At 36.5% G+C, this 144,179-nt stretch overlaps 7 protein-coding genes, 2 long non-coding RNA genes and 2 pseudogenes across 11 annotated transcripts; 6 read left to right on the top strand and 5 right to left on the bottom strand.

Annotated features, from left to right (window-relative positions):
- Positions 1-2,441: 2,441 nt before the first annotated feature.
- Positions 2,442-16,373, top strand: LOC146927440 (uncharacterized). The gene is made up of 4 exons (XM_085700709.1): positions 2,442-3,084; positions 4,261-4,476; positions 13,664-15,640; positions 15,831-16,373. The coding sequence occupies exons 1-4, from the start codon at positions 2,463-2,465 to the stop codon at positions 16,184-16,186; spliced, it is 3,171 nt and encodes a 1,056-aa protein (XP_085556835.1). The 5' UTR covers positions 2,442-2,462; the 3' UTR covers positions 16,187-16,373.
- A 29,305-nt stretch (positions 16,374-45,678) lies between these two features.
- Positions 45,679-58,501, top strand: LOC146927438 (uncharacterized; annotated as a pseudogene).
- LOC146927439 (uncharacterized) lies at positions 47,226-49,108 on the bottom strand. Its single transcript, XR_015005674.1, has 2 exons — positions 48,979-49,108; positions 47,226-47,488 (listed from the first exon to the last, which is right to left on the bottom strand). It is a non-coding gene; the product is annotated as an uncharacterized LOC146927439 (long non-coding RNA).
- Positions 58,502-60,617: 2,116 nt separating the features above from the next.
- LOC146927437 (protein FAR1-RELATED SEQUENCE 5-like) lies at positions 60,618-63,504 on the bottom strand. Its single transcript, XM_085707078.1, has 2 exons — positions 62,592-63,504; positions 60,618-62,137 (listed from the first exon to the last, which is right to left on the bottom strand). The coding sequence occupies exons 1-2, from the start codon at positions 63,472-63,474 to the stop codon at positions 60,618-60,620; spliced, it is 2,403 nt and encodes an 800-aa protein (XP_085563204.1). The 5' UTR covers positions 63,475-63,504.
- Positions 63,505-73,795: 10,291 nt separating this feature from the next.
- Positions 73,796-75,593, top strand: LOC146927436 (uncharacterized; annotated as a pseudogene).
- A 56-nt stretch (positions 75,594-75,649) lies between these two features.
- On the top strand, positions 75,650-97,055 carry LOC146927435 (uncharacterized). Its single transcript, XM_085707077.1, has 2 exons — positions 75,650-76,073; positions 96,628-97,055. Exons 1-2 carry the CDS (start codon positions 75,650-75,652, stop codon positions 97,053-97,055), a joined length of 852 nt encoding a protein of 283 aa, XP_085563203.1.
- Positions 97,056-99,100: 2,045 nt separating this feature from the next.
- On the bottom strand, positions 99,101-100,047 carry LOC146927434 (uncharacterized). The gene has a single exon (XM_085700710.1). The coding sequence runs from the start codon at positions 100,005-100,007 to the stop codon at positions 99,363-99,365; it is 645 nt and encodes a 214-aa protein (XP_085556836.1). The 5' UTR covers positions 100,008-100,047; the 3' UTR covers positions 99,101-99,362.
- Positions 100,048-104,424: 4,377 nt separating this feature from the next.
- Positions 104,425-106,328, top strand: LOC146927433 (uncharacterized). Its single transcript, XM_085708152.1, has 3 exons — positions 104,425-104,592; positions 105,072-105,142; positions 105,176-106,328. The coding sequence occupies exons 1-3, from the start codon at positions 104,543-104,545 to the stop codon at positions 105,847-105,849; spliced, it is 795 nt and encodes a 264-aa protein (XP_085564278.1). The 5' UTR covers positions 104,425-104,542; the 3' UTR covers positions 105,850-106,328.
- LOC146927432 (uncharacterized) lies at positions 105,895-108,755 on the top strand. The gene is made up of 4 exons (XM_085707076.1): positions 105,895-106,438; positions 106,501-106,685; positions 106,869-107,454; positions 108,328-108,755. The coding sequence occupies exons 1-4, from the start codon at positions 105,895-105,897 to the stop codon at positions 108,753-108,755; spliced, it is 1,743 nt and encodes a 580-aa protein (XP_085563202.1).
- A 21,448-nt stretch (positions 108,756-130,203) lies between these two features.
- On the bottom strand, positions 130,204-131,151 carry LOC146927431 (uncharacterized). The gene has a single exon (XM_085700708.1). The coding sequence runs from the start codon at positions 131,108-131,110 to the stop codon at positions 130,466-130,468; it is 645 nt and encodes a 214-aa protein (XP_085556834.1). The 5' UTR covers positions 131,111-131,151; the 3' UTR covers positions 130,204-130,465.
- A 12,137-nt stretch (positions 131,152-143,288) lies between these two features.
- On the bottom strand, positions 143,289-144,114 carry LOC146927430 (uncharacterized). 3 transcript variants are annotated; one of them, XR_015005673.1, is made up of 3 exons: positions 144,093-144,114; positions 143,895-144,017; positions 143,289-143,812 (listed from the first exon to the last, which is right to left on the bottom strand). It is a non-coding gene; the product is annotated as an uncharacterized LOC146927430 (long non-coding RNA). The 3 variants fall into 3 exon arrangements; XR_015005672.1 differs by having other exon boundaries at positions 144,097-144,114; XR_015005670.1 differs by lacking the exon at positions 144,093-144,114 and having other exon boundaries at positions 143,895-144,033.
- Between the last annotated feature and the right edge of the window lie 65 nt (positions 144,115-144,179).

Here is a 144,179-nt window from a genome sequence, read left to right as displayed (position 1 = left end):
ATGTGTTGTTGTTTTTCTTTGAAAACTAAGTATGGATTCGAGAAGAGAAAGGGAAGGCGGTCGTATTCATGTAAAAAAAATTGAAAAAAGGCTCCGATACGGCGGCTCTCCGGCCGACTACCGTGTCGGAGCAACTCCGACCACCGTCACTCTTCTTCTCCGTTCAACTGTTATTTAGAGTGAGAGAGAAAGAATAGAACACGTTTTGCAAAGAAAGAAGTGAGGGATCTGTTTGTTTTCTTTATTATACCAACTTATGCCACTAACCCGTGGATCCAAGCTGACCCATCTCTTTCAACCCAGCCCGTTTTCAAATCTGTTAAGCCCAACTGTGTTCATTTTCTGTTTGTTCTTGCCTGCTGTTGTCACTCCCCAGTGCTGCTGCTATACCCCCTCTGTTTGCTTTGAAAAATCTTTACATATAAATGTTTAGTTGTGCTTTCATACAATTTTAACTCAATTTTTTTATCATGCATTGTTACTATAGTTGTTAAATTTTAGTCATGCCTTCATGCATTTTTTTGTTCAAATTATTTTTCATATCATGCATTGTTTTATTATATAGTTTGTTTAATCTTAATTATGCTTGATGTATTTTAATTCAAATCACTCTTTTATGTCATGCATTTTATCTAATTCATTTAATGACCATATTGTCATCTCATGCACTTTTAAAAATTCATCTTGCGGCTTTGCCCCAATCGTTTTAAAAACTTTAATCTCCATGGCTTTTCTTTTGCTTTAATATTTTAAAAACCTTATTTCATGCATTTTTAAACTTTTTTCTACTCCATAATATCTTGTGTTGATTTGGCTTTAATATTTCAATTTCTACTTTGTGTCTTGCTTTAATATTTTGTCATCATGCTTTCTTTTGATAATCCATGCAACGCTTTAAGTTCCTTATCATCTTATTATGATTGCCTTATTTCTAGTATAATCTCATGCATTTTTTTACTCTTGCAATTTATTTTTAATATCAAGGTTAGTGTGTATAATAGGCTTATGTAATGTCATTCATGCTTATTTTCTTGCTTTAGAATGCCCCTAGGATGGTATGTAATAGCTTAGTAATTGCACACACCGACACTTGCACCGACACTATCACTTTATTTATTGTTTTACTCTCGCTTTATTTTTCACGTTGTTACGTTCGCTTTCCGTTAGTTTAGAAAAATCTTTTTTATCTCAAAAATCAAATAAGCAAAAGTCAAATTATTTTCATAATAAACCTTGGATCCAAATCCAAGTGATTTTCCCTTTATTTTCTTAATCAAATTCCTAATTGAACTTTAATTAAACTTAGACTCAATTTCTCAAAATAAAATGAAACAACCTCACTTCTATTTTATTCTTCTATGCCTTGAGGTCTCGCAACCCTTCTCAAAAATCATTTTCAAAAATCAAACTAAAATCAACCTAACCCACAAAAATGTTTTTATAAGAGTGAACTACGATGGTTTTGATCCCTTTTAAGGGTACGTAGGCAGAGGCTTTATTCCTCTCAAATCGATCAAATAAAATAACAAAAAAACTTCAACTTCTTCTCCCTCCATTCTTTTACTTATACTTTAAGCAATAATTTTCCAAATAAAAATAAAGTTAGAAAGAGGTTCTCACGGAGTACCGTGAACGACGCGGGTGCCTAACACCTTCCCGAATCGTAACCGACCCCCGGATCCAAAAAGGGTTTTTCAATCTCTTTTTCCCTTCCCAAGAATAAAATCGAGCAAGTCCGGTAGATTGAAGGTTCAAGTCCAATCAATGGCTTGACACCCGAAAATCTTGGTCTACACTTATTATAGCGTTTTCGATTGTAGATTTAATTATAGCGTTTTTGTTTGTAGATTTAATTTAAATAATAGTAAAAAAAATAATACCATTAAAAAAATAATACAATTATTTTACACATACATTTAATGATGTGTTGCTAGATTAATTAACAAATATAAAAACACATAAATTGTCATATTCATTAATTAACGTGACAACACATTATTATATGTATGTGTAAAATAATTATGCACCGTCATAATATACTAATTAAACTCAAATAAAAATACCATTTGATTTTTTTCCCACAAGAAAGAAGAATTAATTTGTGGCTATACATAACCAGAAGAATAGTCGAAGATAAGAATTAAGAGGTAGTAAATCAATCCTTAATAAGGATCGTCAGATTGTAATGAATTAGCATATATTTTCCATGTATTATGTAAGCTATACTCTTTTTCTTTTTCGTTGACTGACTTTTAAATTGTAAAGTTGGAAAAAAATGATTCCAAAATATCTATCTATCTAGACTGGTTGATTTCAACCACCTGACCCCCACCAACTCTCTTTATGAGAATCTCTCACATTTTCAAAATAATATTAACAATAGCATAGGAAAATTTTTTAACCACTATATATCATCCCCATCAGTTCTTGCCTTTTCTCTCATCCACACATACCAAGGAAAAATGGGGAATTTATTATCTCGTCTCTTACTTTTTTTGCTATCATTGCATTGTTTTATGGCTTTCTTAGCTTCAAATTCAAAAAACATCACAACAGATCAATCTGCACTTCTAGCATTCAAATCACTAATTACTTCGGACCCCTATAATATGTTGGCTAATAATTGGTCAACCTCCTCTTCCGTATGCAATTGGGTTGGTGTTACTTGTGATGAGCGACACAGTAGAGTCCACAGTTTGATTCTGCGAAACATGAGTCTTAGAGGTATCGTTTCCCCAAACTTGGGGAATCTGTCCTTCCTAGTTATACTTGACCTCAAAAACAATAACTTCGGTGGTCAGTTTCCAAGAGAGTTATGTCGGCTGCGCCAATTAAAGGTTCTTCATATTAGTTCTAACGAGTTTGAAGGTGGAATTCCTGTAGCCTTGGGGGACTTATCACAACTTCAATATTTGTTTCTTGGTGATAACAATTTCAGTGGTATTATCCCCCAGTCTATTGGCAACCTTCAGAGGTTAAAAGAATTGAATACTAGTCACAACAGCCTGTCTGGGCCCATACCTCAAACGATTTCAAACATGTCTTCACTTGAAATTCTCTATTTATCATCTAACTACTTTTCAGGTACTCCAACCTCATATATAATGCGTCATGTTAGTTTGTTTCCCACCATTTGTGATTTTAGAATGTTAGTTTGTTTCCCTCCATTTGTGATTTTAGAATTTTAATTTAGGATTGGTTACTCTTTTCAACAATATTTGTCGACCATTTGACCATTTTACATATATTAATAAAATATTATAAGTGAAAGAATGAGAATTGTTATTTTACTAAATTATTACCCTTTTCTAATATAAATTTTACTAAATCTTTCTTATGAATAATTTACGTATTTTTTCTGCATAAATACAAAGTGGAAAATAATATCTTAGGAGTAATGAAAATGTTTTTAATTAGATTTTACAATTAAAAATTAGAGTGCAAATAGATATTTTTTAATTAGTCATATGAGTTTATAAGTTTTTTTTTTTTTCTTGAGGGGATGAGTTTATAAGTTATAATCTATCGGTTATAAGATAACTTAGTGTGCTTTCTAAAAAAGCCCCATAACTCTTCTTAACTCATAAATGAATTTCTTAGTAAAAATGACAAAATCAAAAGTAGTATAAGATAATTTAGTGTGCATGCTGAAAAAAGCCCCATAACTCTTCTTAACTCATAAATGAATTTCTTAGTAAAAATGACAAAATCAAAAGTATTTGCCTTATAGGATCCTCAACTCTTCCACCGCTTGATTGAAAAGGAAAAAAAAAAATCCAATCTATGATGCTAGACTAGTTAATAAATATACCCATTCACTTTTTTATAATCTAAAATTTTATTAAAAAAAAAGGAAAACAAACACTAGTTTATCCAATTGATAGGAACATTGCATAATATATGCAGATGTTACGTTTAGAACATCGGACACTCTACCTCTCCAGCCAGTAGGCAACTTAACCAAAAAAAAAAAAAAACAAAGAATTCTCTCAAAATATCATTAAAATATTACTAACACCAATACCAAGCACAAGACGTACAAGATATCCACAATTACAAGAAGACACTAGCGAAAAAGATCAATAGCTTATACATGTAAAACTCCTAACCAAACCACACACATACTGATACAAAACAAGAGAACGATATATTAAGTCAGAAAATTTGGAACAACAACAACCAGCAGAACAACAGTCAGAAAATTTGATGTTTTGTATTGATAAATGAATCTTAAATGTGATATTCATGTTACATATGTAGGTAAAATTCCATCGCTTAACAACATGACTTCTTTGAGGGTGGTCCAACTTGGCAATAACAATTTAAATGGAAGACTACCAAATGATTTTTTCAATCAGCTTCCTCAACTAGAAAATTTTACATTAGCCTACAATCAATTTGAAGGAAGCATTCCAAGATCAATTGGCAACTGCACATCATTGATAAACTTACAATTAGAATCGAACTTTTTTACAGGTATGTTTTATTTTCTATCTTAGCACATTTACACGAAATAAGAAGCATATTGATCATTTTCAATTATTTTACATTTCGTAAAATTATTCAAAAAGCTTTCATTTTATTTTTATTTTATCTATTTCTTTTAGAATCATATTCCCTTAATCTTGGTAAAGAAATCTTAATGAAAATGCTCTTTAATATGAAAAGTTTGTCGTAAAAGTTGGAAAGTTAACCCTTAAAAATTAGGATTATATATATATATATATATATATATATATATATATATATATATATATATATATTAGCCAAAAGAAAAATATATTAAATAAAAATAATGAGATACAGAAACTGGGGGACATCTGACCTAGGTATAACCTAAACGAGGATACATCATGGAAAATCATACCAAGTGGACCAAAAAGTCACTTACCACGAGTGCAACCAAGCGAACCCACGTACGGGGACGAAACCAAGTTAAAAAAAAATGAAAAAGTGAACATTGCAAATAACAAAAATGATATAAATTTAGAGAATGGATCGGCTGCCAACACGTAACAAAATCCAAGTACCAAACCCCCTAAACACAGCAACAAGCATAAAGCTCTTTCTAGCAGGACATATAAGAACTCAGATCGAGGGACGAATCCAATACGTAAGTAACCAGACAAACCTTTTTGGGTTAACAGAACTAGACCCTTTCAGGTTATTGAAACCGAACCAGACACTTACGGGTTATTAAAACCGAACCACAACTAAGCTAAAATCTAGAGCCTCCCCATCCCCTGGCAAGAACACACAAACACCACAAACAGCTGGATACATCACAAACAAACAACTCACCAACATAGATGATCCGACGAACAAGACGATTGAACTTACAAAAGAAAGAAAGAAAAAAACACAGACGAACAAGACCAACCAACCTACAAAAGAAAGAAAAAAACACAAAGGCTAGCTAAAAAGTGAGATGATCTGACGACCTCCAACGATTGAACTTTCTCGAAACCTCCCGACAGACACAAACAAAATCCAAAACAAACCATCTTGAAACCAGCACCTTCAGATCAACGAGCTACGACCCAGCAACGAAACACAAACCTAGATTCGAGTTTCAAGATCCTTGTCGAAACTAAAAGTAGTCTCCTTGTTCCATACAAATGGCGGCGAAATGCGACGAAGGAGGATTAAACAAAGAGAACCGCAAAACAGGGAACACTGGTGTGACAGACGTTGTGAGCTTCACCAACAAAACTTGGTCTTCCGATGCGAACTGGAAGGAAAGGAAATGTGGATGCAAAATCCATCATCAAATCACCAACCACTATTATCTACATCTTGTACGGCTACAAATTTGGAAAGAGGGAGGCAGTGCATTTTTTTGGGTTTAGAGAGAAGACAGAGGGTGTGTTTTAATCACTAAATTTAGTGACATTTAGGGAATGTCACATGTGCACCCTGAAGGTGAGAACAACAAAAGAAGGGGGGTTGAATTGTGTTAGCTTTTTCTTCTTTTTAACTAAGTCCAAGGTTCAGACTATGATAGAGTTTAGAACTTGAAGCAATGTTCTAAGTTAATTGCAGCGAATATAAAAGTAAAGAGAGAGAAGAGAAAGACACAAAGGAATTTATCCTGGTTCCTTCCACAATCCGTAAGTAATCCAGTCCCCTTGTCACTTACAAGATATTTTTCACTATAATCTCAAAAGATTACAAATGCTAAAGCACAAAAGCATGAGACTTCTGACAAACAAAGATTACAAAGAAAATTGTTTGACTTAAACACTTGATATACAATGTGAGGTGTTCGTAAAATACAACACACATCAGACTCTAGACTTGAGAATTTCTAAGATATGAAAGTTGTTAAGAAATTCTAAGTGTTCGATGATTATACAATTTTGATAGAGTTTTGAGACTACGAAAATATCACAGAGTCTTGAAGTTTCTTCAAGTCTTCAATCCTTTAAATAGAGGTTTCATGGAGACGTTGAAAAATGTCAGCCCATCAATAAAGTTGTTAGAGAAGCTTGATCAATCACCATTGATTTGTTGCTTGATTTGGTTAATGTCCTAGGAAGGAATAATTTGAAAACCATTCCTTGATAAGGAATTAACTGTTCCAATCCATTAGAGACATAGTTGTAGCTCCTACAATGCACATGGGAATGTTGGAGGTAGTGGTTGTACAGTTGTACTATTTGTCCTTTATTGTCCTTCTATGAGAATACCATTCAATGACCTTCTAATTCTTCAGAACCATCATGCTTCATCTTGTAGGGCCATCTGCACCTTTGTGTTTCAAATATCCATAAACTAGCTTCCAGGGTCTGAGGTTCATCTTCTGGGTGATCATTAGATTCTGACTGCATCAACTTCTAGGTCTAACTTCTTCAGATTCTGACTTGCAACTTGGCTTCTCTTGTAAATTCCTTGCTCTTTAATTGTTCTTTCAGAACCAATACTTGATTAAGACATATTAAATTCTAGTCTACGGTCCTACATACTTGAAAAAATATTAGTATATCCAATTGATCTTTTAATACCTTGTTATCATCAAAACCCATGAGGCGTTGTTTAAACTTATTTTGTTCCAACAATCTCCCATTTTTTGATGATAACAAACTCGAGTATTAATAAACAATTGTTGTTAATCTAATTAACAAGTTGACTCTAGGGTCTGAGGTTTGTAAGTTTCCCCTTAGTCTGATAGTCCAGAAGGTGAGTTTGTAAGCACACCCTAAGTTCTATCCATGTTAATTGAATTCATTTTAAGTTCATTAACGCCACTCAGAAGCATAAATGTTAATTTTCTTAGCCTCTGGATATAATGTAGGAAAACCTTCTTCACATTATATCTAGAGGCTAAGAGATGAGAAGAAGGTTCTCCTACATTAATTTTAGTTAACTTAGTGGACTCAGAGCCTAAATGTTATTATATGTCTTACTCCCCTTTTTGTCATCAACAAAAAAAGTTAAAAAAAAAAAAAGTAAGAAAAGATTGGATAAAAACATGATTGTATCAACATCAGAAGCAAATAATATATCAAAACAAATACTACCAAAAGCATAAAAATGTATCATATTGAATAAACTATCAGATGCATTAAAAGTTAGGAGCAAGAAACATAAAGGAAATGTGTGCAACTAAAGTTTCTATGATTTCTGCTGCTTTTGCATAATCTCCAACAGGGCATTAATCCAATCATTTGTCTGATCTCGTAGTCTAGACATTAGAATCTCAGACACTTTTGGTGGAGTTGCTTCAACAAACTCGGAGTTAGAAACCTGTCTCGAGATGTATTTCCACAATTCCACTGCTTCCATACTCTTCATGACTTCTTGAAACCAACTTATAAGAGCTTTTTCTTGAGTTGCAATGGAGACAGTCTGAAGATCACCTAGAGTTCTGTCTACAAGATTCCTTAGATTGTTCCATTTGTCTAAGTAGTTTACCAGATGGATAACTTGATTCCTTGCTTCCACCAGCTCCTCAAGGCTATCAAAGATAGTCTTGCACACCGCTTGTAACACTAGATTGGAGGTTAAGGTTGGAGGTGGTTGAATGTTCAGAGGTTGTGAAATGGAAGACGAAGGGATTTATGATATAATAACCATGTCAATACCAGAAGGAGCTTCTGATAGTTCCATGGCCATATTGTTATCATCAGAGGCTTTGTTCATTTGAGCGAAGTTTTCTGGTTGGGTTTCAACTTGTGATACTTCAGACATGATAACATTAAAGGTTTCAAGGTTGGTTTCACTTTTAGTAAAATGAAGAGGGGCAACTAGAATGGGTTCTTCTTCTGACACTAAGAAGATGTATCAGAGACTATTTTGGTTGAGGTGTTTGATGGTGGTTTAGAGTCTGTTGTGTTTGTTGTTGTTTGGATTTCTGAGACAACAACTTCCATTGTTGTCTTAGAGGTTGTTTCTGATGGTTGTTAGTGTATGTGGATTTCTGAAACAATTGAATCATCTATTTTTTCAGAGGTTATTTCTATTGTTTGGATTTCTTATTGTTTAGGTAGTTCCCCACCTAGATTTTGTGAGAGAGCATCTATAGTAGATGAAAAAGTTGGTCTAGGTTTGGTTTGGACATAGGTGGTTGAGAAAATAGGGGTTTACCAACTTCTGATAGAACTTTTAAGTCAAATTGGATATTAGCTCTTTCTGCAACTATCCTATCCAACTCAACTTGTTCTTCTTATGTAGAATTGGTAATTCTAGGGATGATCAGAGGCTTCTCACCTAGTAAATAGGTTTGAAGAGGTCTTACATTCAAAACTTCCTTAACCTCTAATACAGGGTCAACTTGAGGTTTAGGTGATAGTGATGGAGTCTTAGATTTTAGTAGTTTTGTATATACTGAGCTAAGTGGTTGGTTATTTGTAGGTGATGGTGTGTGTTCAGGAGAATCTAAGTGTACAGCGTTGGAAGGATTAGAGTGTGAAAGATTACCTTGAGTATCAGTAGTGATAATTGCATTTGGCCTTGTAGCTTCTCAAGTACCATATTTAGACTTTATCTTCATGTGAGCGGCCAGGATCTTGGAACTCTCTTCTGCATTCTTCCCTTTTCTTACTAAGGACTTCTTAAGTTTCATTTTCTCTGGTTTCATGCTAATAGAAGTTGAAGGGGCTTTCTCATATGCTCCATTTCTTGTTCTTGTAGGCAAAATCTCAGCAAGAATTAACTCTGCAACTTCCTTCTGAACATCAGAAGTTGCAGTTTTTGTTATCTTTATCTTCTTTGTTGGCTTCTAAACTTTAACCTTAGGATCTTATGAGGTCACCTTCCTCTTCCTTGTTGGCTACCAAGGCTGTTCAGGATGGTCATGAATCTGATCATATGATATAGTTGAGGGTCTTAAGCAAGTACATATGGAGGGTCTTACTTGAGATTAGTGGGATGTCCTCCATAAGTTGAGATAAGTTGAGGCTTGTCTGAAGGTCATGATCAGTAATGATAACCTTCTTCTTCTCAACTATCTTCATGTGGCCTAGAGTTAAACCTGAGATCACTCTTATTTTGCAAGTTCCAAGCTCTTTATCAGAAGCTACTCCAAAGTGTTGTAGCTTATGAAGTAGTTTCCCTTGATGGAATATTTCAGATAGAAGTCTTGTAGAGGGGACATTCCATTCTCCCTTTGATTCCATGTATGATAGAAGTGCAAAGATAGTTGAAAATGTATGTTGGAAGGTTGATGGGATGCTTGTTGATAAAAAAAGTATAGAAAATGCTTGTGATCCCAAGACATATAGGTTATTCCTCCTTCCCTTGGCATAAAACACATCAGGATCAGCTTGTGCAGCAATTTATATTCATTTTCGATATGAATTTCTTTCTGAGACTCTCTTCCTGCAGAGTTGAGTAGATTCTTGAGACCCAGTCACTTGTATTGCCGGTGTTAACCATGAACATCCCATTGCTTATGGCATCAATCACTTTACCAATCAGTGCTTCAGTGATTGTGACTCTATTCCTTTGAATTCCAAATCATTATTGGTCCACATGGCAAAGCACAAAAGGACAAAATAACGGCTAGTTCCTTGCTTTCTCACTAGGAATGAAACTCTAGATAGCTACATCATCCAAATGAAAACAAGACACAAGAACTATTGGGAGATCTAATTGATTCTTTGTAAACATTATTGTGTCAACGGTTGCAAAGCTTCACTAATCATCTTTAGGTTATAAAGGGGGATTGTATGGTAGCTTAAAGTATGAAGAAAAGACTGTCCAAAGCTTGAAAGGTCAGGTAGACCATAAAAGAAGAGAAAGGTGTTGATTCTAAAAAGGTATCTCTGATACCAGATTGAAAATCTCACAGTCACTTGGGATTGAACCAACCTAGTTGGATGAACCAATATAATTTATTTGTATCGTTTTCTCTATCCCTTAACTCCTTTATTTAAAACCAATCTCTTTTTGTAAAAAATTCACATTGATACATACTTTAAATTCTGAATCTGGTTTGAGAAGTAGGAAAAACTTTCAAAGGATCACAATTCAAACCCCCCTTCCTTGTGACCATTATTTTTACTTAACCTCTTACTAAATGATTTCCCGAATTTCATATCTAAACTCTTCCCAGTTTTCAGAAAAGGGGATAATTCTCAAGGTCAATAATCATTATGGTGTGACTCAACATCTCAGATTCTACCTCGAGAAAGTAACCATACTTGAGCACCATTAGGCGTGTCGCCTTAATCCACAAATTTGTGGGACACGCAATAAAAATTTCCAAGGAGGAGTTGTTTCAACTTTGCATGCATCAAATGATGTACATTCCTCCAGTCATCACCTTTCAACACCCACTCACTACAAACTCATCGGGAGAAACGACAAAACGTCAAGGACCAACAAACTATTTTCAGATCTAAACAAGTTCCTCATATCATAAACATAGCGAGGGCTTGTGGGGCAACTATTCCAGACCGGGATTCGGTCTGTACAAAGGCCTAATTCAACATATCCATTAACCCATTACACAACCTTAAGGATGCGTAAGGAAGGTCACATGTGTGCCCTATCGTATAGAAGTACCACCTTAGGGTGGTATTGGCCATCCAACCGATCTCTAACCGAATCTCAAAATTTGCAACATTTTTCATAAAAGTAGTTACCGTGAGCTTGTCTATTTAAACATGACGCCACTGCCACACCCAAGTACAATTAAATTCTACACACTTGTCCCTCCATAATATTATATACTAAATTGAGCTTTGGAACAGTTACCTATTTTGCATGTTTCTTCCCCACTGGTGATGGACAGCCTCCACCGTAGCGGAGGTCTTCCTTTGCCATACCGGATCTTCATCAGCACAAGCATCGAGATCGTGTGATCGTAGTTCTGTTCCTAGACATATTATATATATAAAACTAGATGGTTGTGACTAAAAAGCTCTATCTAGAAAAGCAACACCTCCCTCTATTCTATCTATTCTTATAAACCCATTTACATTTTCATCTTCTTCAATTAAAAATGATCTACAACCAATTTTCACAAAATACTTTAATTTGGCTTTTCCAAAGATAATCAATTGATCTTCCTATAACCTTTATTCTTTTTGCTATTATCACCAATAATTTAATCAATGATATTATTTTCTTCATTACCCACTATTTTTTACTCTCAAAGTTTGCAACTTCTGTGTTTCAAAGATGAGTGATGGTGGGTCTAGGGCTTCAATTTCAAACAGTGTGAAGAAGATCTAGAACATTAAGTATATAACAAGCAATCACATTGAATAAGATATCTATTCGATTAAAAATTCATATTAGATACTCCCTCTATTTTTTTCCTTTTGATGTTTTAGAACTTCAACTATATTCTAAAATATTTGATGTTTTAGTATATTTAATTTTTCTTTTCAAGTTTACCCTTATTGAAAACACACCATAAAACTATTAAAGGAGTTGTGACCTTTGGCTTATCACATGTGAATTTAATTATAATAAGGACATTTTAGTCAAAAACATACAAATATGTATATACTTTAATTACTCTTTAAGACTTGTGTCAGAGACTAAAACATCAAAAGATAAAAAGCGGAGTGAGGAATAAAGAGAGGCCAAAATTTCTTGAAAGTAAATGAGGCATATGTTTTTTTTTTTTTTTTTTTTTTTTTTATAAAGAGTATTTGTTTTTAATCGGAATGTTGTTTTGGGATCCCAAACTGAACAACATAAGAGATGACGGATTAGAGAAGATGAAATAAGGGATTTATAAGAATTGATAGAACAGAGAGAGGTTCATGTCTTTTAATCTCAATTATCTATTTTTTGATAAAATGGTCAGCAAGTATTCACTGTACATAAAAAAAGCATTATACAAACACACACAAACTTACACCTCAGATATGATTTTTAGAGTTTGGCATGCAACATTGTAAGACATTATATTAACAAGATCTAATGGTTGAGATTTAATGTAATTGAGAATAGATTTACATGTGGCGTTAGCAGGTCTCATATATATAATCTTGAATAAATTTTAATAAAATGTTGACTTCCAATTATTGTTGTTGTTGTAAAATTAATTATTTTATTGAAAATAGTAAGGGTCCACCTTTAGACCTTTTTTGACAGATATATTTTAGACAAAGTTTTAATTATATCTTAAATAGATTTTTTTTTATCAATGATAATGTTTAAATTTTTAGTTTCTTATTCTAACAAATAAAAGACTCGTGCATTCACACAGGTCACATAACATTGCAATAATTATATAAAAAAAATTAGATTGTTAATATTGTCGAATTTTTAAAGATATTAAATGAAAATTATCAATATTAATTTAATGTTTTTATTAAATATTTTTCTCTTATATATACAAAAATATGATAAATAATTGAATCGCGTCAATTTTTTTATTTTATTTGCTTATATATACAGAAAAAAAATTATGTACATATATGAGAAAGTCGATATGATAAATTTTTTAAAACTCAAGATTATTTTTAAAATATCAAAATTAATATTGTAGTGTTTCTATTAAATAACTTTTTTATTTTATATGCAAAATGTTCAATGTTTGCACCACTCCCGTTGCATATTGTATGTGCTTAGATCTGCATACACAAATTTTATATACATGTATTAGAAAGTCGATATAATAAAATATTGGAAACTCGTGACTATTTTTAAAATATAAACATTAATGTAGTTTATCTATTAAATAGCATTTTATTTTATATGCAAAGCATGATTCAATGTTTGCATCACACCCATTGCAGATTTTATATGTTTATATCTGCATAAACAAATTTTTATATACATATATGAAACAGTCAATATGATAAAATTTTCAAAACTCATAATTATTTTCAAAATATCAACATTCATGTAGTGTTTCTATTAAATAAATTTTTATTTTATATTTAAAACACAGTTAAATATTTGTACCACATTTGATGAAGATTTTATATGTTTTGTATATGCAGATGAAATTTTTTATGTACCAATAAGTAATAGTCGATATAATAGAATTCTGAAAACTCTTGACTATTTTTAAAATATCAACATTAATTTAATGTTTCTATTAAATATTTTTTAATTTATATGCAAAATGTTTAAATATTTGCACCAAATGTGGTCGGATATAGTTTGTTGTCCCTTTTTGTGATCCCAAAACATTACCCATATACAAGATGAAGGATCACTATTCTACCAAATAACCACGAATATTATCCATTTCCAGGTTCTATACTTGAGGAGATCGGCTATCTTGATAAACTTGAGTGGCTAGTATTGTATAACAATAGCTTTAGTGGATCCGTTCCTTCCAAAATCTTCAACATGTCATCACTCAAAGGCTTGTATCTTGAAATAAATCACCTCTCCGGAAGAATTCCATCAAATATGGGATATAGCCTTCCTTGCCTACAATATCTACATTTGTATCAAAACAATTTTATTGGAAAAATTCCAAATAGTATATTCAACTCTTCTAATCTTATTGAATTTCGATTGGCTGGCAATACATTCAGTGGAACTCTACCCAATTTTGTTGGAAATTTAAGGTTCCTCCAAACATTTGACACATTTCACAACAATTTCACAATTGAAGATTCTCATCAATTCTTTACTTCCTTGTCAAATTGTAGAAATTTGAAATTTCTAGACTTATCACGTAATCATATACTACCGAATCTTCCTAAATCAATTGGAAACCTAACAGCAGAATTCTTCTGGGCAGCATCATGTGGAATTCATGGTAATATTCCCCTAGAAGTTGGAAACATGAGCAACTTGCTACATTTTTCTCTTTCTGTGAATAATATAACTGGACCAATACCTGGTACATTCAAAGGGTTGCAGAAACTTCAATTTTTGAATCTTAGCAGCAATGGACTACAAGGATCATTTATTGAAGAACTTTGTGAAATGAAGAGTTTGGGTGAGTTGTATCTTGAAAAGAATAAGCTCTCTGGAGTTTTACCAACATGTATGGGAAATATGACGTCTCTTATAAGGATACATGTAGGATCCAACAGTTTGAACTCTAGAGTACCTTTATCTCTTTGGAGTCTTAGGGATATATTAGAGATAAATTTTTCTTCAAATTTCTTAAGTGGTACTCTTCCACCTGAGATTGGGAATTTGAGAGCAATTATACTATTAGACCTATCAAGAAATCATATTTCAAGCAACATTCCAACAACCATCAATTCCTTACTCACATTGCAGATTCTCTCCTTAGCAGAAAATGAACTGAATGGATCAATTCCCAAATTACTTGATCAAATGGCAGGCTTTATCTCCTTGGACTTGTCCCAAAATATGTTAACTGGTGTTATTCCAAAATCCTTAGAATCACTTGTTAATCTTGAAAACATCAACTTATCATATAATAGATTAGAAGGAGAGATTCCTGATGGTGGACCTTTCAAGAAATTCACAGCTCAATCTTTTATGCACAATGGATTACTCTGCGGAAATCCTCGCCTCCAAGTACCACCTTGTGGCAAACAAGATAAGAAAATGCCAATGGCAAAGATGATATTACTCAAATGCATACTTCCCATAGTTGTGTCAGCCATTTTAATTGTTGCATTCATCATATGTTTTAGAATCAAGAGGAAAAATGTTAAAAATACTCTTGAAAGGGGTTTATCAGTTTTAGGAGCTACAAGAAGAATATCATATTATGAACTTGTGCAAGCAACAAATGGTTTCAATGAGAGTAATTTACTTGGAAGGGGGAGCTTTGGCTCTGTGTATCAGGGGATGCTTCCTGACAGTGAGATGATTGCAGTGAAAGTAATTGATTCAGAGGCAAATTCAACAAGCTTTGATGCAGAATGCAATGTAATGAGAAATCTACGACATCGAAATCTGGTTAAGATTATCAGTAGTTGTTCAAATCATGATTTCAAAGCATTGGTGCTGGAGTTCATGTCAAATGGAAGTGTGGACGATTGGTTATATTCAGATAACTATTGCTTAAATTTCTTGGAAAGGTTAAATATAATGATAGATGTTGCATCTGCATTGGAATATCTCCATCATGGTTCTTCAATACCCGTGGTTCATTGTGATCTAAAGCCTTCTAATGTCTTGTTGGATGAAAATATGGTTGCACATGTTAGCGATTTTGGCATTGCCAAGCTCATGGATGAAGGACAATCTAAAACTCATACACAGACTTTAGCTACTATTGGATACCTTGCACCAGGTCATTTCTTCTCTTTTACTGCTTAACATTATCTTCCTTATATTTCAGTCTCAACCAATCTATTTGATTTTATCAACAAAAAAGATCTACAACACACGTATTAGTAATTAACGTGTACGCTGTATTGATCTAAGCCTTAACTTTTAGAATATTTGATAACTAATATTAATTAACTGGACTTAACATGCAGAGTACGGATCTAAAGGAATTGTTTCTGTCAAAGGAGACGTGTACAGCTATGGGATTATGCTAATGGAAATCTTCACAAAAAGAAAGCCAACAAATGATATGTTTGCTGCAGAACTAAGCTTGAAGACATGGATCAGTGGATCATTGCCTAATGCAATTATGGAGGTGTTGGATTCTAATTTAGTCCAACTAAATGGGGACCAAATTGATCTATTGTTTCACATGTCATCTATTTTTAGTTTATCCCTGAATTGTTGCGAAGATTCACCTGAAGCAAGAATCGATATGGCAGATGTTATTGCGTCTCTAATCAAAATAAAGACTTTGGTTCTTGGTGAAAACTGGGTCAAGTTATAGGTGTTTTCAATATTGTTTTTAGATTGATGGCTTGCTCTTTCTGTTTTCCTTTGGTTCTTGCTCTTTCTGTTTCTTCATTGTTGTATGATATTGAAGTACATTATTTTTTTTTCATTCCTCTTGCTTTTATAAGAATCGACAGCTGAATAAAGGATCATCCCACAAGCATGTGAAAGTTTACGAATCTGAGTATATATCTGGACTTTGTATTCACTGGTTTTTGGATGTTTGTCATATGTACTGAATAATGTCATATGATTGATGTTCCATAGCCTGCACTCTGTATGAAATTTGATGTTCCTTAGCAATTACTTCTTGCATACTTTTTAACTACTTTTTTGCTGCAACTATTTTAAGTTACATCAATATACTTGACTTGATGACTAATTTGAACATAATTTTTTATCAATGACTAAATTGATATGTTCAAAAATTATCAAGAGCTAAAATGAATCTTCACTAAAAATCATGAGATTGTATTTTTACATAGGAAAGTAATGTGTCTAGTAAATTATATGTGTGAATTGTACTAAAAAAAATAAAAAATATGTGTGTGAAAACTCATTTTTATGGATACTTTCTGGTTCATTTTGGATCTTGTCTTCCTTTTTCTTTTATAGAATTCTATATTATTTTTTTTTATCACATTGACTATATTATTTTGTCAAAAAAGATGTGACCTATTCCACACATGGTGTCATAGTATATTTTTCAATATTTATGTTATATTATTTTTTATAGAAATTTGTGTTATAATTGATTTTTTACTATATGATTTGAGGAAAAAGATGTGACCTATTCCACAAACGGTGTTCATAGTATTTTAGACTATATGATTTTTAAGCTTTTCGATCAATATTTGTGTTCCAATGTTATGTCATTTCTCAAAATATTTTAGCATTAAATATGAACAAAAAAAATATCAATTGCAATTGACAGTAACATTTTGACATTTTATTTGAATATACAGTTAAAACTCTATAAATTAATAATGTCAGGACCGGAGAAATTTATTAATTTAGAGAGTTATTAATTTATCGATAAATTAATAATTATTAATTTAAAGAGTTTTTAAGTAATTATACTGTACATACCAAACAAAAAGGCAAATTAGTCTATGCCTCTTAGAATTACGTTGCAGCAAATCTTGGGACTCAACGTAAATTAGTAACTACTGTGTTCATATGCATTGGAAATCAATAATAACTTTTGAAGTACAGTAAATGTAATCAAGAGGAACAAATGTGTTCAATCTATTCTTAATATTTTTTTTTCAGTTTCTATGAATTATTAATTTATAATTTTCTTGGGACTGAAAATTATAAAGGGATCTCCCGAAAAATTATTATCTTATTATTTTATCGAGTTTTTCAATTTTTTACATTGGCCAAAGTCGGGACCGGACAAATTTATTATTTTAGAGAGTTTATTAATTTTGCCGAGTATTAAATTAAAGAGTTTCTACTGTATGTTGATGTGTACTTAAATTTAAAATTATAGGGTCCATTTTCAATATCTAAAATTAAGAAATTCAAAATATTACAAATTCCTTTAGAAGAATGTTAATCGGTGCCCCCAGGGCACCCTCACACAAATACCTTTTTATTTAGGAGAATGTTAACCAATGCCCCCAGGGCATTGGTTAAGTACCGAATGAAGTAAGTTTTTATTAAAAAGTAATGTAATTATTACTTAGTAAAAAGTGACGAGTTATATTTTCAAGACAGAAAATTCTATTTATAGATTCCTTAACCTGTGCCCCGGGGGCACCGGTTAACAAGACTCATTTATTCAAAGATTAAATGGTTTGATGATGTTGAGTTATATGACTAATTTAATTATCTTTTAATTTTTTTTATTATTGTGCGTATGCCCAACTAATTTAATTTTTGATTGTGTCTATGTAAGACTAGCATGTTAAGGCAGTATAGAAATTATATTAAAAAAGACAATATTGAAATTAGTATAGTTTGTGTCACGATTTAGTCCACCAGACACTACCCAAAAAAAGTCAACCAGTGTGAACCAAAACAAGAAAAAGAAAAAAAACCAACAGTAGAACAACTAAACCATAAAGTTCTTATTATTAATTTAATTTGCAGTACAAAAGCCACCATTTTCTGTTGCTTCATTTTACACTCGCAATACCTATCTTGCCAATATACAGCACTGTAAACCAAGGATTCAAACTAAGATCACAAAATCTTAAATCTTTGCTTGAAAACTATATTGATTACTTATTTTCATGGACATGAACTATACGTACATATAACTTATTAGGGCTTATTTTCTTAATAGCATACTTTAGAAACGAGTACAATCATCTGCATAGGGGTACTTAATTTGGTGGCGACGCGGCTTCTAATATCAAGGCTTCTCAACCTGTGGTTTGCGGACATGTGGTTTCTTTACCGGTGGCTTGAAAACGGAGGGCTTCTCAACTGATGGTTTGTACACCGGTGATTTTTCAACTGGCACCTTTTTCATCGAAGGTGTGTACACCGGTAACTTCTTAGTTGATGGCGGTCCATAAGATGGCGGGTTAGTAGGATAAGAAGTTGCTGGCGGTCCATATTGTGCAAGCCCCTGAGGGATGACAATGAGAACAATAAGGGGCAACACTAGGAAGCGAAAGGAAGCCATCTTAGTATGATTTTTGAGTTTGGTACATAAAACACAAGAGTGACTTGCTGCCTTTATACTAGTCTTGGCCTTTGTGAGTCCTCTATGATGTACGAAAAGTCTTTCAGTTTTTGTGAACTTTTCCACGTTTTTTTTTTTTTTTGAAAGGAACTTTTCCACGTTGATACATGTGATTTTATTTTCGTATGAATGCGATATTTCAAACTATATGGCACTTGGAGTGGACAAGTTGCATCAAGGTGATATTTTTTCACACATCGCGACACGATCAAGTAATACTCCGTTTTAAAATGAATGTCGTTTTAAGTATTTACACACATATTAAGAAATGCAATGATTAAAAGAAGGAGAATGGTTATTTTACCAAATTATCCTTATTAACTATTGGTTAGTTTTAAAAGTAATATTTTGGAAGTAGTGTGCAGAGTATTAATTGGAGGGTACAATTGAAAAGAAAAAGTTATTATTGCATTGGAAACTGAAAGTGACATTCATTTTAAAACAAATTTTTTTGGCTAAAGCGACACTCATTTTAAAACGGAGGGGGTATATATCTTGCCAGAAATTTTTGTGTTGCATCAAGGTAACATTTTTCCACACACAACGACACGATCATGTTGCATCAACGTACTATTGATATTAATTATATTGATGGTCCTATTAACAAGGAGGCAGATATTTAGAATGGTTGGATGGCAGCTATTAACATGGAGGCATAATGAATTTAAGTAGATAGGGCAATGATGAGAATATGTATGGAAGATATGTAGCCAGCTCATATATTATTGCAGAACTTGGGCCTAGCAAAGAGAGATTATAATCGGGACTCAGGTATACTCATCACTTTTTTATTATTTTTTAATAATAGTACTTAATAGGTACTCAACCACTCTAATGGAGATCCTCTATCAAAAGGTCTAAATGGATCCCACCAATAATTATTTATTAATGAAAAACAACACAAACAATTCAAATAATGATTATCTTATTGAAAAGTAGTGTGGGGTCCACTTAAGATTGGGGTCTTAAGTTAGACCCTGGATCTTAAGAGACCCCTAATTTTTTTTTTCTTTTCATGTTGGGGATACCTATTAGGTATCGGGTCTTAAATGGTAAAGACCCTACCAATGTGGATGTTCTAATTCGTCCTATTAACCAATGAGACATAACATAAGGGGTATTTAATAAGGGTGAAATCTTTTCTCATCCTTCTGGAATGTCCTAAAATTTTTTCATTTTATCCCGTTCGAATTCTTTAATCCTAACCACGTATTTGCTGTTTTGGGATTATAGAATCCGAAAGCTTTCGAAACATAGAAGATCAAGAGACTTTCCATTAAACAATATTCTACATCAACAATAACATAATTGAACTACAACAATAGGAACAACATAAATTCAACATTAGCGGTATATAGCAACATAAATTAAACACAAACAAGATCATCATGGAAGAATCAAGCTAGTTTCTACATCGGGTTCATCCATACATGCCCTGATTTCTTCGTATGTACTAGGACGAATCAAGCTTGCCCGAATAGCATCTCAACAAAGTCATGTCTATCTCGATCGGTCCCTTGGAACAATATTAAACAAATATATAGAACATTGTTCTCACATCTCCGTCATTATGAAGTTTCATGTAGTTGAACCAAATACATCCATCTAAATCGACGGACAAACGATGATAATCAACACTTCAACACCCTTTTGTTGTCACCATGGTTGAGACGGCCATTAATTTGGTCAAATTTATCATTCAAATCAGACAGTGTAACATCAACACTATCCTAAATTAATTGGGTATCCCCTTGTTGTAGTAAACCACAGGTTGGTTAGAGTTCATTTCGACCGGATAAATGTTAATTGTTTTGTGTATAATGAAAATGAACCGACCACACCAATTTATAAAAGTTTTTTTAAGTTGTGGATCACATAAAACTTTGGTGCATTGTAGACCACAACAAGGTCTTACTATCAGATTATAGAATCTGAAAATTAACATGCATATATGTTTCTGGTTATAACTGTACCAAATCCTCAATTCATCAGTTTTCAAACACACTTGACTTCAGTATGTTAACATGTTTTAGATTTTAAAAACCGAACACTTAAATTATTGGCTCAACTTATAGAATCTGAACCAATAATGCATATAATTATACAATTTTTTGAACAAATATATACATGCTCTGAACATATGAAGTTTCTCAACATAATATTAAGCATAACATAACAAAATAGAACATAATGTATCACATAATATAAACCAGTAATTAATCAACCTATTATATCGACCGCCATGTCATTAATGACAGTGAAAAATCATTAAAATTGGTGGGGATTTTCCTCAAAAAATTAAAATTGGTGGGGATTAAAAAACCCAAAAAATGTAAAATAGGAGGATCAAAATTCCGATTAAGTTAAAATAGGGAGATCAAAAGGGCATTTAAGACTAATATTTATTATATAAAGAAATGAATTAGGAAAAATAAAAAAAAGTTATTAATGAATATTTATTATTTTAATATTCCGTCTCAATCCAAGTTTAAGTAATAAAATAAATCGTCGTTGTTTTTCGGGCGTTTCTTTTTTGCACACCTTATGCAGGATGAGTCTTCGTTGTTATTAATAACTAGTGTGTATACCCGTGTGCACGGGGAATATTTTTAATTAAATTCAGAATATAATTCTTTATATTCCATATCTTAAATTGTTTAAAATATGATGTAAGATTTTGGTAGTATACTTCAAACACGAAACGTCTTAAAAAATATAATTATAAATGTATGAATCCGAATACTACAACAATTTTTCTTTTTACACAATTACATAATAAATAAAAGGGTAGTGTTAACTTGTGCCCTCAGGGCACATGTTAAGAATCTAAAAATGAAATTAAATAAAAAAATTGTCTTGAAAAGATAAGATTTCAAATTTCTAAAATATTGAATGCACAATTTCCAACAAAATATTTCTATCTTTAGTTTCTTAACTTGTGCCTTGAGGGCACAAGATAACATTTCCCTAAATAAAACTATACATATAGTCCACTCGAGGGCATATCAAGTGAGAGCACTAATTATAATGAGAGATGAGAGGAGTAAATAACATCCATTGGATTTAATCTAACCATTCTAATTGACTTGAACTTTTAAAACTGCACCTTACATTATAATTTCTCTCTCCCACGCACCTGTTTCACCAGTAATCTTTTTCTTCACACTAATGAAAATTGAAAACAACTGTGAAAAATGCAAAGAACCCTAAATTAAAAAATTGGGATTTAACATCGTGAATGGGGTTTATCATGAAACTAAAACTATTGAATGAATAAAGTGATTTTTATTGATCATAATAGTTGGTTACACACTTATTTATATGTATACGAGAGCATACAATAAGAAAGCTATACATGCTGTAGAGTATTGAAGCTAAACCCTAAGCTAACTAGGTAACTTGCTGCGCAAGTTATCTTCTTCTTCCTTATTATGTAATAGCCCCCCACAAGCTGGAGGTTGATAAATGTCAATCAAACCCAGCTTGGATAATAATGTAGCAAAAGGTTGAGGAAGGAGAGGTTTAGTAAAGAAATCAGCCAACTGATCTTGGGAAGAGACAGGAAGAAGCTTCAGAATTCCTGCATGAAGTTTTTCCCTGACTATGTGGCAATCAATGTCCAAATGTTTAGTTCTCTCATGGAAAACTGGATTGGCTGCTATGTGTAAAGCACTTTGGTTGTCACAAAACAACACAGGAAGCTTGGTACATTGAACATGTAAATCTCTGAGCAAATAGAGGAGCCACTGAAGTTCACAAGTGGCTGAAGCCAATGCCCTATACTCAGCCTCAGAAGAAGATCTAGATACAGTCAATTGCTTCTTTGTTCTCCAGGAAATCAATGAATTGCCAAGGAAGAAGCATTGTCCACTAATGGATCTTCTGGAGTCAATACAGCCTGCCCAGTCAGCATCAGAGAAGCCTTGCAAATATAAAGAAGAACTTCTGGGAAAATGAAGACCCTTGCCAGGACAACCCTTAAGATACTTGAGAACTCTGAGAGCAGCTTGATGATGAGTCTGAGTAGGTTTAGAAAGAAATTGGCTTAGTTGCTGTGTAACAAAAGTGATATCAGGTCTTGTAGTAGTGAGATACAAAAGCCTGCCCACCAATCTTCTGTAGGAAGAAATATCTTCATAAGGAGGGGAAGCATCATTGTGAAGTTTGATGGAGGGATCTGATGGAGTGGAAACATGTTTGGAACCAATGGAGCCTGAATCAGATAAAAGGTCTAAGCAGTATTTTCTTTGACACAATGAAATACCAAGCTTAGAGTGAGCAACTTCAAGGCCAAGAAAATATTTAAGTTGACCTAAATCCTTGATTTTGAATGAAGCATGCAGTATGGATTTGATATGATTAAATTCTGATAAAGTGTCTCCAGCTAGTATGATATCATCAACATATACTAGCAACACAGTAAAAGATGATGCAGTTTGCTTAATGAATAAAGAATGGTCAGATGTGGCCTGAATATAATGTTCTTGAAGCAAGACAGAAGTCAACTTCTCATACCATTTTCTGCTTGCCTGTTTGAGGCCATAAAGGGATTTAAGTAGCTTGCATACTTGATTTGGTTTAGAGGATGAAACACCAGGAGGTAATGTCATGTAAACATCCTCTTGCAATTCACCATGACGAAAGGCATTGTTGACATCAAGTTGATGCAAATGCCAAGAATGAATAGAGGCAAGAGCAAGAACCAATCTAACTGTTGTCATTTTAGCCACTGGTGAGTATGTATCAAAGAAGTCAAGCCCTACAATCTGGTTATATCCCTTAGCTACCAATCTTGCCTTATATCTTTCAATGGACCCATCTGCATGATATTTAACCCTATATATCCATCTGCAACCAATAGGTTTCACATGCTCTGGTAAATCAACCAACTTCCAAGTACTAGTTGACTCAAGGGCTGAAAGCTCAACTTGCATAGCTTGTCTCCAACACTCAAATTTGTTTGCCTCAGTAAAAGATGTAGGTTTAGGATTTGAATGTATGGAAAAAATGAAAGAAGAGTGTTGGTCAGACAAATTATGATGAGAAACATAGTTAGAAATATGATAAGAAGATGCATGAATATTATTACACACATAATCTTGAAGATAAGAGGGAGTGGTTAAATTTCTGGTTGATTTTCTAAGTGGAACAGACTCAGATGGGGTAGGTGAAGGAATATCAGAAGTGTCATGAAAAGAAAGAGGAGGGTCATCAATAATGGGAGGAGGGATGGGAACAACATCTGGTAATGTGGAAATAGGTTTACTAGGAGTAGAAGAAAAATATTCCCATTGGGAAGTAATAGAGTCTGGATTGGTAGGGTAGGGAAGGATGTGTTCATGGAAAATGACATGTCTTGACACAAACACTTCCCTAGAGTGTATGTCTAACAAAGTAAAACCTTTATAACCTGATGTGTAGCCTAGAAAGATGGATTTTCTGGCTCTAGACTGAAGCTTAGTTCTATGTGCATGTAGAGATGAAGCAAAACATAAACAACCAAACACTTTGAAAGATGAAATATCAGGTAATTGATTGTATAAAACTTGAAAAGGAGATTTATGCTGAAGAACAGGAGTAGTGATTCTATTAATGAGGAAAACAGCATAAAGAACAGCATAAGACCAGTATGAAGATGGTAATTTGGATTGAAAAAGGAGTGCCCTCCCAACATTAAGAATATGTTGATGTTTTCTCTCAACTCTAGCATTTTGCTGAGGAGTTTCAACACAAGACTTTTGGTGTAAGATGCCATGAGAAGCATAGAAATCATTAATCATGAATTCAGGACCATTATCAGTTCTCACAAATTTAGGGGTAACATGAAATTGGTTTTGGATCATGGTTATAAAAGACTTGACATGATGAGAAACTTCTGATTTGGATTTCAGTAAAATGATCCACAAAAACCTGCTATGATCATCAACAATAGTTAAAAAATATTTATGACCATGTATGGAAGAAACTGATAGAGGACCCCATATATCAAGATGTAAGAGTTCAAAATTGCAAGAAGCATGAGACATACTAGGAGTAAATGGAATGTGCTTTTGTTTTGCAAAGTGACAAATATCACATGTTGCTTTATTATCATTAGTAATAGAGGGATACAAAGATGACATTTTATCCATTCTTTGATGAGATAAATGTCCCAATCTAAAATGCCAAAGGGCTTTAACAGGAATACAATGACTTGAATTACAAAAAATTGAAGAAACAGATGCACTAGGTGCATTGATTGTACTAGAAATAGAGGAAACAGAAGATAAACTGGAACTGTGAAATTTGTAGAGGCCATCATGTTGACTAGCCAAACCAATCATCTTCAGGGATTTCTTGTCCTGTATAATGCATTGATTAGCAGAGAAATGAAACACACAAGATAAAGCATGACACACTTTAGCTACAGAGATAAGATTTAAAGTAAAAGTGGGAGAATATAAGACATTTGTGAGATAAAACTGAGGACTGAAAATAATAGTGCCAGCTTGAGTAAGAGTAACATTGGAACCATTAGGTAAAGTGACATAAACAGGTTTAATGGTGTAAATGGAGTCAAAAAGAGACAATGTGGTGCAAATGTGTTCATTAGCACCTGAATCAAGTAACCAAAGTGAAGTATTAGGTAAAGGGCAGGAATTGACATTGAATATACCTGCAGAAGAAGTGGAAGCAATGTGACTGGAATGAATTTGAGGAGAGGCACTTATATGATTGGTGGTAGGGCCAGGAGAAGGATTGGGAGCTGAGGCAAACAAATTTGCTTGTTGAAGCAATAACACAAGTTGATCAATCTTATCCTGAGCCAAACCAGTACCACCAGAAGCATTACTAGCATCAGAAGTCTCTGCTGAAGCAACATTTGCCTGAGATTGAGCAGGAGCTTGATTTTTGTTAGGGAAACCATGTTTTTGGTAACAAAACTCAATTGTGTGATTGTATCTATTGCAGAAAGTGCAATATCTGGAAGAAGGCTTATTGAAAGAGCCTCTACCACGACCTTGAGGTCTTCTTGCATCTGATGCATTAACCAAAGCAGAACCATCTTCAATAGAAGGAAGAGAAGGAATCAACACATTGTTACTCTCTTCTTGAACAACTAAAGAGAAAACCTTGTTCAAAGATGATAAAGGATCAAGTAAAAGAACTTGAGTTTTCACAACTGAAAACTGATCATTGAGTCCAGTGAGGAACTGAATGATCTGATCCTCCACTCTGTAATTCTTGTTAGCACGCATTGCAGCACAACTACATTGAACAGGGCAAGTGCAACTGAGAAAAGGACGATGAGAATGCAACTCTTCCCATAAAGCTTTCAATTCAGTGAAGTATTCCAAAACAGACTTTGATCCTTGTCTAAGGTTGTTAATGGAGGAACGAAGATTGGCAATTCGAATACGATCAACTTTGGAAAAACTTTCCTTGAGATCTTGCCAAACTTCAAAAGCAGTGTCATGGAAAACAACCGTTTGAGCAATGGAATCAGAAACAGAGGCTATAAGCCATGACTGAACGAGATGATTACAACGTTCCCATGCGTTTTTGTTGAGATCATCATCATCAGGAACAGGAAGAGTTCCATTGATGAATGCAATTTTGTTCTTAGCACCAAGAGCACGTTGAATTGACCGGCTCCATGCAAGATAATTGGAACCGTCAAATTTAGGAGAAATCAACACAGAGTGAGGTCCTTCACTCGGATGAACGTAATAGGGAGATTCAGTATCTTGACTAGCTTGTTGATTGCGAACCATGGCGAATCAATGCAAAAACCAGAAATGAAATGGAGAAAAATTGCAACGAATCACGCACAGAAAGAGAAGAAAGAAATCTCAATGAAGAAATTGAGAACAAGAACAAGAAGATTCGTGTAAAACAGAGACGAATCAGAGTGAAAATAGAGAAGAAAAGAAGAAAAGAGAAAGCTTGAGCTTCAAGCTTCAATGGCGGAAACGGTTAGGAATCAGAAAATGGATCGTAACAAACTCTCTAAGGAGAGAGAAACTGATACCATATCATGAAACTAAAACTATTGAATGAATAAAGTGATTTTTATTGATCATAATAGTTGGTTACACACTTATTTATATGTATACGAGAGCATACAATAAGAAAGCTATACACGCTGTAGAGTATTGAAGCTAAACCCTAAGCTAACTAGGTAACTTGCTGCGCAAGTTATCTTCTTCTTCCTTATTATGTAATAGGGTTGTTTGTTCCAACGTGGACAATGAACAAGGAACTTACAAATCTTTAATTCAATGGTTTTTATTTTTACTCTTCCATGCTCAAGTCTTTGAATTATAAGAGCCTTCTCCATTCAAATGAATTTCACAGGAATTGAAATTGAAGAATTTTGTATCAATTTTGATTGAAAGGTTGTAGAGTTTCTAGTTATAAGAGTATTTTATAGGATTGTGAATCAATTTGTATTAGGTTCAGCGAATCAATTTCTGGGTTTTTTTAATTAAAAAATCAATTCAATCAATTCTTTTACTCAAGCTTTCAGCCTATTTCGATTCCTTCAGAAAATTTTGCATAATTGAGAGTGAAGATGTAGAGGTAGACAGTGTGTATGCAGCGTGAGAGAAGAACCACGCGCAGGTGTGTTGACAGGAATTGAAGCAGGTGCGTGGGAGAGAGAAATTATAAAGTAAGGTGCAGTTTTAAAAGTTCAAGTCAATTAGAATGGTTAGATTAAATCTAATGGATGTTATTTACTCCTCTCATCTCTCATTATAATTATAATTAGTGCTTTCACTTGATATGCCCTCTAGTCCACACTAATCGTACAATATATGCAAGCTAATAGAAGAATATAAAACAACAGCTACTAAATTACATCATTGGCATTAGAGAAGAAATGAGGGAGAGAGAAGGGTGTGACAAAGCAGTGAGAAGAAGTAATAGTGGTCCGGTGAAGTGTATTAGAGAAGCTATCAAGGTAACATTTACGATTTTTTTTTTTTTTTTTTTTGCCATAGCCAGTGGTGGGGAGTGATTTACTTGGAAAGAGCATAGAAACCAAAAGTTATAGTATGTGCTTTACTTGAGAAGATAATAGCAATTAATGCTTACATTTTCCTATGTCCTCACGATTTAAAATTAACACAAAACCAAAACTAATTAAAGAAAGGCGAATGCTAACCAGCGTCCTCAGGGCAATGATTAAGCATCTAAATCAAGTAAATTTTAATGAAAAAATGTGTAATCATTACTATATCAAAAGTAACATTTATGTTTTCAAAACAAAATTTCTAATTGAGGGTTCCTTAACCATTGCCCTGAGGGCATTGATTACCAAGGATGTCGTGTATTTCGTCCAACAGAAACTATAATTGGATAGAATGGTTTTTCGTGATTCTTTCTTGAAGAATTCTTTCGGGACATATAGCAGTCCTCAATAAATATTATATATACATATATATTCTATCCCCATAACAAACTCAAGTGGGATTCCAGCTATATCCTTTGATGTTTATGAAGTCAATCTTTAACTATTGAGGTGACACTTCTTAACCTCCCCTAACAAACTAATCACTTACATTTACCAATTGAAATTATAAACACTTACATTTACCAATTGAAATTAAATAAAGTAGTCTATACTCTACTCCTTCCGTCCCAAAAAATAAGAAAAAATTGGTCAACAATAGTTAATGTAGTCAAAATTTGTACCAAATACATCAACTTATATTGACTCATTTTTGCTTACATTTTGGGACAAAGAATGTATATAAATGAGAGATAGGGGATTTCAGATTGATTTTTTCTTTATTCCAATTATACCTTAACAAATTTTTCTATACTAATGTTGTATGACTTTTTCTAGTCTTACCTCCATATAATTCTAGTTACATGCAAATTTACTTAAAATTTTACAATAATACCAAAATTGCCCTCTCCCTGTAAATTTTTTTAAAACTGTTTTTTTTATTATCACTTTGAAACCTTCACCCCTTTTCACCCACAAACCACCATGAATGTCCAACCAATACCTACCAAGAATAAAGATTGAATCAACATTTTTTTCATTGATTCGTACTCTATTCATACAAGTAAATTTCATGAATACAAAATACATGCATAAGAGTGTTTTTGTTTTTTATTTTTTTAAAAAAAAATCAATTTTTATTAAAAAAATATATTTTTCCGTTTTTAAGTATTTGTTTAAAAATATCATTTTATAAAAAATTAATTTTTCACTCTAAATGAAAAGCTATTAGCATTTTCCAAAATCATTTTTTTTTCAAAACAAGGAGGTAACACATAAAAAAGCAAAAAAAAAAAAAAAAGATTTTTATAGGTATTAAACAAACATTAAAAGTTTTAGATTTTTTTTAGAAATCTTTAAAAATAATCTCTAAGTTTTTTTGACACAATCTTATTTTAAAGCCGAAACAAACACACCCTAAATTAATTATTCTAATTTTATGGCTGCTCTCATACTGAACTTTTGTGCGGGAGTGGTTATGGTGCATAAGCAAAACTTATGCACCATGCATAAGCCTAGACCGGATCCGGCCCACTAAACCAAGCCCAAGCGAAAATTGCTTTCTACAACACTGAAATTGCTTTCTTCACCTAAGAGCAAAACAAAACCAAATTGCAACGGAAACTTTTATAACATTCTCGCCTGTAACAACCTCATCGTCGCCTGTAACAGTTTCCGGCACCGGCGTTCACCAACTTCATCACCGTCGTCCTTTTCCACCGTCAAAATCACCGTCGTAGGCATAAGCCTAGACCGGATCCGGCCCACTAAACCAAGCCCAAGCGAAAATTGCTTTCTACAACACTGAAATTGCTTTCTTCACCTAAGAGCAAAACAAAACCAAATTGCAACGGAAACTTTTATAACATTCTCGCCTGTAACAACCTCATCGTCGCCTGTAACAGTTTCTGGCACCGGCGTTCACCAACTTCATCACCGTCGTCCTTTTCCACCGTCAAAATCACCGTCGTAGTTCACAATCATCATCACCGTCGTCGTTTTCTGCAGATTTCGTCATCATCGTTCGCATTTCCAACTTTCTTCACCATAACCGCCACCGTAACCGTCTTTCACGATAATCATCACCACCGCATTTCATCATCGTCAACATCACCTTCGTGCAAGCATTCTCAACTTCACGCAAGCATCTTCTTCATCATTACGGTTGTTTGAAACTGAACTTTAAAACTCAACAAAACTCAACAAAACTCATCAAAAATGAGGTTTAAACAGGTTTGAACTTATCTTGTGCTTTGAAATTATTACAATTATGTAACTGCTGTTATACCCTAATTTTGGACCTAAAAATACTTGTTCAATTCTTCTTTTCTTTCATTTCAAGTCATTTGAACTATCTCTGATCAAGCACATCTTTCTCTGCATTTTATTTCAATATTACTTGCAAAATTCATGAAAAAGGGCATTTTAGTCATTTCCTATGTTAAAATTTCTTTCAATCTTTGAAAAATTGTGTGAGCCTTTTCAATTGGTTTGACTAAGTCCTTATTTCAATTCTATGTCAAAATCCATTTTAAAAAATTGCATTTGAAGTCATTTTGAGTCAGTTTAGCCCCTAGGGGCATTTTAGTCTTTTCATATGATAAAACTCTGTTTAAATTCTAAAAATTGTCTCTGAGTCTTTTAATTTGTTTGTATAAACTCTTGCTTAATTTCCTTGTTAAAAATCATTTTAGAATTACATCTGAGTCATTTTGAGTCGTTTTAGTCCCCAGGGGCATTTTGGTCATTTCACGCAAAATTTCGGCAGAGAGAGGTTACTTTAAAGTACCTCATTTCAGTAATTGGTTCATTTTAGTCCGTTTTTTTATTTTTAATCGTTTCACTTTACGTTAATTTTCAAATTACTTTTTTTTAATGCAACTTTAGTTAATTTTGCATTTTAGTCCTCAAGTTGTCAAAATTGCATTTTAGTTCATTTTTTGTCCAAGAAGTTAGTTACGCCACTTGTCCTACTCCTATTGGTCCAAAAATTCACACATCACCTATATAATGGGTCCCATGGTCAAAGAGTCAACACACTAATCATTTTCACAAAAACTCCACAAAAAAATCACAAAATTCATAATTATTTTCTCTCAATTTTCCTTCTCTTCTTACTAACTTTCCACCACCATAACAAACTTTTTCCACCACCTCTAACCACCCTAACTAACTTCTACCACCACAACTTCATCTTCAATCTCTCTCTAACCACCACAATCTTCTTCCTCCACCATCATCATCAACAATATCCACCATTAAAATTCACCACTAACTCCATAACCACCACAACCTTCATCTCTAACAAACTACAACCACCACAATTAACCTCAAACCTCCACAAATCCATTACCAAATTCAAGGATTCATCCAAAATATTCATCAACACAAACCTTCAATTCCACAAAAATCACATCCATGAATAACAATCTTCAATTAATTCCATTGTGACCGAATTCAACAACGACGAACCGGAATCGGACGAAGGAAAAGAATACAATCGAAGCAAAGGGAGAAGAAAAACAGCACCAAATCCGAATACATAAGAAGAATCCGGAGCCATTCAAAGCTTCGTCAAGCATCACGGTATTGTTCTTGATCCAAACTTTTTATTCCATTCTCTTTTCTTCCAATTTGCGCGGCTGTAGCTTTATGATTTAGGTGGATTGATTGTGTTTTGAATGTTTCCGAGTTCATATTCGAAAAGAGAATAACGATCCGGTTTTAAAAGTGTAAAAAAAATTCGAATCGGAGCTCGCCGGAATCCGGAAGTGTCGCCGCATTTATATAGGCCCATTTTCGCAGCAAACCAGGGCCCAGTACTCCTCATTCATTTCTGTTTCATTTCTCTACAGATTTGCTCCCTGCACCCCCCCTGTCTGTGTGTTTGTGATAATTTCTTGCTGTTTGCACCCCTATGCGTTCAAAAATTTTGCAAAAAATTCCAAATAAATTTCTATTAATTTCCTTGTGTCTTTTGATGAATCTTGATGTTGTTTGCATGTTGAACTTTGATTAAAAATGTATGAGAAATATTTTGTGCTCTTGTTAATTCAAGGTTTCAATTCTTGTTAAAATTTTTGTTAAAAACTTCTAGTAGTTTGTGTGAGTTTTTGTGTGAGTAATTTTAGCATTTGAGACCTATCTTTTGGAAGGCAATTACATGTAAAAATTCATTTCCAAAAATATGTAGGATATATTCTTGTTTTTTGCTTACTTTTTGTTAACATTCTTGTGAAATTGTTATGTGATTTTAAGCTTGGATGTTGGTACATAATTGTGGTTTTAGACATATAATTTTGTGGAATAAATTTGCCTCCTAATGTGGTGTATGCTTGCTGTTTTGAGTTAGATTTTTGTGGACCTTGTGTTTGGTAAATAATGTGAAATAAAAGTGCATAAAGAACTTGAAAATTTTGTAAACTTTAGCATAGTTAAATCCCTAGGTTCTCATGTTGGTTTTTTGAACTAAATCACTCAAAACTTCTCTAATATCATGAGGATTTAGGCCTTTAACCTTGCTTTAGAATTGTGTTAAAATGTCAAGTTTCTTTTATCACTTTTGGTTAATTTTGCTTGTTACTTCACTTTCAAGTTCCATTTACTTTACTATGCCTTTAGTATGTTGTTCCTATTTCACTTGCGCTACTAACCTTTCTTGTTTCATGTTTCATGCAATCCATAAGCTCACCTCATCTCATATTCTAGCTTAATTTTCTTGCAATTTATATTTCTTACGAAAACTTAGAATGTAAAGACTTAGGAATTTTGTATTTTACTTCATGCAATTTTACTTCCTTGCAAGACCATAGAATGTAACTAGGGCATGATGTAAAGGACAATGGACTCTAATAATGTACACCGACACAAGCACCGACACATGCACACACCTCACTTTAGATGTATGGTTAGGTTATGCATGTTTAGATGTATGCTTAGGGAATGTATGTTTAGATGTATGCTTAGGAGTCACGATACTTAGAAAAATTCATTTTCCCAAAAAAAAATATGAACAATATCACTCAAATCATTTTCTAAATAAACCTTGGGATCAAAATCCCATTGTATTTTCTCTTTTATTTTCTTAATCAAAATTTCAATGAATCTTAATCATACTTAGACTTTCTTTTGCAAAATAACTAATTCAACCTCACAATTTCACAATCTTATGCCTTTGAGGCCTCTTTTCCCATTCTTCAAAATCTCATTTCCAAACTTAAAATCAACCAACAAAAACAAAAACATTTTTGGAAGAGAACTACGGTGGATTTGATCCCTTAACCGGGTACGTAGGCAAGGAATCAATATTCCTTCAATTCAAATAAAATAAAAATTCAAACACATTCTCCTCCCTCCAATTCTTCACCTAGAAAACTCTTAGGCTTAATATCACTTTTCAAAATAGCACTTAAAAATAAAGCGCGCACGTAGAAAGTAAAGACGGCTCCTATAGGATACTATAGTCGTTATGGGTGCCTAACACCTTCCCGTAGCGAAAACAACTCCCGGACCTCGATTCTTAAAGGTTTTGCTTACTTTTTCCCTTCCCAAGAAAAAATAAGATATCACCGGTTAAAAAGGTTCAAACTTAATCAATGTTTGACACCCGAAAACCAAGATAAAACAGCTGGCGACTTCACTGGGGAGATTCGAGAGTTACGCCTAGTCTTTATTTCCACGCTTGCGCTCTTTTTACTTGTTTCTTTTACTTACTTCCCTATGTGAATAAATGTTTAAATTCTTGCAAACGTGTGGGGTGAGAATATCAAAAGTCCTGCACCCGGGCTGAGTGAACTTAGGATTTAGGAGGGATATAATCGACAATTCATTCCGAGGGTTGCCTCGTGTATTGGATTATGCGATCAATCCCACATAGCTGAGGCATTTTGGGGGTGATGTTGTCGACGCGTGTTGTCGCGTTTAGGCACTTTACTTCCGATTGTTCTATGACGCTATGAACCGTAGATAACCGAACCCATCCATGGCCATTTTTCTAGGACGTAGTGCGGAGGCTAAACCGAGTGTTGTCTCGAATTTTAGTCGTCACGCGATACTACACTCAAGTTAGACCTTCTTACGGATAATCACGGAGCGAGTGTTTGTCTCGTGACACCATGATATACGTCGGAGAGGTTGCAACTTGGGAACCTTTTTAGAACCCGGTTACTATCTCCTAAAGCCCTAGTCTCACCGGACACCGTGTCCACCCATGACTCCTTGACTTTGAACCTCAACCCACCATGTTTTCTCCGTACTTGAATATGATCATGCATACATGCATACATGCATAAACTTTTTCCATGCATTTATCGGAGGACTTAGACAAGTCATCTTTTAAACATCACGGATGTGAACACCAAGTGATACCACCTCAACTAAACTTCTAGTTTTGCTCAAGATCTTCAAATAAAACCGTGTTTCTCCGTGATATTCACAACCACTTTGACAAGTCTTCTGACAAAAAGAGTCTTTTTGCATTTGCATATCATGCATCATATGCATCATTCATCGATCACAAATGGCTTCCCGTGCCCATTGTCTCCTGGTTCTTCTGCCGCAGTCTGAAAGGTGGCTCGTGCTCACAAGATTCACCAACCAAATAGAGTTTATCAGACAAGATTGTACAAGAGAAGAAACATGGCTAACCTTGAGGAAGAGAATGCCAGCCCCTCGGGCCAGCCCATTAAAGAGTCTAATCAGGACGAAATTCTGAGGCTCATCAAAAAGAGCGATTATAAAATTGTATACCAACTGCTGTAAACTCCGTCAAAGATATCCATCTTGTCTTTACTCTTGAGCTCAGAAGCTCACAGGAAAGTGTTGATGAAGGTACTGGAACAGGCCTATGTTGATCATGAAGTCTCAGTGGATCAGTTCAATGGAATAGTGAGTAACATTACTACTTGCAACAACTTGGGATTTGGTGATGATGACCTCCCCGAAGCAGGAAAACACCACAACTTGGCCCTGCACATCTCCGTGCACTGCAAGTCTGACATGATATCCAATGTGTTGGTGGACACGGGATCGTCCTTAAATGTAATGCCGGAATCCACACTAAGGCAGTTGAGTCATCATGGAATTTCTCTGAGGGGAAGCAGCTACTTGGTTAAGGCTTTCGACGGATCTCGCAAAGATGTTCTTGGAGAGGTAGACTTGCCAATTACCATTGGTCCTGAAACATTTCAGATCACTTTCCAGGTTATGGACATCAATGCTTCTTACAGTTATCTCCTCGAAAGACCGTGGATTCACGACGCTGGGGCAGTAACTTCTACTTTACATCAAAAGCTCAAGTTTGTGAAGAACGGTAAGATTGTCACTGTACATGGTGAAGAAGCATATCTGGTTAGCCAAGTGTCATCTTTCTCTTGTGTTGAAGCAGGGTCCGCTGAAGGGACGTCATTTCAAGGCTTGACTGTTGAAGGTGCAGAACCCCGAAGGGCTAGTGCTAGCATGGCTTCACTGAAAGACGCCCAGAGAGCTGTTCGAGAAGGGCAAGCTGCCGGCTGGGGCAAAGTGATTCAGATTTTGGAAAACAAGCGTAAAGAGGGCCTTGGATTCTCCCCGACCTCCGGTGTTTCAACGGGAACTTTCTACAATGTTGGGTTTATCAATGCTATTGCTGAAGATGCTGCTGAAAGTAGTTACGTGCCTACATTTGTTGTACCAGGAGGCACTGTGAGAAATTGGGAGGCCATTGATGTTCCTTTAGTCATGCATGCTTCCATGTAATGTGTCTTGTTGCTCATGTTTAAATAACAATCCTTTCGCTCTGCCCAAGGCGAAAGTGACATCATTGTAAGGGCATGTTTGTTTCGGCATTGCCGTTATCAATAAAAGTTGTCGTCTTTTCCGCGACTCTTTGTTTTTTCACTTTTTAGTGCCTTTTTCTTGGAAATAATGGTAATGCCAGAAAAAACCAAAACATTTGTTATTTTCTTATTAATTTCAAAAATCTGCATAAAAAACATTTTTTAAAAATCATCCCAATCATATTATGCAGATTGAACCATAATAAACCCGTTGAACACAGTGACCCTATGGTTCCTCCAAATTTTGAATTCCCGGTATATGAAGCTGAAGATGAGGAAAATGATGAAGAGATACCGTATGAGATCACTCGACTGCTTGAGCAAGAAAGAAGAGCCATCCAGCCTCACCAGGAAGAGATTGAACTCATCAACCTGGGTACTGAAGAGAACAAGCGAGAGATCAAGATCGGTGCAGCACTTGAGCCAGAAGTGAAAAGGAAGATTACTCAGCTTCTCCATGATTATCCAGATGTCTTTGCATGGTCCTATGAAGATATGCCGGGTCTAGATCCCAAGATTGTGGAACATCGGATACCGACAAGACCTGAATGTCCTCCTGTCAAACAGAAATTAAGAAGGTCTCGTCCAGACATGGCTCTTAAAATCAAGGCTGAGGTGCAGAAGCAGATTGATGCGGGTTTCCTCATGACAGCTGAATATCCTGAGTGGATTGCCAACATTGTACCAGTACCAAAGAAAGATGGGAAAGTTCGAATGTGTGTTGATTACAGAGATTTGAATAAAGCCAGTCCAAAAGATAACTTCCCATTGCCTCATATTGACGTGCTTGTTGACAGTACTGCTCAGTCTAAAGTGTTCTCTTTTATGGATGGTTTCTCTGGCTGCAACCAGATACGGATGTCTCCTGAAGATAGAGAAAAAACGACCTTCATCACTCCATGGGGAACATTCTGTTATAAAGTGATGCCGTTTGGCTTGATAAATGCTGGTGCTACCTATCAAAGGGGTATGACCACTCTGTTTCATGATATGATTCACAAAGAGATTGAAGTGTATGTTGATGACATGATTGTGAAGTCAAGTGATGAAGAGCAGCATGTTGTGTATTTGAAAAAGATGTTTGAAAGATTAAGAAAATACAAGCTACGGTTGAATCCTAACAAGTGCACGTTTGGTGTAAGATCTGGAAAGTTGCTAGGTTTCATTGTCAGTCAAAGAGGCATTGAAGTTGATCCTGACAAAGTCCGAGCCATCAGAGAGATGCCGGCCCCTCAAACTGAAAAGCAAGTCAGAGGTTTCCTCGGACGTCTGAATTATATTTCAAGATTCATATCTCAAATGACTACTACCTGTGGACCAATTTTCAAATTGCTCAGAAAGAATCAGCCTGTTGTATGGAATGATGAATGTCAGGAAGCTTTTGATAGCATTAAAGAATACCTGTTGGAACCACCTATCCTTGTCCCACCAGTGGAAGGAAGGCCTTTGATTATGTATTTGTCAGTGTTAGATGATTCCGTGGGTTGTGTCCTCGGTCAACAAGATGAGACTGGTAAGAAAGAGCATGCTATCTACTATCTGAGCAAGAAGTTCACCGACTGTGAGACTCGGTATACAATGCTTGAAAAGACCTGTTGTGCTTTAGCTTGGGCTGCCAAACGCCTGCGTCATTACATGGTGAATCCTACAACTTGGTTGATATCCCGAATGGATCCGATCAAGTACATCTTTGAGAAGCCTGCTGTTACTGGAAAGATTGCACGTTGGCAAATGTTGTTGTCTGAATATGATATTGTGTACAAGGCTCAGAAGGCAATCAAAGGAAGTATCCTTGCTGAGCACCTTTCTTGTCAACCTCTTGATGATTACCAGCCGATTAAGTTTGATTTCCCTGATGAAGAGATTATGTATCTGAAAGCAAAAGACTGTGAAGAACCACTGATCAATGAAGGGCCGGACCCCAATAGCAAATGGGGATTGGTGTTTGATGGTGCTGTCAATGCTTATGGTAAAGGAATTGGAGCCATCATTGTAACCCCGCAGGGGCACCACATTCCTTTCACCGCTCGAATAACTTTTGAATGCACGAACAATATAGCTGAATATGAAGCATGTATCTTGGGCATTGAAGAAGCCATTGATCTGAGAATTAAGCACCTTGACATCTATGGAGATTCTGCACTTGCTATTAATCAGATAAAGGGTGAATGGGAGACTCATCATGAGAAGCTGATCCCATACCGTGACTATGCAAGACGTCTGTTGACGTACTTTACAAAGGTCGAGCTGCACCACATCCCTCGGGATGAAAATCAGATGGCTGATGCTCTTGCTACTTTATCTTCCATGTTTCGTGTCAATCACTGGAATGACGTGCCCGTAATCAAAGTGCAGCGTCTCGATAGACCCGCACATGTGTTTACTATTGAAAATGTACCAGATCGGGCTGATGAAGATGTGAATGATAAAAAGTCTCGGTATTACAACATCAAACAATTCTTGCGGAATCATGAATATCCACCTGGTGCTTCCAACAGAGATAAAAAGACTTTGAGACGATGGGCTAGTAAGTTCCTTCTGGACGGAGAAATCCTATACAAGAGGAACTATGACATGGTCTTATTGAGATGTGTTGACAAGCAAGAAGCTGAGAAATTGATGCATGATGTACATGACGGTACCTTTGGGACCCATGCTTCGGGTCACACCATGTCAAGAAAGTTGTTAAGAGCCGGCTATTACTGGATAACTATGGAGCGTGACTGCCACAAACATGCCAAGAGATGCCACAAATGTCAAATTTATGCTGACAAGATTCATGTGCCTCCACATGTCCTCAATGTTATATCTTCCCCATGGCCTTTCTCTATGTGGGGCATCGACATGATCGGAAGAATTGAACCAAAGGCTTCCAACGGACATCGTTTCATTCTAGTGGCAATTGACTATTTCACCAAGTGGGTTGAAGCCGCTTCCTATGCAGATGTGACCAAGCAAGTGGTTGTCAAGTTTATCAAGAATAACATCATCTGTCGATATGGTGTTCCCAACAAGATCATCACTGACAATGGTTCCAATCTGAAGAATATCATGATGCAGGCTTTATGTGAAGAATTCAAAATTGAACATCACAACTCTTCTCCTTATAGACCTCAGATGAATGGTGCAGTTGAGGCTGCTAACAAGAACATCAAGAAGATTGTTCAGAAGATGGTCACTACTTACAAAGACTGGCATGAAATGCTACCTTTTGCCTTGCATGGTTACCGTACTACGATGCGCAGTTCAACCGGGGCAACTCCCTTCTCTCTGGTGTATGGTATGGAAGCAGTTCTCCCTCTGGAAGTGGAGATTCCATCTCTTCGAGTGATCATGGAAGCAAAATTAACTGAGGCTGAATGGTGTCAAAGTCGGTATGATCAATTGAATCTGATTGAAGAGAAACGTATGGATGCTATGGCTCATGGACAGTTGTATCAAGTACGAATGAAGAATGCGTTTGACAAGAAAGTCCGACCTCGAGAATTCAAGGAAGGCGAACTTGTATTGAAAAGAAGAATAAGCCAGCAACCCGACCCAAGGGGCAAGTGGACACCTAACTACGAAGGTCCTTATGTTGTCAAGAAGGCTTTCTCTGGTGGTGCTTTGATTCTTACACACATGGATGGTGTTGAACTCCCAAATCCTGTTAATGCCGATATAGTCAAGAAATACTTTGTCTAAAAAGAAAAGAACAGCGTGGTAGGTCGAAAACCCGAAAGGGCGGCCTAGGCAAAAATGCGCTTCCCGGTGGATCGAAAACCCGAAAGGGCGATCCAGGCAAAAATTAGGGACAAAAAAATGAATATGAAAGAGCTCGCTGAGATTGTACGCAACTCAGGCAAGAATGAGCGCCTCGATGAGCCGAAAACCCGAAAGGGCGGTTCATGCAAAAAAGAGGTTGACAATAAAAGACAAGTAACTATATCTGGCAAATCACCATCACCCCTTGGGGCATCTGCAACTGTCAATGATCGTCTTCATCAGAGGCTTCTGTACTTGTGAATTCAAAATTTCTATGAAATGTAGCGGTCATCGTGTTCAATGTATCACCAACCAATAAGATTACCATTTTCCAAGCTTTGTAAATCCGTGAAGTCATGCCTTTGGCTGACTCTCACTCTTCTACATCAATTTGAGCCTATGCTATTGTTTGAAACTCTATTTTTCTTTCTACTTTCAATGCTATATATAAAATATTTTCTTTCCATTTTGATAATGTCAATGTCTGAAACAAACATTTTTGAAAACTGAAAAAACTTTTTCTGTCTATTTTGAAAGCAAACCTGAGCAATAAGGTACATTTCAATGAAACATGCATGAATAAATGAATGTCAATGTCTATTTCAATACAAGTTACAAGCAGGTTACTCCCCAGGATGATCTGTGGTCAATGGCAAGAATGAAAAAACAGAATGAAAATGAAAAATGATGAAAAATGTAAATGAAAAGCTCGCTAAGTTGAAAACCCGAAAGGGCGGCTTAGGCAAAAATGAGCACCCCGCTGATTGACAACCTATGAAGGCAATTCAGGCAAAAATGGGGCACTGAAAAGAATCTTATTCCCCGGTGAATCGAAAACCCGAAAGGGCGGTTCAGGCAAAAAAGGGATTGAAAAATGAATGAATAAAATATTGAAAAGCGTTGACCACAGATGCGAACGTCCAATGTTTACCCGGCACTGACACGCCTAACAGCGGCGACCTGTATCCAAGAATCTTCCAAGGATCCCTCCTTTACAAGTTTTATTGCCCTCAGCCATGGTTACGATACGTCTCTCAACGACGGTCTCTCCAAAGAGGTTTTCCCCCGTGAATATGTTGCAGCACGAGCCACTACGTGCCCAATCTTCTAATGTTTCATATGCCTCTGTGAAACTTTCTTGTCAAACTACAAACCAATCATGCATTTCAAGCATTCATACATGCATAATCATGCATTTTATGTGCTCATACATTCAATAATCTTGTTATACCATACATACATGCTGCATTTCCAATTTCAACTTTCAAACCAACTCAATCTTCACTTTCAAAATTCAACTCACTTCCAATTTCAATCTTCAATCCCAATTTCAATTCAATCCAAATTTCAACTGTCAAATTCAATTCAATTTCAACTTTCAATCCAATTTCAAATGTCAAAATTCAACTCAATCTCCAATTTCAATCCAATCACAATTTCAATTTCAAACTGTCAAATTCATTTCAATTTCAACATTCAATCCAAACTTCAACTGTCAAACTCAATTTCAATCTCCAATTTCAATTCGATTCAATTTCAACTGTCAAATTCGATGCAATCTCAACTCTCCAATCTCAATTTCAAATCATTTCAAATCTCAAATTCGATGCAATCTCAACTCTCAAACCTCAATTTCAATTCAATCCAATCTCAATTTCAGTTTCAACTCAATCTCAATTTCAATTTCAAATCAAATTTCCAATTTCAATCCAATCTCAATTTCAATTTCAATTTCAATTTCCAATTCAATTCAATTTCAACTCTCAATTTGTATGTCTCTGCTCAATCTGAACTTTCAATCTCTCTTTCAATGTCAACTTTCAATTCAATTCAAATCAATGTTAATCCACTCTCAATTTGCTTTTGGGCCAACAAAAATGGTCATGTCTATCTTCAAGTCAATATCAATTTACTCTCAATTTGTATCTTTCTAAATCCAACTTCCAATTTGTATCTTCAAGTCAATATCAATTATCTCTCAATTTGCTTTTGTGACATGACATGCTCCATAGACTCCAGTTGTTTGTCTTGCATTCATAATCAAAATTTTGCATGGCATTCATATCTTTGAAAATCTGAAAGCGTATTTTTATGTCCAAAAACAGTGCAAATGTTAATATTTAAGTATCTTCGTCCTGTCAATTCAAAGACTTCGTCTCTTGACTCTCCAGACAAAGAAACTTAAATAGGGGCAGCTGTTATACCCTAATTTTGGACCTAAAAATACTTGTTCAATTCTTCTTTTCTTGCATTTCAAGTCATTTGAACTATCTCTGATCAAGCACATCTTTCTCTGCATTTTATTTCAATATTACTTGCCAAATTCATGAAAAAGGGCATTTTAGTCATTTCCTATGTTAAAATTTCTTTCAATCTTTGAAAAATTGTGTGAGCCTTTTCAATTGGTTTGACTAAGTCCTTATTTCAATTCTATGTCAAAATCCATTTTAAAAAATTGCATTTGAAGTCATTTTGAGTCAGTTTAGCCCCTATAGGCATTTTAGTCTTTTCATATGATAAAACTCTGTTTAAATTCTAAAAATTGTCTCTGAGTCTTTTAATTTGTTTGTATAAACTCTTGCTTAATTTCCTTGTTAAAAATCATTTTAGAATTACATCTGAGTCACTTTGAGTCGTTTTAGTCCCCAGGGGCATTTTGGTCATTTCACGCAAAATTTCGGCAGAGAGAGGTTACTTTAAAGTACCTCATTTCAGTAATTGGTTCATTTTAGTCTGTTTTTTTATTTTTAATCGTTTCACTTTACGTTAATTTTCAAATTACTTTTTTTTAATGCAACTTTAGTTAATTTTGCATTTTAGTCCTCAAGTTGTTAAAATTGCATTTTAGTTCATTTTTTGTCCAAGAAGTTAGTTATGCCACATGTCCTACTCCTATTGGTCCAAAAATTCACACATCACCTATATAATGGGTCCCATGGTCAAAGAGTCAACACACTAATCATTTTCACAAAAACTCCACAAAAAAATCACAAAATTCATAATTATTTTCTCTCAATTTTCCTTCTCTTCTAACTAACTTTCCACCACCATAACAAACTTTTTCCACCACATCTAACCACCCTAACTAACTTCTACCACCACAACTTCATCTTCAATCTCTCTCTAACCACCACAATCTTCTTCCTCCACCATCATCATCAACAATATCCACCATTAAAATTCACCACTAACTCCATAACCACCACAACCTTCATCTCTAACAAACTACAACCACCACAATTAACCTCAAACCTCCACAAATCCATTACCAAATTCAAGGATTCATCCAAAATATTCATCAACACAAACCTTCAATTCCACAAAAATCACATCCATGAATAACAATCTTCAATTAATTCCATTGTGACCGAATTCAACAACGACGAACCGGAATCGGACGAAGGAAAAGAATACAATCGAAGCAAAGGGAGAAGAAAAACAGCACCAAATCCGAATACATAAGAAGAATCCGGAGCCATTCAAAGCTTCGTCAAGCATCACGGTATTGTTCTTGATCCAAACTTTTTATTCCATTCTCTTTTCTTCCAATTTGCGCGGCTGTAGCTTTATGATTTAGGTGGATTGATTGTGTTTTGAATGTTTCCGAGTTCACATTCGAAAAGAGAATAACGATCCGGTTTTAAAAGTGTAAAAAAAATTCGAATCGGAGCTCGCCGGAATCCAGAAGTGTCGCCGGAGTTATGAATTTTCCGGCGAACTTTTGAAGATTCCGGCGAACTCTATGAAGTTTCCGGCGAGCTTGTTGAACTTTCCGGTGACATTCATGAGGTTGAAGATGAACATTTTAGAGAGAGGTGAGAGCAAAATTTTTAGAGAGAGGGAGAACAAGAAGGAATGAGGTTTCTGCAGCAAAAATGCATTTATATAGGCCCATTTTCGCAGCAAACCAGGGCCCAGTACTCCTCATTCATTTCTGTTTCATTTCTCTACATATTTTCTCCCTGCACCCCCCCTGTCTGTGTGTTTGTGATAATTTCTTGCTGTTTGCACCCCTATGCGTTCAAAAATTTTGCAAAAAATTCCAAATAAATTTCTATTAATTTCCTTGTGTCTTTTGATGAATCTTGATGCTGTTTGCATGTTGAACTTTGATTAAAAATGTATGAGAAATATTTTGTGCTCTTGTTAATTCAAGGTTTCAATTCTTGTTAAAATTTTTGTTAAAAACTTCTAGAAGTTTGTGTGAGTAATTTTAGCATTTGAGACCTATCTTTTGGAAGGCAATTACATGTAAAAATTCATTTCCAAAAATATGTAGGATATATTCTTGTTTTTTGCTTACTTTTTGTTAACATTCTTGTGAAATTGTTATGTAATTTTAAGCTTGGATGTTGGTACATAATTGTGGTTTTAGACATATAATTTTGTGGAATAAATTTGCCTCCTAATGTGGTGTATGCTTGCTGTTTTGAGTTAGATTTTTGTGGACCTTGTGTTTGGTAAATAATGTGAAATAAAAGTGCATAAAGAACTTGAAAATTTTGTAAACTTTAGCATAGTTAAATCCCTAGGTTCTCATGTTGGTTTTTTGAACTAAGTCACTCAAAACTTCTCTAATATCATGAGGATTTAGGCCTTTAACCTTGCTTTAGAATTGTGTTAAAATGTCAAGTTTCTTTTATCACTTTTGGTTAATTTTGCTTGTTACTTCACTTTCAAGTTCCATTTACTTTACTATGCCTTTAGTATGTTGTTCCTATTTCACTTGCGCTACTAACCTTTCTTGTTTCATGTTTCATGCAATCCATAAGCTCACCTCATCTCATATTCTAGCTTAATTTTCTTGCAATTTATATTTCTTACGAAAACTTCGAATGTAAAGACTTAGGAATTTTGTATTTTACTTCATGCAATTTTACTTCCTTGCAAGACCATAGAATGTAACTAGGGCATGATGTAAAGGACAATGGACTCTAATAATGTACACCGACACAAGCACCGACACATGCACACACCTCACTTTAGATGTATGGTTAGGTTATGCATGTTTAGATGTATGCTTAGGGAATGTATGTTTAGATGTATGCTTAGGAGTCACGATACTTAGAAAAATTCATTTTCCCAAAAAAAAATATGAACAATATCACTCAAATCATTTTCTAAATAAACCTTGGGATCAAAATCCCATTGTATTTTCTCTTTTATTTTCTTAATCAAAATTTCAATGAATCTTAATCATACTTAGACTTTCTTTTGCAAAATAACTAATTCAACCTCACAATTTCACAATCTTATGCCTTTGAGGCCTCTTTTCCCATTCTTCAAAATCTCATTTCCAAACTTAAAATCAACCAACAAAAACAAAAACATTTTTGGAAGAGAACTACGGTGGATTTGATCCCTTAACCGGGTACGTAGGCAAGGAATCAATATTCCTTCAATTCAAATAAAATAAAAATTCAAACACATTCTCCTCCCTCCAATTCTTCACCTAGAAAACTCTTAGGCTTAATATCACTTTTCAAAATAGCACTTAAAAATAAAGCGCGCGCGTAGAAAGTAAAGACGGCTCCTATAGGATACTATAGTCGTTATGGGTGCCTAACACCTTCCCGTAGCGAAAACAACTCCCGGACCTCGATTCTCAAAGGTTTTGCTTACTTTTTCCCTTCCCAAGAAAAAATAAGATATCACCGGTTAAAAAGGTTCAAACTTAATCAATGTTTGACACCCGAAAACCAAGATAAAACAACTGCATCTGTGTAACCATTTCTGTTTAGTTGGAAAGTAACTGCATCTGTGTAACCCTAAATTGACATTCTAATTTCGAATTGGGGAAAATGAAGTCAAATTAATGGTTTTAGAGTGATTAAATGTGCTTATTATAGAATGTTTTGTTTAAAAATTATGCCAAAACCATTTGCCTGTGTAAATGGTTTCTGCGAGTTTCACTATGAAACCATTTTGCTGTGGAAATGGTTTCAAAGTGTTAAGTTGGTTCAATTATAATGTTGTTGTTGTTTGTTTGTTCATGATGTAAATTGATCATGTAGATCTTGTTACTATTGGAAAATTGATCATGTAGATCTTGTTCATGATATAAGTTGGTTCAATTATAGTATTGTTGTTGTACTTTGTAAGCACTTGTGCTGAGCAAATGGTTTTGGTAAACTCTGAAAAATATGCTAAAACCATTGTGCTGAACAAATGGTTTTGGTGAGTTGTACTCCAAAACCATTGGCTGTATTTAATGGTTTTATTTGATCATCCAGGTGGAAAAAACTACAGAGCAAGGTACATTGCCATCATTCAGTTTAGGACTTACACAAATGGAGGAGGAGGATGAAAAGAATATCAATGACTCATCATCTGCTGGTGATACAAATAAGGATCATAAAAAAAGAGCGGCTAAGGGCAAAAAGAAGAAGCATAAACCAAGAGAGGCTAAGGAGCATAAAAAAAGAGAGGCTAAGGGCAAAGAAAATAAGGAGCACATAACCAGAAGTAACAAAAGGAAACAAGAGAGTGAAGAACGATTGGAGGATGAACAAAATAATGTCACTGGTTCATCATCCGGTGGTGATAAAAGTAAGGAGCATAAAACAAGAGAGGCTAAGGGCAAAGAAAAGAAGCATCACATAACCAGGAGTAAAAAAAGGAAACAAGAGAATGAAGAACAATTGGAGGATGAACAAGAGAGGCTAAGGGCAAAGAAAAAGGTCACTGGTTCATCATCTGGTGGTGATAAACATAAGGAGCAGAAAAAAGATGCTAGAAGTAAGGAAAAGAGGCATAAGAAAAGGAAACAACAAAATGATGGTGAAGATTCTGATGAAGGAAGTTTGAATGAGGAAAATGCAAAGCACAGACTGAGGCACAAGCTGAGTATACCTAAGGTATATGAAATTATGAATTCAATATATCGAAAGAGAAACAAAACAGAGATCATTGAGGTTTTGAATAAGTCTGGCTTTGGTGGAATGCTGCATATCTGCAACTGGAAAAGAATCCACACTTTCTTTATGGATTGGGTTGTTAAAAACTTTGACAAAGATAACATGTGGATTGTATTAAGCAAGAATGAGGTACTTCCATTGAAAGAGGAAGATGTACATAGGGTGTATGAGCTTCCAGTGGCAGGGAAGAAGATTAACGTGGATCTCTGTTCTGAGGAAGCAATAAAGAAATTAAGGAAAGAATTAGGTCTGACTGGAACTTATTCGGCTTCTGTGAGGGTGACAGAATTGGAGAGAATACTGAAGATACTTGAGAAACCAAATGCGTGGGTGAAAGGTGCAATCTGTTATATCATTCACAATATTTTGTGCCCCACTAATAGTAGCTTTGTATCTCTCCAATATGCACACATATTTGAAGATCCAGCTGGGGTATCATCTTATAACTGGTGTTCCCATGTTCTTGAATATATGAAAGAAGGCCTGCAAAATTCGGAAGTTGCAAATCCATTAGCGGACTTCCACTTCCTAATGGTGATCATATTATATATTCTGTATATTTGTATTTTTTAAACAAATAAGTGTTAGATTTTTAAATTATGTATGTGCATGTTTTTATTGTGCAGATTAATTACATGGACAAAATGGGGGAGAGAAGTCCTTTTCTGACAGGACAATACAAGCGGCCATCACTTCGTGATTGGGATGTCATGGCGGCAAACCAAGAACTTCAGAAGGTCTATGACATTATGGGACTCGAGCATGGACTGACAGCCGGCGTAACCAGACTGCACAATGTAACACCCCATTTTCCCCAACTTGAAAATTTCATTTAAAATCAGAGTATTTAAGTCATAAACGGAATGTCACATACTTCTTGAGAATCATAAAATAGATAATAATAATTATCCTTCAAGTTCAACATCATAAAATCTGAAACTACGCAGCGGAAAATAGTTCAACATAATAGAAATCTTGGCACACAGGCCTTATTGGAAATTCTCATAAATTAGTTCATAAAAGAAACACGTAAGGAATAGAAGTAAAAGCAAGCCCCCATCCCGTTACGTATCAGAGCACCTAGACACCAACTGAGAGTCCACTCATGAACGCCTCTAATCTTTATTACCTGCACATTACCCACGGTCGAGGCAACATATACGCAGAAGGGGTGAGATTTCATAATCAATACATTAAGCATATAATCCAATAAAATGCATTTAACAACTTAAACATTAATAACATATCAACAATTAACAATTAGCATATTTTTCATTACATAACAAATACAATCATCAAATACCATTACTAATTTTCATCACAAATCATAATCAACTTAACACTCAACTTGACGACACAACTCATCCTTAACCATGCAACTCTATCAACTAAACAACAACCTAACAACACGACTCATCTTTGACCATGCAACTCTATCAACTCGACAACAACTCGACAACTTAAACATCATGAACTTCTTGATATGCAAATGCATGTGGTACCAATCATCAACAAAATGAGTTAACATTCACATAAAGAATTAATTACATCAATATAAATATCATAAAACATCATTATAGCATTCATGCAGCAACACTTCTAGTTTCAGTCACCATAACAGACTTCTGGAGCTTATGAAAGCATCCTAAACAGCTCTCTAACTTACTTCTAAGGTCATCTCAAGACTACACGTGCGAAAGGATCGCATCGGGACAATTTTGGGCAACTAACAGCCTAACTCGCAGTGGCGAGTAACTTCACTCGCAATGGCGAGCAAAGTGTGCATTCTGGGTTCCTACGTATTTACTCGCAGTGGCGAGTTATTCTGCTCGCAGTTGCGAGCTCACAGGTCACTCGCAGTTGCGAGTTGCGTTGCTCGCAGTTGCGAGTGTTCTTGCTCGCAGGTGCGAGCGATGAATGTCAGTACGGCCAGAAACCTAAAAATTCCAACTTTTCACTTAATCTCCTAATTCTAACCTCAATTCAACATCTAATTATCATCTTATGGTATATCTGAGTTCTGTACACTAATTTAGCATCAATCTAACATCTGTTCATGGTTCAATCATCAAAATTGTTCTTAAACCTAATTCTCAATTCTCACCAAAACTTAACCTGATCATGCTAAATTCATCCTATAGAATCATACTCTTAATAATATTGAAAATTAGTCTCACCCTTACCTGGTTATGATGAAATCGCAGCTCTCCCTCTAGTTCTCCTCTTTTCTGACTTTTCTCCCTTTTCTCCAAAAGCGTTTCACGTAAAAACGTTTCTAACTTATGTTTTCCCTATTTATCTTTTCGTATTACTCTTCTCACCTCTAAACTTACTCTTTACACATCACAGCCCAACTTCTAATATTTTTATTTTATTTCTCATATCTTATTTTATTTAATAATAAAATAAGTCACACCAACATAACAACTTCACAACATCAATATACTTCACGTCATTCTAGAAAATCACATAATTTATCTATAAATCATGCAAACTATTTAAATTCTTAAATCATATATATATAAATAAATATATAAATCCTCATTAAATTAAGTAAATATTTAAGACGGGCGTTACAACTCTCCCCAACTTATAGAATTTTCGTCCTCGAAAATTTACCTCAAGCAAACAACTCTGGGTAAGACTCCATCATCTTACTCTCCAGCTCCCACGTCAAGCTTTCACCAGTAGTGCCGCTCCTAACAACTCTCACTAGAGGTATTTCTTTGCCTCTCAACGTCTTCATTTTGCGATCATCAATCCTCAAAGGTAAGTCTCCACCGTAAGGTTGTCTCTAACTTGTACGTCATCACTCTGAATCACATGGGACGGGTCTGGAACATACTTCCTCAGCTGCGACACATGAAACACATCATGCAAATTTGATAAATGCGGTGGTAAGCCAACTCTATAAGCCACCGTGCCAATTCTCTCAGATATCTGATAAGGACCAATAAACTTCGGAGTCAACTTCTTAGACTTCAATGCACGACCAACACCGGTCATCGGAGTAACTCTCAAGAACACGTGGTCCCCTTCTTGAAACTCAATGTCTTTCCTACGCTTATCATGGTAACTCTTTTGTCGACTCAGCGACGCTTTCATCTTTTCTTGAATCATTTTCACTTTCTCAGTAGTCTGCTGAACAATTTCTGGTCCTAAAACTACACTTTCACCTGTTTCAAACCAACACAACGGAGTCCTACACTTCCGACCATACAAAGCCTCGAAAGGTGCCATCCCAATACTTGAATGATAGCTGTTATTATATGTGAACTCTATTAACGGGAGATGACTATCCCAAGTCCCACCTTGCTCAAGTACACAAACTCTCAACAAGTCTTCGAGTGACTGAATTGTTCTTTCCGACTGACCATCTGTCTGAGGATGATAAGCCGAACTCAATCTCAACTTAGAGCCTAAAGCCTCTTGCAAAATCTTCCAAAATCTAGAAGTAAATCGTGGGTCTCTATCTGACACAATGCTTGAAGGAACACCATGCAGCTTCACAATGTCTCGAATATAAATATCTGCCAACTGAGCCACAGGAAAACTAATATTAATCGGAAGGAAATGTGCCGACTTCGTCAATCTGTCAACAATCACCCAAATTGCGTCATTCCCTTTAGGAGTATTTGGCAAACTCGTCACAAAATCCATGGATATACTATCCCATTTCCATTCTGGTACATCTAACAGTGTCATCAACCCAGCAGGTTTCTGATGCTCTACCTTCGACTTCTGACAAATCAAACAAGAGTACACAAATTGTGCCACATCACGTTTCAATCCTGACCACCAAAACAGCTTCTTTAAATCATGATACATCTTTGTAGCTCCCGGATGAATGCTCAAGCTACTCCTATGACTCTCTTCCAGAATCATCCTTTTTATCTCATCATTGTCTGGAATACAAATCCTACCTCGGAACCTCAACACACCTTGATCATCGACTTTAAAGTCACCATCTTCAGTTTGATTACTAGCAACCAACAAGTCCATAAACTTAACATCAACCTTATGTGCATCTCTAATACTTTTCAAGAAATCGTTATCAATTTTCAGCATTCCTAACTTAACGCTCCGAGACGACATTTCACAAACTAAGCTCATATCTCTAAACTGTTCAAGTAATTCAAATTCCTTCACCATCATAGCAGACATATGTAAACTCTTCCTACTTAAGGCATCCGCAACAACATTAGCTTTACCCGGATGGTAATTCAAACTAAAGTCATAATCCTTCAACAATTCGAGCCACCGTCGCTGTCGCATATTCAATTCTTTCTGATCAAACAAATACTTCAAGCTCTTGTGATCACTAAACACCTCGAATCTCGAACCATACAAGTAGTGTCTCCAAATCTTAAGGACAAATACGACTGCAGCTAATTCAAGGTCATGAGTAGGATAGTTTCGTTCATGAGTTCTCAACTGTCTTGATGCATAAGCAACAACCTTACCATTTTGCATAAGCACACCGCCTAAGCCCAATTTGGACGCATCACAATACACCGCAAAAGGTTCATCAGGTTTTGGCAAAATCAAAACTGGAGCCGTCGTCAAACGCTTCTTCAATTCATTAAAACTATTCTCACAATGAACATCCCACACAAAGGTTTTACCTTTACACGTCAACTGTGTTAACGGAAGTGCCAACTTAGAAAATCCTTCTATAAATCTTCGATAGTATCCTGCCAAACCCAAAAAGCTTCTAATCTCTGTAACTGACTTAGGAGTCTCCCATTGTGATACTGCTTCAACTTTAGATGGATCGACTGCAATACCACTACCAGAAATAACATGGCCCAGAAAACTTACCTCGTTCAACCAGAATTCACACTTAGACAATTTAGCATACAACTTCTTCTCTTTCAGCACTTGCAAAACGATTTTCAAATGTTCTGCATGTTCTTCTTCTGTCTTAGAGTAAATCAAAATATCATCGATGAACACAACCACAAAGCGATCCAAAAATGCATGGAAAATGCGATTCATATACTCCATAAACACGCCAGGCGCATTACTCACACCAAAAGGCATCACCTTATATTCATAATGACCATATCGCGTCCTAAAGGCCGTCTTCTGCATGTCTTCATCTTTTACTTTAATCTGATGATAACCCGACCTTAAATCAATCTTGCTGAACACACGTGCACCCACCAGCTGGTCCATCAAATCATCAATTCTAGGAAGTGGATATCTATTCTTTATAGTTACTTTATTCAGTTGTCGATAATCAATGCACAACCTCATACTTCCATCTTTCTTCTTAACCAACAATACCGGCGCTCCCCAAGGTGAAACACTCGGTCTAATGAACTTCTTATCTAGCAATTCCTCCAACTGTTTCTTCAACTCAGCCAACTCAGAAGCTGACATACGATAAGGTGTCATAGACACAGGCTTCGTCCCCGGAACAAGGTCAATAGAAAATTCAACTTCTCTCTCCGGTGGTACATCAGGGATTTCATCAGGGAAAACTTCAGGAAAATCACACACCACCTGCAACTTGTCAATCACTGCTTGATTCTCCAAAGATAAGGATGCCATAAAGGAAAACATCAAGATCCCATCGCGTTCTAATTGCTTCAGCTGCTTAGTAGACAAAAATTCTGCTCCACTTTCCTCTTCAGCAGAAGAGAAACACACCGACTTACTAAAACAATTAATGAGAACATGGTTGTACTCTAACCAGTTCATACCAAGAATTACATCCATTCCACTCAGAGGCAGACAAACTAAATCAATCTCAAAATCACGATCAAACATAGACAAAGGACATCGTAAACAAACAAGAGAAGTAGTCACCGAACCCTTAGCTGGAGTTTCGACGACCATTTCTCCACTCATATCAGACACAGCAAGACCCAACTTAGAAGCACAATCAAAAGCAACAAAACAATGTGTAGCACCAGTATCAATAATAGCAACTAAAGGAGTATTGTTAATATAACAAGTACCTCTGATCAAACGATCCTCATTTTCAGTCTGAGTACAAGTCAAAGCAAACACCTTCCCTCTAGTCTGAGTCTTCTTCGGATTCGTACACTGAGACCCAATATGACCCTCTTCTTTGCAGTTAAAACACACAATGTCCGCATGCTTACACTCTACAAGTGTATGTCCTTTACTGCCACAACGAAAGCACCGTTTAATATCCTTAGTACAAGCAGTACTCTTATGGCCTTTCTCGCCACAAGTGTAACAAACAACCTCAGCACCAGCATCCTTCTTATTAGACCTCCTCTCATCATTAGCTCTTCCTTTTCCTTTGTCAGCAGGAGCACTGTAAGGCTTTGGGCGACTTTGTTGGCCCTTACCCCTCTTCTCACTCATAATCTTATAATGAGCTTTGCTGTCATCTTCATAGATTCTGCATCTACTCACCAAAGCAGAAAAGTCACGGATCTGTTGGTAACCAATGGCTCGCTTAATATCAGCACGCAAACCATTCTCAAACTTGATACACTTGGAGAACTCAGCATTGTCCCCCGTGTAGTGTGGATAGAACTGAGCCAGCTCCACAAACTTTGTTGCATACTCTGTCACCGACATGTTTCCTTGCTTTAGCTCAAGGAACTCGATCTCTTTTCTCCCGCGAACATCCTCAGGAAAATATCTGTTTAGGAATTCTCTCTTAAACACAGCCCAAGTAATAACTGCATCATCCTGCTCTAGGGTAGGTTGGAGGCTCACCCACCAGTCATCAGCTTCCTCAGCCAGCATATGCGTTCCAAAACGCACCTTCTGATCATCAGTACATTGCATAACTCTGAAAATTCTCTCAACCTCCTTGAGCCACGTCTGTGCTCCATCAGGGTCGTACCTTCCTTTGAAGGTAGGAGGATGATTTCTCAGAAAGGTCTCCAACATTCTCACATCAGCATTCGCACCAGCACCAGCATTTGGATGTTGTCCCACAGCTTGGGCTACAGCTTCCAAAGCAGCAGCAATCGCAGCATCATTTCTTCCAGCCATTCTAGTCCTCTTATAGCAAATAAGATTCGCAGCCTCCAGGTCTCTTCTCTGCACAACACACAACATTTAGAATATCATAATAGTGGTATTCCAACTCCTAAAGACACAACTCGACTCACTACTTGGCCGGACGGACCGACCTGCTCTGATACCAATTGTAACACCCCATTTTCCCCAACTTGAAAATTTCATTTAAAATCAGAGTATTTAAGTCATAAACGGAATGTCACATACTTCTTGAGAATCATAAAATAGATAATAATAATTATCCTTCAAGTTCAACATCATAAAATCTGAAACTACGCAGCGGAAAATAGTTCAACATAATAGAAATCTTGGCACACAGGCCTTATTGGAAATTCTCATAAATTAGTTCATAAAAGAAACACGTAAGGAATAGAAGTAAAAGCAAGCCCCCATCCCGTTACGTATCAGAGCACCTAGACACCAACTGAGAGTCCACTCATGAACGCCTCTAATCTTTATTACCTGCACATTACCCACGGTCGAGGCAACATATACGCAGAAGGGGTGAGATTTCATAATCAATACATTAAGCATATAATCTAATAAAATGCATTTAACAACTTAAACATTAATAACATATCAACAATTAACAATTAGCATATTTTTCATTACATAACAAATACAATCATCAAATACCATTACTAATTTTCATCACAAATCATAATCAACTTAACACTCAACTTGACGACACAACTCATCCTTAACCATGCAACTCTATCAACTCAACAACAACCTAACAACACGACTCATCTTTGACCATGCAACTCTATCAACTCGACAACAACTCGACAACTTAAACATCATGAACTTCTTGATATGCAAATGCATGTGGTACCAATCAGCAACAAAATGAGCATAATAGGCTCTTCAACGTGTGAGCACAAAGGCTGCCGGGCCTAAAGCTCCCAACTTTAATGAGCACAAAGGCTGCCGGGCCTAAAGCCCCCAACTTTAATGAGCACGAAGGCTGCCGGGCCTAAAGCCCCCAACTTTAATGAGCACAAAGGCTGCCGGGCCTAAAGCCCCCAACTTTAATGAGCATGCAATGAACTCAACTTCCAACAACTTAGACAACGACGTGTACAACTCATACGACTCATAATCATGGACGACTTCTTAAATTCCAACAACATAGACCGACTCATGCAACCTCAAGACACTAACAGTCGACAACAGAAAACAGCAGCAACATACAACAATTAACAACGCTTGAATGTGTTAACATTCACATAAAGAATTAATTACATCAATATAAATATCATAAAACATCATTATAGCATTCATGCAGCAACACTTCTAGTTTCAGTCACCATAACAGACTTCTGGAGCTTATGAAAGCATCCTAAACAGCTCTCTAACTTACTTCTAAGGTCATCTCAAGACTACACGTGCGAAAGGATCGCATCGGGACAATTTTGGGCAACTAACAGCCTAACTCGCAGTGGCGAGTAACTTCACTCGCAATGGCGAGCAAAGTGTGCATTCTGGGTTCCTACGTATTTACTCGCAGTGGCGAGTTATTCTGCTCGCAGTTGCGAGCTCACAGGTCACTCGCAGTTGCGAGTTGCGTTGCTCGCAGTTGCGAGTTCTGGGTTCTAGCTCGCAGTTGCGAGTGTTCTTGCTCGCAGGTGCGAGCGATGAATGTCAGTATGGCCAGAAACCTAAAAATTCCAACTTTTCACTTAATCTCCTAATTCTAACCTCAATTCAACATCTAATTATCATCTTATGGTATATCTGAGTTCTGTACACTAATTTAGCATCAATCTAACATTTGTTCATGGTTCAATCATCAAAATTGTTCTTAAACCTAATTCTCAATTCTCACCAAAACTTAACCTGATCATGCTAAATTCATCCTATAGAATCATACTCTTAATAATATTGAAAATTAGTCTCACCCTTACCTGGTTATGATGAAATCGCAGCTCTCCCTCTAGTTCTCCTCTTTTTTGACTTTTCTCCCTTTTCTCCAAAAGCGTTTCACGTAAAAACGTTTCTAACTTATGTTTGCCCTATTTATCTTTTCGTATTACTCTTCTCACCTCTAAACTTACTCTTTACACATCACAGCCCAACTTCTAATATTTTTATTTTATTTCTCATATCTTATTTTATTTAATAATAAAATAAGTCACACCAACATAACAGCTTCACAACATCAATATACTTCACGTCATTCTAGAAAATCACATAATTTATCTATAAATCATGCAAACTATTTAAATTCTTAAATCATATATATATAAATAAATATATAAATCCTCATTAAATTAAGTAAATAATTAAGACGGGCGTTACACACAACACAATTGAAGGTCCCCTTGTATTTTGTTTTGATGCAGATACTTGCCCACTCTCTAAGGTGAGATATACATAAAAATGGTTTCACAATTAAAGCTAATCAGAACCATTGAAACAGACATATGTTTTTCAAAATACTAATAGTACATATACATAAAATTTTTGCAGGCACAGATGCATCTTAATCATTGTAGGTCTTGCATACAAATCTACACTACAACTGCTGAAACCTTGGAAAGAAGAATAGCTGAGGGAAATGTTGAAACTTCTGGGGAAAATGATGATGTTCCAAAAGATACAACCAACGACAGTCCAATTGAAGTTCAACCTGAATACGACGAGAATAACAGTTCAAGTCATGAAAAAAGTATGGAAGCACCTGATAGTGAAGAAAATAGAGGGGATGGAAGCACTGGAAGGGAAAAAAGGTACTGCATCTAATTTTAAGTCTTAACATGATTTAATGTTTGATATCTGCATAAGATTGACACATATAAGAAAATGTTTAATTCAGTGAAGAAAATCATGACAAAGATGTATCATATGAGATTGATGATGATGATGGAGAGAATGAGATTGATGCCAAAATCCTTGATGATTCAGTGAGTAAAGCATGCAATATTTCCGTTACGCAGGAAACAATCTTGAGGTTTCCAGAGTTTTTTGATGTGGGAGAAGCTTCGAATGCAGGGTAAGAAATGAATATAAATGATGTGTTTCAATGGTTTTTAATTTGTGATATGTACAACTATATGAACTAACTAATGCTTTTCTATATATGATGTGTTTGTCAATAGTAAATCAGTTAAGACAAAATCTGAGACAAAATCTGAAGCAAGCAATGTGAATCAAGAAAGGGTGATGGAGGAAGAAAACCAGGAGAAGGACACGGAGCAGGAGAACCTGGAGAAAAACACATCATTTAAGACAAAATCTGAAGCAAGCAATGTGAATCAAGAAAGGGTGATGGAGGAGGATAACCTGGAGAAGGACACGAAGCAGGAGAATGCGGAGGAGGATAAGCATCTGGAATTCGGTAATGACATTATTGTAAAGTAAGTATCAACCAATGTGACATTGCTTCATTAAATTCTGCAAAATATAAATTCTGCAAACTAACAATTACATAATTTATTTGACAGGGCAACTCCGTTAAGGTCAGTGTTAGCAGATGAGGTAATTGACTTGGACAATGACAAAAGTGTGAAGGCAAGGAAAAGAAAGACCAAGCATGACATATCTGGAAAAGCCCCTGAGCGTAAAAGAAGAGCTGTAAAGAAATCGAAATACCTTGAAAGCCCTTATGATGAAGCTGTCTACGAGTCAAAATGCAATAAGATGCAAAAGGACATATCAACATTTGCATGGAGCAATTCACTTAATGAGTAAGGAAAACCATTTTAAATATTTATTGGCATATTATATGAATTAGTACTTCGTTAGCACTTTGGTAAACTCTGAAAACTATGCTAAAACCATTGTGTTGTGTAAATGGTTTTGGTTAGTTGTCCTCCAAAACCATTGGATGTATTTAATGGTTTTATTTGATCATCCAGGTGATAATGAAGATGATGAGTCACACTGTTAATGTTTATTTGGCTATACTACAGTTTCTAATATCATATAATATCGTATTAGTACAAACGCTAAATGCTTTATAATAATGTAGGGAGGAGTTTTTGTACTGCTCGGAATACAACGCTCATGCTTACGCTCTACAAAGAAGAGACTTGTGCACACTTAAAAAAGATGAATGGGTGTCATGCTTCGTTATAAATGTCTGGGTCAATTGCTATAACTGGAATCAACAACCAGCTGACAAAATGACAAGACTGGTCACACCATTCATGAATTATGTATGCATTACATTTCATGAATGTTAAAATTTTAAATACATAATGTTTAGTTCTTTTTGAAATTGATTTTGACTCATTTTATATAAACAGGTTGACTTGGAAAGACCTGATGCCCTGAATATAACAGAAAAGGTTGCATTTGAACGATTCATCCAAAAGCTGAAAAAGTTCAAATACATGGATTGGTAAGCTATTGACCCTTCATGTCTAGAATATGTGAGACTACGTTCATTTTATTTTTGAAAGATTTCTACACATTAATTGTTTGAATTATATGATGTTGATTGTTTTTTTACTGATGAAATAGATAATGACACCAGCAATAATTGGAAATCCGGGTAGTCATTATGTATCCTTCGTAGTGAATCTCAAGAGCCAAAAGTTACAATTCCTGAACAGCTTGGCAGGAGATCCACTGCACATGAAGAATGGAGACCCAACTGTGTACAAACGAATGTTTGATGTATGGCTGAAGGAGGTGGAAGCATTCGTGAAAGAATTGTATAAGAAAAGCAACATCACAATGCCTTTCCAGTTTAGCAAATTTACATGGGAAACACCAAAGGTGCCTATTCAAACTGATAAAGACAGTTGTGGAGTGTTTTGCATGAAGTTTCTTGCTGAATGGGAGGATGGCAATCCACAAATGGAATCTTTCAAAGGTTGGACCAAACTGAAAAAGCGTGGGGAGAATGGGAAGGTTGCAAGAATTATGGATATGAGAATTGAAATCTGTTCAACAATATTAACTGACTCAAGCAATAACAAAAGACAACATGTGGAGAAGGCAGCAACTTCAAACTACAAAGAAGTGCTTGAAAAGCTAGCATCTCCGATTAAATAATGAATTAGTTTTAATGTTTTTTTTTTGGAGTTTTAATGTTTTTTAAGGAGTTTGTACACAGATGTTGATGAATTTATATATTTCTGTCAAGTTTATGGAGTTTTAAATGATGAGACTATTACTGAAACCATATGTCTGTTTTAATGGTTTTGATAGCTTTAATTGTGAAACCAAAATCATTGTCAAATGGTTTTAAAAGATGGAATTATTACTGAAACAATAAGTTTGGTTTAATTATTTTTAGTGTTATAGTGCAAACTTATAACATAGAAAACAATTACTTAATTCGAATTAATCAATCAGTAACCACTTTTTTATTTATTAAGCTTCATCATCTCTCTTTTGTTTCTTCCGTTGTAAAACAAATTTCTGCATTTGTCTAAGTAAAATTGTGGTTTAATGGTTTATAAAATAAAAGAATAATGAAAATTATTATTGAGAAACAATTTTAAATAACGACCTTTACTGAAACCATTAATACGGTTTAATGGTTTTGAAAGTGTTCTATGTGAAACCAATATAACTGCCTAATGGTTTTGTAACAAAATATTAGAGACACATAAATTTCCACGGCCCCACCAAGATAAATACGGGAAAAAGGTATAATAACGGTTAGAATGGAAGAGTCAGAGTCATGGACAGTTGAAAAATGCAATTAATTTAAAAAAAGGAGTTAACTATGGTTTTGTAGGGAAGTTGAAACTAAATGAAACTGCCTAGTATGGTTATTAAACTGCTTAGGATGGGAAGTTGAAACATAAGGATTAACATATTCCTATATATAATGAGGTTGCTTTAGAGAATGTTTCAGAATTAGTACCATAATTGTCAATCATTTTTTATCAGCTTCCCATACAAATTTTCAGAATAAGGTCTTGTGTCACTTAGATTTCAAAAACAAAAAATGTCAGACGTCACTACTGCAAATTCGTTTCCAGTTGCTGTAAACGGAGACATCGCAAGGGCAACAGATCTTGCAAATCAGATAAGAGAAATCATCGTAAACAACACATTTGAAGTATTCTATTCCGATGCCAATATTAGAAACCAATTATCCCAACTTTTAAGCCAAATCCGTCCACTAAGAAACCTCCTCAATCCTGTTCATTCAGGATTAGTCTGTTCATGTCTTCAGTTGGAAAACATGTTTGCTGCAGGTTTACCAATCATTGAAACCGATACCCTAAATGCAAACATCGCAAGACAGGAACTTTCTGTGTTCGAACGACAATGGAAGGTGCTCAATGATGATTTTGTCGCTGCTGAAAAAGCAATGACGGAACTATCATTGCAAAAGCATGCCTCTGATACTCGAATCGAAGTATTGGAGAAGGCACTTGCAGAAGAAAAAGAAAAAGGGAAATTGACCGGGACAGAATTTGAGGCATCAAAGGTTCATCACTTGCAGCTGGCGGGGAGGATTATGGCTGGAACTGAATTACACACAACGTTGCAGAATGCGGTTGAGCAATGGGAGCAAAAGTACAATCAACTTGTGGTATGGAGAGAGAAAGTGTTGGATTGCTGGACAAAAATCAGGGCGTTCTATGGATGAAGAAAAAAGTAATCTTAGTATTTATTAGTAATCATATTTATGTTTTCATAATATTTCTGTATAAGTATTTTTCATTTTGTTATGTTTGGATTTATAATGTTAGTATGGTTTGTAATGTTTGGAACTATAATATTAGTATGTTTTTCCAATAATGCTACATTGTTTAAAAATGCCTTGTTTGATTATGACTTTAATTTATATCATCTGTTTCCTCTTTGCTCTCAACATGCCACATCATGAATGAATTCAAGGAATGAGTGGTTTCAATTTCGAAAACATAGTAATATTGTCACCGCGCATTACATCAGAATTGACATCATTTACTATTAATTTTATCACTTGAATAGATTGAAGCAAATTGCAAAACTCAGTAATTTATCCACTTGACTCAGAATTGAAAATCTTAACTAAACCATAATTATGGTTTAATGGTTTTGATAGTGTACTATATGAAACCAAATTAACAATCTAATGGTTTTGTACCAAAATATAATAATAAATACGTAAAAACCAACAAATGTGAAAATGTATAGTTTCCAGAACATAATATTCAAACCAATACATAACAATCAAGAATTTGATATAAAATCTAGTACAAACTTATCACATATAACATAAGTGACCACCTTTTTAGTTAAAGCCTCATCATCTTTCCTAACTTATAACATAAAAAACAATCAGTGCCCGCTTAAATTGTTAAAGCCTCATCATCTTTCTTTTGCTTCTTCCGAGCTATAAGGAATTTCTGTCTTGCCCTAGCTTTTTCATAAACACTTTTAAGTCGCTTCTTTGACCTAATTGAATTTGGTCTTTCTTTGAACTTTGGTGCAGTCCCAACAGATGGTTCACAGACAGCAACTGCTTTTGAAGACTTAGAAGGCGTAACGGATGATCGATCTGTATGACTACCTTTAGAAATAAGAAACTCCTCTGCCTTTTTCCCTGCCTCAAGAACACCGTTGAGAAATATTTCAGATGCCTCCGCATCTGCGCAAACACGTGTAGAAAGCTGGACTGTAACAGCACAAATTTGTTGATATCGTTGTGCTTGAGTGGTGTCTTTAGTGCCAACATTCATGGTAGATTTCAGCTTATCGACAGACGGACGCACATCTCTAGTCCACCGCTTTAAAACATATTGTGCAGATATAGTCTTCAAAAAATGATATTGCACATGACCACCTAAGAACTCCAAAATCTTGAAAACATGTCGACATAAAAAACCCCGGTTCTCAAACATACGACATGAACACGTAAAACTTTTGCTCCTAATGTCGATTGTGACAACCCTTTCATCAAGTCGATTATGATCTTCAAACCTTGGGGAAAGGTTTCCTTCAAGTTCTGCATCCAAAACATCAACATTTGAAACCCTCTCATTATCATTATCAACATCGTCGTAATTATAATCAACCTTCTCAATTGTAAAAACTTTGAAGAACTTGTTCAATTCAGACCCTTTTGTTGTGTCCTCCTCAAAATAGTATTTGAAGGAAAGGTCATACTGACTGTGAATAAATGAAAAGGAAGATGGTGTATACTTGTTTACTACGGACCGCATAAGCTGACTGTTGGGATAATTATTTTTTGTTCTAGTGTTTGCAGCCTTGAAGTCCAAATCAGCATGATTATCCCTCATTCTCTGAACCATAATGTTGAAATGACTAAAGAATCGAACAAGTGAATGGTCTGGCTGCAAAAATCCACGAAGAAAAGCATTGAAAGACTCACTTAACTGAGTCGTTTTCAAACCAGCTGTAAAATGAGACCTCACCCAAACTGAAGACCAATGCATACGATTTGAATGAGTTTGAACAAGCCACTTAAAGTCTGAAGTAGGCCTTCCATTAAAACAGTTTTTCATCATCTGATCCCAATTGTAGTCGAAATCTGATTCATCTTCGACATTTGAAACCAAATTAGTTAACTCATCGAAAAATGCACTGTTTGCACGAGAGCCGAGATTTTTCTTTGCATTCTCTCCCATGTGCCATGAGCAAAGACCATGAAAGACACCTTGAAAAACATTCGGAATTGACTTCAACAACGCACCAGCCTGGTCTGTGTATATGGTTTGAGGTTTCTTATTGGACATACACTTCAAAAAAGTTGTAAACAACCAATCAAAAGTAGCTGATGTCTCATCATACAGTAGCGCAACACCAAATAACACACTCTTACGATGATTGTCAAAACCAAGAAAGGCAGCTGAAATGTAAATGAACCAAATCAGAACAAAATACAACATATTTAAAAAATATAAAACCATTGTGCTGTGTAAATAGAAAAAGCTATTCATTTAACAACTGTAAAAAAACACAAAAAAACACCTATGATCTTTGCATAGCTGGACATAGCACAACTTCTCAAGCGAGATGTCTAAACTCGCAAACACAGAAAGAGCTATTTATTTATCATTGATAAAAAAACACATATGATCTTTCTATGGCTGTACAGAGCACAAATTCTAAGTCAAGATAGGATCACCAATAAACCAGAACATTAAAATCTAAACCTTCAATCAATATAAACATTCAACTCTAAACACACACAAGAGCCAAATTAACACACATATACCAGAGCCTTCAATTCTAAACCAGAACATTCATTCAAATTTCAAGAATATAAGAATTAAAAACTGTGAGAAGTACAAAATACTAACCTAATGGCCGATATTTATTGTTTGTTCGGTAAGTTGTATCAAAACTGACAACATCACCAAATAGAGCATAATCTTGTTGCATAATTCCATCTGCCCAAAAAATACTAGCTATGTCTTCTGCAGCATCAACTTGGATATCATAGTAAAAACCTGGTTTCGAGAGAGCTTCATTTCTAAAGAATTCTTGAATAACAGTTGCTTCACCAGCCACCATCTCCTTTTGACGAGTCGTCATTAGATAGTTCTTTAAGTCCGAAAATCGAAAAGGAAGATTCTCCGTGCCTCCAACACCTTCACCAATCACTTCATAAGATGTTCTCATCGACATTCCAGCTTTAGAATTTATTAAAGCAAGTTGTCCTTGAACTTCATTTACTTCTCGAAATGATCTCAAGTAGCGCAAATGCTTTGGTTTATGTAATGGATGACAGTGATCAACTTCCCACCTATATATCTTATAGACATTCAACGCTTCATCCAACTTCAAATATATTCCAGCTTTACAACCAACCCTTTCCTCTGGTTTTTCTTTAGCTTTCTCATACTCAACAAGAACTGGACTGTCACATGTTGGCCTGTTTTTAGGATTAAGCAGACTTCCCTTCTTGAAACCTTCTTTGTTACAAGCATAACACACATAATGTACCTTATCCGATTTCTTATTTTGTGAATTGTTCTTGGACTTCAACATACTCCTAACAGAGAATCCAGTGTTATATGCATAATTAAAATAAAAATCTTCAATCTCTTTTATAGATTTAAAGACCAAAGACTTCCATGATTCTTTATCACTAAAGGAGTAACATTGAGAACTATCCGCATCAATAACTGAATTTTCAACCGTCAATTGTCCACTCTCAGATGAAGTTGATATCAAATCCATTGAAAACAGCAACAAACACTATTAAGAACAAAAAAACCATTAGATATGATAAATTGAAACTACTGAAAAACTCTGAAAAACTATGTTAAAACCATTGGCTTGTGCATATGGTTTTGGTGAGTTGTACTCCAAAACCATTGGCCTGTGGAAATGGTTTTGGTGAGTAATAAGCTAAATTGCTATCAAATTATCCCTAACACTCATACTCCAACAGTTATTTTAAATGATTCAATCATCAGTTTTATAACATTGAGTTAAAAACTCACAGTTGAATATTCACATTGAGTTAAAAACATCACAGATTGAATCAAATTAACTGATGTAATCAACTGATGTAATCAACTGAACTAAAATATCACATATTGCAATGATTCAATCATTGCAATGATTCAATCAAGTAAAATTCTTACTACAACAATAATTTGCAATGATTCAGTTTACTTCAGTTTTATAGCATCAGTTTTCAATTCAATGATCCTTAACTTCAATTTTAAAGCATCAGTTTTCAATTCAATGATTCAACAGTAATTTTATATAATCAACAATGATTTTCAATGATTCAACCATCAGTTTTGTAGCATTTAGCAAAAATATCACAGATTGCATCGAATTAACAGACTGAATCATATAAATGAATAACTCGCCGGAGAAATACCTCGGAGTGAATAACGTCAGAGGAAGGTGAGAAACACGTCAGAGAGAAAGGTGAGAATCACGTCGGAGAAGCGAAGAAAGGATGAGAATCAAGTTGCAGAAGCGAGAAACGGTGAGAATCGAGGTGCCGGCGATGAATTTCTGAATCGCACGAATCAAGATGAATCAAGATGAATTTCTGAATCGCACGAATCAAGGGTGAATCACGTCGGAGAGAAGGGTGAAAATAACGTCGGAGAAGCGAGCGAGGCTGAGAATCACGTCGGAACGGCAAGAAACGGTGAGAACCGTGATCGTGAAACGGCGTGGGCGACGGAAACGGTGAGAAAAGCGATCTTGTTAGGGACGAAACACTGTAGCATCTGAAGCTCAAGATTAGAACACGTGTGCAATATCGGACGGTTGTGATATGTTTGAGCTGAAGCACCAGATTATAACACCTGTCCTTGATCTAATGGTTCTGATTTGCTTATGCACCATGCATAAGGAAATCCTTATGCATAATAACTTTTGCCCTTTTGTGCATCTAACACAATAAATCAACTAGAATTATTTATTTAAGTCGAGTACATTTTGTCAAACCCAAATAAAAAAAAAAATAGGCACACTCAAACAAATATCTTTTAATTTAAAGATTAAATCTTTTCTTTTTTAAGGAAAAGATTAAATGGTTTTGTTGTTGACTGATATGACTATTTTAACGATCTTTTAATTTCTTTAATTTGTTGATTGTGTCTATATAAGACAAGACTAGCATGTTAAGGCAGATAGAAATTATAAAAGGCAATATTGAAATTAGTAAGTTTGTGTCACGATTTAGTCAATGTGAATCAAAACAAGAAAAAGAAAAAAAAACCAACAGTAGAACAACTAAACCATAAATTTCTTATTATTAATTTGTAGTACAAAAGCCACCATTTTTTGTTGCTCCATTTTACACTCGCAATACCTGTCATGCCAATATACAGCACTGTAAACCAAGGATTCAAACTAAGATACATGAATCTTAAATCTTTGCATAAAAACTATATTGATTACTTATTTTCTTGGACATGAACTATACGTACATATAACTTATTAGGGCTTATTTTCTTAATAGCATACTTTAGAAACGAGTACAATCATCTGCATAGGGGTACTTAATTTGGTGGCGACGCGGCTTCTAATATCAAGGCTTCTCAACCTGTGGTTTGCGGACATGTGGTTTCTTTACCGGTGGCTTGAAAACGGAGGGCTTCTCAACTGATGGTTTGTACACCGGTGATTTTTCAACTGGCACCTTTTTCATCGAAGGTCTGTACACTGGTAACTTCTTATGTGGTGGCGGCCCACTATAAGAAGGTGGAAGTGGTCCATATTGTGCAAGACCCTGAGGGATGACAATGAGAACAATAAGGAGCAACACTAGGAAGCGAAAGGAAGCCATCTTAGTATGATTTTTGAGTTTGGTACATAAAACACAAGAGTGATTAGCTGCTTTTATACTAGTCTTCGTCTCTGTGAGTCTACTCTCATGTACGAAAAGTCATTAGTTTTTGTGAATTTTTCCACGTTGATACAAGGTGGAAAAATTATATGGCAATTGGAGTAAACAAGTTGCATCAAGGTGACATTTTCCACACATCACGACACAATCAAGTATTATATTTCTTGCCAGATATTTTTCTGTGTTGCATCAAGGTAACATTTTTCCACACACACCACGACACGATCAAGTTCAATCAAGCTACTATTGATATTAATTATCGATGGTCCTATTAATAAGGAAGCAGATATTTAGAATGGTTGGATGGCAGCATGCATAATGAATTTAACTAGATAGGGCAGTGATGAGAATATGCATGGAAGATGTGTAGCCAGCTCAAATATTAATGCAGAACTTGGGCCTAGCAAAGAGATATTATAATTCTTCCTATTAACCAATGAGACATAACATAAGGGATATTTAATAAGGGTGAAATGTTTTCCCATCCTTCTTGAGTGTCCTAAAATTTTTTCATTTTATCCCGTTCGAATTCTTTAATCCTAACGACGTATTTGCTGTTTTGGGATTATAGAATCCGAAAGCTTTCGAAACATAGAAGATCAAGAAACTTCCCATTAAACCATATTCTACATCAACAATAACATAATTGAACTACAACAATAGGAACAACAAAAATTCAACAACAGCGGTATATAGCAACTAGGCGTGGAAATGGGCTAGGCCGGGCTGGGCTTTGTAAGGCCTAAGCTTAGCCTACTTCAAAAATTATAGGCCTGAGCTTGACTTATTACCCGTCATAGGCTCATTTTCGAGGCCTAGCCTGACCTTTTTAAAGGACTGATGAAGCCTGAAAGCCTATTTAAAAGCCTATTATATGCTAAGGCCTGACAACACATGTAAACCTACTCCTAAATAGGCCAAAACTTATTAAGGCCTAAAACACACAAATATGTTTACTACTAAATAATGAATTTATATGAAGGTCTAATCACACCAATATATCAACTACTAAATAACCAATTATATGAAGGCTTGTGTTTATGGAAAAAAACTTCAAAAATATCAATAATGGAAGATATATTATATATGAAAAATCTAATAGGCCGGCCTGATGGGCTTAATAGGTTTTTATGCAAGCCTTAGCCTGGCCTGTTTAATTAAATAGGCCTTATAAAAAGCTTGAGTCTGGCCTTGTTAATAAACGAGCTGGGCCGAGCTAGGCTTTAAATAGGCTAGGCCGTAGGCCCCTGTCGGACGGCCTGGCCTATTCCCACCCCTAATAGCAACATAAATCAAACACAAACAAGATCATGGAAGAATCAAGCTAGGTTCTTCATCGGGTTCATCCATACATGCCCTGATTTCTTTGTATGTACTAGGTCGAATCGAGCTTGCCCGAATAGCATCTCAACAAAGTATGTCTATCTCGATTGGTCCCTTGGAACAATGTTAAACAATTATATAGAACATTATTGTTCTCACATGTATGTCGTTTTGAAGTTTCATGTAGTTGAACCAAACACATCCATCTAAATCGACGGACAAACGATGATAATCATAACTTCAGCACCCTTTTGTTGTCACCATGGTTGAGACGGCCATTAATTTGGTCAAATTGATCATTCAAATCAGACAGTGTAACATCAACACTATCCTAAATTGATTGGGTATCCCCTTGTTGTAGTAAACCACATGTAGGTTAGAGTTCATTTCGACCGGATAAATGTTAATTGTTATGTGTAGAATGAAAATGAACCGACCACACCAATTTATAAAAGTTTTTTTAAGTTGCGGATCACATAAAACTTTGGTGCATTGTAGACCACAAGGTTTTACTATCAGATTATAGAATCTGAAAATTAACATGCATATATGTTTCTGGTTATAACTGTACCAAATCCTCAATTCATCAGTTTTCAAACACACTTGACTTCAGTATGTTAACATGTTTTAGATTTTAAAAACCGAACACTTAAATTATTGGCTCAACTTATAGAATCTGAACCAATAATGCATATAATTATACAATTTTTTGAACATATATATATACATGTTCTGAACATATGAAGTTTCTCAACATAATATTAAGCATAACATAACAAAATAGGACATAGTGTATCACATAATATAAACCAGTAATTAATCAACCTATAATATCGACCGTCACGTCATTAATGACAGTGAAAAATCATTAAAATTGGTGGGGATTTTCCTCAAAAAATTAAAATTGGTGGGGATTAAAAAAAACTCAAAAAATGTAAAATAGGAGGATCAAAATTCCGATTAAGTTAAAATAGGGAGATCAAAAGGGAATTTAAGACTAATAATTATTATATAAAGAAATGAATTAGGAAAAATAAAAAAAAGTTATTATGAATATTTATTATTTTAATATTCCGTCTCAATCCAAGTTTAAGTAATAAAATAAACCGTTGTTGTTTTTCGGGCGTTTCTTTTTTGCACACCTTGTGCAGGATGAGTCGTCGTTGTTATTAATATATATCATTTTGGCTTGTTAAAGAAAAAAAAACAGAGTATATTGGTAAAGAAATAATTGTTGATGGAAATACAAGAGGGTATTATAAAAAGGTACAAAAAATATTCTCAAAAGGATCTTGTAATTAAGGACGGAGTTAGTATTATTTGAAGGTTATGTTCTCTTTATTATTTTTATTATGTGTTTCGCTCTTGCTGTATTTTCACTTGGTCTCTCTGTCTCATTGCTCACTTTAGTGATATTGGTCTCTCTGTCTCATTGCTCACTTTAGTGATAGGAAGAAGTCTTCTTTTGTTGCATTTGGTACTCTTGTCGTTCATTTTACTCTTAAATCTTCTATTAGTGTTTGTTTATATGTTTGAGTGTTTGTTTACAGGGTTTAAGGTGTCACATGATGGAATCTTGGTGTACTCAGGAACGGATCTGAATTGTAATGATTGGGGACAACTGACCTCACTTGGTCATTTTTTTTTTGTAACCAATGGCTAAATAATTTTGGGAAAATTGCACTTACCTCTCCTAAAGTCTCTTCAAATGGCAGAAACACCCTGTTCTGGACCGGTCGAAAGACCTAAGACCCATCTACTTAGGCTCGATACAATCCAAGCACAAATGATGCATTTGGCAATATTACTCGCAACACACCTCTTCCCCACAAGGGGGGTGCACGGAGCAAACGAGACCAGTTCAAACGAACTGCAATGTCTCTTCGCACGTTCCCGGGAATCTCTCCCTGACGGTTACACTTCCCACGATTTCGTAACCGCCGGGCGCACGTGTGCCATTACAACGGCTCTGCAGCCACCCACCTCTACATATAAGGGACTCTTAGCAGTCCCCAAGGTAGAATTTATCTTCTCTCTAAACCCTCATTCTCTGATCTCTACTTACTTGAGCGTCGGAGTGCCTGCAGGTACACACCCCTCGTCGTTACAAGAAGCATTCTTGAAGTATTCAACCACCACTTAAACCACCGCATTCAAAGCACCGACAGTCACCTTCTGATCAGGTACGATCAGTGGCGCCGTCTGTGGGAAAATATAATCTCTCCCCGTTTTTAAACCACTAAAAACCAAAACTTTCCAAGAAACTACCATGACTGCCAACGGTGCAAGCTCACGGATACGAAGTGAAGTTCGTGTCCTTCAACAGAACGGAATGACATCTTCCCCTTCACCTGTGGGTACACCTCAAGAGGATGCCATACAAATAATTCCTCAACGTGATATTTGTGACACCCTAAATCCCAAAAATAAATGTTATAATTATTATTTCGAAAATAGAGTTTGATTCGCAGCGGAAAGTGTCAAATACATTTTTTTCTAATAATATAGGAATTCTTCCGCAAGGTTCATGATAACACATTGACTCATAACAAACATAATTCAGATTTCGCTTCCTTGAAAATTATAATAATATTAACATCGAATATTTTGCTTTTAAAAATACTTTCTTTTACATCATAGACAATGACTTTCTTACAAAACTAAGTAAGTAAGCATATCCCTTTTCCCGTGTCACTATCACAGCAGTGCATTTCCCCAAAATAACAGACGACGCAAGACAAGTCTTCATGGAAGGCATGTACTTGACTCCAAGACTCATAACATATAGAACTACGGTTTCGCAACCGCAGGGCCAAGCCAGCAAACACAAACAATAAAGAGGTGAGTTTCGAGAACATGTAATAGTATAAAATAAATGAGAAGAACACATAAGCAATTAAGTGAAAGTCGTATCACATCACAACATAATATTCAGAGCATTAGAGAATATACTACATCAACTCAATCCACATTAGTAAGAAAATATTATTACAGCATAAGAACCAAAATCATCACAAACATAATGACACAATTCAATTCTAAAATAGTCACAACACATATAGTCATCAATAACCATCTTCATAAGAACATCAACATATAATCATCTTCATCGTCTCACACAATTACATTTATTCACCAAATCCAAATCATCATCAATTTTTATGCATATGGACTCAGTCGTAAGACCTATATGAATGTGGTACCACACCTACTCATCATTTTGCCAGAGTTATATTACTGGACTTTTCTCAACATAGTTGCCAGAGATATGTTACTGGACTTTTCTCCCACATAATTGTCAGAAGTATGTTACTGGACTCCACCGTCACCCTCCTCCCTTCCAATCCAACCTATATCCACCACGATGTAGATTCAATCATTGGTGGTGCAATGATTGGCTTGGGCCGTCCGCATCACTCGGCCATCGATTTCTCTCAGCGGTTGTTTTCTCCATTGTTGGTGTTCATGGTGGTGTTAGTTTGTTGTGTTTTTGTGGTGGTTTGTGATGGTTTTTGGAGGGGTTTTATGGTGGTGGTGGTTCTTGGCGTAGTTCATGGTGGGTTTTTATCTAGCAGGATGGTTTGTGGTAGTAGATCTAGATCTGGATTCGGATCTTGCATTGGAAATTTACTTGTGGGGATTTTGTGTTTTGTGCATAGTTGGTTGAAGGATTAGGGGCGAGTGTTACTTCTGGGTGTGTCATGCTTGTTTTGTAAGTGTTTGTACCAATCTATCATGAACCACTCCTGTTACTGCCGTTAAGCACGCTAGCCAGCAATTGGAAAATATTGCAGGGGGCGGTGGTTAATTCATACAACTTTGACTAATTTTTATTTTATTTTTATGTGGCGGTGAGTTATGTTTGTGGTGATGATGTTGAGGAGCTCGTAGGTTGTTTTTTGGTTGTGTTGGTTTGTGGTGATTCGTGGTGGTTTCCATGGTGGTGTTGATACTTGGTCTTTTCTGGTTGTGATGCTCGTGGTGGCTGGTGTTGGTTTTTGGTTGTGATGCTCGTGGTGGCTGGTGCTGGTTTTGGTGAGGATTAATGGTGGTTTTTGTGGTGGTTAATGGTAGTTTTAGTGGTGGTGGTGGTGGCTATGCTTTTTGTGGGTTTACTTCTATGAGTTTGTTGTTGATGGGGTTTTCAAATACATGATTGTTAGACGGTGTGGCTTGTTTAAGGTGCGGTTACATGGGTTTTTGGTAGGTTCGATGGTTATTTTGGAGAGGTTTTTCAACGGTTTGGCACAAGATTTGTTTCTGCTATTGTGCATGCGTTTAGACTTTGGTTTTTACAGATGACTTCTTGGTTTGGTGTTTAGTTTTTATTGGTTTCGAGGGCCCTCAATGGAGGGTGGTTTTTGTTTGTTTGTAGAAGTTTGTATTTGATACATGATTGTTTGTTTGGGTGTTCCACATATATAGACACACTTTTTTCTTTGTATATACGACGCACTTTTTCTTTGTATGTTGCCTCGTTTATTGCAGGCAATTCATCTGATATGGCGTTCATATGTTCTCTCGAAAGTCGGTGTGTTTGCTTGGAAACTTTTACAAGAAAGAATACCAACTAAAGTGGCGTTGCATCACAGAAGAATAATAATAACTTAGTGCAGCACCAACAACATGAGAGAAATTACAAGAAGATCCAAATCCCAGACTTGGGTAGTATGATGGAGAGAATAAAATTTTGTTCATGGGAGTGGTTTAGTTGTAAAAAGAAAGGAATATTACCTTCTTATTTACTATTTGGCATTGTAACCCTGTGCATCTAAAGGAAGATCGTTCATCTAAGGGGAACCCTTTGTACCTCTATAATAATTTGCATGTAAAAATTAAAAGTCCAGATTCTCTTAGACTTTTCTCTTAATTGATGCATCAACAGGTACAAATAAAGAGTCTTGAAAACTATGATGCCGAATTTGAAAATTTAATTTAACTAACGATATATTCTTTAATTCAAGTCACTAAATTCTCATTTCGCATAATAAGTAATCAAGAATCTTACCCTTGCAAAAATTGTCTTGTCGTGAATATTTTACTAGTTTTTATTTTTTTGACGTTAAAGACAATTTCATTAATGAAAGTCTGGCAATAAATCAAATGTCGAGACTGCAGAAATACAAGGCGGAGTTTCTTCAATCCATATGCAATCTAAATTCTTAAGAGCATATTTTGCTAAATAATGAGCACATTGGTTGCCTTCACGCCTAACATGCGAAAAATTTAAACTACGAAAACTACCCTTAAAACTAATACAATCTTGAATAATTGATCCAACATAGTTTGGAGATTGTTGGTGAGCATTCAACGCTAAAACCACATTAGAAGCATCGGATTCTGCTATAAGATTCAGAAAAATATATCTTTTGCAAATTCCAAACCCTTCCGCATAGCTAAAGCTTCTGCAACCTCTGAATCTAGTGATGAAAAGACTTGCCAGCAACTAGCACCAACGACAACACCTTCATTATCTCTCACCACAACACAAATACCCCACTTATCACCCTCTATCGAACCTGCTGCATCAACATTAAGCTTATAGAAACCACTAAAAGGAGCTATCCAATGAATATCAGATATTGGCAAAATTGGACCTCCACTTAGTGTCTCCACCAACACCGTACTAGCACTCTTAAAATTCACAATAGATCTTTGTGCCTTTTGAACAGTGGCAGCCACATCAACATCAGTCCCCTCAAAACATTTCTTGTTTCTAGCACACCATATCTCATAACACAAGGCCAAAACATGGACTATAATATCCTCATCGATATTAATAATATTTTCCTCCAACCACTTATGAAAAGGAACATACCTGGAATCATGTGAATTAAATAGAGCAAATAGTCACTTTAGTCCCTGGCTCTGCACCTCGCTGTCACACAGGTCCCTGACTCATGATTAAATACAAACAAGTCCCTGACTCTACACTTCCGTTATCACTTTAGTCTCTGCCGTTACAAAAGTCTGTTAAATGATGATGTGGCACATGTGTTATACTGACTTGGCATATGATGTGTTAGGGACTTAAGTGAAAGAAACTCAAAAGTCACTTTATTAGTAACCATTGGGTATTTCTTTTCTTTTCTCCCTCCAAACACAAACACAAAACAAGAACAAAAACACGTTGAACGTCCCCTAAAAAAAACAACTTGAACTGAAAACTCAAAACCCTCACCGTTGAAATCATCCACCACCGTCGTGACTCTGTCGTCTGCCGTCGCCGTCGTGGCTTCTTCTCATCACACCGTTGTACCCTTCTGTTTTTGCTAAAGTCGCGCCTGAACATCATAAGGTCAGTGAACAACAAATTCTATGATTTTACTTGTTTTGATCATGCAAAATCATAACTTTTCATGTTTCTTATGCTTAATGTTTGATAGTTTTGGTTTATTTGTTGTTGTTATGTTTATTTTAGGTTTTAGGTTTAATTATTTTTATAAGTTGTGTCATTAAAGAACTGAAAATATCAGTTGTGTACGTGCTACAAGTTTTTGTTGAGACATTGTTTTTAATTCTCTTGAAATGGTCGTACACTTTGCTTCACGGTGCTTGTCATCCTCGTAATGACCCCTGGGTTCCAAAGATGGAAGAAAATATAGATTTGATTTCCATAAATAATTAACGAATAAAATGATGAAAGGAAAAAAAAAAAAGAATCAAAAGTTTATGTTTCAACCAATTAATATTTGCCGAAAAAAAGTTTATGTTTAAGAATATAAGGGTTATAAGGTTTTTATTTTTATTTTGTTAACATATGTATCTGTTATTTTGTGTTTAGAATGGAATCAACTCTGATTTTGCATCATGGTGGTTATTTTCAAAGATATGGTAATGGTAACATGGAGTATGTAAATGGTCAATTTTGTGTTTGGGAAGAGTATGACACTGACTACCTTAGCAAGCATCAACTGAAAGAGATGGCAAAACTATGTGGAAACTAAGTGGGTATTGAAAAAATATGGTGGTTGGTTCCTGACTGTGGAGGTTACCTTCAAGTTATTGAAGATGCCGATATTTTGGATTTGGGTAACACTGCCCGTCGTTGTGGCAACAAAGTTCATATATATTATGAGCATCCAATATTTGAACCAGAAGAGGCGGTTCATGAACCTGAAGTTGTGACTGTTGATGATGAGGTTGAAATTGTGGCTGATGCTGTTAATGAAAGACTGGCTGATGTTGTTAATGAGAATGTGGTTGAGGCCGAAATTGATGTTAATGAAGGGGTAGTTGATGCCAATGAAGGTGAAACAGTTAATGAAGATCAAGCTCATGATGATGCACAAGAATATGAAATCGATGAGGATTCTGATTACTCACCTTCATATTTTAGTGGAGATGATGATACTTTCATGGAAGTTGATTTGGAACCTGAACCATCTAGAAGAAGGAACAAGAGACCAACAGCAGGACAAGGCATGGGTATCAATGTTGAAGAGAATGTCGATGAGAATGATTTTCCTAACGACAATGATAGTTACCACTCTGAAGAACTAAGGAGCCCTATTAGTACCGATGATGAAGGTGATGGAAATGGAAGAGAAGTGTTCCCTCAGTTTAATTCAAATGCAGAGTTTGGTCAAGTCCACTTGGAGCTAGGAATGGAATTTGAAACTTTGGATATTTTCAAAGAAGCCGTGAGAAACTTCACCATATACCATGGAAGAGATATAAAGTGGTTGAAAAATGACAAAGAAAGGTGCAGAGTCGTATGCAAGGATGAAACATGCAATTGGATGATATATTGTGCTTGGAGTAAAGTAACTAAAAGTTTTCAAATCAAGACTTTCCCCCAGCCATTGCACATTTGTTGTCGTGACTTTAAAAGCTCTGAAGCAAGGAGGAAGTGGGTGGTTGCCATGCTTACAGAAAAGATTAAAGAGTCTCCAAAAATCACATATACAGAGGCATTTGATCACTTCAAAACAAAGTATGGGATGCAAATCAATGATACAAAGTTGTTTGGGTCATTGAAAGAAGCGAGATCCAAGGTTGAGGGGAATTTCAAAGAGCAATATGGTCTTGTTTGGGACTATGCTGCTGAGTTAAAAAGGAGTAATCCGGGTGCAACAGCTAAAATTAATGTCACACCGGTACTCGAAGGTCCTCCACAATTTAAGAGATTTTATGTGTGTTTGGAAGCTTGTAAGAGAGGGTTCATGGCTGGGTATAGACCCTTTATTGGGTTGGATGGTTGCTTTTTGAAGGGATACTATGGGGGGCAACTACTAACTGCAGTTGGTACAGACGCAAATAACCATAACTATGTGATAGCTTATGCAATTGTTGAAGTAGAGAACAAGGAAAATTGGAAGTGGTTCTTATCTTTATTGGATGCTGATGTGGGGCCCTATGCACAACGTGGATTGAACTTCATGAGTGACATGCAAAAGGTACGTATAAAATTATAATACTACTTATTTTTATAGTTGTAGATGTACATTGTCAGGGACCTTAGTGACAGTAAGTATACACAGTCAAGGACTAAAGAGAATTATGCTAATGACCATTTTAATGTTGTGTTTGTTTATTCTGTATGCTTAGGGTCTTATCCCTGCTTTACAAGAAGTGATGAAAGGAGCCCCACATAGGTATTGTGTCATGCACTTATGGAGGAATGTCACTAAGCAATGGAAAGACAAAGAATTAAGAGGAGCAGTTTGGGAGGCTGCAAGAGCTTCTACACCAGCCCAGTTCAACACAATGATGGAGAGGATAAAGAGAAAATGTGAGAAGGCATGGGCATATTTGAACAAGTGGCCTAAGGAGTCATGGACCAAGGCATACTTTAGTACAGATCCAAAGGTGGGCAACGTATGCAATAACACTTATGAGAGTTTTAATTCAAGTATTAACAAATATAGAGCCAAACCTGTTCTAACCATGGCCGAGGAGATAAGATGCTACATTATGAGGACAATGAGTGCAAACAAAGTAAAGTTGGCCAACAAAACTGGTTTACTTTGTCCAATGCAGCAGTCTAGATTAGATAAGTTAAAAAGGGAGAGTAATCAATGGACACCAATATTTGCTGGTGAAGGGAGATTTCAAGTTGCAAATAATTGGAGAACACACGTCGATGTTGACTTGGATGCTCAAACATGTACCTGCAGAATGTGGCAACTAACAGGTATTTTCCAATTTGTTTATTCATATGTAGTTTAGGCATTGGGGTCTAATAGATATTAATTCATAGTTTCTGGTTGCGCATATGCATAATTTCAGGGTGCAGGTTCTGCATAATTTCTGTTTGAGTTGCTGCGTGCAGTCTTGTTTTATCTTGGTTTTCGGGTGTCAAACATTGATTACGTTTGAACCTTTTAAACCGGTGATATCTTATTTTTTTCTTGGGAAGGGAAAAAGTAGGCAAAACCCTTGAGAATCGAGGTCCGGGAGTTGTTTTCGCTACGGGAAGGTGTTAGGCACCCATAACGACTATAGTATCCTATAGGAACCGTCTTTAATTTCTACGCGCGCGCTTTATTTTTAAATGCTATTTTAAAAGAGAATATTAAGCCTAAGACTTACTAAATGAAGAATTGGAGGGAGAAGAATGTTTTTGGATTTTTATTTTAGTTGAATTGAAGGAATTTTGTTCCTTGCCTACGTACCCGTTTAAGGGATCAAATCCACCGTAGTTCTCTTCCAAAAAATGTTTTTGTTTTTGTTGGTTGATTTTAAGTTTGAAAATTGAATTTGAAGAATAGAAAGAGGCCTCAAGGGCATGAGATTGGGAAATTGTGAGGTTGAATTAGTCATTTGCAAAAAGGTCTAAGTATGATTAAATTCTTTAAGATTTTTGTTTAAGAAAAGAAAAGGAAAATTCAATGGGATTTTGATCCCAAGGTTTATTGTGAAAAAGATTTGAGTGAAATTGTTCACATTTGTTTGGAAAATTGGTTTTTTCTAAGTATAAGTCCTAGGCATTCGTCTAAACATACAATCCTAAACATACATCTAACATGCATATTCTATCTATAGTGGTGTGTGTGCATGTGTCGGTGCTTGTGTCGGTGTACATTATTAGAGTCCATTGTCCTTTTTACATCATTGACCTAATTACATTCTATGGCCTCTTTGCCAAGAAATTAAAAGCATAGGAATATTACAAAACTCCTAAGTGTTTACATTCTAACTTTGGTACAAATTAAATTGCAAGAAAGAAATAGAGATGAATATGGGATGAGATGGAAATGTTTATGAAATGAGGAAACATGAAATGAGAAGGTTAGTGGCATATGATACTATGGAGAGAAATAAGGCAAGAAAAATACTATAATGGGGGGCATAGGATCTAACACAAAATAAACCAAACCAAGTGCAAAATATGACTAAGAATTCACTCACATAATGCAATCATCATAGAGCTCACAACTTTCATAGCCTTATATATTTTTTTGAGGATATACACCTCTATTTCAAAGAATGAGAGTCAAAGCCACATGATGAGTCTTACATTCTTGAGTGAACTTAGGCATATTTATATCACTTATTCACAAATGTAACTTGTAAACCAAGCAACTAACTAAATTCTATACACAAGCATCAAAATCAGTTTCAAACAGTGGTTGAAAATTATAGGAGCACATATTATGTATCACAAGTATGCATCAAGGACAAGAAGCAAAGTTGAACCAATTTTCACCACTTTTTTTAACATAAAATTCAAGAAATAACACTAAGATTGTCTATATATTTTTTTTATCAAAATTTCCAGTGTAAAAATATTAAAGAAACACCAAAAAAATATCAAGAAATCAAGGAAAATATTTTGGAACTTTTTGTAAAAAAAATTGATGCACAGGAGGTGCCAGAAGCAGAGTCCAGGGGTGTACATAGCAAGAAAATCAAGGAACAACGAAAAATTGCAAGGAACCAAGGTCCAGGCCCATACCCTAACAGACTTGGATCACAGGGAGAGACCGCAGCCGTTGGATTGATCCAATTGGATCAAGCCTTAGATCTAACGGCTAAGATGCAAATCAAACGAACCAGGACTGAACCAGACCGGTTCAGTGGTTTATAAAAAGGATTGGGGACCGGTTCGCTTCATTTGCTTCTTCGTTTCTCTCTCTAATCTACGAGCTCTCTCTCTTCTCTCTAGACTCATCTTCTCCGGCGGGTTTCACCGCCGCCGGTGAAGATTCCGATGCCGGAAACCTAACTAACACTCAAACATACCAAAACTCTCCGATCTAAAGCTTTTCACCGTTTATTTTTCAATCTAAACACGAATCAAGCATCAGATATCACAAACAAGACTTAGATCTATGCAGATCGAGGCTCAAACTTTACGGTTTTCAAGTTTTTTCGAAACTCTTCACACTTTTGAAACGAGGCTTTAATCCATGTTATTTCTTCTGCTGATGATAGATTCGAACTTGATTTTGTAAAAGAAACGGTGAATTTTTGCAGATCTGTGTCTTAGGGTTTGGTTTCGAATCTTTTGAAAATTTTTGGAATATGATGAAACGAAACCCTAAACTGAATTGTTTTATTTGTTTATGATGATTTCAAGCCTCGTTTCAAGAAATAAACGGTGAATCTTTGAAGATTCACATCTTTTAGGGCTTCGTTTCAAAGTCTTTCGAATTTTTCGAAGCTCTTCTTCAATTCACCGTTTATTTGTGTTCGTTGAGCTTCGTTGAGCTTCTTGCAATGAAAGAACGAAGAGATTTTGATGAATACCTGAATTAATCTGGAGGTTCGAACAAAGATCCTTAAGAGTTTTTCTGGTAGGTTGAAAACCGAAAATAAATCGGTAACCTCTTCTTCTTCTTCACTGATTCGAAGCCTGCTTCAATTCCTCTTCTTCTCGCCTTCAAACCCTTCGTGATCGCACAATGTGCTTGAATTGCGAAGGTACGAACTCGGTGATGAAGGTTCTTGACGAATCTCTGAGAGTTCGTGACAATTTCGATTGATTTGCACAATAATTTGTTGAATTAAGCTTTGTATTGATACGAATTTGATGAATTTCGAAGATCTTGGAAACGGTTAGGGTTTCTGTTATGAATGTTCTTGAAAATTTTTCTGAGAATTTTGGTGTTTGATCTTTGATGATCAGAGAGAGAATCTGAAATGTGTTAGTTGAGTTGGCGTGTATTGAATGGGTCTAGCAATGATTGGGACTCCTTATATAGTTGACATGTGTACTGATGCCCCAATAGAAAGTTGACATGTGTACTGGTGCCCTAACTGATTCGGCCTTGGCATAATTTTGGACATTTGGACCCTTTCTGCAATTTTTGAAAGTTGGAGGACCATTTTACAAAACTTTGGACAAAAAAGGACTTAAAAAAAAAACTCAAAAAAATCGAAAATAATGAAAAACTTAAAAATAAACGTTTAAACTAGAAAAAGGGCCTATATGCAAATTTTAGAAATATTAGGACTTAAAATAAAAAAGTAATAAAATTGACTTAAAAAACGTAATTTGGAATAAACGTAAAGCGAAACGACTAAAATTTGACAAAACGGACTAAAATGAACCAATGGCCTAAATGAGGTACTTTAAAGTACCTCTCTGCCGAAATTTCGTGTGAAATGACTAAAATGCCCCTGGGGCTGAAAATGACTAGAAATGACTCAGATGCAGTTGAAAAATGGATTTTTGACAGGGATTGAATCAAAGACTCATACAAGCAAAAGTAAAAGACTCAGAGACAGTTTTTAGGATTTAAACAGTACTTTGACACTTGAAAAGACTAAAATGCCCCTAGGGGCAAAACTGACTCAAAAATGACTTCAAATGCAATTTTTAAAACGGATTTAGACATAGAATGAAACAGAGACTTATTCACACTACTTGAAAGGACTCAAACAAATTTTTGAAAGACTGAAAGAAATTTGACACAGGAAATGACTAAAATACCCTTGCATGTGAATTTTTGCAAACAATATTGAAATGAAATGCAGAGAAAGATGCAATTGATCAGAGACAGTTCAAATGACTTATAATGCAAGAAAAGAAAAATTGACTAGTATTTTTAGGTCCAAAATTAGGGTATAACAGCTGCCCCTATTTAAGTTTCTTTGTCCGGAGAGTCAAGAGACGAAGTCTTAGAGTTGACGGGACGAAGATACTTAAATATTAACATTTGCACTGTTTTTGGACGTAAAAATACGCTTTCAGAGTTTCAAAGATATGAATGCTATGCAATACTTTGATTATGAATGCAAGACAAACAACTGGAGTCTATGGAACCTATCATGTCACTGGGGATTCAGGTGGACATTGACAGGGTAGACAAACCAGGGAGTAGAAAATAGGGTACAAGTTGTTCTTTGGGTCGAACTAGCCACTTGACCAAGGAATACAAAACAAAAGATAGGTGCAAGCTGTTCTTGGGATTGAACTTGGCACTTGACCGGAAACATAGACATATAGGCAGATACAAGCTGTTCTTTGGATCGAACTTGACACTTGATTGAAGATACAAACAGATAGGCAGACACAAACTGTTCTTTGGATTGAACTGGCCGTTTGGCTGGAGACATAGACAAAAGGGTTGATACAAGCTGTTTCTTTGGATCGAACTTGCTTGTTGGATTGTCATCACATCATGTGGGAAGGTGCAGACTGTTCTCTTAGAACGAACTTGTCGTTTGACTGATAACAAAGCATAAGCTGGGTACAAACTGTTCTTCAGATTGAACTTGCCGTCTGACTGATAACAAAGCATGAGCTGGGTACAAACTGTCCTTTTTAGATCGAACTTGTCGTTTGTCCGGAAGCATAGGTATATAGGCAGGTACAAGTGGTTCTTTTTTGGATTGAACCTGGCACTTGACCAGTAACGAGATACAAATTGAAAGTCTGGTTTAACAAGATATCCATTGAGGGCAAATTGTCATTGACTTAATTTGAGAATAGACATGACCATTTTGGTTGGCCCAAGAGTAAATTGAGAGTAAATTGACATTGATTTGAATTGGAAGTTGACATTGAAAGAGAGATTGAAAGTTGAGATTGAACAGAGACATAGACATTGAATTGGAGAGTTGCAATTGACATTGAAATTGGAAATTGACATTGACATTGACATTGGATATTGACATTGACATTGACATTGGCATTGGATATTGACATTGACTTGGAAATTGAAATTGACATTGACATTGGCATTGACATTGACATTGAAATTGACATTGTCATTGGAGATTGACATTGAAATTGGAATTGATATTGGAGATTGGAAATTGCTTCGAATTTGACATTAAATTGAAATTGAGATTGCTTCGAATTTGACATTTGTCATGGTTTGAAATTGAGATTGGAAAGTTGAGATTGCATCGAATTTTGACAGTTGAAATTGAATTGAATTTGACATTGGAATTGGAATTGAAATTGAAATTGAATTTGACAGTTGACAGTTGGATATGCAACATGTATGTATGGCATAGCATGATTATTGGATGTATGAGCACGTAGAATGTATGATTATGCATGTATGAATGCTTGAAATGCATGATTGGCTGGCAGTTGGACAGAGAAAGTTTCACAGAGATGGACAAGACATTGGAAGATTGGGCACGTAGTGGCTCGTGCTGCAACATATTCACAGGGGAAAACCTCTTTGGAGAGACCGTCGTTGTGAGACGTATCAAAACCATGGCTGAGGGCAATGAAACTTGTAAAGGAGGACCCTTGGAAAGTCCTTGGATACAGGTCGCCGTTGCTAGGCGTGTCAGTGCTGGGTAAACATTGGATGTTCGCATCTGTGGTCAATGCTTTTTCAATATTTCATTCTTTCATTTTTCATTTTCAAACCCATTTTTGCCTGAACCGCCCTTTCGGGTTTTCGATTCACCGGGGAATAAGATTCTTTTCATTGCCCCATTTTTGCCTGAATTGCCTTCATAGGTTGTCAATCAGCGGGGTGCTCATTTTTGCCTAAGCCGCCCTTTCGGGTTTTCAGCTTAGCGAGCTTTTTATTTGCATTTTTCATTTTTCACTTTCATTCTGTTTTTTCATTCTTGCCATTGACCACAGATCATCCTGGGGAGTAACCTGCTTGTAACATGTATTGAAATAGACATTGACATTCATTCATTCATGCATGTTTCATTGAAATGTACCCTGTTGCTCAGGTTTGCTTTCAAAATAGACAGAAAAAGATTTTTCAATTTTCAAAAGATGTTTATTTCAGACATTGACATTATCAAATAGAAAGGAAGTATTTTGTATATAGCATTGAAAGTAGAAGGAAAGAAAAAAAAAATAGAGTTTCAAACAATAGAAAGGCTCAAATTGGTGCAGAAGAGTGGGAGTCAGCCAAAGGCATGACTTCACGGATTTACAAAGCTTGGAAAATGGTAATTTTATTGGTTGGTGATACATTGAACACGATGACCGCTACATTTCATAGAAATTTTGAATTCACAAGTACAGAAGCCTCTGATGAAGACGATCATTGACAGTTGCAGATGCCCCAAGGGGTGATGGTGATTTGCCAGATATAGTTACTTGTCTTTTATTGCCAACCTCATTTTTGCATGAACCGCCCTTTCGGGTTTTCGGCTCATCGAGGCGCTCATTCTTGCCTGAGTTGCGTACAATCTCAACGAGCTCTTTCATATTTATTTTTTTTGTCCCTAACTTTTGCCTGGATCGCCCTTTCGGGTTTTCGATCCACCGGGAAGCGCATTTTTGCCTAGGCCGCCCTTTCGGGTTTTCGACCTACCACGCTGTTCTTTTCTTTTTAGACAAAGTATTTCTTGACTATATCGGCATTAACAGGATTTGGGAGTTCAACACCATCCATGTGTGTAAGAATCAAAGCACCACCAGAGAAAGCCTTCTTGACGACATAAGGACCTTCATAGTTAGGTGTCCACTTGCCCCTTGGGTCGGGTTGCTGACTTATCTTTCTTTTCAATACAAGTTCGCCTTCCTTGAACTCTCGAGGTCGGACTTTCTTGTCAAAAGCATTCTTCATTCGCACTTGATACAACTGTCCACGAGTCATAGCATTCATACGTTTCTCTTCAATCAGATTCAATTGATCATACCGACTTTGACACCATTCAGCCTCAGTTAGCTTTGCTTCCATGATTACTCGAAGAGATGGAATCTCCACTTCCAGAGGGAGAACTGCTTCCATGCCATACACCAAAGAGAAAGGAGTTGCCCCGGTTGAACTGCGCACTGTAGTACGGTAACCATGCAAGGCAAATGGTAGCATTTCGTGCCAGTCTTTGTAAGTAGTAACCATCTTCTGAACAATCTTCTTGATGTTCTTGTTAGCGGCCTCAACTGCACCATTCATCTGAGGTCTGTAAGGAGAAGAGTTGTGATGTTCAATCTTGAATTCTTCACATAAATCTTGCATCATGCTATTGTTCAGATTAGAACCATTGTCAGTGATAATTTTGTTGGGAACACCATATCGACAGATGATGTTATTCTTAATAAACTTGACAACCACTTGCTTGGTCACATTTGCATAGGAGGCAGCTTCAACCCACTTGGTGAAATAGTCAATTGCCACTAGGATGAAACGATGTCCATTGGAAGCCTTTGGTTCAATTCTTCCGATCATGTTAATGCCCCACATAGAGAAAGGCCATGGGGAAGATATAACATTGAGAGCGTGTGGAGGCACATGAATCTTGTCAGCATAAACTTGACATTTGTGGCATCTCTTAGCATGTTTGTGGCAGTCACGTTCCATAGTTATCCAGTAATAGCCGGCTCTTAATAGTTTCCTTGTCATGGCATGGCCCGAAGCATGGGTCCCAAAAGTACCATCATGTACATCATGCATCAATTTCTTAGCTTCTTGTTTGTCAACACATCTCAGCAAGACCATGTCATAGTTCCTCTTGTATAGGATTTCTCCGTCCAGAAGGAATCTACTAGCCCACCGTCTCAAGGTCTTTTTATCTCTGTTGGAAGCACCAGGTGGATATTCACGATTCTGCAAGAATTGCTTGATGTTATAATACCAAGGCTTTTTATCATTCACAACTTCATTAGCTTGATCTGGCATATTTTCAATAGTAAACACATGAGCGGGTCTATCAAGACGCTGCACTTTGATTACAGGCACATCATTCCAATGGTTCACCCGAAACATGGAAGACAGAGTAGCAAGAGCGTCAGCCATCTGATTTTCATCCCGAGGGATGTGGTGTAGCTCAACCTTGGTAAAATACGTCAACAGCCGTCTCGCATAGTCACGGTATGGGATCAGCTTCTCATGATGAGTCTCCCATTCACCCTTTATCTGATTAATAACAAGTGCAGAATCTCCATAGATGTCAAGGTGCTTAATTCTCAGATCAAGGGCTTCTTCAATGCCCAAGATGCATGCTTCATATTCAGCTATGTTGTTCGTGCATTCAAAAGTTATTCGAGCGGTGAAAGGAATGTGGTGCCCTTGCGGAGTTACAATAATGGCTCCAATCCCTTTATCGTAAGCATTAACAGCACCATCAAACACCAATCCCCACTTGCTATTGGGATCTGGCCCTTCATTGATCAGTGGCTCTTCACAGTCTTTTGCTTTCAGATACATAATCTCTTCATCAGGGAAATCGAACTTAATTGGCTGGTAATCATCAAGAGGTTGGCAAGCAAGATGCTCAGCAAGGATGCTTCCCTTGATTGCTTTCTGAGCTTTGTACACAATATCATATTCAGACAATAACATTTGCCAACGTGCAATCTTTCCAGTAACAGCAGGCTTCTCAAAGATGTACTTGATTGGATCCATTCGGGATATCAACCAAGTGGTATGATTCACCATATAATGACGCAGGCGTTTGGCTGCCCAAGCTAAAGCACAACAAGTCTTTTCAAGCATCGTATACCGAGTCTCGCAGTCGGTGAACTTCTTGCTCAGATAGTAGATAGCATGCTCTTTCTTACCAGTCTCATCTTGTTGACCGAGAACACAGCCCACTGAATCGTCTAACACTGACAGATACATAATCAAAGGCCTTCCTTCCACTGGTGGGACGAGGATAGGTGGTTCCAACAGGTATTCTTTAATGCTATCAAAAGCTTCCTGACATTCATCATTCCATACAACAGGCTGATTCTTTCTGAGCAATTTGAAAATTGGTCCACAGGTAGTAGTCATGTGAGATATGAATCTTGAAATATAATTCAGACGTCCGAGGAAACCTCTGACTTGCTTCTCAGTTTGAGGGGCCGGCATCTCTCTGATGGCTCGGACTTTGTCAGGATCAACTTCAATGCCTCTCTGGCTGACAATGAAGCCTAGCAACCTTCCGGATCGTACACCGAATGTGCACTAGTTAGGATTCAACCGCAGCTTGTACTTTCTCAGTCTTTCAAACATCTTTTTCAAATACACAACATGCTGCTCTTCATCACTGGACTTCACAATCATATCATCAACATATACTTCAATCTCTTTGTGAATCATATCATGAAACAGAGTGGTCATACCCCTTTGATAGGTAGCACCAGCATTTATCAAGCCGAATGGCATCACTTTATAACAGAATGTTCCCCACGGAGTAATGAAGGACGTCTTTTCTCTATCCTCAGGTGACATTCGTATCTGGTTATAGCCAGAGAAACCATCCATGAAGGAGAATACTTTGGATTGAGCAGTACTGTCAACAAGCACATCAATATGAGGTAGTGGGAAGTTATCCTTTGGACTGGCTTTATTCAGATCTCTGTAATCAACACACATTCGAACTTTCCCATCTTTCTTTGGTACTGGTACGATGTTGGCAATCCACTCAGGGTATTCAGCTGTCATGAGGAAACCCGCATCAATTTGCTTTTGTACTTCAGCCTTGATCTTAAGAGCCATGTCTGGACGAGACCTTCTCAATTTCTATTTGACAGGAGGACATTCAGGTCTTGTCGGTATCCGATGTTCCACAATCTTGGGATCTAGACCCGGCATATCTTCATAGGACCATGCAAAGACATCTGGATAATCATGGAGAAGCTGAATGATTTTCTTTTTCACCTCTGGCTCGAGTGCAGCACCAATCTTGATCTCTCGCTTGTTTTCTTCAGTACCCAAGTTGATGAGTTCAATCTCTTCCTGGTGAGGCTGAATGGCTCTTCTTTCTTGCTCAAGCAGTCGAGTGATCTCATACGGTATCTCTTCATCATCATCCTCATCTTCGGCTTCATATACAGGGAATTCAAAATTTGGAGGAACCATAGGGCCACTGTGTTCAACGGGTTTATTATGGTTCAATCTGCATAATATGATTGGGATGATTTTAGAAAAAGTTTTTCATGCAGATTTTTGAAATTAATAAGAAAATAACAAATGTTTTGGTTTTTTCTGGCATTACCATTATTTCCAAGAAAAAGGCACTAAAAAAGTAAAAGACAAAGAGTCGTGAGAAAGACGACCACTTTTTATTGATAACGGCAATGCCGAAACAAACACGCCCTTACAATGATATCACTTTCGCCTTGGGCAGAGCGAAAGGATTGTTATTTTGAAAACAAGAAACATGAGCAACAAAACACATTACATGGAAGCATGCATGACTAAGGGAACATCAATGGCTTCCCAGTTTCTCACAGTGCCTCCTGGTATAACAAATGCAGGCACGTGACCACCTTCAGCAGCATCTTCAGTAATAGCATTGATGAACCCAGCGCTGTAGAAAGTTCCCTTTGAAACAGCAGATGTCGGGGAGAACCCAAGGCCCTCTTTACGCTTGTTTTCCAGAATTTGAATCACTTTGCCCCAGCCAGCAGCTTGCCCTGCTTGAACAGCCTTCTGGGCGTCCTTTAGTGAAGCCATGCTAGCACCAGCCCTCCGGGGCTCTGCACCCTCAACAGTCAATCCTTGAAACGACGTCCCTTCAGCGGACCCTGCTTCAACACAAGAGAACGATGATACCTGGCTAACTAGATATGCTTCCTCACCATGCACAGTGACAATCTTACCATTCCTCATGAACTTGAGCTTCTGATGCAAAGTGGAAGTTACCGCTCCAGCGTCGTGGATCCACGGTCTTCCGAGGAGACAGCTGTAAGAGGCATTGATATCCATGACTTGGAAAGTTATTTGAAATGTCTCAGGACCAACGGTGATTGGCAGGTCCACTTCCCCGAGAACATCCTTGCGGGATCCATCAAAAGCTTTAACCAGATAGCTGCTACCCCTCAGAGAAATTCCATGATGGCTCAATTGCCTTAGTGTGGATTCAGGCATTACGTTCAGAGATGATCCAGTGTCTACCAATACGTTGGATATCAGGTCAGATCCACAATGTACTGAGATATGTAGAGCCAAGTTGTGGCGTTTCCCTGCTTCGGGGAGCTCATCGTCACCGAACCCCAAGTTGTTGCAGGCAGTAATATTACTCACTATCCCATCAAACTGATCCACAGAGACCTCGTGGTCAACATAAGCTTGCTCGACTATCTTCATTAACACTTTCCTATGAGCCTTAGAGCTCATGAGCAGAGACAGGATGGATATCTTTGAAGGAGTCTGTAGCAGCTGGTCAACAATCTTATAGTCACTTTTCTTGATAAGTCTCAGGATTTCGTCCAGATTGGACTCTTCAATAGATTGGCCTGCTGGGCCGGTGTTCTTGTCAACAGGGGGAGCAACTGGTGGAGTTACCGTGGCAATAGGTGTCACCACCTTCTTTTGAAACAAGGGTGGACGGACTTTTCCACTTCTCAGAGTTGTAACTTCACTAGCAACATTATCAACTGTAGCTGGGGATACGAGAGGCACCTCCACTCCGTTCTCAATCATGGTTGCATTGTATTTGTAGGGAATTGCTTTGGTAGAGGTATAAGATACCGGACCAGGTAGCCTGATTACCAAAGGCTCAACATTCTTTACCTGAGATACACTTTCAACAGGAGAGTCATGGAACACTGGCACAATCACACATACATCACTGGCAATCAAGTACTTGTCATCCATCAGGCTCTGGATATCATTTTGCACAACACAACAGCCCATAGGATTCCGAAGACATTCTGAACAAGAACCGTGATCATGTTTGAACAGAGAAGCCTGGCAAAGCTTGACATGTAATGGCACCAAGGGAGTAACGACATTGCGGACATCCAACATGGGATCCTCTTGAGGAACGGGAAGCCTTTCAAAGGCCTCAATCATATTGACAGCAGCATGGTTTGGAAGCGGGTTATCAAGGACATGAGGAACACTGTTCTCAAAAGTCAACCGTCCCTTTTCTATCAGATCTTTCACAATATATTTCAGAGCAAAACAACCTTCAACATCATGGCCTTGAGCACCCTGATGGAATTCACATGTTAGGTCCTGTCGGAACCTGGGAGGCAATGGATTAGGCGGAGGCTTGCCTAGTCTGGTGACGTAGTGTCCCTTGGCCAGTAGAGTTGGGAGTAGCTCACCGTACCGCATTGGTATTGTTGGAAAAGAAGGTTTGGGTCGGGGACCCTGTTGTTGCTGCCGTTGCTGTTGAGCAGGAGACTGTTGTTGTGTTTGCTGAGGGATAGCGTTGACGGGCATTGGTGGTTGACCCGGTGGCAGAGGATATTGTTGGTAGAATGGTGGGAAGAAAGGATGTTGAGAATATTGCATGTATTGATAGGGCAAAGGTAGTTGCATGGCTGCTGCAGACGGGTTACCAGACACCATCCCTACATCAGATTCTTTTCTCTTGTGATGACCATTACCGTACTTCTTTGGTGCACTGGTTGATGATTCACCTTTCTCGAGGACAATAATACCATCTCGGACAGCCTCTTCTAGACGGGTTCCCATTATAACCATATCAGAGAAGTTGTTAGGAGCAGAGACTATCATTCTCTCCTTATATTCCTTCTTCAGAGTCTTCAGGAACGTCTGTGTTAACTCTTCCTCATCAAGTCGAGGAGAAACACGGGCAGCTGCCCCTCTCCACCTTTGAGCATATTCACGGAAGGTCTCATCTGATTTCTGAGATAGGGCTTTAAGAGAGTCCCTATTTGGCCTTAGACGGGTATTGAACTCATATTGACCTTCGAAAGCAGCAGCGAGTTCCTCAAAAGTATGGATGTTATCTTTGCTCAGACTAGTGTACCAATCTGCTGCATCATCTGTCAAGCTACTCTGAAAGCAGTGGATCATCAGTGCATCATTGTCGGCATAGTTAGCCATCTTTCGGACATACCGGATAACATGGTTGTGTGGGCAAGAAGTCCCATTGTACTTGTCGAATTCTGGCTCTTTGAATTTCTTAGGAACCTCAAATCGGGATACCAAACATAGATCACGAGCTTTAGCAGGAGCACTATTGTTTCCTTGGCTAGCCTTGACCTCCCGGAGTTCTCCAGCCAACTCCCTCAACTGTCTCTTCATAGCTTCCATTGCGGGATCTTGTCCACGCGGAGTGTCAATATCAATCACCTGTTGCACAGTGTGTACAATAGGGTCGGTAACAACAGTAGTCACCTGAGGCATAGCAGTAGACACAGGAATCTGTCCTTGACCAGCAAAACCAGAGATACCAGCAGCAGTATTAGGAGAGTAGTAAGCTGAGAGGCCATAAGGACGGCCGTTGGGCATAACAAAACGAGCATCAGTAGCCACAGTAGATAGTGGGATAGAGGGAATCACCTCAGCAGTGACTGGAATAGAAGTGGCTGGCTGTTCTTGTGAAGCCATTATAGCGGACATAGCGTCATGAGCCTTAGCCAAGTCTTCTTTCATAGCAGCCAATTCGGCACGGAGCTGAGCATTTTCTTCTTCAAAGTTAGCCATTATCCTTTGTGAAATCTTGTCTGATGAATTCTATCTGGTTGGTAGACTTTGCGAACACGAGCCACTTTTCAGACTGCGGCGGACAAAACCAGGAGGCAATGAGCACGAGAGAAGTTTTTTGTGACCAATGAATGCATATGATGCATGAAATGTGTTAATGCATATGCAAAAAGACTCTTTTTGTGTTACCGAAGGGTTTTAGACAAATTATAAACTTGTAAACATTACTAAACAACAATTAACATAAACGGGAAACAAACAACCAACATATAGTTTTACAAGACAATTTCAACATAAACAAATGGAAATAACAACAGGAAATGGAAATCCTCAAGCATAGGAAGTGGAAGCGTCGTCCTCAGGGTCGGACTCATAGTCGCAGTATCGTGCGTAGAAGTCACGGGCACCCCTAGCTCTCTTGGAGTCCCTCATAAGCAGCCTATCTTTCTCCTCAATCTCTCTCTTAGCCTTAGCTAACTCTTTCTTCAATGTCAAGACCTCATGAGTCTTCTGCTCATCCTTTCCATCCAAAGTCATGATCAAGTTCTCAGCCTCATAGTATCTAGCCCTCCACTGATGTTTCTCCCGACTCTCCATAGCTAGATGCTCCTGATACATCTCCTGGGTAGGTGGGAGTAGAGGCAAAGGCATGATAGGAACAGTTGCAGACACATATCTCATGGAGGGGTAAGGCATACCAATCTCCTCAGCTTGGTTTATCACCCACTGTGTATAGGCCTCATGAGCAATACCAGACTTTACACCCATAAGCTTCACCTCTTTCTTCCGAAGCTTAGTCCAAGCTTGCATGAAATCTTCTCTTATGCCTGTGGGAGCATTGGAGTAGTGAAAGAAGTAAGGAGCTGTAGCAAGATTGATGGGCTTATCTTTCATCGGGAAACCAAATTGTCGCAAAGCGAGCTCCGGGTTATAGTTGATTCCACCCCGGGTACCAAGGAGAGGTACATTGAGAAACTTTCCACCACCAAAGATAATTTCCTTAACCCTAGAAGCGGGAGTAAGCCAAACCACTTCATTAGGAGTGAGAGCCATAATTCTCTGTGAAATAGACCAATTCTCCGGATTGTCGTGGAAAGACTTCGGAAGGTGCGAAATGAACCACCTATAGAGGAGAGGCACACAACAAAGAATGTATCCACGACCCTTGTCGGAACGATCGTGAATGGCATGGTATGTGTCAGCTAGCAAAGTAGGAACCGGATTCTTGGAGTGGAAGATCATAATAGCATTCATGTCCACGAAGCCATCAAGATTCGGAAAGAGAATAAGCCCATAGATGAGAAGTGCGAGAATAGCCTCGAGAGTGTCCTGACAAGTGGTATTGAGGTTGGCTTTCCCAAGAAGATACTCTGAAGTGAACCCTCGGATGCGTGCCTTAGTGATAAGATTCTTGGAGACATCGGTGGTCTTGAGATAGAGATCCTTAGCAATAACCAATGGAGGAGGAGGATTTTCAGGTCCTGAGAAAGGTATCCCCTTAGCAATAGATAAACCCATCAAGGAAGAATAAGCCTCTAGAGTAGGCACCAACTGAAAGTCTGGGAAAGTGAAGCACCGATACCCCGGATCATAGAATTTCACTAGAGTGTGCACAAGCTTCTCGTCCACATTAGTATGGAGAATAGGAAGTAAAGCCCCGTAACGGTGTCGGAAACCAGTCGGATCCTCAATCTTGAGTGCCAAATCTCTCAAACTAGCCAAATCCACTTCCTTGAACTTGTAGGACTTATTCATCTTCATTCCTACAATGTTTACAAATTCGATTTGTCTAAGCCCTTCGATAACAATGCATGGAAAAAGTTTATGCATGTATGCATGTATGCATGAATGCATGATTATGTTCAAGTTCGGAGAAAACATGGTGGGTTGAAGTTCAAAGTCGAGGAGTCATGGGTGGACACGGTGTCCGGTGAAACTAGGGCTTTAGGATAATAGTAACCGGGTTCTAAAAAGGTTCCCAAGTTGCAACCTCTCCGACGTATATCACGGTGTCACAAGACAACACTCGCTCCATGATTATACGTGGAAGGTCTAACTTGAGTGTAGTATCGCGTGACGACTAAAACTCGAGACAACACTCGGTTTAGCCTCCGCACTACGTCCTAGAAAAATGGCCATGGATGGGTTTGGTTATCTACGGTTCATAGCGTCATAGAACAATTAGGAGTAAAGTGCCTAAACGCGACAACACGCGCCGACAACATCACCCCCAAAATGCCTCAGCTATGTGGGATTGATCGCATAATCCAAAACACGAGGCAACCCCCGGAATGAATTGTCGATTATATCCCTCCTAAATCCTAAGTTCACTCAGCCCGGGTGCAGGACTTTTGATATTCTCACCCCACACGTTTGCAAGAAATTAAACATTTATTCACATAGGAAAACAAGTAAAAGAAGCAAGTAAAAAATACAAGCGCAAGCGTGGAAATAAAGACTAGGCGTAACTCTCGAATCTCCCCAGTGAAGTCGCCAGCTGTTTTATCATGGTTTTCGGGTGTCAAACATTGATTACGTTTGAACCTTTTAAACCGGTGATATCTTATTTTTTTCTTGGGAAGGGAAAAAGTAGGCAAAACCCTTGAGAATCGAGGTCCGGGAGTTGTTTTCGCTACGGGAAGGTGTTAGGCACCCATAACGACTATAGTATCCTATAGGAACCGTCTTTAATTTCTACGCGCGCGCTTTATTTTTAAATGCTATTTTAAAAGAGAATATTAAGCCTAAGACTTACTAAATGAAGAATTGGAGGGAGAAGAATGTTTTTGGATTTTTATTTTAGTTGAATTGAAGGAATTTTGTTCCTTGCCTACGTACCCGTTTAAGGGATCAAATCCACCGTAGTTCTCTTCCAAAAAATGTTTTTGTTTTTGTTGGTTGATTTTAAGTTTGAAAATTGAATTTGAAGAATAGAAAGAGGCCTCAAGGGCATGAGATTGGGAAATTGTGAGGTTGAATTAGTCATTTGCAAAAAGGTCTAAGTATGATTAAATTCTTTAAGATTTTTGTTTAAGAAAAGAAAAGGAAAATTCAATGGGATTTGGATCCCAAGGTTTATTGTGAAAAAGATTTGAGTGAAATTGTTCACATTTGTTTGGAAAATTGGTTTTTTCTAAGTATAAGTCCTAGGCATTCGTCTAAACATACAATCCTAAACATACATCTAACATGCATATTCTATCTATAGTGGTGTGTGTGCATGTGTCGGTGCTTGTGTCGGTGTACATTATTAGAGTCCATTGTCCTTTTTACATCATTGACCTAATTACATTCTATGGCCTCTTTGCCAAGAAATTAAAAGCATAGGAATATTACAAAACTCCTAAGTGTTTACATTCTAACTTTGGTACAAATTAAATTGCAAGAAAGAAATAGAGATGAATATGGGATGAGATGGAAATGTTTATGAAATGAGGAAACATGAAATGAGAAGGTTAGTGGCATATGATACTATGGAGAGAAATAAGGCAAGAAAAATACTATAATGGGGGGCATAGGATCTAACACAAAATAAACCAAACCAAGTGCAAAATATGACTAAGAATTCACTCACATAATGCAATCATCATAGAGCTCACAACTTTCATAGCCTTATATATTTTTTTGAGGATATACACCTCTATTTCAAAGAATGAGAGTCAAAGCCACATGATGAGTCTTACATTCTTGAGTGAACTTAGGCATATTTATATCACTTATTCACAAATGTAACTTGTAAACCAAGCAACTAACTAAATTCTATACACAAGCATCAAAATCAGTTTCAAACAGTGGTTGAAAATTATAGGAGCACATATTATGTATCACAAGTATGCATCAAGGACAAGAAGCAAAGTTGAACCAATTTTCACCACTTTTTTTAACATAAAATTCAAGAAATAACACTAAGATTGTCTATATATTTTTTTTATCAAAATTTCCAGTGTAAAAATATTAAAGAAACACCAAAAAAATATCAAGAAATCAAGGAAAATATTTTGGAACTTTTTGTAAAAAAAATTGATGCACAGGAGGTGCCAGAAGCAGAGTCCAGGGGTGTACATAGCAAGAAAATCAAGGAACAACGAAAAATTGCAAGGAACCAAGGTCCAGGCCCATACCCTAACAGACTTGGATCACAGGGAGAGACCGCAGCCGTTGGATTGATCCAATTGGATCAAGCCTTAGATCTAACGGCTAAGATGCAAATCAAACGAACCAGGACTGAACCAGACCGGTTCAGTGGTTTATAAAAAGGATTGGGGACCGGTTCGCTTCATTTGCTTCTTCGTTTCTCTCTCTAATCTACGAGCTCTCTCTCTTCTCTCTAGACTCATCTTCTCCGGCGGGTTTCACCGCCGCCGGTGAAGATTCCGATGCCGGAAACCTAACTAACACTCAAACATACCAAAACTCTCCGATCTAAAGCTTTTCACCGTTTATTTTTCAATCTAAACACGAATCAAGCATCAGATATCACAAACAAGACTTAGATCTATGCAGATCGAGGCTCAAACTTTACGGTTTTCAAGTTTTTTCGAAACTCTTCACACTTTTGAAACGAGGCTTTAATCCATGTTATTTCTTCTGCTGATGATAGATTCGAACTTGATTTTGTAAAAGAAACGGTGAATTTTTGCAGATCTGTGTCTTAGGGTTTGGTTTCGAATCTTTTGAAAATTTTTGGAATATGATGAAACGAAACCCTAAACTGAATTGTTTTATTTGTTTATGATGATTTCAAGCCTCGTTTCAAGAAATAAACGGTGAATCTTTGAAGATTCACATCTTTTAGGGCTTCGTTTCAAAGTCTTTCGAATTTTTCGAAGCTCTTCTTCAATTCACCGTTTATTTGTGTTCGTTGAGCTTCGTTGAGCTTCTTGCAATGAAAGAACGAAGAGATTTTGATGAATACCTGAATTAATCTGGAGGTTCGAACAAAGATCCTTAAGAGTTTTTCTGGTAGGTTGAAAACCGAAAATAAATCGGTAACCTCTTCTTCTTCTTCACTGATTCGAAGCCTGCTTCAATTCCTCTTCTTCTCGCCTTCAAACCCTTCGTGATCGCACAATGTGCTTGAATTGCGAAGGTACGAACTCGGTGATGAAGGTTCTTGACGAATCTCTGAGAGTTCGTGACAATTTCGATTGATTTGCACAATAATTTGTTGAATTAAGCTTTGTATTGATACGAATTTGATGAATTTCGAAGATCTTGGAAACGGTTAGGGTTTCTGTTATGAATGTTCTTGAAAATTTTTCTGAGAATTTTGGTGTTTGATCTTTGATGATCAGAGAGAGAACCTGAAATGTGTTAGTTGAGTTGGCGTGTATTGAATGGGTCTAGCAATGATTGGGACTCCTTATATAGCTGACATGTGTACTGATGCCCCAATAGAAAGTTGACATGTGTACTGGTGCCCTAACTGATTCGGCCTTGGCATAATTTTGGACATTTGGACCCTTTCTGCAATTTTTGAAAGTTGGAGGACCATTTTACAAAACTTTGGACAAAAAAGGACTTAAAAAAAAAAACTCAAAAAAATCGAAAATAATGAAAAACTTAAAAATAAACGTTTAAACTAGAAAAAGGGCCTATATGCAAATTTTAGAAATATTAGGACTTAAAATAAAAAAGTAATAAAATTGACTTAAAAAACGTAATTTGGAATAAACGTAAAGCGAAACGACTAAAATTTGACAAAACGGACTAAAATGAACCAATGGCCTAAATGAGGTACTTTAAAGTACCTCTCTGCCGAAATTTCGTGTGAAATGACTAAAATGCCCCTGGGGCTGAAAATGACTAGAAATGACTCAGATGCAGTTGAAAAATGGATTTTTGACAGGGATTGAATCAAAGACTCATACAAGCAAAAGTAAAAGACTCAGAGACAGTTTTTAGGATTTAAACAGTACTTTGACACTTGAAAAGACTAAAATGCCCCTAGGGGCAAAACTGACTCAAAAATGACTTCAAATGCAATTTTTAAAACGGATTTAGACATAGAATGAAACAGAGACTTATTCACACTACTTGAAAGGACTCAAACAAAATTTTGAAAGACTGAAAGAAATTTGACACAGGAAATGACTAAAATACCCTTGCATGTGAATTTTTGCAAACAATATTGAAATGAAATGCAGAGAAAGATGCAATTGATCAGAGACAGTTCAAATGACTTATAATGCAAGAAAAGAAAAATTGACTAGTATTTTTAGGTCCAAAATTAGGGTATAACAAGTCTGTGTGCTTCTGTGTTGCGTTTTTTGTGTTCTGTAGGCAGGCTACAGTGCACTTCTGTTATGGTGCAGCAGTCTGCATTTTTTTGTGTTGTTTTATAGGCTCTTCAGCTCTCTGTCTGTGCTGTTAAGTGTTGTTTGTGTTTTAGTTCATGCCTTTGGTTTGGGTTAGGAACATAGGAGGTTTTTTATCGAGTTTAGGTGGATTTAGTTCAAGAAAATAAAAGAAGCTTTAGGGCAAAATCTCTTCATTTTGTCTTTGAAACTCTATGTTTCTCTTAGTTAGTATATATAGAGAACTCCTATTCTGTTTGCAAAAGAAAAACATATATGATTTAAGCGTGAACAAGTTCTACACTACAGGTTCCATAAACATTAGTCATACCACTGAATGTAATAAAATAGCTTATGAAAATGGTAAATATTTGAAAAAAATCCCTTATATCCAAAAAAATGTGTGCCTTGTAATATAGTTACTGTTTTAGGACTTCAATAGAGAACAAGCAAAAAAGACATTATAAAATAGTAGAAACTTTGCATTCCCTTATATCAGAAATAATTTTTTTAGAGTATCTGAACAATATGCCACCACATTTTCTGTCATGAATATCTCTTGGAATCGGTATCCATATTTTCTTACTTTTATGATTTGTTTTCATAGTCTAATAATATACACAGAGATTGGTGTTCTTGTTTACAAATCATATAATGATGAAATTGTTTGAATTTGTTTTAGGCATGCCATGTGTTCATGGAATAGCAGCCATTGCATGGAGGCATGACAAACCTGAAAATTATTGTCATGGGTTGCTTACTTTGGGCTCATACAATGCAACATATGAGCATTTCATAAAGCCAACACAAGGTGAAGAGTTTTGGGAAAAAACTGATTATGTGAAACCAGTGCCTGCACCAAAAAGAAGCCAACCTGGAAAGCCAAAAAAACAAAGAAGGAAAGATGCATCCGAGGGTCCTTCCGGTTTAGGTAATATTCGGAGGTCATATCCAGTGATAACATGTTCAAGGTGTGGTCTAGAAGGTAACCACAATAGGTTCGGCTGCACTAATCAAGGTGTGATGCCTATGCCTCCCAATTGGATTCCACCACCACCACCTCCCAACAATGAGGGTCAAGGAGAACAAGTTACTTTAGATTTGTCATAATCTGCCCCACGAACACAAGAGCAATTATTTGATGTGAACGTGCAAGGACCACAACCAATAGGAATTGGACAAGGGACTTTTGATCCAGCACCGGTTGGAGTTAGGCCACCACCTATTAGGGGTCAAAATTCAAATGCACGTATGAATGAACAACAAATGCTTACATCTTTCATGCCAACTCCAAGATTTACTCCAAGGGGTCTGAGGCCAACTAAGTGATGTTTGTTAGTTTATTTATGTACCGAAATTGCTAAATTATAAGCACAACTGTGGTGCAATATTTTGTTTAATATTTTGCTGAATCATTAAGCACAATTGTGGTGCAATATTTTGTTTAATATTTTGTTGAATCATTATGTAATGACTTGTTGAATTATATGCCCAAATATGGTGTAATCTTTTGATTACTCTATGGTTGACATTAATGACTTAATAGTTATGTTATGAAAACATTTGTTATTAAACTATGGAATCATTTTTATGTGTTATAATAATATTTTGGTATTTAGCGCAGATACATTAGTGTTGTTAGTAAGCAGCATGTTAAAACTAACAAAGTGCCAAGGATCTTAGTGAAAATTCGTTTTTACTGTCAGGGACCTAACTGACAGTAAGGATACAAAGTCAGGGACCTAACTGACAGTAAGTATACAAAGTCAGGGACCTAACAGTAAGTAGATGATATTGATTTTCGATTCAAGGACCTAACTGACAGTAAGTATACACAGTCAGGGATCTAACAGTAAATTGAGGATATTGATTTTCGATTCAGGGACCAAAGTGACCATTTTTTACTTTCACTTTAGTCCCTGTGACATGTCATACTCCTTGTCAGCGTGCCACAACATCACTTAACAGACTTTTTTAACGGCAGGGACTAAAGTGATAACGGAAGTGTAGAGTCAGGGACTTGTTTGTATTTAATCCTGAGTCAGGGACCTATGTGACAGCGAGGTGCAGATCCAGGGACTAAAGTGACTATTTGCTCGAATTAAATACCACACCTAAAGAAGAAGCAAAACATATCTGCTTTGACCAATGACACTCCATAAAGAGGTGTGAAATTGTCTCATTATGTTCCCCACAAAAAACACACAATGGATCGCTACTTATTCCTTTTTTAAAAAGATCATTTTTTACTGGTAGTTTTTCATGTAGAATCCTCCAAGAAAAGTGGATGTGTCTTGGAATACTTTTTATTTTCCATAATTTTTTCCACACTTGGTGATTATTGTCCTGCATTGAGCTATTTGAGCCAACTGTTTCACGCCTTGCCTTTAAGAAATGGTATGAACTCTTCACAGAAAAAAATAGCTGACCGTGAAACACCCCACACATATTCATCTTGCAATTGAGAGAAAGAAATTGGCAATTGAAGAATTTGTTGAGCCTCAAAAGGGAGAAAAATTTCATTAATTAAAGGAGCATTCCAACATCGAATATCATGGTGAATGAGATCTGAGACAAACATAATATCACAATTAGGAGGTTTAGGGGACCAAATCTTGTGCCCATTTTGATAAGGAAGCCAATTATCCTTCCATACGTTAATTAGACGACCGTCTCCTACTCTCCAAAGACCAGCTTTCTCAATAACATCCACTCGTGCTTGCAAAATACTTCTCCATGTATAACTCGGGCAGTAACCAGTTGAAGCTTTCAAGAAATTGCTTCTAGGAAAATACTTTGCTTTCAGACATTGTGAGTTCAATAAGTCATCGTTGTGCATAATACGTCAACCTTGTTTAGACAACATTGCAAGGTTAAACTCATGAAATGTTCGAAAACCTATTCCACCTTTCTTTTTTTCCTTACATAATGTCTCTCATTTAATCCAATGAATTTTACGCTCACCTTGTTTGCTACCCCACCAGAACTTACCAATCATACTTTCAATATGCTCACATAAACCTATCGGAAGTAGAAAACAGCTCATGCGCCTTACTAGTATCACAAGAAATTAACTTGATTAATTATTTATGTTGAGAACTTGTTGAAGCGAATCGAAAATTAATAATATGATGTATCACGATTTATTCAACCAATTACACAACATTAAAATCATAGAATTTTTATTCATAATTTGGAGAACAAAAGCACACTATTTTCATTCTCCGTTTTTCACTCACGTTCTTATCATACCAAGAGCATTGTAAACAACTTATTGAAATGAAAATTACAAGAATATATATCCCTTAATTAATTAGAAAAATATATATCTCCTATTTAACATATTTTCTTCGTAGCATGTTCTACAAACGAGTACCATCGTCTGCCCGAGGGGGACTTTGGGTGGTAAGGTAGCCTCTAGAATGGAGCTGTGTAAATCGGTGGCTTCTCGAATGGAGGCTTGTAAACAGGAGGCCCCTCCACATGTGGCTTGTAAATTGGGGGCTTCTCGACTGGTGGCTTGTATACATGTGGTTTCTCAACCGGTGGCTTGTGCAATGGAGGCTTCTCTATTGGAGGTTTGTAAACCGGGGGCTTCTCAACTGGTGGCTTGTACACTGGAGGTTTCTCTACAGGTGGCTTGTAAACAGGTAGCTTCTCAACTGGTGGCTTGTTAACTGGGTGCTTCTCCACTGGTGGCCTGTATACAGGTGGTTTCTCAACCGGTGGCTTGTGCACTGGAGGCTTCTCTACTAGAGGTTTGTAAACTGGGGGCTTTTCGATTGGTGGATGGTAGACTGGAGGTTTCTCAACCGGTGGGTTGTACACGGGAGGGTTCTCTACTGGAGGTTTGTGAAGTGAGGGCTTTTCGATTGGTGGATGATAGATCGGAGGTTTCTCAACCGGTGGTTTGTACACGGGTGGTTTCTCTACGGGTGGTTTATAAAATGGGGGATTCTCAACTGGTGGTTTATACTCGGGAGTTTCGTCATAGTTGGCAAGCCCCTGAGGGATGATATACAGAGCAAAAAGGAGCAACACTAGGAAGCTTAAGGAAGCCATGTTAGTGTCTTATGATTTGATGCATAAAATACAAGAGTGACTAGCTCCTTTTATACTAGTCGTGATCTTAGTGAATCCACAAACAGCTGCATGTCTCAATCTTGAATTGGTAATGACTTGACACTCTTTTGTACCAAAAGTCAATAGTTGTCCTGTGATTTTGTTTTCATATGGTACAGAAGTTTGAAATTATGTGTTGATTAAAGTTGGGAAGTTGCATCATATAGTGACATTTTGCAATCAATACTAGTAACATATGCTAAAGTTCGTCATTATCATTTTTCAGCATAACTATGTTGCTTTCCGCATAACACTATGTTGCTTTATGCACAAATAATTGCTTTATTTAGCATCACGTAATACTGAATTTAGCTTCACCGTAATATATAGCTTAAGATGATCAGTTTCGTAATGGATAAGGTATATATATGCAATAATGCAAATGATGCAATATATTATGGACATATTTTCTCAATAGCATACTTTAGAAATCGAGTGCTTCTCAACCTGGAATCTTTATACACCGGTAACTTTTTAATAATGTATATGCGGCCAGACGACTATCCTAAACTCTATAAGACAAGTTTTAATTTGGACCAGAAAATAAAATAAGGATTTGTTGCATTTTCTAATAAGGATTTGTTGGGTGTTGATGCAAATTTTATTTTCGGAATTAAAAGTGATTAAATGTCTTTGTCAAAATATGTTGATGTCAGCATTTAAAATTATTGAGTTATTTTAGTGAGTACATATTCCATAGTTTTTTGAAGTTAAACATATTGACGAACTATTTGAGATCGTCAATGTTACAAGAAAGGTTGAGAGGTGTGATAGAACATGTTGATGTAAACACAATTATTTGTAACTTTGCATCTACAAATGCTTGTAGGAATACATATGAGCATTTGGATGTTAAATAACAAATTCAATGATTTTTTCATGTATTTTATTAGATTATTTTTTAACCTAAACAAAGGTATCATCTTCAAGCAAATTATTTTCACATTTTGAGAATTCAATTTTTTTATATATATAATAGTTACGGTCCAAATTTTAGGTTCACTTTACCCCAAAAAAATCTTAGAAACGGGTCAGCTTCTTAGTGGGTGATAGTCCATTATGGGGTAATATTTGGTCTGCAAGCCCCTCAGGGATAACAAACAAAACAAGAAGGGGCAACACTAGGAAGCTAAAGGAAGCCATCTAAGTGTGATGTGATTTTTGAGTTTGGCATTCTTTTCATCTCGAATTAATTATCCTACTTAGTTATTTCACATATATTAAAAAGTGTTTTATAAATGAAAGATAAATACTCATATTTTTACTACAATACCCTTATTAAGTCATAGATGATTCGGCAAGTGTACCAAAAACTATCGAAGTAGTAATAAAGATCGAATCCACGAGGACCGTTGTTAATTTCTACTAAACAAGTTCGTTAAAATAAAGAATGTAGTAAATTTATGAGTTGTCCTAGGCAGTTGGATTTGGTTGCATAAAACTTAATACAAAGTAAATAAAATGGTTTGATAATTGGATTAAAACATATGATCAAGCCTTTCGAATCCTCTATTTCTCACTGTGAGTAATTTGGCTCTCTTCTCTCTCAAAGAAGTTAACCTAGCTTTACGACGGATTAACTAAGTGGTTTTGATCAATCTCTTGACTCAAAACCCTATCCTAAGTTATAACCTTTTAATCTCTTAAACCGATTGAATAACTGTGGAAGCATCGTGAGAACGTTAATCCATAAGTCATAAGTCGCAACTTCCTATCTCTAGTTTCATATGTAAAGCCAAACAGAATTACTATTTCAGGTTTAATAGCTAGGGTTAGTAGTCAATTAATTCCTAAGATCAATTAATGCGATTGAAAGAAGGTAGGGTTAGTAGTCATACAAACAATCATAAGAAAAGCATTAGGCACAAATAATTCTGAATAAAGACTAGATTTTCATTGATGTTAAAGAGAGTTCTTAACACATGCTCACAGATCACAAAGATTCATCTCATGGCTTAATCAATTTAAGAGTTTATCTAGCAGGATGGTTTGTGGTAGTAGATCTAGATCTGGATTCGGATCTTGCATTGGAAATTTACTTGTGGGGATTTTGTGTTTTGTGCATAGTTGGTTGAAGGATTAGGGACGAGTGTTACTTCTGGGTGTGTCATGCTTGTTCTGTAAGTGTTTGTACCAATCTATCATGAACCACTCTTGTTACTGCCGTTAAGCACGCTAGCCATCAATTGGAAAATATTGCAGGGGGGCGGTGGTTAATTCATACAGCTTTGACTAATTTTTATTTTATTTTTATGTGGCGGTGAGTTATGTTTGTGGTGATGATGTTGAGGAGCTCGTAGGTTGTTTTTTGGTTGTGTTGGTTTGTGGTGCTTCGCGGTGGTTTCCATGGTGGTGTTGATACTTGGTCTTTTGTGGTTGTGATGCTCATGGTGGCTGGTGTTGGTTTTTGGTTGTGATGCTCGTGGTGGCTGGTGCTGGTTTTGGTGAGGATTAATGGTGGTTTTTGTGGTGGTTAATGGTAGTTTTAGTGGTGGTGGTGGTGGCTATGCTTTTTGTGGGTTTACTTCTATGAGTTTGTTGTTGATGGGGTTTTCAAATACATGATTGTTAGACGGTGTGGCTTGTTTAAGGTGCGGTTACATGGGTTTTTGGTAGGTTCGATGGTTATTTTGGAGAGGTTTTTCAACGGTTTGACACAAGATTTGTTTCTGCTATTGCGCATGCGTTTAGACTTTGGTTTTTACAGATGACTTCTTGGTTTGGTGTTTAGTTTTTATTGGTTTCGAGGGCCCTCAATGGAGGGTGGTTTTTGTTTGTTTGTAGAAGTTTGTATTTGATACATATATGATTGTTTGTTTGGGTGTTCCACATATATACGACACACTTTTTTCTTTGTATATACGACACACTTTTTCTTTGTATGTTGCCTCATTTATTGCAGGCAATTCATCTGATATGGCGTTCATATGTTCTCTCGAAAGTCGGTGTGTTTGCTTGGAAACTTTTACATGAAAGAATACCAACTAAAGTGGCGTTGCATCACAGAAGAATAATAATAACTTAGTGCAGCACCAACAACATGAGAGAAATTACAAGAAGATCCAAATCCCAGACTTGGGTAGTATGATGGAGAGAATAAAATTTTGTTCACGGGAGTGGTTTAGTTGTAAAAAGAAAGGAATTACCTTCTTATTTACTATTTGGCATTGTAACCCTGTGCATCTAAAGGAATATCCTTCATCTAAGGGGAACCCTTTGTAACTCTATAATAATTTGCATGTAAAAATTAAAAGTCCATATTCTCTTAGACTTTTCTCTTAATTGATGCATCAACACGTACAAATAAAGAGTCTTGAAAACTATGATGCCGAATTTGAAAATTTAATTTAACTAACGATATATTCTTTAATTCAAGTCACTAAATTCTCATTTCGCATAATAAGTAATCAAGAATCTTACCCTTGCAAAAATTGTCTTGTCGTGAATATTTTACTAGTTTTTTTTTTGACGTTAAAGACAATTTCATTAATGAAAGTCTGGCAATAAATCAAATGTCGAGACTGCAGAAATACAAGGCGGAGTTTCTTCAATTCATATGCAATCTAAATTCTTAAGAGCATATTTTGCTAAATAATGAGCACATTGGTTGGCTTCACGCCTAACATGCAAAAAATTTAAACTACGAAAACTACCCTTAAAACTAATACAATCTTGAATAATTGATCCAACATAGTTTGGAGATTGTTGGTGAGCATTCAACCCTAAAACCACATTAGAAGCATCGGATTCTGCTATAAGATTCAGAAAAAATATATCTTTTGCAAATTCCAAACTCTTCCACATAGCTAAAGCTTCTGCAACCTCTGAATCTAGTGATGAAAAGACTTGCCAGCAACTAGCACCAACGACAACACCTTCATTATCTCTCACCACAACACCAATACCCCACTTATCACCCTCTATCGGACCTGCTGCATCAACATTAAGCTTATAGAAACCACTAAAAGGAGCTATCCAATAAATATCAGATATTGGCAAAATTGGACCTCCACTTAGTGTCTCCACCAACACCGTACTAGCACTCTTAAAATTCACAATAGATCTTTGTGCCTTTTGAACAGTGGCAGCCACATCAACATCAGTCCCCTCAAAACACAGGTCCCTGACTCATGATTAAATACAAACAAGTCCCTGACTCTACACTTTCGTTATCACTTTAGTCTCTGCCGTTAAAAAAGTCTGTTAAATGATGATGTGGCACATGTGTTATACTGACTTGGCATATGATGTGTTAGGGACTTAAGTGAAAGAAACTCAAAAGTCACTTTATTAGTAACCATTGGGTATTTCTTTCTTTTCTCCCTCCAAACACAAACACAAAACAAGAACAAAAACACATTGAACTTCCCCTAAAAAAACACCTTGAACTGAAAACTCAAAACCCTCACCGTTGAAATCATCCACCACCGTCGCGACTCCGCCGTCTGCCGTCGCCGTCGTGGCTTCTTCTCATCATGTCGTTGTACCTTCTGTTTTTGCTAAAGTCGCGCCTGAACATCATAAGGTCAGTGAACAACAAATTCTATGATTTTACTTGTTTTGATCATGCAAAATCATAACTTTTCATGTTTCTTATGCTTAATGTTTGATAGTTTTGGTTTATTTGTTGTTGTTATGTTTATTTTAGGTTTTAGGGTTAATTATTTTTATAAGTTGTGTCATTAAAGAACTGAAAATATCAGTTGTGTACGTGCTACAAGTTTTTGTTGAGACATTGTTTTTCATTCTCTTGAAATGGTCGTACACTTTGCTTCACGGTGCTTGTCATCCTCGTAATGACCCCTGGGTTCCAAAGATGGAAGAAAATATATATTTGATTTCCATAAATAATTAACGAATAAAATGATGAAAGGAAAAAAAAAGAATCAAAAGTTTATGTTTCAACCAATTAATATTTGCCGGAAAAAAGTTTATGTTTAAGAATATAAGGGTTATAAGGTTTTTTTTTTTTGTTAACATATGTATCTGTTATTTTGTGTTTAGAATGGAATCAACTTTGATTTTGCATCATGGTGGTTATTTTCAAAGATATGGTAATGGTAACATGGAGTATGTAAATGGTCAATTTTGTGTTTGGGAAGAGTATGACACTGACTACCTTAGCAAGCATCAACTAGAAGAGATGGCAAAACTATGTGGAAACTACGCGGGTATTGAAAAAATATGGTGGTTGGTTCCTGACTGTGGAGGTTACCTTCAAGTTATTGAAGATGCCGATATTTTGGATTTGGGTAACATTGCCCGTTGTTGTGGCAACGAAGTTCATATATACTATGAGCATCCAATATTTGAACCAGAAGAGGCGGTTCATGAACCTGAAGTTGTGACTGTTGATGATGAGGTTGAAATTGTGGCTGATGCTGTTAATGAAAGTGTGGCTGATGTTGTTAATAAGAATGTGGTTGAGGCCGAAATTGATGTTAATGAAGGGGTAGTTGATGCCAATGAAGGTGAAACAGTTAATGAAGATCAAGCTCATGATGATGCACAAGAATATGATATCGATGAGGATTCTGATTACTCACCTTCATATTTTAGTGGAGATGATGATACTTTCATGGAAGTTGATTTGGAACCTGAACCATCTAGAAGAAGGAACAAGAGACCAACAGAAGGACAAGGCACGGGTATCAATGTTGAAGAGAATGTCGATGAGAATGATTTTCCTAACGACAATGACAGTTACCACTCTGAAGAACTAAGGAGCCCTATTAGTACCGATGATGAAGGTGATGGAAATGGAAGAGAAGTGTTCCCTTAGTTTAATTCAAATGCAGAGTTTGGTCAAGTCCACTTGGAGCTAGGAATGGAATTTGAAACTTTGGATATTTTCAAAGAAGCCGTGAGGAACTTCACCATATACCATGGAAGAGATATAAAGTGGTTGAAAAATGACAAAGAAAGGTGCAGAGTCGTATGCAAGGATGAAACATGCAATTGGATGATATATTGTGCTTGGAGTAAAGTAACTAAAAGTTTTCAAATCAAGACTTTCCCCCAGCCATTGCACATTTGTTGTCGTGACTTTAAAAGCTCTGAAGCAAGGAGGAAGTGGGTGGTTGCCATGCTTACAGAAAAGATTAAAGAGTCTCCAAAAATCACATATACAGAGGCATTTGATCACTTCAAAACAAAGTATGGGATGCAAATCAATGATACAAAGTTGTTTAGGTCATTGAAAGAAGCGAGATCCAAGGTTAAGGGGAATTTCAAAGAGCAATATGGTCTTGTTTGGGACTATGCTGCTGAGTTACAAAGGAGTAATCCGGGTACAACAGCTAAAATTAATGTCACACCGGTACTCGAAGGTCCTCCACAATTTAAGAGATTTTATGTGTGTTTGGAAGCTTGTAAGAGAGGGTTCATGGCTGGGTGTAGACCCTTTATTGGGTTGGATGGTTGCTTTTTGAAGGGAAACTTGGGGGACAACTACTAACTGCAGTTGGTACAGACGTAAATAACCATAACTATGTGATAGCTTATGCAATTGTTGAAGTAGAGAACAAGGAAAATTGGAAGTGGTTCTTATCTTTATTGGATACTGATGTGGGGCCCTATGCACAACGTGGATTGAACTTCATGAGTGACATGCAAAAGGTACGTAGAAAATTATAATACTGCTTATTTTTATAGTTGTAGATGTACACTGTCAGGGACCTTAGTGACAGTAAATGTTTACTGTCAGGGACCTTAGTGACAGTAAGTATACACAGTCAAGGACTAAAGAGAATTATGCTAATGACCATTTTAACGTTGTGTTTGTTTATTCTGTATGCTTAGGGTGTTATCCCTGCTTTACAAGAAGTGATGAAAGGAGCCCCACATAGGTATTGTGTCATGCACTTATGGAGGAATGTCACTAAGCAATGGAAAGACAAAGAATTAAGAGGAGCAGTTTGGGAGGCTGCAAGAGCTTCTACACCAGCCCAGTTCAACACAATGATGGAGAGGATAAAGAGAAAATGTGAGAAGGCATGGGCATATTTGAACAAGTGTCCTAAGGAGTCATGGACCAAGGCATACTTTAGTACCGATCCAAAGGTGGACAACGTATGCAATAACACTTGTGAGAGTTTTAATTCAAGTATTAACAAATATATAGCCAAACCTGTTCTGACCATGGCCGAGGAGATAAGATGCTACATTATGAGGACAATGAGTGCAAACAAAGTAAAGTTGGCCAACAAAACTGGTTTACTTTGTCCAATGCAGCAGTCTAGATTGGATAAGTTAAAAATGGAGAGTAATCAATGGACACCAATATTTGCTGGTGAAGGGAGATTTCAAGTTGCAAATAATTGGAGAACACACGTCGATGTTGACTTGGATGCTCAAACAAGTACCTGCAGAATGTGGCAACTAACAGGTATTTTCCAATTTGTTTATTCATATGTAGTTTAGGCATTGGGGTCTAATAGATATTAATTCATAGTTTCTGGTTGCGCATATGCATAATTTCAGGGTGCAGGTTCTGTATAATTTCTGTTTGAGTTGCTGCGTGCAGTCTGTGTGCTTCTGTGTTGCGTTTTTTGTGTTCTGTAGGCAGGCTGCAGTGCACTTCTGTTATGGTGCAGCAGTCTGCATTTTTTTGTGTTGTTTTATAGGCTCTTCAGCTCTCTGTCTGTGCTGTTAAGTGTTGTTTGTGTTTTAGTTCATGCCTTTGGTTTGGGTTAGGAACATAGGAGGTTTTTAATCGAGTTTAGGTGGATTTAGTTCAGGAAAATAAAAGAAGCTTTAGGGCAAAATCTCTTCATTTTGTCTTTGAAACTCTATGTTTCTCTTAGTTAGTATATATAGATAACTCCTATTCTGTTTGCAAAAGAAAAACATATATGATTTAAGCGTGAACAAGTTCTACACTACAGGTTCCATAAACATTAGTCATTACCACTGAATGTAATAAAATAGCTTATGAAAATGGTAAATATTTGAAAAAAATCCCTTATATCCAAAAAAATGTGTGCCTTGTAATATAGTTACTGTTTTATGACTTCAATAGAGAACAAGCAAAAAAGACATTATAAAATAGTAGAAACTTTGTATTCCCTTATATCAGAAATAATTTTTTTAGAGTATCTGAACATTATGCCACCACATTTTCTGTCATGAATATCTCTTGGAATCGGTATCCATATTTTCTTAGTTTTATGGTTTGTTTTCATAGTCTAATAATATACACAGAGATTGGTGCTCTTGTTTACAAATCATATAATGATGAAATTGTTTGAATTTGTTTTAGGCATGCCATGTGTTCATGGAATAGCAGCCATTGCATGGAGGCATGACAAACCTGAAAATTATTGTCATGGGTTGCTTACTTTGGACTCATACAATGCAACATATGAGCATTTCATAAAGCCAACACAAGGTGAAGAGTTTTGGGAAAAAACTGATTATGTGAAACCAGTGCCTGCACCAAAAAGAAGCCAACCTGGAAGGCCAAAGAAACAAAGAAGGAAAGATGCATCCGAGGGTCCTTCCGGTTCAGGTAATATTCGGAGGTCATATCCAGTGATAACATGTTCAAGGTGTGGTCTAGAAGGTAACCACAATAGGTTCGGCTGCACTAATCAAGGTGTGATGCCTATGCCTCCCAATTGGATTCCACCACCACCACCTCCCAACAATGAGGGTCAAGGAGAACAAGTTACTTTAGATTTGTCATAATCTGCCCCACGAACACAAGAGCAATTATTTGATGTGAACGTGCAAGGACCACAACCAATAGGAATTGGACAAGGGACTTTTGATCCAGCACCGGTTGGAGTTAGGCCACCACCTATTAGGGGTCAAAATTCAAATGCACGTCTGAATGAACAACAAATGCTTACATCTTTCATGCCAACTCCAAGATTTACTCCAAGGGGTCCGAGGCCAACTAAGTGATGTTTGTTAGTTTATTTATGTACCGAAATTGCTAAATTATAAGCACAACTGTGGTGCAATATTTTGTTTAATATTTTGCTGAATCATTATGTAATGACTTGTTGAATTATATGCCCAAATATGGTGCAATCTTTTGATTACTCTATGGTTGACATTAATGACTTAATAGTTATGTTATGAAAACATTTGTTATTAAACTATGGAATCATTTTTATGTGTTATAATAATATTTTGGTATTTAGCGCAGATACATTAGTGTTGTTAGTAAGCAGCATGTTAAAACTAACAAAGTGCCAAGGATCTTAGTGAAAATTCGTTTTTACTGTCAGGGACCTAACTGACAGTAAGTATACAAAGTCAGGGACCTAACAGTAAGTAGATGATATTGATTTTCGATTCAGGGACCTAACTGACAGTAAGTATATGTTATACCCTAATTTTGGACCTAAAAATACTACTCCAATTCTTCTTTTCTTGCATTACAAGCCATTTGATATGTCTCTGATCAATTGCATCTTTCTCTGCATTTTATTTCAATGTTATTTGCAAAACTCACATAAGAGGGCATTTTAGTCATTTCCTATGTCAAAATTTCTTTCAGTCTTTTGAAAATTTGTTTGAGTCTCTTCATTTGGTTTGAATAAGTCTTTGTTTCATTCCATGTCAAAATCCAGTTCAAAAATTGCATTTGAAGTCATTTTAAGTCAAGTTTTGCCCCTAGGGGCATTTTGGTCTTTTCACATGATTAAACCCTGTTTAAATCCTAAAAATTGTCTCTGAGTCTTTTAATTTTGCTTGTATGAGTCTTAGTTTCAATTCCCTGTTAAAAATCCATTTTAAAAATTGCATCTGAGTTATTTTTAGTCGTTTTAGCCCTAGGGGCATTTTGGTCATTTCACACAAAATTTCGGCAGAGAGAGGTTACTTTAAAGTACCTCATTTAGGCCATTGGTTCATTTTAGTCCGTTTTGTCAAATTTTAATCGTTTCACTTTACGTTTAGTCAAATTACCGTTTTTTATTCCAATTTTATTTTTAGTTTTCTTTTTAAGTCTAAAACTTCCAAAATTTGCACTTAAGTTCTTTTCCTAGTTTTAATTTTACTTTTAGATCCTTACTTTGTTTATTTCGAATTTTAAGTCCTTTTCAGTCAATAACAGTCCAGTCCTTTAACTTCAACAATTTGCAAATTAGTCCATAGTCCTTTTTTAGTCCAAACTTGGTCCATGGCACGTGTCAGCACTTCATTGGGCAAGAGGAACACTTGGCACCTATAAAACAGTGCCAACTCAGGTCAAAGGGTCAGATTATTCACCATTCCAGAAAAGCCAACTCATCAAAAACACAGTCACCGTCTTTTCTTTTCACGCGCCACCACACCAGAGCTCTAACAAACTCTCTCCGCCACTGAAACCACCGTAACCGTTTCCAATTCACCAAAAACACACACAATTGCACCAAATTCATCACAAAAACACTCAAAAATCAACGAAAGTTACAAAGATCGAAGCAACAATACACTCAATTCAGCAAAAATGTTCGAATTCAATCAAGTTCTCAGAGATTACTTGCGTAATCTTCATCATTGAACCAGAAATCCTCTTCCTGCAATTCGAGCGTAGGACGCGATCACAGGAAGAAGTTTGAAGAAGAGAAGAAGGGAAATCGAAAGATCAGAGGATACGAAGAGAAACCTGCAACAAAAACAGTTCAGAGTTCGATTCGATCAAGTCCAAAACCCTAGGGTTTCGAATCCAGCACCAAATCGAAGAACAAGCAGTGAAGAAGATTCCAATCGAAACGGTTAGGGTTCAGGAATCAAGAGGCGAAGGGAAAACCGAAGTATTCCATCGTCTTCTCTCCTTTTCCAGTCATCAACAGGTAAAACATTCAGACTCCTCAGCTTTTCCTTTAACGAATTCATCAGTGAAGTCAGTTTAATGGTAAACGGTGTGGATCTTCGTACCTTTTCTCGTCTTTCTTTGAAAACGTTGTAAACAGAGGAAGAGACGAAGATTCACATCGTAAAAACGAACGCCATAGCCTCGTTTCAGATCGTTCTCTTTAAGTTTCAACATGACCGAACCCTAAAAGTGTAGATCTAGAAAGATCTACGAGTTTTCTGAAAGAAATAAGAAGAGATTCGAAAAGAGAATGAAAAGGCGAGTGTTATGGTGTTTCGTTTCATCAAAAATAGTTAAGTCTCATGTTCATCGGAATCTGGAGATGACGGCGGAGAAGATGAAGTTTCCGACCGTTCTTCATCCTCTCCGACGAGCCAGTTGCAGAGCTCTCAGAGAGAGAAGGTCTTAGAGAGAGAAGGGAAATGAACAAATGGATTGGACCGGTCCTAGAACCTTTATATAAGCAATTGAACCGGACCGGTTCAATCCTGGTTCATTTCAACTTGTTTCCTTGCCGTTAGATTTAGGTCAAGAGTGATCTGGATCAATCCAACGCTCGTGGAGCACTTGGATGATCCAGAACCCGATGCTTCTTTGGGCCTGGGTCCCTTCTTGCTGTTTTTTTTCGTTTTTGGCTTCTTTCTTGCTAATTACACCCCTGGGCTTTGCTTCCTGCACCTCCTGTGTGTCAAAATCTTTTGCAAAAAATTCCAAAGCATTTTTCCATGTTTTCTTGATGTTTTCTTGGTGTTTTTTCTAATACTTTTACACTGGAAATTTTGATAAAAAATATATAGGCAATTTTAGTGTTATTTCTTGAATTTTATGTTAAAAAATTGGTGAAAATTGGTTCAACTTTGTTTCTTGTCTTTGATGCACACTTGTGATACATGATATGTGTTCCTATAACTTCTTAGCCACTGTTTGAACATGATTTTGATACTTGTGTGTGAAATTTAGTTAGTTGCTTAGCTTACAAGTTAGTTGTGTAGTTAAATAATGCAAATAGGCTTAAAGTTTGTTTTAAAATGCCAAGTGAATCATGTTGCCTTAATTCCCATTCCAAGACTTGATTCTAAACCTTTAAAAATGTATTGGAATGTGAGAATTATAGGTCATATGGTTCTTGCATTCTATGAACAAATTTTAGCCATGTTTGCACTCATTTTCTATCCTTTATGTTCTAGTGTTTCTCTTGCTTTATTTCCTTTGATATTGTCATGTGTTGCTAACCATTTCATTTCATGTCTCATATTCTCCATAAGCGTTCCCATTTCATTCCACATCCCATCTCTTTCTCCACTTTAATTTCTTGCACTTTAAGTTTCAATTTCATGCAAAAATTAGAATGTAAAGATTTAGGAGTTCTTGTAATATTTTACTTCCATGCTTTTAATTTCTTGGCAAAGAGGCCATAGAATGTATCTAGGCCAATGATGTAATAAGGACAATGGACTCTAATGATGTACACCGACACAAGCACCGACACATGCACACACACCACTTTAGGTATATAGCTAGAATATGCATGTTTAGATGTATGTTTAGGATTGTATGTTTAGATGAATGTTTAGGCTTTATACTTAGAAAAAAATCAATTTTCCAAACAAATATGAACAACATCACTCAAATACTTTTCTTAATAAACCTTGGGATCAAAATCCCATTGAATTTTCCTTTTCTTTTTCTTAATCAAAATCCTAATGAAATTTAATCATACTTAGACCACATTTTGCAAATCACTAATTCCACCTCACATTTTTTTTAATCTCATGCCCTTGAGGCCTCTTTCTATTCTTCAAACTTCATTTTCAAACTTAAAATCAACCAACAAAAACAAAAAATATTTTTGGAAGAGAACTACGGTGGATTTGATCCCTTAAACAGGTACGTAGGCAAGGAACAAAATTCCTTCAATTCAACTAAAATAAAAATCCAAAAACCTTCTTCTCCCTCCAATTCTTCACTTAGAACATTCCTAGGTTTAATAAACACTTTCAAAATAGCATTTAAAATAGAGCGCGCGCTTAGAATTTAAAGACGATTCCTATAGGATACTATAGTCGTTATGGGTGCCTAACACCTTCCCATAGCGAAAACAACTCCCGGACCTCGATTCTCAAGGGTTTTGCTTACTTTTTCCCTTCCCAAGAAAAAATAAGATATCACCGGTTTAAAAGGTTCAAACGTAATCAATGTTTGACACCCGAAAACCAAGATAAAACAGCTGGCGACTTCACTGGGGAATTTCGAGAGTTACGCCTAGTCTTTATTTCCACGCTTGCGCTTTCGTTTTACTTGCTTCTTTTACTTGCTTTCTTGTGTGAATAAATGTTTAATTTCTCGCAAACGTGTGGGGTGAGAATATCAAAAGTCCTGCACCCGGGCTGAGTGAACTTAGGATTTAGGAGGGATATAATCGACAATTCATTCCGGGGGTTGCCTCGTGTTTTGGATTATGCGATCAATCCCACATAGCTGAGGCATTTTGGGGGTGATGTTGTCGGCGCGTGTTGTCGCGTTTAGGCACTTTACTTCTAATTGTTCTATGACGCTATGAACCATAGATAACCAAACCCATCCATGGCCATTTTCTAGGATGTAGTGCGGAGGCTAAACCGAGTGTTGTCTCGAGTTTTAGTCGTCACGCGATACTACACTCAAGTTAGACCTTCCACGGATAATCATGGAGCGAGTGTTGTCTCGTGACACCATGATACACGTCGGAGAGGTTGCAACTTGGGAACCTTTTTAGAACCCGGTTACTATATCCCAAAGCCCTAGATTCACCGGACGCCGTGTCCACCCATGACTCCTCGACTTTGAACTTCAACCCACCATGTTTTCTCCGAACTTGAACATAATCATGCATTCATGCATACATGCATACATGCATAAACTTTTGTCATGCATTGTTATCGAAGGGCTTAGACAAGTTGAATTTGTAAACATTGTAGGAATGAAGATGACTAAGTCCTACAAGTTCAAGGAAGTGGATTTGGCTAGTTTGAGAGATTTGGCACTCAAGATTGAGGATCCGACCGGTTTCCGCATCATTACGGGGCTTTACTTCCGATTCTTCATACTAATGTGGATGAGAAGCTTGTGCACACTCTAGTGCAGTTCTATGATCGGGGGTATCGGTGCTTTACTTTTCCAGACTTTCAGTTGATGCCTACTCTAGAGGCTTATTCTCACTTGATGGGTCTATCTATTGCTAAGGGGGTACCTTTCTCGGGACCTGAGAATCCTCCTACTCCGTTGGTTATTGCTAAAGATCTCCATCTCAAGACCACCGATGTCTCCAAGAATCTTGTCACTAAGGCACGTATCCGAGGGTTCACTTCAGAGTATCTTCTTGGGAAAGCTCACCTCAATACCACTTGTCAGGACACTCTCGAGGCTATTCTTGCACTTCTCATCTATGGGCTCATTCTCTTTCCGAATCTTGATGACTTCGTGGACATGAATGCTATTATGATCTTCCACTCCAAGAATCCGGTTCCTACCTTGCTAGCTGACACATATCATGCTATTCACGATCGTTCCGGCAAAGGTCGTGGATACATTCATTGTTGTGTGCCTCTCCTCTATAGGTGGTTTATTTCGCACCTTCCGAAGTCTTTCCACGACAATCCGGAGAATTGGTCTATTTCGCAGAGGATCATGGCTCTCACTCCTAATGAAGTGGTTTGGCTCACTCCAGCTTCTAGGGTTAAGGAAATTATCTTTGGTGGTGGAAAGTTTCTTAATGTACCTCTTCTTGGTACCCGGGGTGGAATCAACTATAACCCGGAGCTTGCTTTGCGACAATTTGGTTTCCCGATGAAAGATAAACCCATCAATCTTGCTACGGCTCCTTACTTCTTTCACTACTCTAATGCTCCCACCGGCATAAAAGAGGATTTCATGGAAGCTTGGTCTAAGCTACGGAAGAAAGAGGTGAAGCATATGGGTGTAAGGTCCGGTATTGCTCACGAGGCCTATACACAGTGGGTGATAAACCAAGCTGAGGAGATTGGTATGCCTTACCCTTCTATGAGATATGTGTCTGCAACTGTTCCTACCATGCCTTTGCCTCTACTCCCACCTACCCAAGAGATGTATCAGGAGCATCTAGCTATGGAGAGTCGGGAGAAGCATCAGTGGAGGGCTAGATACTATGAGGCTGAGAACTTGATCATGACTTTAGATGGAAAGGATGAGCAGCAGACTCATGAGGTCTTGACACTGAAGAAAGAGTTAGCTAAGGCTAAGAGAGAGATTGAAGAGAAGGATATGTTGCTTATGAGGGACTCCAAGAGGGCCAGAGGTGCCCGTAACTTTTATGCACGATATTGCAGCTATGAGTCTGAGTCTGAGGATGACGCTTCCACTTCCTATGCTTGAGGATTTCCATTTCCTGTTGTTATTTCCATTTGTTTATGTTGAAATTGTCTTGTAGAACTATATGTGGGTTATTTGTTTCCCGTTCATGTTAATTGTTGTTAGTAATGTTTGCAAATTTCTAATTTGTCTAAAACCCGTCGATAACATAAAAAGAGTCTTTTTGCATATGCATTTACACATTTCATGCATCATATGCATCCATTGGTCACAAAAAACTTCTCTCGTGCTCATTGCCCCCTGGTTTTGTCCGCCGCAGTCTGAAAAGTGGCTCGTACTCGCAAATTCTACCAACCAGATAGAATTCATCAGACAAGATTTCACAAGAGAAGGATTATGGCTAACTTTGAAGAAGAAAATGCTCAACTCCGTGCCGAATTGGCTGCTATGAAAGAAGACTTGGCTAAGGCTCATGATGCTATGTCCGCTATGATGGCTGCACAGGAACAACCAGCCAATTCTGTTCCAGTTACTGCTGAGGTGATTCCCTCTATTCCACTGTCTACTGTGGCTACTGATGCTCGGTTTGTTATGCCCAACGGCCATCCTTATGGACTCCCACCTTTCTACTCTCCTAATACTGCTGCTGGTATCTCTGGTTTTGCTGGTCAAGGACAGATTCCTGTGTCCACTGCTATGCCTCAGGTGACTACCGTTGTTACCGACCCTATTGTACACACAGTGCAACAGGTGATTGATGTTGACACTCCACATGGACAAGATCCCGCAATGGAAGCTATGAAAAGACAGTTAAGGGAGTTGGCCGGAGAACTCCGTGAGGTCAAGGCTAGCCGGGGAAATAATGGTGCTCCTGCTAAAGCTCGTGATCTGTGCTTGGTATCCCGATTTGAGGTTCCTAAGAAATTCAAAGAGCCAGAATTTGACAAATACAACGGGACTTCTTGCCCACACAACCATGTCATCCGGTATGTCCGAAAGATGGCTAATTACGCAGATAATGATGCACTAATGATCCACTGCTTTCAGAGTAGCTTGACAGATGATGCAGCAGATTGGTACACTAGTTTGAGCAAAGACAACATCCATACTTTTGAAGAACTCGCTGCTGCTTTTGACGGTCAATATGAATTCAATACCCGTCTGAAGCCAAATAGGGACTCTCTTAAAGCCCTATCTCAGAAATCAGATGAAACCTTCCGTGAGTATGCTCAGAGATGGAGGGGGGCAGCTGCCCGTGTTTCTCCTCGACTTGATGAGGAAGAATTGACACAGACATTCTTGAAGACTCTAAAGAAGGAGTACAAGGAGAGAATGATAGTCTCTGCTCCAAACAACTTCTCTGATATGGTTACGATGGGAACTCGTCTAGAGGAGGCTGTCCGAGACGGTATTATTGTCCTTGAGAAAGGTGAGTCTTCAACCAGTGCACCAAAGAAGTATGGTAATGGTCATCATAAGAAGAAAGAATCTGATATAGGGATGGTGTCTGGTAACCCATCTGCAGCTGCTACACAATTACCTATGCCCTATCACTACATGCAATACTCTCAGCATCCTTTCTTCCCGCCATTCTACCAGCAATATCCTCTGCCACCGGGTCAACCACCAGTGCCCGTTAATGCCATTACTCAACAAGTACAACAACAGCCTCCTGCTCAACAGCAGCAACAACAACAGGGTCCCCGAACCAAACCTTCCTTTCCACCAATACCAATGCGGTATGCTGATCTGCTCCCAACTCTACTTGCTAAGGGGCATTGTGTTACCAGACCAGGCAAGCCTCCGCCTAATCCATTGCCTCCCAGATTCCGTCAGGACCTAACTTGTGAATTCCATCAGGGTGCTCAAGGCCACGATGTTGAAGGTTGCTTTGCTCTGAAATATATTGTGAAGGACCTGATAGAAAAAGGACGGTTGACTTTTGAGAATAGTGTTCCTCATGTTCTTGACAATCCGCTTCCAAACCATGCTGTTGTTAACATGATCGAGGCCTTCGAAGGAATCTCCGTTCCTCAAGATGATCTCATGCTGGATGTCCGCAATGTTGTCACTCCCTTGGTGCCATTACATGCCAAACTATGTCAGGCTTCTTTGTTCAATCATGATCATGCTTCTTGTTCAGAGTGTCTTCGAAATCCTATGGGCTGTTGTGTTGTGCAAGGTGATATCCAGAGTCCGATGGATAACAAACACTTGATTGCCAGTGATGTATGTGTGATTGTGCCAGTGTTCCATGACTCTCCTGTTGAAACTGCATCTCATACAAAGAATTGTGAACCTTTGGTGATCAGGTTACCTGGTCCAGTGCCTTATGCCTCTACCAAAGCAATTACTTACAAATACAATGCAACCATGATCGAGAATGGAGTGGAAGTGCCTCTGGTATCCCCAGCTACAGTTGACAATGTTGCCGGTGAAATTACAACTCTGAGAAGCGGGAAAGTCCGTCCACCCTTGTTTCAAAAGAAGGTGGTTACACCCATTGCCACGGTAACTCCACCAGTTGCTCCTCCTGTTGACAAGAACACCGGCCCAGCAGGCCAGTCCATTGAAGAGTCCAATCTGGACGAAATCCTGAGGCTTATCAAGAAAAGTGACTATAAGATTGTTGACCAGCTGCTGCAAACCCCATCAAAGATATCTATCTTGTCCCTGCTCATGAGCTCAGAAGCTCACAGGAAGGTGTTGATGAAGATACTTGAGCAGGCCTATGTTGATCATGAAGTCTCTGTGGAGCAATTCAATGGAATAGTGGGTAACATTACCGCTTGCAATAGCTTGGGATTCGGTGACGACGAGCTCCCCGAAGCAGGGAAACATCACAACTTGGCTCTGCATATCTCGGTGCACTGCAAATCTGATATGATATCCAACGTGTTGGTGGACACTGGATCATCGTTGAATGTAATGCCTGAGTCCACACTAAGGCAATTGAGTCATCATGGAATTTCCCTGAGGGGTAGCAGCTATCTGGTTAAAGCTTTTGATGGATCCCGCAAAGATGTTCTTGGGGAAGTAGACTTGCCAATCACCATTGGTCCTGAGACATTTCAGATTACTTTCCAAGTCATGGACATCAATGCTTCCTACAGTTGTCTCCTCGGAAGACCGTGGATTCACGACGCTGGAGCAGTCACCTCTACTTTGCATCAGAAGCTTAAGTTCATGAGGAATGGTAAGATTGTCACTGTGCATGGTGAAGAAGCATATCTGGTAAGCCAAGTGTCATCTTTCTCTTGTGTTGAAGCAGGGTCCGCTGAAGGGACGTCGTTTCAAGGCTTGACTGTTGAAGGTGCAGAGCCCCGGAGGGCTGGTGCTAGCATGGCTTCATTGAAGGATGCCCAGAAGGCTGTTCGGGAAGGACAAGCTGCTGGCTGGGGCAAGGTGATTCAGATCTTGGAAAACAAGCGAAAAGAGGGCCTTGGATTCTCCCCGACATCTGCTGCTTCAAAGGGAACTTTCTACAGTGCTGGGTTCATCAATGCTATTACTGAAGAGGCTGCTGAGAGTAGTCACGTGCCTACATTTGTTACACCAGGAGGCACTGTGAGAAATTGGGAGGCCATTGATGTTCCTTTAGTCATGCATGCTTCCATGTAATGTGTCTTGTTGCTCATGTTTTTCCTTGTTTTCAAAATAACAATCCTTTCGCTCTGCCCAAGGCGAAAGTGACATCATTGTAAGGGCATGTTTGTTTCGGCATTGCCGTTATCAATAAAAGTTGTCGTTTTTTCTCACGACTCTTTGTTTTTTACTTTTTAGTGCCTTTTTCTTGGAAATAATGGTAATGCCAAAAAAAACCAAAACATCTGTATTTTCTTATTAATTTCAAAAATCTGCATGAAAAACTTTTTCTAAAATCATCCCAATCATATTATGCAGATTGAACCATAATAAACTCGTTGAACACAGTGACCCTATGGTTCCTCCAAATTTTGAATTCCCTGTATATGAAGCTGAAGATGAGGATGATGATGAAGAGATACCGTATGAGATCACTCGACTGCTTGAGCAAGAAAGAAGAGCCATTCAGCCTCACCAGGAAGAGATTGAGCTCATCAACCTGGGAACTGAAGAGAACAAGCGAGAGATCAAGATTGGTGCTGCACTTGAGCCAGAAGTGAAAAAGAAGATTATTCAACTCCTTCATGATTATCCAGATGTCTTTGCATGGTCCTATGAAGATATGCTGGGTCTAGATCCCAAGATTGTGGAACATCGGATACCGACAAGACCTGAATGTCCTCCTGTCAAACAAAAATTGAGAAGGTCTCGTCCAGACATGGCTCTTAAGATTAAGGCTGAGGTACAGAAGCAAATTGATGCGGGTTTCCTCATGACAGCTGAATATCCCGAGTGGATTGCCAATATCGTACCAGTACCAAAGAAAGATGGGAAAGTTCGAATGTGTGTTGATTACAGAGATTTGAATAAAGCCAGTCCAAAAGATAACTTCCCATTGCCTCACATTGATGTGCTTGTTGACAGTACTGCTCAATCCAAAGTGTTCTCCTTCATGGATGGTTTCTCTGGTTATAATCAGATACGAATGTCACCTGAAGATAGAGAAAAGACGTCCTTCATCACTCCGTGGGGAACATTCTGTTATAAAGTGATGTCGTTTGGCTTAATAAATGCTGGTGCTACTTATCAAAGGGGTATGACCACTCTGTTTCATGATATGATTCACAAAGAGATCGAAGTATATGTTGATGATATGATTGTGAAATCAAGTGATGAAGAGCAGCATGTTGTGTATTTGAAAAAGATGTTTGAAAGATTGAGAAAGTACAAGCTGCGGTTGAATCCTAACAAGTGCACATTTGGTGTAAGATCTGGAAAGTTGCTGGGCTTCATTGTCAGTCAAAGAGGCATTGAAGTTGATCCAGACAAAGTCCGAGCCATCAGAGAGATGCCGGCCCCTCAAACTGAGAAGCAAGTCAGAGGTTTCCTCGGACGTCTGAATTATATTTCAAGGTTCATATCTCATATGACTACTACTTGTGGTCCAATTTTCAAATTGCTCAGAAAGAATCAGCCTGTTGTATGGAATGATGAATGTCAGGAAGCTTTTGATAGCGTTAAAGAATACCTGTTAGAGCCACCTATCCTTGTCCCACCAGTGGAAGGAAGGCCTTTGATTATGTATCTATCAGTGTTAGATGATTCAGTGGGTTGTGTTCTCGGTCAGCAAGACGAGACTGGTAAGAAAGAGCATGCTATCTACTATCTGAGCAAGAAGTTCACCGACTGCGAGACTCGGTATACGATGCTTGAAAAGACTTGTTGTGCTTTAGCTTGGGCTGCCAAACGCCTGCGTCATTATATGGTGAATCATACAACTTGGTTGATATCCCGAATGGATCCAATCAAATACATCTTTGAAAAGCCTGCTGTTACTGGAAAGATTGCCCGTTGGCAAATGTTGTTGTCTGAATATGATATTGTGTACAAAGCTCAGAAAGCAATCAAAGGAAGCATCCTTGCTGAGCATCTTGCTTGTCAACCTCTTGATGATTACCAGCCAATTAAGTTTGATTTCCCTGATGAAGAGATTATGTACTTGAAAGCAAAAGACTGTGAAGAACCACTGATCAATGAAGGGCCGGACCCCAATAGCAAGTGGGGATTGGTGTTCGATGGTGCTGTTAATGCTTATGGTAAAGGAATTGGAGCCATCATTGTAACTCTGCAGGGGCACCACATTCCTTTCACCGCTCGAATAACTTTTGAATGCACAAACAATATAGCTGAATATGAAGCATGCATCTTGGGTATTGAAGAAGCCCTTGATCTGAGAATCAAACACCTTGACATCTATGGAGATTCTGCACTTGTTATCAATCAGATAAAGGGTGAATGGGAGACTCATCATGAGAAGCTGATCCCTTACCGTGACTATGCGAGACGTCTGTTGACATACTTCACAAAGGTTGAATTACACCACATCCCTCGGGAAGAAAATCAGATGGCTGACGCTCTTGCTACTTTGTCTTCTATGTTTCGTGTCAATCACTGGAATGATGTTCCTGTAATCAAAGTGCAGCGTCTTGATAGACCCGCTCATGTGTTTACTATTGAAAATATGCCAGATCAAGCTGATGAAGATGTGAATGGCAAAAAGCCTTGGTATTTCAACATCAAACAATTCTTGCAGAATCATGAATATCCACCTGGTGTTTCCAACAGGGATAAAAAGACATTGAGAAGATGGGCTAGCAAATTCCTTCTAGACGGAGAAATCCTATACAAGAGGAACTATGACATGGTCTTACTGAGATGTGTTGACAAACAAGAAGCTGAGAAATTGATGCATGATGTACATGATGGTACTTTTGGGACCCATGCTTTGGGCCATACCATGTCAAGGAAACTGTTAAGAGCCGGCTATTACTGGATAACTATGGAGCGTGACTGCCACAAACATGCTAAGAGATGTCACAAGTGTCAAATTTATGCTGACAAGATTCATGTGCCTCCACATGCCCTCAATGTTATATCTTCCCCATGGCCTTTCTCTATGTGGGGCATTGACATGATCGGAAGAATCGAACCGAAGGCTTCCAATGGACATCGTTTCATTCTAGGGGCAATTGACTATTTCACCAAGTGGGTTGAAGCTGCCTCCTATGCCAATGTGACCAAGCAAGTGGTTGTCAAGTTTATCAAGAATAACATCATCTGTCGATATGGTGTTCCCAACAAAATCATCACTGACAATGGTTCCAATCTGAACAATAGTATGATGCAAGCTTTATGTGAAGAATTCAAAATTGAACATCACAACTCTTCTCCTTATAGACCTCAGATGAATGGTGCAGTTGAGGCCGCTAACAAGAACATCAAGAAAATTGTTCAGAAGATGGTCACTACTTACAAAGACTGGCACGAAATGCTACCTTTTGCCTTGCATGGTTACCGTACTACGGTGCGCAGTTCAACCGGGGCAACTCCCTTCTCTCTGGTATATGGCATGGAAGCAGTTCTCCCTTTGGAAGTGGAGATTCCATCTCTTCGAGTGATCATGGAAGCAAAATTAACTGAGGCTGAATGGTGTCAAAGTCGGTATGATCAATTGAATCTGATTGAAGAGAAACGTATGGATGCTATGACTCGTGGACAGTTGTATCAAGTGCGGATGAAGAATGCTTTTGACAAGAAAGTCCGACCTCGAGAATTCAAGGAAGGCGAACTTGTATTGAAAAGAAGGATAAGCCAGCAACCCGACCCAAGGGGCAAGTGGACACCTAACTATGAAGGTCCTTATGTTGTCAAGAAGGCTTTCTCTGGTGGTGCTTTGATTCTTACACACATGGATGGTGTTGAGCTTCCAAATCCTGTTAATGCCGATATAGTCAAGAAATACTTTGTCTAAAAAGAAAAGAACAGCGTGGTAGGTCGAAAACCCGAAAGGGCGGCCTAGGGAAAAATGCGCTTCCCGGTGGATCGAAAACCCGAAAGGGCGATCCAGGCAAAAGTTAGGGACAAAAAAAAATGAATATGAAAAAGCTCGCTGAGATTGTACGCAACTCAGGCAAGAATGAGCGCCTCGATGAGCCGAAAACCCGAAAGGGCGGTTCATGCAAAAATGAGGTTAACAATAAAAGACAAGTAACTATATCTGGCAAATCACCATCACCCCTTGGGGCATCTGCAACTGTCAATGATCGTCTTCATCAGAAGCTTCTGTACCTGTGAATTCAAAATTTCTATGAAATGTAGCGGTCATCATGTTCAATGTATCACCAACCAATAGAATTACCATTTTCCAAGCTTTGTAAATCCGTGGAGTCATGCCTTTGGCTGACTCTCACTCTTCTACATCAATTTGAGCCTGTGCTATTTGTTTGAAACTCTATTTTTCTTGCTACTTTCAATGCTATATACAAAATACTTTCTTTCTATTTGATAATGTCAATGTCTGAAACAAACATTTTTGAAAATTGAAAAATCCCTTTTTGTCTATTTTGAAAGCAAACCTGAGCAACAGGGTACATTCCAGTGAAACATGCATGAATAAATGAATGTCAATGTCTATTTTACAAGCAGGTTACTCCCCAGGATGATCTGTGGTCAATGGCAAGAATGAAAAAACAGAATGAAAATGAAAAAATGAAAAAATACGAATGAAAAGCTCGCTAAGTTGAAAACCCGAAAGGGCGGCTTAGGCAAAAATGAGCACCCCGCTGATTGACAACCTATGAGGGCGGTTCAGGCAAAAGTGGGGTTTGAAAATGAAAAATGAAAGAATATTGAAAAGCATTGACCACAGATGCGAACATCCAATGGTTACCCAGCACTGACACGCCTAGCAACGGCGACCTGTATCCAAGGACTTTCCAAGGGTCCCTCCTTTACAAATTTTATTGCCCTCAGCCATGGTTTCGATACGTCTTTCAACGACGGTCTCACCAAAGAGGTTTTCCCCTGTGAATATGTTGTAGCACGAGCCACTACGCGCCCAATCTTCCAATGTTTCGTCTGCCTTTGTGAAACTTCTCTGTCAAACTGCCAACCAATCATGCATTTCAAGCATTCATACATGCATAATCATGCATTTTATGTGCTCATACATCCAATAATCTTGTTATACCATACATACATGTTGCATATCCAACTCTCAACTGTCAAATTCAATCCAAATTTCAACTGTCAAACTCAATTTCAATTCCAATCATCCAATTCCAACTGTCAAATTCAACTCAATTTCAATTGTCAAATTCGATGCAATCTCAACTCTCAAATTGCAATCTCAATTTCAATTCAATGTCAAATTCGAAGCAATCTCAATTTCAATTTCAATGTCAATATCAATGTCAATGTCAATATCTAATCTCAATGTCAATGTCAATATCCAATCTCAATGTCAATGTCAACGTCAATATCCAATGTCAATGTCAATTTCAACTTTCAATTCAATTCCAATCCAATCTCAATGTCAATTGCAACTCTCCAATTCAATGTCAATGTCTATGTATCAATCCAATTTCAATTTCCAATGTCTCTTTCAATTTCAACTCTCAATCCAATGTCTATGTCTATGTCTCTGCTCAATCTCAACTTTCAATCTCTATGTCAATGTCAACTTTCAATTCAAATCAATGCTAATCCACTCTCAATTTACTCTTGGGCCAACCAAAATGGTCATGTCTACCTTCAAATCAAGTCAATGACAATTTACCCTCAATTGGTATCTTGTTAAACCAGACTTTCAATTCATATCTTGTTACTGGTCAAGTGCCAGGTTCGATCCAAAAAGAACCACTTGTACCTGCTTATACACCTATACTTCCGGACAAACGAAAAGTTCGATTTGAAGAACAGTTTGTACCCAGCTTATGCTTTGTTATCGGTCAAACGGCAAGTTCGATCTAAAAGAACAGTTTGCACCTACCCACATGATGTGGTGATAATCCAACGGCAAGTTCGATCCAAAGAACAGTTTGTATCAACCCTTTTGTCTATATCTCCGGCCAAACGGCCAGTTCAATCCAAAGAACAGTTTGTGGCTGCCTATCTGTTTGTATCTCCAACCAAGTGTCAAGTTCGATCCAAAGAACAACTTGTATTTGCCTATATGTCTATGTTTCCGGTCAAGTGCCAAGTTCGATCCCAAGAATAGCTTGAACCTATCTCTTGTTATGTATTCCTCGGTCAAGTGGCTAGTTCGACCCAAAGAACAACTTGTACCCTATTTTCTGTCCCTGGTTTGTCTACCCTGGCAGTGTCTATCTGAATCCCCAGTGACATGACAGGTTCCATAGACTCCAGTTGTTTGTCTTGCATTCATAATCAAAGTATTGCATGACATTCATATTTTTGGAACTCTGAAAGCGTATTTTTATGTCCAAAAGCAGTGCAAGGGTTAATATTTAAGTGTCTTCGTCCCGTCAACTCAAAGACTCCGTCTCTTGACTCTCCGGACAAAGAAACTTAAATAGGGGCAGCTGTTATACCCTAATTTTGGACCTAAAAATACTACTCCAATTCTTCTTTTCTTGCATTACAAGCCATTTGATATGTCTCTGATCAATTGCATCTTTCTCTGCATTTTATTTCAATGTTATTTGCAAAACTCACATAAGAGGGCATTTTAGTCATTTCCTATGTCAAAATTTCTTTCAGTCTTTTGAAAATTTGTTTGAGTCTCTTCATTTGGTTTGAATAAGTCTTTGTTTCATTCCATGTCAAAATCCAGTTCAAAAATTGCATTTGAAGTCATTTTAAGTCAAGTTTTGCCCCTAGGGGCATTTTGGTCTTTTCACATGATTAAACCCTGTTTAAATCCTAAAAATTGTCTCTGAGTCTTTTAATTTTGCTTGTATGAGTCTTAGTTTCAATTCCCTGTTAAAAATCCATTTTAAAAATTGCATCTGAGTTATTTTTAGTCGTTTTAGCCCTAGGGGCATTTTGGTCATTTCACACAAAATTTCGGCAGAGAGAGGTTACTTTAAAGTACCTCATTTAGGCCATTGGTTCGTTTTAATCCGTTTTGTCAAATTTTAATCGTTTCACTTTACGTTTAGTCAAATTACCGTTTTTTATTCCAATTTTATTTTTAGTTTTCTTTTTAAGTCTAAAACTTCCAAAATTTGCACTTAAGTTCTTTTCCTAGTTTTAATTTTACTTTTAGATCCTTACTTTGTTTATTTCGAATTTTAAGTCCTTTTCAGTCAATAACAGTCCAGTCCTTTAACTTCAACAATTTGCAAATTAGTCCATAGTCCTTTTTTAGTCCAAACTTGGTCCATGGCACGTGTCAGCACTTCATTGGGCAAGAGGAACACTTGGCACCTATAAAACAGTGCCAACTCAGGTCAAAGGGTCAGATTATTCACCATTCCAGAAAAGCCAACTCATCAAAAACACAGTCACCGTCTTTTCTTTTCACGCGCCACCACACCAGAGCTCTAACAAACTCTCTCCGCCACTGAAACCACCGTAACCGTTTCCAATTCACCAAAAACACACACAATTGCACCAAATTCATCACAAAAACACTCAAAAATCAACGAAAGTTACAAAGATCGAAGCAACAATACACTCAATTCAGCAAAAATGTTCGAATTCAATCAAGTTCTCAGAGATTACTTGCGTAATCTTCATCATTGAACCAGAAATCCTCTTCCTGCAATTCGAGCGTAGGACGCGATCACAGGAAGAAGTTTGAAGAAGAGAAGAAGGGAAATCGAAAGATCAGAGGATACGAAGAGAAACCTGCAACAAAAACAGTTCAGAGTTCGATTCGATCAAGTCCAAAACCCTAGGGTTTCGAATCCAGCACCAAATCGAAGAACAAGCAGTGAAGAAGATTCCAATCGAAACGGTTAGGGTTCAGGAATCAAGAGGCGAAGGGAAAACCGAAGTATTCCATCGTCTTCTCTCCTTTTCCAGTCATCAACAGGTAAAACATTCAGACTCCTCAGCTTTTCCTTTAACGAATTCATCAGTGAAGTCAGTTTAATGGTAAACGGTGTGGATCTTCGTACCTTTTCTCGTCTTTCTTTGAAAACGTTGTAAACAGAGGAAGAGACGAAGATTCACATCGTAAAAACGAACGCCATAGCCTCGTTTCAGATCGTTCTCTTTAAGTTTCAACATGACCGAACCCTAAAAGTGTAGATCTAGAAAGATCTACGAGTTTTCTGAAAGAAATAAGAAGAGATTCGAAAAGAGAATGAAAAGGCGAGTGTTATGGTGTTTCGTTTCATCAAAAATAGTTAAGTCTCATGTTCATCGGAATCTGGAGATGACGGCGGAGAAGATGAAGTTTCCGACCGTTCTTCATCCTCTCCGACGAGCCAGTTGCAGAGCTCTCAGAGAGAGAAGGTCTTAGAGAGAGAAGGGAAATGAACAAATGGATTGGACCGGTCCTAGAACCTTTATATAAGCAATTGAACCGGACCGGTTCAATCCTGGTTCATTTCAACTTGTTTCCTTGCCGTTAGATTTAGGTCAAGAGTGATCTGGATCAATCCAACGCTCGTGGAGCACTTGGATGATCCAGAACCCGATGCTTCTTTGGGCCTGGGTCCCTTCTTGCTGTTTTTTTTCGTTTTTGGCTTCTTTCTTGCTAATTACACCCCTGGGCTTTGCTTCCTGCACCTCCTGTGTGTCAAAATCTTTTGCAAAAAATTCCAAAGCATTTTTCCATGTTTTCTTGATGTTTTCTTGGTGTTTTTTCTAATACTTTTACACTGGAAATTTTGATAAAAAATATATAGGCAATTTTAGTGTTATTTCTTGAATTTTATGTTAAAAAATTGGTGAAAATTGGTTCAACTTTGTTTCTTGTCTTTGATGCACACTTGTGATACATGATATGTGTTCCTATAACTTCTTAGCCACTGTTTGAACATGATTTTGATACTTGTGTGTGAAATTTAGTTAGTTGCTTAGCTTACAAGTTAGTTGTGTAGTTAAATAATGCAAATAGGCTTAAAGTTTGTTTTAAAATGCCAAGTGAATCATGTTGCCTTAATTCCCATTCCAAGACTTGATTCTAAACCTTTAAAAATGTATTGGAATGTGAGAATTATAGGTCATATGGTTCTTGCATTCTATGAACAAATTTTAGCCATGTTTGCACTCATTTTCTATCCTTTATGTTCTAGTGTTTCTCTTGCTTTATTTCCTTTGATATTGTCATGTGTTGCTAACCATTTCATTTCATGTCTCATATTCTCCATAAGCGTTCCCATTTCATTCCACATCCCATCTCTTTCTCCACTTTAATTTCTTGCACTTTAAGTTTCAATTTCATGCAAAAATTAGAATGTAAAGATTTAGGAGTTCTTGTAATATTTTACTTCCATGCTTTTAATTTCTTGGCAAAGAGGCCATAGAATGTATCTAGGCCAATGATGTAATAAGGACAATGGACTCTAATGATGTACACCGACACAAGCACCGACACATGCACACACACCACTTTAGGTATATAGCTAGAATATGCATGTTTAGATGTATGTTTAGGATTGTATGTTTAGATGAATGTTTAGGCTTTATACTTAGAAAAAAATCAATTTTCCAAACAAATATGAACAACATCACTCAAATACTTTTCTTAATAAACCTTGGGATCAAAATCCCATTGAATTTTCCTTTTCTTTTTCTTAATCAAAATCCTAATGAAATTTAATCATACTTAGACCACATTTTGCAAATCACTAATTCCACCTCACATTTTTTTTAATCTCATGCCCTTGAGGCCTCTTTCTATTCTTCAAACTTCATTTTCAAACTTAAAATCAACCAACAAAAACAAAAAATATTTTTGGAAGAGAACTACGGTGGATTTGATCCCTTAAACGGGTACGTAGGCAAGGAACAAAATTCCTTCAATTCAACTAAAATAAAAATCCAAAAACCTTCTTCTCCCTCCAATTCTTCACTTAGAACATTCCTAGGTTTAATAAACACTTTCAAAATAGCATTTAAAATAGAGCGCGCGCGTAGAATTTAAAGACGGTTCCTATAGGATACTATAGTCGTTATGGGTGTCTAACACCTTCCCATAGCGAAAACAACTCCCGGACCTCGATTCTCAAGGGTTTTGCTTACTTTTTCCCTTCCCAAGAAAAAATAAGATATCACCGGTTTAAAAGGTTCAAACGTAATCAATGTTTGACACCCGAAAACCAAGATAAAACAGTATACACAGTCAGGGATCTAACAGTAAATTGAGGATATTGATTTTCGATTCAGGGACCAAAGTGACCATTTTTTACTTTCACTTTAGTCCCTGTGACATGTCATACTCCTTGTCAGCGTGCCACAACATCACTTAACAGACTTTTTAACGGCAGGGACTAAAGTGATAACGGAAGTGTAGAGTCAGGGACTTGTTTGTATTTAATCCTGAGTCAGGGACCTATGTGACAGCGAGGTGCAGATCCAGGGAATAAAGTGACTATTTGCTCGAATTAAATACCACACCTAAAGAAGAAGCAAACCATATCTGCTTTGACCAATGACACTCCATAAAGAGGTGTGAAATTGTCTCATTATGTTCCCCACAAAAAACACACAATGGATCGTTACTTATTCCTTTTTTAAAAAGACCATTTTTTACTGGTAGTTTTTCATGTAGAATCCTCCAAGAAAAGTGGATGTGTCTTGGAATACTTTTTATTTTCCATAATTTTTTCCACACTTGGTGATTATTGTCCTGCATTGAGCTATTTGAGCCAACTGTTTCACGCCTTGCCTTTAAGAAATGGTATGAACTCTTCACAGAAAAAAATAGCTGACCGTGAAACACCCCACACAAATTCATCTTGCAATTGAGAGAAAGAAATTGGCAATTGAAGAATTTGTTGAGCCTCAAAAGGGAGAAAAAATTCATTAATTAAAGGAGCATTCCAACATCGAATATCATGGTGAATGAGATCTGAGACAAACATAATATCACAATTAGGAGGTTTAGGGGACCAAATCTTGTGCCCATTTTGATAAGGAAGCCAATTATCCTCCCATACGTTAATTAGACAACCGTCTCCTACTCTCCAAAGACCAGCTTTCTCAATAACATCCACTCGTGCTTGCAAAATACTTCTCCATGTATAACTCTGGCAGTAACCAGTTGAAGCTTTCAAGAAATTGCTTCTAGGAAAATACTTTGCTTTCAGACATTGTGAGTTCAATAAGTCATCGTTGTGCATAATACGTCAACCTTGTTTAGACAACATTGCAAGGTTAAACTCATTAAATGTTCGAAAACCTATTCCACCTTTCTTTTTTTCCTTACATAATGTCTCTCATTTAATCCAATGAATTTTACGCTCACCTTGTTTGCTACCCCACCAGAACTTACTAATCATACTTTCAATATGCTCACATAAACCCATCGGAAGTAGAATACAGCTCATGCGCCTTACTAGTATCACAAGAAATTAACTTGATTAATTATTTATGTTGAGAACTTGTTGAAGCGAATCGAAAATTAATAATATGATGTATCACGATTTATTCAACCAATTACACAACATTAAAATCATAGAATTTTTATTCATAATTTGGAGAACAAAAGCACACTATTTTCATTCTCCGTTTTTCACTCACGTTCTTATCATACCAAGAGCATTGTAAACAACTTATTGAAATGAAAATTACAAGAATATATATCCCTTAGTTAATTAGAAAAATATATATCTCCTATTTAACATATTTTCTTCGTAGCATGTTCTACAAACGAGTACCATCGTCTGCCCGAGGGGGACTTTGGGTGGTAAGGTAGCCTCTAGAATGGAGCTGTGTAAATCGGTGGCTTCTCGAATGGAGGCTTGTAAACAGGAGGCCCCTCCACAGGTGGCTTGTAAACTGGGGGCTTCTCGACTGGTGGCTTGTATACATGTGGTTTCTCAACCGGTGGCTTGTGCAATGGAGGCTTCTCTATTGGAGGTTTGTAAACTGGGGGCTTCTCAACTGGTGGCTTGTACACTGGAGGTTTCTCTACAGGTGGCTTGTAAACAAGTAGCTTCTCAACTGGTGGCTTGTTAACTGGGTGCTTCTCCACTGGTGGCCTGTACACAGGTGGTTTCTCAACCGATGGCTTGTGCACTGGAGGCTTCTCTACTAGAGGTTTGTAAACTGGGGGCTTTTTGATTGGTGGATGGTAGACTGGAGGTTTCTCAACCGGTGGGTTGTACACGGGAGGGTTCTCTACTGGAGGTTCGTGAAGTGAGGGCTTTTCGATTGGTGGATGATAGATCGGAGGTTTCTCAACCGGTGGTTTGTACACGGGTGGTTTCTCTACGGGTGGTTTATAAAATGGGGGATTCTCAACTGGTGGTTTATACTCGGGAGTTTCGTCATAGTTGGCAAGCCCCTGAGGGATGATATACAGAGCAAAAAGGAGCAACACTAGGAAGCTTAAGGAAGCCATGTTAGTGTCTTATGATTTGATGCATAAAATACAAGAGTGACTAGCTCCTTTTATACTAGTCGTGATCTTAGTGAATCCACAAACAGCTGCATGTCTCAATCTTGAATTGGTAATGACTTGACACTCTTTTGTACCAAAAGTCAATAGTTGTCCTGTGATTTTGTTTTCATATGGTACAGAAGTTTGAAATTATGTGTTGATTAAAGTTGGGAAGTTGCATCATATAGTGACATTTTGCAATCAATACTAGTAACATATGCCAAAGTTATTATCATTTTTCCGCATAACTATGTTGCTTTCCGCATAACACTATGTTGCTTTATGCACAAATAATTGCTTTATTTAGCATCACGTAATACTGAATTTAGCTTCACCATAATATATAGCTTAAGATGATCAATTTCGTAATGGATAAGGTATATATATGCAATAATGCAAATGATGCAATATATTATGGACATATTTTCTCAATAGCATACTTTAGAAATCGAGTGCTTCTCAACCTGGAATCTTTATACACCGGTAACTTTTTAATAATGTATATGCGGCCAGACGACTATCCTAAACTCTAAAAGACAAGTTTTAATTTGGACCAAAAAATAAAATAAGGATTTGTTGCATTTTCTAATAAGGATTTGTTGGGTGTTGATGCAAATTTTATTTTTGGAATTAAAAGTGTTGTAAATTTCTTTGTCAAAATATGTTGATGTCAACATTTAAAATTATTGAGTTATATTTTTTTTTTTTTGACAAGATTATTGAGTTATTTTAGTGAGTACATATTCCATAGTTTTTTGAAGTTAAACAAATTGACAAACAACTTGAGATCGTCAATGTCACAAGAAAGGTTGAAGAGTGTGATAGAACATGTTGACATAGACACAATTATTTGTGACTTTGCATCTACAAATGCTTGTAGGAATACATTTATATGAGCATTTGGATGTTAAATAAAAAATTCAATGATTTTTTCATGAAGTCTGATGTTTTTATTAGATTATTTTTTAACCTAATAAAAAGTATCATCTTCAAGCAAATTATTTTCACATTTTGAAAATTCAAATCTTTTATATATAATAGTTACTATCCAAATTGTAGGTTCACTTTACGCCCCAAAAATCTTAGAAACGGGTCACCTTCTTAGTGGGTGGTAGTCCATTATGGGGTGATCTTTAATCTGCAAGCCCCCCAAGGGATAACAAAACAGAACAACAAGGGGTAACACTAGGAAGCCATCTAAGTGTGATTTTTTAGTTTGGCGTTCCTTCCATTGTCCTACGTGGTCATTTCACATATATTAAAAAAAGTTGTATAAATAAAAGATAGATACTCATATTTTTACTGCAATACCCTTATTAAGTATGAATATATATAATGTAAAATAAATTGTTGAATTGAAGTGGTGAAAGTGATAATGTATTTTTTTTTTTGAACCATGATAACTAGTGTGTATACCTGCGATGCACGGAGAAAATTGTTTTTGAATTAAATTAAATATAAAATATTATATGCCACATTCTCAAATTCTTTTAAATTTGAAGTAACATTTTGAGAATATATTACAAACACAAAAAAAATTCTTTAAAAGAAAGGATTTAAAATAATTTCAATAAATCCCACATGGTTTAATTTTTAAACATAGAATGTCATGTCATTTTAAATACTTCGGTTTAACACCACTACCAACCAACCAACCAACCAAAACAAAGCAATAAGGTTGATTAAAAAGGAATGCTAGAGTAAATGAAATAAGAAAATAGAGACATGTAATTCTATTTTATTATTTAACATAGTTTCAAAACACATTTACGTCAAATTTCCATGAAAACACTAATGAATTCTCCTTCGGAACACTCCAAACTTGTTTCTTCATTTTTACTCTTGAATATTGCTGTTGCAAAATCATTCAATCTGAAAAAACAAAGAACAAACATATCAATGATATATAGATTGATTGATAGATACGCTAATGTGAATAATAAAGAATAGACACTTGGAAATCTACAAGAATGAAACTATTTGTCAATGAATATGGCCGCTACTGTCAATAGGTAAAACATAAATCAAATAGCAATCCAAAACACAAACCATGCATATACCATTACATATCAAAACATAAACATTGTTAAAAAATCTATGATTTCCTGACAACATTAAAAGCAAGTGGACAATATTGAGTGTTGTCGATACAAACCAGTTCAAAATAGTACAAATTCATGCCTAACAAATGCCCATAAAGTTCAGTAAAAACCCAAATAGAAAACTAAAATTCCAAGAAAACTAAAATAGATAAATCTCATTCCTTTGCGGTCATTATGTATATCTTAAAAAATATTAGGATATCTTTTGCAAAACCACTGTTAATTAAATCATATTCAAAACGAAAGACAAAGAGTAACTTTTATTTTAGAATACAATTTGAAAAACTCTAGCAACAATGTCCCAAGACTCCTTTACAAGAGTAATGGTAGAGGTTAATGAGTGTTGCAGCAATTTCAGAAAATCAAAAGAGATAGAATTAGAGAAAAATGACAGAAAAAATATATGAATTGCAGAAAACGGAGAATGATGTGAATCAAATCAAAAGACAACAAATAAGTTGTGAATTGTAAAACGAAATGGGAAATCAAAATAGTATTAAACGATATTGGAGAGGTGAACCGATAGAGAAGAAAAATCGAGAAAGGAAACCAAACGCTGGAATCAATTTTCGAGGGTTTTGAAACATTCAACATCTTTATTTATTAATTTTGTTACGTCGCTCATTTGCTTTATTAGGTTTGCAATTATTTAACCTAACAAATTCCATCTAAAAAAATGCATTGCACACCAATTTCATTCCTATCCGCTTGCCTTTTTTTTTTTTCCAGAAAATACTTTCTACCATATCAATGATCACGTATGATCCTTCTATTTTATGCTCTCTTTTTTTTTGGTAAAGAATTTTACATTGTTTTTATCCTTATTTATTAATTTTGTTACGTCTGCAACAACTTAACCTAATTTTTTCCCGCTCATTTGCTTTATTAGGTTTGCAATTATTTAACCTAACAAATTCCATCTAAAAAAATGCATTGCACACCAATTTCATTCGTATCCGCTTGACTTTTTTTTTTGAAGAAAATATTTTCTACCATATCAATGATCACGTATGATCCTTCTATTTTATACTTTTTTTTTGTCAAGAATTTTACACTTTTTTTTTTGGATTGTTTTTTTAATTTCATGCCTTTTTTTTGACATTCTTATTTATTAATTTTGTTACGTCTGCAGCACTTAACCTAATTTTTTCCCGCTCATTAGCTTTATTAGGTTTGCAATTATTTAACCTACCAAATTCCATCTAAAAAAATGCATTGCACACCAATTTCATTCCTATCCGCTTGCCTTTTTTTTTGAAGAAAATATTTTCTACCATATCAATGATCTTACTGGTTAAAGATTATTTATTGGTCTCTATTATAGTCGAGAAAACCTGTGCGACGCACGGGTCAAAAGTCTAGTTCTATTTAAAATTGATACGGTGATGTTATTAGTTGTGTACACGATCTTTTAAAAAACACGGCTTCATAATTACTTGGTTAACAAATTAAATAATCAAATAATAATTAAAAAAAATAAAGAAAAATCAATTAAGGAAATAATTCTACTAATAGCCACTTCTAAAATAGCCAGGACTCTCAAAACTTGATAAATGCAAACTTGCCCAATGGTGTAACTATCTTTGCTTTATTATATTGTATAATTGTATCGTATGATTCTTTAATAGAGAGTGTTAGTTTATGTTTGGGTTAATTATGTTTTTGGTCCCTACAAAATGGCGACCTTGTAAGTTTAGTCCTTACTTAATTTTAATAGTATTTTTAATCCCTACAAAAAATTTCTGCACTCAATATTAGTCCTTACTCAATCCAAATTTGTTTAATTTATGCTTAAACTCTTAAGTTTTTCAACAATTTTTTACAGGCGTGTTAAGAACGTTATTAAAAGGTCCTCCGAAAAAAATATCGCAAAAATTTGATTTCTACGTCCATATTTTTGTTACTTATATCTTAAACTTATGTCGTTTTAAAAAATTCATATTTAATTTATTTCATGTTAAAAAATTATAGATTTTAGTAAATGAACCGTTCATAGCGTTCTAAACTTGTATAAAAAGAATCGTTAAAAAATTTAAGAGTTTAAGGATAATTAAACAAAATTTATTTTAGCAGGGACTAAAATTATAAGTAAATTTTTTTTTGTAGGGATTAAAAATGCTATTAAAATTAAGTAAGGACTAAACTTACAAGGTTGCAATTTTGTAGGGACCAAAAACATAATTAACCCTTTATGTTTTCATCACAATACTTATTATTGATTGAAGAAAAGATAGACTTAATTGGTCTTTTGGTCCCCTAACTAATTTGCAATTTTCTTTTTGGCCTCATATCTCGTAAAATCAATTTTTTGGTCCCTCTTCTTTCTCTCTGTTATTCAAAAAAGTCTCTGGATGTTAACTTTAACCGCAAATGTCTGTAGTGGACCAACCTCGAGAGTGATCAACCATAGATCTTATTAATTATTTTAATTTAAACCGTTTGATTTTTTTTTTAAAAGGAGGATCACTGGATAACGTAGGTGTATTTTATCTTACGTAGTTGTAGTTTGTTTGAGATTCAATGTACATTTTGCTCTCACATGCTTCTGTTTCTTCGTTAGTTACTCATGCCAAAGTACAGGCCTATAAATAAAAACAAGACAAGACTCAAGAGCAGTTTGGTTTGGCATCCTATTCCTTTTTTTTTTTTGAAGAAGCTAAAATGAAATTTATTTAAAACACAGAATCATAGCAAGCACAAGGAATGCTAAGCTATGAGACTTAAAGAGCAACATACAAAGGAAAAGTGTCTGTATATATGCGGAACACCCAAACAAACACCATGTATCAAATACAAACTTCTACAAGCAAACCAAAAACACCCTCCACAAAGGTCCTCGAAACCAATAAAAACCAAACACCAAACCAAGAAGTCATCTCCAAAAACTAAAGTCTAAACGCATGCGCAATAGCATAAACAACCATCAAACCTCGCCAAACCTACCATCAAACCTCCCAAAAAACCCATGTAACCGCACCTTAAACAAGCCACACCACCTAACATGTGTGTGTTTGAAAACCCCATCAACAACAAACTCATAAGAAAACCCACAAAAAGCATAACCACCACAAGCATCACCACCACCACCAAAACTATCATTAACCATCAAAAAACCACCATTAATGCTCACCAAAAACCAGCACCAGCCACCACGAAAAACAATAAACCCCACTGACCCTCCCATCAGCCACCACCACACACCCCTAGCCACCACACAACCACCACGAAAACAACAACGAAAATTCCTGCGACGTTTTCGATGCTCTCTATCACCACTTCATCACCACCACCACACCGCAGATCCGTAACCACAAATCCTAGACCCCCCACCACAACACCACAAGGCAGACTCTTCTCTCCACCGATCCACCAAAACAGCATCGTCGCCACCACTGCAAAACCACCACGTCATCACCACCTTCACCTCATATCACTGCCAAAACCGTGCCTTACTCCACCACAACACCAACAGAAAATAAAACATGCAACAATTCAAAACGAAAAAAGACACCGTCGTTTCGAAAAGAAACAAAAACAACCAAAACACCGTCGTTTCGAAAAGAAACAAAAACGACCAAAACACACAAGACCATCGGAGAACAGGAACCTTAACGCCGGCACCGACAGATCTGGCGTTTAGAGGTGGTGCGGAGGACTGGTGTCACTCGTCGCACCACCACCCTGACTGGCTACATCTTGTAAATTGAGGGTTTGGGTTGGGGTGGAAGAAGGTGCTTAAGACTATAGATGGATGAGATTGTTTGGCATCCTATTCTATTTTTTTTTTTTATTATTTTGAAGAATAAAACTGACACCGAAACAAAACAAAAAAATTGGCACCCTATATATGCTACTCTCATATCCTCATACAAAGCATATAGCAACAATAAATAGAAGCTCAACATACAAAGTGAAGAGCGGAAAAAAATACAGAAAAAGAGAAGGAGCCTTCCTTCTCCTTTTATTTTGTCTTCTCTCCCAAAATTGTTTTCTTTTTCTTTAATCATTGTTAGTTTGTGGTATTCTTTCCCTATATACTCGACACAAAACTAGGAAATAAGGAAGGTTCTGTGTTTTATAGTTTCTCTCTCCCTCTCACAATTGCTGCCGAGGCCTTGAATAATAGATAACATGGTTTCTTGAATGATCAATTTTTTAATATTGCATGACATTAGCGATTTGAAGCCCTAATTTTTTTTTTGGCACCTGTCCCTACGTGTTTATGAACAAACTGAACTTATATATCTCATTAAAATTGATCAAGGTTTTATAGGTTAAATAATGAAATTTGATATTTTTTGTCAAGCTCTTATCTCATGATGCTGATTTTTGTTGAGATTATGTTTAATGAATTTGGTTAAGTTTGGGCAAGGTTTTCTATGTTAAGAATGTAAATTGTGCAATTTGTTATAAAAAAAAAGTGCAGCAATTTATATAACAATAAGAATTAGTAAAAAGTTCATATGCCGAATTTTAATTTATTTTGGATGTTTAAATTTTTTTTAGATTTAAATCCTCTATTTATTCCTCTCATAAAAAAAATCCTCTATTTTTTTGTTTTGTTTTATTAAGTTACAAACACTGTATTGTTTGGTCTATTCAAATTTTTTTCCGTTCTAATTTGGTCAGTTAAATTACAACATTGTACACTTTGGTCCATTCAAAATCTCAAACAAAAATATGCTGAATTTTATTTTTGATCTTTAAAGTTATTTTTAGATTTTAATGCTCTAAGCTTTTTTTTTAGTTTTTTGTTCATTAAATTACAAACACTACATTGTTTGGTCCATTTAAAAAATTTCTCTTTTATTTTGATCACTTAAATTATAAACACCGTACACTTTAGTCTCTTAAATTACAAACACTTTTGTCCTTTTTTTTGGGTCAAGTAACCTAGCAACTAAAAAATTCATCTTAAATGTGAATAAATGAGGTATCCGAAGATCGAACTCCGACACCGGTACATATGTGGCCAGACGACTCCTAAACTCTAAAAGACAAGTTTTAATTTGGACCAAAATATAAAATATGGATTTGTTGCATTTTCTAATAAGGATTTGTTGGGTGTTGATGCAAATTTTATTTCCGGAATTAAAAGTGTTGTAAATGTCTTTGTCAAAATATGTTGATGTCAGCATTTAAAATTACTGAGTTATTTTAGTGAGTACATATTCCATAGTTTTTTGAAGTTAAACATATTGACAAACAACTTGAGATCGTCAATGTCACAAGAAAGGTTGAAGAGTGTGATAGAACATGTTGACATAGACACAATTATTTGTGACTTTGCATCTACAAATGCTTGTAGGAATACTTTTATATGAGCATTTGGATGTTAAATAAAAAATGGGAAATGTTAACCGGTGCCCCCGGGGCACTGGTTAAGGAATTATAAATGGAAATGTTTTCTCGGAAATTGTGTAATTTATTTTTTGAAACATGAAAAAGTGCTGCTTTTAATGTTGACTTTGTTTTTTCTTTCCACTTTTATTTGCTTAACGAGTGCCCTGGGGGCACTGGTTAACAAGACCCATAAAAAATTCAATGATTTTTTCATGAAGTCTGATGTTTTTATTAGATTATTTTTTAACCTAATAAAAAAATATCATCTTCAAGCAAATTATTTTCACATTTTGAAAATTCAATTCTTTTAAATATAATCGTTACTATCCAAATTGTAGGTTTACTTTACGCCACAAAAATCTTAGAAACGGGTCACCTTCTTAGTGGGTGGTAGTCCATTATGGGGTGATCTTTAATCTGCAAGCCCCCCAAGGGATAACAAAACAGAACAACAAGGGGTAACATTAGAAAGCCATCTAAGTGTGATTTTTTAGTTTGGCGTTCCTTCCATCTCGAATTAATTATCCTACTTGGTCATTTCACATATATTAAAAAAAGTTGTATAAATAAAAGATAGATACTCATATTTTTACTGCAATACCCTTATTATGTATGAATATATAATGTAAAGTAAATTGTTGAATTGAAGTGGTGAAAGTGATAATGTATTTTTTTTTTTTTTTGAACAATGATAACTAGTGTGTACCTGTGCGATGCACGGAGAAAATTGTTTTTGAATTAAATTAAATATAAAATATTATATGCCACATTCTCAAATTGTTTTAAATTTTAAGTAACATTTTGAGAATATATTACAAACACAAAAAAAATTCTTTAATAAAAAGGATTTAAAATAATTTCTCCCACATGGTTTAATTTTTAAACATAGAATGTCATGTCATTTTAAATACTTTGGTTTAACACCACTACCAACCAACCAAAACAAAACAATAAGGTTGATTCAAAAAGAATATATGCTAGAATAAATGAAATAAGAAACAGAGACATGTAATTCTATTTTATTATTAAACATAGTTTCAAAACTCATTTACGTCAAATTTCCATGAAAACACTAATGAATTCTCCTTCGGAACACTCCAAACTTGTTTCTTCATTTTTACTCTTGAATATTGCTGTTGCATAATCATTCAATCTGAAAAAACAAAGAACAAACATATCAATGATATATAGATTGATTGATAGATACCCTAATGTGAATAATAAAGAATAGACACTTGGAAATCTATAAGAATGAAACTATTTGTCAATGAATATGGCCTCTACTGTCAATAGGTAAAACATAAATCAAATAGCAATCCAAAACACAAACCATGCATATACCATTACATATCAAAACATAAACATTGTTAGAAAATCTATGATTTCCTGACAACATTAAAAGCAAGTGGACAATATTGAGTGTTGTCGATACAAACCAGTTCAAAATAGTACAAATTCATGCCTAACAAATGCCCATAAAGTTCAGTAAAAACCCAAATAGAAAACTAAAATTCCAAGAAAACTAAAATAGATAAATCTCATTCCTTTGCGGTCATTATGTATATCTTAAAAAAAATTAGGATATCTTTTGCAAAACCACTTTTAATTAAATCATATTCAAAACGAAAGACAAAGAGTAACTTTTATTTTAGAATACAATTTGAAAAACTCTAGCAACAATGTCCCAAGACTCCTTTACAAGAGTAATGGTAGAGGTTAATGAGTGTTGCAGCAATTTCAGAAAATCAAAAGAGATAGAATTAGAGAAAAATGACAGAAAAAATATATGAATTGCAGAAAACAGAGAATGATGTGAATCAAATCAAAAGACAACAAATAAGTTGTGAATTGTGAAACGAAATGGGAAATCGAAATAGTATTGAACGAAATTGGAGAGGTGAACCGATAGAGAAGAAAAATTGAGAAAGGAAACCAAACGCTGGAATCAATTTTGGAGGGTTTTGAAACATTCAACATTCTATTTGAAATTGAAACGGTGATGTTACTAGTTGTGTACACGATCTTTTAAAAAACATGGCTTCATACTTACTCGATTAACAAATTAAATAATCAAATAAGGAAATAATTATACTAATAGCCACTATCTTTGCTTTATTATATTGTATAATTGTATGATTCTTTAATAGAGAGTGTTAGTTTATGTTTTCATCACAATACTTATTATTGATTGAAGAAAAGATAGACTTAATTGGTCTTTTGGTCCCCTAATTAATTTGCAATTTTCATTTTGGCCCTCATAGCTCGTAAAATCAATTTTTTGGTCCCTCTTCTTTCTCTCTGTTATTCAAAAAAGTCTCTGGATGTTAACTTTAACCCCAAATGTCTATAGTGGACCAACCTCGAGAGTGATCCACCATAGATCTTATAATTATTTTAATTTAAATTGTTTGATCTTTTTGTTAAAAGGAGGATCACTGGATAACGTAGGTGTATTTTATCTTACGATGAGTCAACATCAGCAAATTAATTATCTCTTTGTTCATCCTTCCTCTTCCTTATAATATTGATCTTCACCTTCATCACCACTCACAGACAACCTAGCAAAAAATTCCAAACCCGCAGATCCATTAAATTGCAGATCCATCAAAATTCACCACACTCACAAAACAACATCCCCATTGTTCATCATTTCATCAACAAAATTCATCATTTCAACATCACCAGAACCATCATCACCACTCACAAACAACATTACCTTCATCATCATTGCATCACCAAACCCAATTCTTCCTCCTCTTCAATCTTTTTTATTACAACGTTGTTGTTGTTTCTTGGACCCGTGGTTCCTTCCAAACATTTTTATTTGTTTTCAAATCTCCCAAACTTAATTCTTCTTCCTCTTCGATCTTCTCCTCCCTGTATCATGTCCCCTTCAATCCAAGCCTAATATAAAGATTCCATTTTCAATTTTGGATTTTTCTCTACGCATCTACCAATAAACAATTCCCTTAAAAAAATACAATTTTTCATTATGGGGTTGCGAATTTTCGATCTGGATTTTTTTATGAATGTTGTTGAAAATGATGAAGAAGTTGAGGGAAGAAGATGAAGAAATGGAAAAAAAAAATTAAGCGCTGATGGTTCAATGGAAGATACAATAGACTTGCATGATCCAACGGTCCAGTCTCTTAAAAAAAGATCAAACGGTTTAAATTAAAATAATTAATAGAATCTTAAGGTTAGTCAACCATAGACATTTGAGGTTAATGTTAACAATCAAAGATTTATTTGAATAACATAGACAAACATAACAGACCAAAACATTGATTTTACGAGTTATAGGACCAAAATGAAAACTGGAAATTAATTAGGGTATCAATTGAGGTATATTGGTAAAGAAATAATTAATATTGTTGGAAATATCAAAGAGTATTATAAAAAGAGACAAAAAATATTCTCAAAAGGATCTTATAATTAAGAACCGAAGTAGTATTATTTTAAGCTGATGTTTTCAATTGGTCTGACTTTGTCTCATTTACAACTTTAGTGATAGGAAGAAGACTTCTTTTCTTACATTTGTTACTATTTTCATTCATTTTACTTTTAATTTTATGTTAGGGTTTATTTATTTGTCTGTTTGAGTGTTTGTTTATAGGGTTTAGGTTGTCACAAAATGGAATCTTGGTGTAGTCAGTTTCGTAACCAATGGCTAAATAATTTAAGACATGTGTTATTCGAACATCCATTTGTGGGACAATTTTTGTGACAACCAAAAATAAAAGTACAAAGAAAAATAGGTATGGGCACAAAAACCAAAACAATAGAGAGAAAAAGTAAAAATACAATGTGAGTATGAGAGAGAAAGTTATCACAAATGTTGTTATAAAATGGTTGTAAGAATATCATTTCTCATAATTTAACATGATGACCTCTCTTCGAATATCATATTGTCCCCCACAAAAGTTCATTCTGAAAACAAACAATTGCACCATGATAGCTTATTTTAGAGCTTATATAAAACAGCTTATGCAAATAAATAAGTTTTATAATTTTTTAAGGTAGTTTATAAAAAAACAGTTTATGAAGATACAGTTTTCGTTAGTGAGAGCTTGTAAATTAAATAAAAAATTATTTATTTACATAAGCTATTTTTTATAAGCTCAAAATAAGCTCAAATCAAACGAGGCCTAATACTATTATTAAAGAGCTAACAAAAATGTGAGTTGAACTAGTTAAAAACCCGTGCGAATAACGTATTTTTGAAATTTTTTGCTCTAAAGGAGAAATGGGCAAATTAAGGAAAATAATATTTCTAAGAGATTGTTGCCCTTTAAGGGAATGAAAAATACGATAAACTATCAAATTCATAGGTTTATATAAAGCCTCATTCTGATTTCAATTGTCTGCTGGCACTGATGAATGGCATTATAGACACAATAGCAATATTATAGAAACAGCACCAACAAAGTGAATAGCATCACTTAGTTTTTTTTTTTATCTATTGCTTTGACCAAGATTGTTGGATAGGTGAGTGTCTTTTAGTTTTTCTGAATTTTATGGCAGCAACAAATAAGAATGAGGGGTAGATTGAGATGGGATATTTGGTACAAAATTTTGGCAGGTTTTGATGATATGTTTCTGAAAATTACGACCTGAACAATAAGGTGACAAATTAGTAACACGCACCTTTTGCTGCAACATAGCAACACACACAAAACTTCAACAATAATCAATTCTTCCGAATATCAACAATCAAATCTATATAATATCCACTCATTGTTATTAAATGGTGATGCATCTACAATCTACTTTTACATTAATATGACTGTCAAGGCATTGCAGAACATTATGAATATGTCAACATTTCTATATCATTTTCTCTACTTGCACATTCAAAAAGTGCAATTTATTTGTTAATTGTACATAAATAGTTTGTCAACATAGAAACTATTTCCTACTTCAATGAAATCAATGAGATCTGAATCAGGGTATTGTTTGTTGGTATAGTGCATAATAGCCTCTATCTCTATTTACAATCCGAAAGAATGCAATGTGCAGCTAAAATAATATGTGAAAACAATGTGAATAATGTAAGAAGAAGAAGCCAGTTTGAAGCCTAGAGGAGTTAGGAGCTTATTCCTAATGTGAGTATGGTTGGCTAATTCTTTGGTTATTCCATTTCATCTCTTGATGGTACTCTCAGGCATGATTTCATAGTATCATAAACTGTGAAACCAATAGCCGCAGATGGAACAACCTGAATTGCAAAAAAAAAATGCTTAGTTATACAGAACGGCTCTAGAATGTGAATTACTTAAATGTTGTATGATTTTTCCCACCTTTATGTAATTGATATTGAGCCCTGAACACAAGGTCTTCCAGCCTTTCTTTTGAGCAATCAAAACCATGGATCTCATAGTCCCTTTCAATTCGGCTTCTTCAGATGCCGCAAGGTTTTGAACCTAGTCAGGTTAACTTGGTATCATGTCACTCAATATCCATCTATAATTTCCAACCGACCAAATAAAGCATGTTACCTACATTTGCCTCCTGACAACTGTTTTATCTTGGTTTTCGGGTGTCAAACATTGATTACGTTTGAACCTTTTAACCTTTGATATCTC

The sequence above is a fragment of the Medicago sativa genome, chromosome 4 (genome assembly GCF_051527215.1).
Source record: "Medicago sativa cultivar Bolivia chromosome 4, Bolivia_mono, whole genome shotgun sequence".
In the NCBI taxonomy this organism is placed as follows: domain Eukaryota; kingdom Viridiplantae; phylum Streptophyta; class Magnoliopsida; order Fabales; family Fabaceae; genus Medicago; species Medicago sativa.
Note: the sequence above shows the minus strand (reverse complement) of the source record. Positions and strands in the feature narration are given on the sequence as shown.

Coding starts and splice junctions, on each gene's coding strand:
- LOC146927440 (XM_085700709.1), top strand. CDS start 2,463: ATGGGGAATTTATTATCTCGTCTCTTACTTTTTTTGCTATCATTGCAT. Junction 3,085..4,260: donor ATCATCTAACTACTTTTCAG/GTACTCCAACCT, acceptor TTACATATGTAG/GTAAAATTCCATCGCTTAAC. Junction 15,641..15,830: donor TATTGGATACCTTGCACCAG/GTCATTTCTTCT, acceptor CTTAACATGCAG/AGTACGGATCTAAAGGAATT.
- LOC146927437 (XM_085707078.1), bottom strand. CDS start 63,474: ATGGATTTGATATCAACTTCATCTGAGAGTGGACAATTGACGGTTGAA. Junction 62,138..62,591: donor CAATAAATATCGGCCATTAG/GTTAGTATTTTG, acceptor TTTACATTTCAG/CTGCCTTTCTTGGTTTTGAC.
- LOC146927435 (XM_085707077.1), top strand. CDS start 75,650: ATGGAGAGGATAAAGAGAAAATGTGAGAAGGCATGGGCATATTTGAAC. Junction 76,074..96,627: donor CAGAATGTGGCAACTAACAG/GTATTTTCCAAT, acceptor AATTTGTTTTAG/GCATGCCATGTGTTCATGGA.
- LOC146927434 (XM_085700710.1), bottom strand. CDS start 100,007: ATGGCTTCCTTAAGCTTCCTAGTGTTGCTCCTTTTTGCTCTGTATATC.
- LOC146927433 (XM_085708152.1), top strand. CDS start 104,543: ATGTCGTTGTACCTTCTGTTTTTGCTAAAGTCGCGCCTGAACATCATA. Junction 104,593..105,071: donor TCGCGCCTGAACATCATAAG/GTCAGTGAACAA, acceptor TTTTGTGTTTAG/AATGGAATCAACTTTGATTT. Junction 105,143..105,175: donor TAATGGTAACATGGAGTATG/TAAATGGTCAAT, acceptor GGGAAGAGTATG/ACACTGACTACCTTAGCAAG.
- LOC146927432 (XM_085707076.1), top strand. CDS start 105,895: ATGGAATTTGAAACTTTGGATATTTTCAAAGAAGCCGTGAGGAACTTC. Junction 106,686..106,868: donor TCATGAGTGACATGCAAAAG/GTACGTAGAAAA, acceptor CTGTATGCTTAG/GGTGTTATCCCTGCTTTACA. Junction 107,455..108,327: donor CAGAATGTGGCAACTAACAG/GTATTTTCCAAT, acceptor AATTTGTTTTAG/GCATGCCATGTGTTCATGGA.
- LOC146927431 (XM_085700708.1), bottom strand. CDS start 131,110: ATGGCTTCCTTAAGCTTCCTAGTGTTGCTCCTTTTTGCTCTGTATATC.